The sequence below is a fragment of the Phacochoerus africanus genome, chromosome 1, assembly GCF_016906955.1.
Source record: "Phacochoerus africanus isolate WHEZ1 chromosome 1, ROS_Pafr_v1, whole genome shotgun sequence".
NCBI lineage: Eukaryota > Metazoa > Chordata > Mammalia > Artiodactyla > Suidae > Phacochoerus > Phacochoerus africanus.
Window position 1 is genome coordinate 227,204,059 of NC_062544.1, and position 144,179 is coordinate 227,348,237.

A 144,179-nucleotide genomic window follows, 5' to 3' on the forward strand; every position below is an offset into this window, starting at 1 on the left:
TAGATAGCTTTAGTTTCATTTCTACTTGATTCCAGCCTTAGCCTTGAACCTACAATTAAATATGAGCATCTGCATCTTTAGGAGGTTTAGCTTCAAACAGGAGGAGTACCAGGGGGTGCAGCCTCAGCTGAGGGTAGGTAGAAAGTCCTGGTCTCCAATCAAGCTGTTCTCTGCCTCCTGCTGTGCCCTTAAAAAGGCATCGTCACCTATGAGAAAGCCCCAGAGCAGTCTAAATTGAGTTTCTTGTGGATTAGGTGTTAATCTCCCTTGGCTATTTTGAACCCACATCCATACTGCCATCAAATCTCAACACTGAAAGAAAAACTGCCGAATGTCAAAGGAAAAGGAGTTACTCGGTTCTGCTGAGTCGGCTTTACTCTTCCTTCTGATTAATTTATACAGCTGTTGCTGACGGAGTCAGGCTTTTGAAGGGCATTATAATAATTAACCTGAATCTAAAGAATACAAAATGCTGTTTCATTTTCTAGGCTAAAATTTAAAGGCCTGATGCCCTAACCTGTTCCCCGTTTCCTGCAATTGGCTAAGGTAAATATGCACAAGTGTCTCACTTAACATGCCTTAGACGTGCTGTGTCTTTCCCAGAACTTTTTTTGAGCACTAAAAGCATTCAGTGTAGTTATATAAAACCGATTTCTGCACAGCACTGGAACCATTATCACTCCCATAAAGTTCAACAAAGTTTTCTGAACCACTGGGATCATCAAGGATCAAAAAAACAGGAGGACATTTTTAAAAAGTCATGGGCTAGAAGTTGTGTTACATTCCAGATCTGAGAGTCCTGTCCCCCTCCTGGAAGTGACCTTTAGGCCCTCGGTGCTGGATTGTGTCTGAAGTCGCAATCTCTTATTCTTCTCTTCCCTGCTCTACTTCTCTTTTCCTATCATTTCCATATTCCTTACAACCCTTCATTTCATTTCTGAAAACCATGTTCCAATTTAGCTGTTGGATGGGAAAAGGACGCAGGAATGTCTTCTGACCAGCAGAGGGTGTACTTGTCCTTGGCCATCAGAGTCACTCCAGGTGCTTTCCTAGGACTTGGTTTATCAAATTCATGAGCGGAGTGTAAATCTAGTAAGTAGCTAGCTAGGGTCAGTCTGCCCTTGATGACTCTTAAGTCCCTCAAGTGGTATTTCATCTGCAACTCAACTTTACCAAAATCTGGAAAATACATTTCCCTACTAAAAACAGTTAAAAGTGTGTTAGGGGCGTTCCCGTAGTGGCTCAGAAGTTAACAAACCTGACTGGTATCCATGAGGAAGCAGGTTCAACCCCTGGCCTCAATCAGTGGGTTAAGGATCCAGCGTTGCTGTGAGCTGTGGTGTAGGTCGCAGACACAGCTTGGATCCTGTGTTGCTGTGGCTCTGGCATAGGCTGGTGGCTACAGCTCTGATTCGATCCCTGGGAACCACCATATGCCACAGGTGTGGCCCTAAAAAGACCAAAAAAAAAAAAAAAAGTGTGTTAGGAGTTTCAGTGCAAGCTTCAGCCTCCTTCTAGTTCCATGTTCAAGCGCAATGCTTGATCCTGTGGTTGGATGGCAGTGAGTCAACGTTGATTTTTATCCATCCAGTGAGTCAACTCCTCTGGCCATGTTGGTGTGTCTTTGGAAAGAAGGGAAGTGAATTTTATCAGGCACCATATGTTCATGTGTAATATGGCACTTAAACTAGTATTTTAGAGAAAATACTTAGTCTTCAACACATACCTGTATAGAAAAAGTACGTTTCATTCCCTGGGTCTGAACAAAGCGTGACCTCAAGTCCAGTTAGAGAATGGTGAGGTACTTCTCGCCTGCTGTACACTGACTGCCTCTTGGACTAAACAGCCATCAACACATCTGCCTTAATAAAAACACAACTGACATTCAATATTTAAAAGACAAAAAATTAGAAACATCTGCTACCTTTTTCCAGCTCTCCCCTCCAGGGCTCTGCAAACGGCCCACAGAGCCCAAGTGGGTGTTTCTTCAAATACTCAGACTGAACCCTAAGGTGGAAGGAGAATGCTGACTCATACATGACTAAGCTGAAGGTTACAGGGAAGACTAAACATTTATTTAGACGTTACAGTGTTTATTTTTACAGAGATATGTTGCCACAGATTATTGATTCTGGAAGCTTTGTTAATGCTTATGGTCCTATACACATCTTAGTCTATTCTCATGGGCATCTTCTGAAAACGTTTCCTGTAGCACCAGATCCAGCCACTGTCACACGGGCAGCTCCAATCTCTGAGTCCGTGGCCCTGGCTTTTCCCCTTAGGGTCCCTCTGGACAGTGTGCCTAGGAGCCTTCCTTCCTTCTGCAGCCTCCCGGGCAGGGGCAGGCGTTCTCAGGGAAGGGCTGCCTCCTCAGTCCTGTTGCTCGGTCCTGGTTGATTCCTGTTATGTCGCGGCTTCTTTGTTTTCCCTCTCAGACCCTTGGTGGGTAGGCTTCCCTATGTCTCTTCGGCATTATAAAAACACACATATACATTTATTTACAAGTGCATAAATATATAAATATGGCTATTATAGAAAAATAAATACCAATTTCCATTTTTTTTTTAAACAACAATATATAGTCTTTCTGGGATATCAGCTTCTGCCTAAATTGTAGGAGGTGGTGTTTCAAAAGATACGTGCACTGGTGGGCTGGGGCAGAGCTGTGTCCCAAGTTCCTGGCCTCTGTAGGCCCCCAGGGGGTGCTGGGGACACCAGGCTCCTCTACCCGCTTGGCAGGAGTCAGGACTGTCCACCTCTTCAACCGGTGCAAGGCCCAGGCAGCACGGGGGCCCTGGGGGGAGAGCAGAGTGGGCAACGTCAGAATCCAGACTGATTGGGAACCAGCACTCCCTCGTGCTGGGTCAGTCTCTACCCAGGACCAGAGCCAGTTATCCTGGAAGGAGGGACAGAGACCTACAACCACATCAAGGATGATGATGCTCCCTCCAAGGTCTCGCACAGACATGGCATGGCTCTGGCTCTAGGAGGTGCTTGTCCTAGAATTTCATCATCCAGAGACAGCTAGGATCGGCATGGGACCTGGCCTCCATACTATGGAGGCAAAGAAACCTCAGCTAATTCTCTGAACCAGTCTGTGCCCAACCAGGTATCCAACGACTTCTAGGAGCTTGGCACAAAGACAGAGAGTGGGCTGGGAGCACCATGCATTGAGTGCCCTGCACAGAGTTCTGATGATGTGAGAACCTGGCTTCATGATGGAGGCAACCTCATTCCTTAATTAAGAGACAAGATCCAACAAAGCAGGCTGTTTTCAAATGATTAGAGAACGCCTCTTAGTGTGATGAGAGGCAGCAGGAATTCATGAAAGACCTTGAAATGCCAAGACCAAAAGGGCTTCTTTGAAATGAAGAAGTGCCCTTTCCGCCTTTGAGGACACAGTTTGCCATGCTGGAGTGGGGCCCACCTGACAGCGCCCCCCCCCCTCGCCCCCAGATTTGCTGGGCTTTCAGCAGGGAAGGAGGCAGCTGGCTCCCCTTTGCACCCCCATCTCAGATACATAAGCTGTGGATGGCTCCTTACCACCAGGCCTGGCCTCCATGTCCCTCCTGGGTCTCAGATGCCTCCCTCACATCACCCCAGCCTGTAATGTTTCCCCGCCCTGCCCTTGGCACTGACCTGGGTGGAACAGAGGGTCCCACACGGCTTCCAGCCCAGGACTCCGAGGACCATTATTCATGCCCCGCTGGCCTGTGGCTGCAGACTGCTCCTGGAGGTGGTGGCAGTCCTGTGAGGGCTGGAGCAGCTGGTGGGTCGAGTCGTCAGGCAGTGTGTATAAGAAAGAGCCTTCCTCCGGGTTAGACTTGGGAGCCCTGCGTGCACAAGACCGGGTGGAGGGGTGAGGTGGAGCAGAGGAGGTCTGTATCCCCGCTGCCCTGGCTACTTCCCTATCTGGGGGAGGCAGAGCTGGGCAGAGCTCAGACAGGGCAGCAACTGCCCCCCTTTGCACATCAAGAGGTGCCACAGCAACACTTCCAAAGGTAACTCTCATCTGTCTTCATGTGATTCTGGAGATGTCCAGTGGGCAAAGCCAGCCCTGTGTGCGCTGCTCTGGCCTGACCAGCAAGGGAAAAACAGGCACTGGACTTGCAAACACAACAACTCTGCCTCAGGCTGAGAGTCCAGTGGGGCAGGCTGTCCGCTGAGGGGAGCCCTGCAGGAAGCAGTGACTGCCACTGGGTGTGAGGAGCTGGTGAGAGAGTGAGCCCCGGGGGCTCAGGAGTGGAAGGCAGGGGTGAGGTGGGGTGGGGCCCGGGTACCTGGGAATCTGGTGATGGTGGGGGTCATATCCACTGCCAAGGACGGTCTGCCTCAGCACGTTGCTGGTGTCATCCTGCTGCTTGAGAGAGTAATGAGAAGGTCACGTCAGAGAGACCAAGTAACTTTCCCATTGATTGTTCCCCAGGCCGGGCAGCCCAGGATTAGAGGCTGGGAGGGAGGGAGCCCCAGGAAGCAGCCAAACCATAACCCCTGCCACGGTGGCCTGTACCCACGTGCCCACACCCTCAGAATTCCCTTACCTGCTGGAGCTCCCCTGGGCAGTGCTGCTGAGGCTTCATGCCCGGGTAGCCCATGGTGGCTGCAGGGCAGGCCCTGTTCACGTGTAGCCCATTGGCACAAGCCCGTCCACTGGTGCCACTGAGGTAGGGGTGCCCACTGGCTCGGTGGCCTGGGAGCCCTCCCAGTGGGACCATAGTATACTGGCAGGAGGGGGACAGAAGGGCACTTCGAGGAAAACCCAGGTCTGCTGTATGTTCTGGAAGGACAGAAGGACAGAGGTATGCTTAGGCCAAGGAGGGCTGAAGCAGCTTGAAAAAGTCCCATGGGAATTTCAGAAAACTCCTGAGGACTTAAGGTCAAGTGAGGTAAGCAGGGAGTTGATACTGCCCCAGAGGTGAGAATATTCTCTCAGAAAATTCTTCCTAACATCTAGCTGTTTGGTTTTTTTTTTTTTTTCTGGCTGTGGGGAGAAGGGTTAGGAGATAATACAGGGCCAGGGTTTGGAGAAGGAAGTGGTAAGTGAACAGAAGGATCAATATTTAAATGAGGCAAGTTGACCAGATGTGTTGACATTTGAAACAGAAATTAGTGAATAAATTCTGTTAACCCGGAATAAGGGAAAGCTCAAGGCAGCCACAGACCTGAAGAGGCGGGAAGAGGCAGGGTCAACTGAAAGTATGAAGCATGAGCGTGTGGTCAGAGCAGGAGCTTCACACAGACAGAAGTTGGAGCCAGGTGAGTACTGAGCTCCAGGGATGCAGAAAGGACAGACCACCTCCATCCTCTGCACCTGCCAAGGTCTGTGAGCTGAAGGAAGGCCCCATCCGAGAGTGTTGTCTGACCCTCCCCAAGCGCCCCCGGGTGGGGGCCGCTGGGAACGTGAGCTCCCGTGACTGTGCGCCCTGCGCTGGGCGGAGGCCCCTCCCCTCCTTCCCCTCCTCTTGGTGCTGAGGAGGGTCACTCACTCACTTTGCTTAGACCAGGCCCTCCACAAGCAGAAGGGGATGAAGGCAACGATGATGAGGACGATGGAGCCCAGGACAACACCAACAATCAGGTAGGGCAGATCACTGGAGCGAGCCACGATGGCCCCGGGGCCCACTGGCCGCTCTATGGTTTCGGGGGGTGGCGGCTGAGGCGGGGCCAGAGTTGGGGGTGGGAGTCGACCCGGCTGACCGGAAGACTTCCGAGCTGTAATTGAGACAAAACTCACTTCAGCATCAATTTCTTTGTCATTTCTTGCCCCCCAAAATAGGGAAATAATACCCTGGTTCCATGGGTGTGAGTAATGGGGTACAACTTACAAGACAGGGACTTTATTAGATGAATGTGATATCCAAGCTCAGCATGAAATGGACATTTAATGTGAAACTGAGTACTGCTGAAGAGACTTGAATTTTACATTGCAAAATGCAGCCTAAGATACTTATGGGCCAAGGGTTAGGGTCGGATTGGGCCTTTGGGGGCAGAAGTGGTGTAGGGGTTTTCCAAAGGAATAGCCAGTGAGCTTTTGGAAGAAAATATTACAAAATGCTTGAAGCCGGAGTTCCCACTGTGGTGTAGCGGAAGCGATGCCAACTACTATCCATGAGGATGTGGGTTTGATCCCTGACCTCAATCAATGGGTTAAGGATCTGGTGTTGCCGTGAGCTGTGGTGTTGGTGGAAGATGTGGCTCAGATCCTGCACTGCTATGGCTGTAGGGTGGGAACTTCCACATGCCTCGGGTGGGGCCCTAAGAAAAAAAAAGAAAAAAAGAAAAAAAAGCATGAAACCAGAAAAACACAGAAATGGAAGAACTTCCTTGTGAATTTGCTATTCCTGGGCACATTGAGGGGTGTGAGGAGCTTGGGGGGCAGAGCTGGGAGGTGGTGTGTTGGGTCTTGCTGGTACGGACAGTGCTCAGGAAACCCAATCCTTAGGTTTACTAGATGGCAAACTCATCCGGCGTTTGCTATCATCAGGAAGTATCCGACAGCAACTCCTTTTCACAGCTGCCTCCCCCTTGACTTTCGGCCTTCTGGGTTTCCCACACCCTCTTAGACTGCTGTTCCCTACTTTTCTCTTTTCTTGCCCTTTTTTTCTGTCCTCACCTCAGACTCTGGGACGTCCTCCTGGTCCATCTCGGTTTACGTGCTCTCTATTCTGTCCCTGTGAGTTCAGCCTACATCCCAATGACCACCAAATACCCACTGTCCAGGCAGGACACCTGCTTCCCTGGGGGGACACCTGCATTTCAATGTCTCAGAAGAACGAGATCCAGTTCCTCTCTTGTGGAAGCTGCTTCTCTTCGGGCCTTCCCTCTTTCCACAGAGGCAAAACCACCTCAAGGTTTACTCTGAACTCCTTTCACTCTCTCCCCAGCTCAGTGCACTGTCGGTCCTCCCTTTGCTTACTCAGAAAGGAGACTCCAACCCACCCCTTCTCCTTATATTTACTTCAGGGCCCTGTCCTCTCCCCTCAGCTTATTCCTGTGCAGTCACCAGTGACCCTTCCTGATAAACAAACCTGGCAATGGCCTTTTTCCACCTCACACCCAAGGTCCTAATGGCCCCCAGCCCCTCCCGCTCCTCCTCACAGCGCCACACCCTCCAACCCTGCGGAGCTGCTTGAAGGCTTGTCCTGTCCCTGCTCCCACCCAAGCCACTCCCTCCATCCACAGCTGAAGGTTCAGTCCCTCCAGAAGACCTGTGTGAGTCTCTGTTCCTTGCCCCGGGCACTCTGTGTGTCACCTGATACAGGACTCCTGACTGTGTGCACATCTGACCCTGACCTCACTGGGCATGACAGAAGTGCACACAGCAGGGGCAGCGTGGCCAGTGATAGGAAAAGGGGTTGTCTGCATCCTGTTCCTTTGGGATCTTCTCCTGATTATGTTCTTTGCAATACACCCTTCAAAATGGAAATGATATCTATCCACTTGACCAGTGTGCTAATACTAACAAGTTGTTATATGAATATGTTTGTGTTTGGGGGCAGGGAAAGAGCCTGGGCTTGTAGTTAGATGAACCTGGCCCAAAGTGTTCTCTGTCACTAACTGGCTGGGGGACGCTGGTCAAGGTGTTTCATTTCCCATTGCTCTCAGTTTCTTCCTTTCTCATGGGGTAACCAATGCAAGTACCAAATGTTATCACAGGAATAAAGTCTTCATAGAAAGCTCCTGGCTTAACAAGGGGGTCTAGTCCATGAGTTCATATGTGAGTTAATTCCCAAGTTCCTAGAAGCTGTTATGATGGCAACCCATTTGAACTTAATATATGAGGCCCAGGCCAAGGAACAGAAGGGTTAAAAATCACAAGGTTTGAGGATCCTTGGAAACTAAGGAGTCATCCTGAGGAAGAGACACCCAGCACAGCACATGGAGCAGCCACTCTGCCCTGGTCTGCTGGGACTAGCAGGAGGACAGCAGTGAACCCAAGAGAATCACCTTTGGTTTCACAGATCATCACGTTGCTGAACTCGCTCTCCCCTCCTTCGTTGAAGCACTGCATCTTGATGTCGTAGGAGGTCTCTGGCTGCAGGTGGCTGATGGAGTGCCAGTACCTATCCCCTGGGAAGGAGAGCAAGAGAGTCATATGAGGTGATCATGCATGCGGTTTGCTTGGCCCCTGGCTGCAGTCACACTCAGGCAGCACTGGAAGCAATGTTCTAGGTGCCCATCCAGTTCCGGTTGTCCCATCACCATGAACTTGACGCTCCCAAGTATGTCATGAAAGAGACACTGACATGAGGCACACCTGGACAACAGAGGAAACCATCACACACACACGTGTTTCTCACCTTCCACCATATCCTTCTTGTAGTCACTGTCATTGTCACTGTCTGTGGGCCGGTAATAGATATAAAAGCCATGGATTGGGGTGTTGTTGTTACTTGCTGGGATATACTATAGGGAATAAAAGAAGAAACAAGTTGACAATAGAGCAGAGAAGTCCTCATGGGAACAGAACCACTTGGTGGAGGGAAATTTTATCCCAGCCTAGAGTTAAAAATTCACTGGGGACCCTGACAGACATTTCTGATGATCTCCCCGAGGATCTCTGGACAATGCTCTAGAGATCACTCGTTATTTTATTTAGCCTAGGAGTCCCCGACTTTTTAAGACAAGAAACAAATGGCCATTTCTTCAAAGACTTAATTCCCCTCCTGGGAATCGTGAGGGTGGGTATGTATCTCTGGCTCGACTCTCAGGTACACAGGTGGATGAACACTTAAGGGGACGGAGCTCAGGATGAGGCAGGGGAGAAAGGTGATTCCTTCCTGCCAGAGCTGCGGTGGCCAGCTCCCGCCCAAGGCGGCGTTCAGCCGGTCTTACCACTGCGGTCTGTGCCAGGCCACTCACCATCCACTTGAGCATGATGGTGGTCTCATTGACAGCATCGGTGAAGGTGATGTAAGGGCCGGCCACGGGCCTCTCGTACACGCGGCCGCTGTAGCCTGACACCACGTACGGCCGGGAGGGGGCGCTGGGTTCACTTTCCCCCAGCATGTTCAGAGCCCGGACTCGGAACTTGTAGGAGGTGCCTGGGGAGAGATACTCACTGAACTGGGGCCGGGAGACACCATCGGCCTCTCCATAGGTCTGTGCAGGCTCAGGATGTGGAGAGCTCTTCTGGGCGGCCCTTCCCCACCAGCAGGCCCGAAAGGACTCCAGAACTCCCTCTCATCAGAAGGGAGGAGCATGGGGAGTGGGGGGGTGTTGTGGGACTGAGGTAACACGACCAAGAGGGTCCATAGGAGCCTGGTGGCGGGTAGAGATGAGCAGAGAGAGGAACCCCCCCAAAGCCCCCCTTTCTCCTCCAGGTGGGCAGGGGGCAGCTGGAGGACTAGGGAGGACAGTGACCAGGACCCTACCTTTCTCCAGGCCTGTGATCTCCACTGAGAGCCGGGAGGGAGGGATGGAGCTGGTGGCCAGGATCCAGTCCCCCACTTTCTTTAGCTTCTTATACTCCACACGGAAGGACTGGATCGGGAAGCCACCATTCCCACGGGGAATCCAGGTCACGTACACCGAAGTCTCAGAGGCCATGGAGATAGTGGGCCTGTCTGGAGCTTCTGGGGCTGCAAGAGAGGGCACACGGGGGAGGAAGGAAGCAGGGGGAAGGGGGTGTGATGAAAAGATGGTTGTAACCAGACTAGACAAGGCCTGTCCTGATGGGGGCCAGCTCCACCCCGCAGCCCTCCACCTGCTGGGGCTGTGTCAGATTTTCCAAGGGGCCCCTGGGTCACTCTGTCCTGGAAGGAGCCCCTGCAAGGCTTCAATCAATATCTTTTCATTGTGGTTAACTGGGGAGAGGCCAGGAAAATGTCACAAGGACTCCTGGACCCCATTCACCCCGCAGTGGTAAGCTTTCTGAGGCTGCAGGCCCGGGTCCAGTTCTGACTGCACGTCACCCCTCCCCGTGGGGCTGCTGAGGGCTTACGGGACAGGCGGCCATGGTCGGGCTGGCTGCTGCTCTGGGGGCTGGCTCCAGGGTCATCCCTCTGGATCTGCTGCTCCTTGCTGGCTATGATTTCAGGTTTGGGCCGCCGTCCTGGGTAGAAATAGTTGAGATCAGCACGGGGAGTGTGCATTAGGTCTCTTTTCCACAGAGTCCTTTCTGCCTGAAGCTCTGCCAGGGGCTCGAGAAGGCGATGCAAATAATCTAGGACATTGGAAGTGTGTCTGATTTTCAGCTCTGCCTGGTGGTCATGGCATTGCACCCGGGCTGAGTGTGAAAGGCACAAAGAGATGCCAGAGGGGCCACCTGGTGACTCTGCTAATGGGAGGTGGGACCTCAGCCTAGGCACGCAGACCACAGGGAGGCAGGAACTGAAAGGAAGATAAAGTCCATGGTGAAGAGCTGGGGCAAGGTGAGTAGCGCTTCGCATCTGGCCTGGTAGGACAGCTCAGGTCCACGGAAACCCTAAGCTGGGGGCAACGCTGGGCACTCACCAGTTCGGAAGGTGACCATGGCTGTCTGGCCTTCGCCTGCACAGTTGTAAGCTGCCATCTCCACTTCGTACAAGCTCCCAGGATCGAGTCTGGTGAGAGTCAGGTGGTGCTGGCTGGCCGGAATGCCAGAGATAGTCCACTCGTCAGAGGAGTTTGTGACCTGCTGGAGAAGGTGGCTGGTATGAGGCACCCTGGCCTGGAGCTATAGGGGGCTGTGCTATGCAAGGAAAGCAGAACTGAGCCCAAGGGGGCAGGAGAAAAGGAGGGAGACTGGACAGGTTGGGAGAGGGGTGGCCCTACAGCCCGAAGACTGGTCCTGCTGGCTCGGGGACACCCATCCTCACAGGGACAATAAAGCCAGGTTCCCTAATCCCTCATCTAATGATCTCATCAAAGAAAACTCAGTGGGGAGGGTCAGATGGCCCAACTGATACTGGCGAGAGAGTTTCTCCAAAGACCCTGTCTTTCTGAAAAACTCTCTATTTAACTCTGTTTCTCCTTGACCTATTTAACCAAACACAGTATCTTCAGTTTATAATGAGATGATGATGAGAATGATAAAGGCAGCAGTACCAGTAGAAATGGCCACATTTGCTGAGTGCTTACTATGTGCTAGGCATGCCGCGAAGTACTTGCCAGCTCCATAAAGCCCTTCCAGGACAACAGCCCAAGAGATGGCTGTTAATACTGTTTCCACCTCACAAATGGGGAGACTAAGGCTTAGAGAGATGGGTGATTTGTCTAAAACCACCTCGCTAGTGAGTGCAAAAACCCTGACTTGACTCCGGAGAGCAAACTCATAGTCATAACCTACCGCAGAAAGCAAGCCCGGGAGCCAGAAAATGCCAGGCTCAAATCTGGGTTGTGTCTCTTACCACACACACAGGTTGCCAGCTGTGTAACCCTTCGCAAATTCCCAAATCTTTCTGATCCCTAAGGTTTTCATTTCTAAAATGAAGCCAAGAAAACCTCTCAGGTTATTCTGAAGATTAAATTGCTGATTTACGCAACGGCTCAAGCACTGAAGCTGGCACACAGTAGGCTCCCAACAAGTGCCTGCCCCTCCCCCTGCCCCACACCCCCCATCCTCTGCTCAGTGAGGATTTCAATCTTCCTTTTTCTGCTCTTGCCCTTAGGCCTTGCTTAGAACTTAAAAACTGTGGATGAACTGTAACTGCTACAGATTAATCCTTAATGGCTTCAAATTCCTTGCTCTTTAAAGAAAAAAGATAAGGAGGCTCCAGGCTCCTGGACAGGGCATGCCGAGAGGCTGCTTCACCTCCCCCACGTACCCCCACCCCCCAACCCCCCTACCCCCCAACTCCACTCAGGACACAGACTTAACTGCCAGCTGTGCACATCTCAGAGAGCCTGAGGTTGTGGTTTGCTGAAAGAATTAAACAGCTGGTAGGAAAAGCTTTTATCCCCCAGCAGAATATTCCAAAGTAGAACAAAACCTACTATTCAAGGGACAGGGATGGTCTGGGCTCATTCATGTCAGGCTTCCAGGATTTGTTCCAAGGGGAGACGTTTTTACAAACTGAGACTCCCCAGTGGTGCTGGAAACCCAAACACAGTAGCTCAGGGTCTGCAGATGCACCAGGAAATGAAAACTGGCTTCACGTATGTGAAAAAGTGAAAATGAATGATTCCCAGTCTCCAGTGAGAGAGGGGAGCAGAAAAAATACAACACAAATGCTGATTTTTGCTTACAAAATCCTTTCTTGTGGGATGATCTTTTAAGACACGTTAGTTCCTTAAGAAAGGAACTGCTTTCAGGACATAATCTGCACCTTGGCCAGGTCCACCTAACAGCTCCACCGCCCCACAGGCCAGAGCCTAACAGAAGCCAGGCCCAGTGGGGGCACTGGCCCCTCACTTTCCCTGTGCCCTTTCTCCCTTGGCCTCCCTGCACTGGCCTCTCTTCCACTGGGCTTAGAAATGAAAATAAGAAATGGAATGGTAATTAGTCACTGTCACACACACGGAGCTGGGGAAGGCGGCCTCAACCTGGCGTTTCTGGATCACCTCATGTGGCCTTTGCCAGCCTGCCTCCTGAGGAGATGGTTTCATGGCCACCTATTGGCCCGAAAAATATTATTCTTGCTCTCATGCTGGTTCTTGTCTCCCGGGTCCATGAGCATTTGGCCTGCTCTGATCTCTGTCTACAACTCTGCGATGGAAGTGTCCAGTTACACGGGGAAATGAGGATGAGGGGGCAGCCCTGCCCCATAACCTGGGCTGAACAATGCTGCCTTTTGTTAAAACCTCATCATCCCCCCTCTTTGCTGGCTGCCTAGGAAGAGGCCAGCAGACTGAGGGTTAATGAGAAACTGCCCCCTCTCGACCCCCACCTAGGAGGCAGCTTTGCCACAGGGCCTCTGTGGGCTTGTCCTGACCAGAGATGCTCTAGGAGAGCACGGAAAAGGGAGAACAGTGGGGTCCAGAGCAGGGGCACAGCTTCAACACAGCCAGCACTTTCCACTGGACAGGGCTGGTTTTGTTTGTTTTTGGAGGTGGGAAGAAACTTGATAAATACTTTTAGTTCCACATTCTTATATTACCAAGTGCACACAGCACCTTTACAAGCAACAAATAAATGCATAATAAAGTCTAGCATTTATGGTACATTATTACTTATGAAATAAGATTTTTTTTAAATCCATTTAAGAACAGAAATTTTTGGGAGTTCCCATTGTGGCGCAGTGGAAATGAACCCAACTAGTCTCCATGAGGATGCGGGTTTGATCCCTGGCCTCGCTCAGTGAGTTGGAGATCCGGCGTTGCCGTGAGCTGTGGTGTAGGTTGCAGAAGTGGCTTGGATCTGGCGTTGCTGTGGCTGTGGCATAGGCTGGCAGCTGTAACTCCAATTCGACCCCTAGCTGGGAACTTCCATATGCCGCTAGTGTGGCCCCAAAAGCAAAAAAAGCAAAGAAAAAAATATTTTCTCCTATCTAATGGCTTCAGGAAGAAAACAGCATGCTCCTGGGATAAACAGACATGTTTTCCAGAATATTTTCTTTTTTTCAGCTGCATCCATGGCATGCAGAAGTTCCAGAGCCAGGGAGCGAACCCATACCACAGCAGCAAACCCAGCCACAGCAGTGACAGTGCTTGATCCTTAACCCACTGAGCCACCAGGGAACTCCCAGGATATTTTCTTAAGGGAATTTTGTGTTCTTCCCTCCTGAGGAGTAACAGCAGTGACAGCATAGCCTTAAATGAGGGTGGCAGCCTGAGGGCCCCATCCTGCCTTTGAGGGCACAGTATCCAAGAGGATGGGCTGGCCCAGCTCTGTCCCTGGATCCCCTCAGAGCCAGAGTCCCTCCTGGACAGCTCCCAAAACATCCACCTGGACAGACTTCCTTCTGTCAAGAAGAAATAGCTGAGGTCTAAACAACATGATGTGCTTTGAGCTCAAATGCCTGCTTGGCAGACCTGAGCCATGAGGAATCCTGAGAACTAACTGAAGGGATATTTTGTAGCCCTCAGAGAAAACACTTGTCCACAAATATTGGTTTTTCTGGCTTTGGAGCTAGCCTGCCATGCCAGAGTTCCTGCAGGTATGTACCCAGCAAGCTTACTCAGGTTAAAAAAAAAAGAAAACAACAACAACAAATGGCAAAGGGAAAGGGGAGGATGGGCAATGGTTAACAGGGAGCCTATGAAATCTCCTGGGGGCCAGAATCTGGTACACGAGGCTCAGACATGTAGGCACACCCAGAGCTTTTTCCTGGGCCTCCTGGGGTCCCAAATGCCCAACTCACAACCAGCTAGCTGGGAGGTAGTGGGAAAGTACACCGGAGGGAAAAGGTCATGTCGGCAGTAGGGATTACTCTTCCAGGCTTCAAGAGCTCAAGGGGAGATGGCCAGCAGGCAGAGACCCCTGCCCAGCCTCACCAAGAGGTGGTGCAGGGCCAGGTACCATACCTTGCGGTGTTTCACCACATAGTAGAGGATCGGGGCCCGGCTGCCACCCTCATACCGAGGCCGCCACACCAGCTCATAGGAATCAGTCTTGGAGGTGCGGGGCGAGCTGAGGATGACAGGCGCCTCGGCAGGAGTCCCCTGCCCCTGCTCTCCAAGACACTGTGGAGAAGCTGGCTGCACAGATGCTGGCGGCCTCAGGAGTCCTGGGTGGCCCTTCAGCATCTGCTCAGGGGTTCTGGCTCTGGAGGGTGGTGTGGGAGGTGTGGCAGTGTCCGGCCTGGCATCCGGCCATGGCTGCAGGGTGGTGCCTGGAGGACCAAGCAGGAACGAGAAGGTAAGGAAGAGCAGTTAGTCTTTTGGCATCTGCCATGCTATTCTGTCCGAGGAGAAAACAGAGAAAAGTGAGAGGGAAGGGCTGTTGGAGCAGGAAGAGCCCTCAGCTCATCACCCGAGGTGACCACAGGCCCTCTTGAAACATAACCATGCTCCATGGGAAGAGAGAGGGCTGTACCCCAGCCTGGGCAGGAGGGAAAGGCAGCCTGATGCCCCCTGCCCGGGCTTCATGCTGCCTGCTAGTTTTCTGGCATCCAACCAGGTGTGTCTTTTTTTTTTTTTTTTTGGTCTTATTTAGGGTCACATCTGTGGCATATGGAGATTCCCAGGCTAGGGGTCAAATCAGAGCTGTAGCCGCCAGCCTATGCCACACCCACAGCCACGCCAGATCCAAGCCACATCTGCGATCTACACCACAACTCACAGCAATGCTGGATCCTGAACCCAAAGAACGAGGCCAGGGATGGAACCCGCATCCTCATGGATACTAGTCAGATTCATTACTGCTGAGCCACAGTGGAACTCCCACAAACCAGGTGTGTCTTGAGTGAATTATCTCAATTTGCTCCTTAGGTGCTGGAACCTGGGCCTTCTTTGTCATGTCTATGCAGAGTGGAGACGTGCCCCCTTCACTTGGGATCCAACCCTGGCACAATGTGGGCTTCTTCCTGCTCCCCGAGGCACAAATTAAAACTAATTTGAAAGGGGTTTTGTTTGTTTGTTTTCTTTTTTTAAATACAACAGTTAAATGAGTCATTTTCACTGCTGGAAATTTGCATTTCTTACTTCATAAATTCATGTAAATTGTAACTGACAATTTATTTCATACACTGGGGTTTTAAGTTGGATTTCATTTGCAAAAAAAGGTTCTGCAAATATTTTGCTGGAACCTCAGCCCTGTGGGCTGCACTCACCGGGCCGGGCGGTCCTCAGCTGGACCACGGCATGGGCACTCCCAACTTCATTCTCGGCCATGCACTGGTAGACGCCTTCATCCTCGGGCCCCACGCTGACCACCCGCAGGGCCCGACGGGACAGCCGGAGGCGCTGGCTGGAGGTCAGGGGCACAGCATTCCTCAGCCACAGCACCGAGGGCGGGGGGTTCCCGCGCACCTCACAGGTCAGCTTGGCGCTCTGGCCCCACGGGATGACCAGCTGGGACAGCTCCATGGTGACCTCGGGGGGTTCTGCCAGGAAACCAGAACGGGGGTATGAAAGCTTGAGTCCTTCCGTCCAGGTCCCGACAGGCTGCGCAGGGGACCACGGTCAGGAAGGCTCCTTCCTGCCCTGTGGCTGCTGGGAGAAGAGAGGAAAGGTCCCACGTCGCCTCCATCAGAGTCACGACTGGGAAGGGCATGAAGGGGGCTGCCAGGTCCTACACCCTAGGTCCCTGGGCTCCAAGGCAGCCCGCGCTCTCAGTTCTCCTCCATCATTCAGGGCACGTGATCTCTCACAAGGCACTCGACCCTGTCTGGGCCTCGGCTTATGAGCTTCTAGAAAGGCCTGCAGATGAGAAGGCCGAGGAGAAGAAGGTCTGCAGGACACTTACCAAACACCTGGACATTGTAAAGGATGACCGCAGCCCCAGGCTCCCCGACCCCGTTGTCAGCCATGCAGCGGTAGGTCCCCGAGTCCTCCTCACTGGTGGTGTCGATGAGGAGGTTGCTTAGCAGGAAGCGCGTCTTGTTGTAGCTGGCGACGCTGGACCCATCCTTGGCCCAGGTGACCCTCGGGGGTGGGATCCCACTGGCCACACACTCCAGAATGAGGCTCTGGCCTTTGGTGACAACGATGGTCTGGGCCTCTGGGGGGTAGATGATGCGGGCAGCCTCGGCAGTGGAGCCTGGAGGGACAGTGAGCGGTAGGATGGCATGTGGGATCAGGACTGGGTGCAGAGGACCCCTCCGCCCTGCTTTTTTTTTTTTTGTCTTTTTGTCTTTTTGTTGTTGTTGTTGTTGCTATTTATTGGGCCACTCCCGCTGCATATGGAGGTTCCCAGGCTAGGGGTTGAATCGGAGCTGCAGCCACTGGCCTACGCCAGAGCCACAACAACGCGGGATCCGAGCCGCGTCTGCAACCTACACCACAGCTCACGGCAACGCCACATCGTTAACCCACTGAGCAAGGGCAGGGACCGAACCCGAAACCTCATGGTTCCTAGTCGGATTCGTTAACCACTGCGCCACGATGGGAACTCCCACCCTGCTTCTGATGGCCTAGCCCCAGGCGGCAGCCAGGAGAATGGAGGTTTGAATCTAACAGCCCTTCAGGGGCTTAGACCTATGTGAAATGGGACAAATTACCAGTTCCCTTGGGCCTTGACTTCCTTATTGGAAACAAAGCCCTTCTGCAAAGAGCTGTCTGGAGACAGCAGTGAAGCAGCATCAACGTGACATATACAAGGTTAACTGAGTGTTTTGATAAAGAGAGAAAGATAAGGGGTAGACAGAGACTTCAAATGGTGCAGGTGGCTTTTCTCACTGCGCTCAGTAAGCGCACTCTGAGACCAAGGAAGAGAGGGGAGACAGGATCCCTCGTGTCCTGCGAGCCCCACCCACGGGTCTCAGTTCCTGAGGATCTCCCAGGGAGACAGACACTGTGTTCAGCAGGCAATGCGTGTCCTGCTGAGCTGAACCGGATGTGTTGTTTAAAGATGAGCATTTCTCATGTCCAAAAGCGAATCAAGCATTTCATCAGGTGCTCAGCTGAAGAAGCAGAGAGCTTTTTTCAAAGCTGGGGGAGAAACTGCATAAGCTGACGGAAAGGCATGCCATTCTCCCTACATGGTGCCTCCCTCAGGAACCCAAGGAGCATGTGTGATTTTGCCTTATGTGCCAACCAGGGGCCTATCCAGTGTTTAGAAGACTGAAGTTTACACAGCTTGGGAGGCTTTCTTGAAGAAAAAGAATACAAAATTACAGATACAAAGTCAGAAGGAGAAAGACAAATACCATACACTATCACTTATTTGTGGAATCTAAAAGATGGCACAAATGAACCTACCTACAGAACAGAAACAGATTCATAAACATAGAGAACAGACTTGTGGTTGCCAAGTGGGTGGGGGAGGAAGTGGGGTGGACTGGAAGTTTGGGGTTAATAGATGCAAACTATTATAATTAGAATGGATAAGCAATGAGATTTTACTGTACAGCCCAGGGAACTATAACCAGTCTCTTGGGATAGACCTTGATGGAAGATAATGTGCAAAAAAAAATGTATATGTATGACTGGGTCACTTTGCTGTACAGCAGAAATTGACACAACATTGTAAACTAACTATAATAAAAAAATGTAAAAAAAAAATTACAGATACAAAATTAGCTGAAGGCCCACTTAAGTTCTGTTTCATTAGCTTCAGGGTAGGTCAGCCTCTGCTGCCAACTCTAAGAACTGGTTCCACTAAGATGTCACTCCACTAAGCATGCAGGAGCCTAGAAAAGTGCCTGATACATAGGAGGTGCTCCCCCAAGGTAACTGTGGTTTTCACATAAATGGGGGGCCTCTGGGGACTTTCTCCAGAGGGAGGTGATAGACAGCACAGGCACAGCCTGGCCTTGTGCAAGGCAGGCCTAGTGACCTCATACAGGCACAAAGGCCTGGTCATCTTTTCTATCTGTACACTATGGCCAGCCTGTCCCACTACCTCCCTCTTGGCAACCGCCCCCCCCCCCCGGCTCATGTATACATGTATCCCAACCTGCCCTGTAACTGAAAGGAACACGGGGCAGGAAAGCTTTCAACCGGCAGGAGTTAGGGCTGAGATGTGCCTAGCAGGCTCACCCATCCCTGAGCCAAGCCCAGGGCCACGTGCAGTGACAGGCTGGCATTTGAGATGGCCAGTGGGGAGAGGACCCCCACCCTGGCTGAGTCCTGTATATTTCACCGGCCCCCCGCCTCCGCCCCCGCCCCCTACCCCCACTTTGGAGAACACTGAGCAGAAGCATGGGCAGCAGCAACCCCAGGCCCCCCATCGGCCAGACCCAGGCCCTTACGGCGCACGCGCAGTCTGTCGCTGGAGCCGGAGGTTTTCACTTCCTGCGTCACTGGGTTGTAGGCGGCGCACTTGTACATCCCCTCGTCCTCCTGGCTGGCGTTCACAATCTGGAGGTTCCCCGACGGCATGATCAGGTAATTGTCTGAGGACAAGGGGAACATGGGATGAGTCTGGGCCCAGAGCACTGCACTCAGCAGCTCCCGAAAAGGCTGGGGCGGGGGGAGGGTTAGGGCAGGAATCAGGAGGTGTGCACCAGAGTCCTAATGGCCCACACTGAAAATACTATTCTCCCCATAAACACTTGCACCAAGTGCAATGGAAGTGCCAGGAATGAAACTAACCAACCAGCCAACAAATGGGTTGGCTGACACCCCACCACCGCCCAAAGTTCGTACATAGGCCTGTGGAAGAGCATTTTATACTTTTAAGGGAGCTTGGGTAGCATGGAAAGGAAGCAGGATTGGGGGTCTACCATACCTGGACTTAGGCTCTGGATCTGCTGTATACTGTGTGATTTGGGCAAGTTAATTAGCCTCTCAGATCCTGTTTCCTCACTTGTGAAATGGTATGATGTGTGCTGTCTCAGAGCCATTTATAGGGACTGAGGAGCCCATACTGCCTACTGGGAGATGAGATGACCATTCCTGCAAGCTACCAGGAAGGAGGGAACTGACTCTCCCATCCATCTCTGTCATGGTTGCAGCTCCGAGCCACCTCATTATTGAGCCAGGGAGGACTATTCTATCCTCATCCCCTACCCTTCCATGAATACCACTGAAGCCCTTCTCTTAAGCAACACTGGCCCGTGAGGCTCTGTCTGCTTCTGGGCCAGGGATGCCATGGAGGTGGGAGTCCCAGGGCTGAGTTCAGCTTCTTTCCACAGAGGATTCACAGCTTCTGGACACGCTAGCCCCTAGGATGGTGTTCAGCTTGCTGGACAATGGACAGGCTGTCCACTCTAAGCCTTCTGGTGGCCTGCCCTTGGCAGTCTGGATGTTCCCGCAATCTGGACTCACAGAGTCTGGTGCCTGCCTGTCCCTGGGCCATCCCAGGCATGAGCTATTTAGGCAAATGCCAGATGTAACAGAAAACGCCCTTGACTCTTGTGGGATAGGCAGGCCAGCTTGAGGGGCTACCACCAGGCTTTTGCTAGGGACAGGAGACATTCATACTCCTCTCAGTCTCCAGTTATTTCTCAGTGGCAGGATTAGGCTTTTTACCCTTTTAAAAAAATAACTTTTTTGGGAGTTCCCATTGTGGTGCGGCAGAAACAAATCCAACTAGAATCTATGAGGATGTGGGTTCAATCCCTGGCCTCACTCAGTGGGTTTGGGATCCCACATTGCCATGAGCTGTGGTGTAGGTCTCAGATACAGCTCAGATCCTGTGTTGCTGTGGCTGTGGCATAGGTCAGCAGCTATTCCCCTAGCCTGAGAACTTCCATATGGTGCAGGTACAGACATAAAAAGCAAAATTCTATAGTAAACATATACTCCTTTCATAAACAGAAAGTCAACAAAAATATTTAAAAATCTCTAGGGCATTTTATTTTATTTTTATTTATTTATTTATTTATTTATTTATTTATTTATTTATTTTCATCTTTTTGCTATTTCTCTGGGCCGCTCCCGTGGCATATGGAGATTCCCAGGCTAGGGGTTGAATAGGAGCTGTAGCCGCTAGCCTACACCAGAGCCACAGCAACGCAGGATCCGAGCCGCGTCTGCAACCTACACCACAGCTCACGGCAACGCCGGATCATTAACCCACTGAGCAAGGGCAGGGACCGAACCTGCAATCTCATGATTCCTAGTCGGATTCGTTAACCACTGCACCACGACGGGAACTCCTCTAGGGCATTTTAAAAGGTAGACAGTTTGAGGAGTTCCCGTCGTGGCTCCGCAGAAATGAATCTGACTAGCATCCATGAGGACACAGGTTCAATCCCTGACCTCACTCAGTGGGTTAAGGATCTGGCATTTCTGTGAGCTGTGGTCTATGTCTCAGATGCCGCTTGGATCCCGCGTTGCTGTTGCTGTGGTATAGGCCAGCAGCTACAGCTCCGATTCAACCCCTAGCCTGGGAACCTCCATGTGCCTTGGGTGCGGCCCTAAAAAGACAAAAATAAATAAATAAATGGCAGACAGTTTGAGATGTGGCATCTGGCCACAGGGTCTACTTGGCCTTGAGTTCAGGTCAGTTGTGGGAAGAAGCTGATCTGGTCTTGAGCCATAGCTTCCCTCCCCACTGGCACTGTGTGGACCAAAGTTGGTTTCCCCGGACCAGGGGCCACGTCCACTGTGATGGCTGAGATGGGCGCATTGGCAGGAAGACAGGGAGCGGGAGAATCTCAAGTGCCACCATATAGACTGCTCTGCTGTGTGGGGAAGAGCCCCACCTCCCACGGGGAACCACATGGCTCCAGGAATCTCTGGTTCATCAGGCAGCCTTCCTGCATGTGCCTGGTGGCAGGGAGCTTGCACAGGGAAAATCTAGAACCCTGTGCTGAGAGCTCTGATCAAATGGCAGCAGCTCAGCAACATTTGCCAAGGCAGGAAGAGAGCCCTCGTGACAGGGCAGGGGACCTCCACAACAGAGGTTGTGGCCAAGCCCTTTAGGATCCTGCAAAGCTAAAGTAGAAGGTAGCTGACAAGCATGTGGAGAGGGCTGTTGGCGTGTCGACGGGAATCTGGGAGGCACTGCAGAGGTGGCCAGCTTCCCTTCCAGCCCGGGCCTCTGGGATCCTGCTTGTTCACTCACCTCTGGAGGCCTCCAGCCACTCCTGTTTGACACTGTATCGGACCTGGGCCTTTGGGTGGCTCTCAGGAAGGTGGCAGGCAATGACTGCAGTGTTCCCCTCATCAACTTCGATCACGTGCTGCACGTCTAACTTGAAGTCCTGGAGATCTGTGGAGAGAAGGAAAGAGGCCGGTTGGGCCTTGACGAAGGAGAGAGGCAGACAGTGCAGCATTTCAGGGTGGGCTTCAGCCTCTGTCTTTGGTCACAAGCAACAGCTGTAAGAACCTCACACACTGGGGGCCCCCTGGGGGGTGCTCTGAGTCTTTCCTCCAATCTTCTGTCATCTAGAGGAGATTACAGGAAGTAATGTGTGGCCTGCATCGCCCCACATATAACTGGGTGTATATACAATTGGGTGTAAATAAGCTGAGGGTGGGGGTGGGGGTGTAGCGAATTCCATCAAGTGATGCCTGTGACACCCACCCGCCTCTTTTGTTACATTGACGGGGATGGGGGCAGGTTGGCTAGGCCCACTGGCCCCACTGAACCTAGCTGGAAATGGGTCATAGTCAAGGCACAAATGTCCTGGCACAGCTCGGCTCATGGAGATTGAAGGGAACAAGGAAAGAATACCTATGTGTTTTCTCCAGTTCAATCAAGAATAGCCTGGCCCAGTTCTTCTCAGACATCTGCTGAAAACTGACAGACCCAAATCTGTTCAATTGCCAACCATGATTCCAACCAGAAGGCTGATTCCTGCTACCCAGGAGCATGTAGTCCTCCCCATGTCCTTTGGGATTGGTTCCAGGTGCTCCAGTGGATACCAAAAATCCGCAGATGCTCAAGTCCCTTATATACATACAATCGTGCTGTGCTGTTACAGTCGGCCCTCCGTATCCGTAGGCACATCAGCATATACGGAGAACCGACTATACTCTCTGTCACATCACAGCTAATTCTTTCTCAGGGCTGGGGGTGGGGATTTGTGGATGCCCAAAGGGGTTTCTAAGGCAAGTTCCCACTGTGGCTTAATGGCACTGGAATTCAGGGGAGCTTAGGGTCCAGACACCAGGCTGCAGTCTCTCCTAACTTGGCTCCGTGGCAGGAAGACTGGGATTTAAACTGGAGAGGATGGAGATCCATCTGGAACAAAAGCTGGATGTTTCCCAAACAACCCAACAGTCCGAACAACAAAACTCTCTTTGTTTGAGTCCAATCACTGATGTTGCTGAACAAAATGGGCCATTTGTGTAACAAAACCACATTCCAAATTTGGTTTTCAGGATGGTAGCTGAATTTAATTTCAGAGAGGAAATAAAACTAATAGAGAATAAGATAAGAGAGATGAAAATATTTACTCAAGACACTCTCTCCATGAAGGTACTTAGAAAGCCCTGGAGGCACCCTCTCTGAATGCTGACCACACCACATTCTGCTCAGCTCTGGAGAACTGATACCATCACGGTGTGACTGCGATTCACAATTCACAGCAAGACTCCACCTGCCTGCGTGGTTGGTTCCCAGACAAGGCAGCAGGAGTAGAGGGATCAGTTTTCTCACAGAAGACATGAGGTAATTACCAAAAACAAACTACTGTCACCATAGAGCCCTGTCCTGAAGGCGCTCAGGGAGGGCAGGAGGTTTCCCATTGAATGGAACTTTCCAGAAGTTCTCATCCAAGCCAGGGCAGGGAAGCCCTTTTGTTTCTAAAAGGATTGTTGCCCCTCTGTGTTCATCTGTGTATCATCTGAACCCCACCTGGGGCCTGGTCCAAGCAGATGCTCAGTGAATACTGAATGACCAAATAGATGGTGATCTTGGAGCTGTGACTCTCAAGTCAGGTACAAGATGCCCATTTATATAGTTTGTGAACACAAATTTCATAGTTGAGGTGGGCCTACATTGTAAGCACCAAGGCCTAGCACAACAAAATTTCTATGGCCCTTTTATCCAAGTGTGGCCAACCTTTAAGTGTGGCTATTTTGAAAGTAGACTGTATCTTGAGAGGTTACTTCTGCAGTCACAGGACAGAGGTAAAATAGGTCTAATACATGTGGAATAAGAAGTACATGGTAATTAAACTATTATATACAGAATGGATGAACATCAAGGTCCTACTTATAGCACAGGGAATTATATTCAATATCCTGTGATAAACCATAGTGGAAGAGAATACGAAAAAGAATATGTATATAAATAACTGAATCACAGTGGTATACAGTAGAAATTAACACAGCATTTAAATCAACGACACTTCAATAAAGTAAATTTAAAAAAAATACATGCTGTTCTTGGAGTAGTGTGGCAAAAACGATGATAAAATGCCTGATTTCTATGGTACCATTTCACTTTCTACGCTGAACGCGTAATTCCTATGGGTCAAGGTGAGATCTCTCATATATTCCTTCCTTTGTGGGGGGTGAGGGGGAGGTGGGGGGGTTGGCAGGGCCTTCTGGGCTTTTAAAGAATTATTTCATCATGGAGTTCTGGTCATGGCACAGCAGAAACGAATCCCACTAGGAACCATGAGCTTGCTGGTTCGATTGCTGGCCTCATTTAGTGGGTTAAGGATCTGGCGTTGCCATGAGCTGTGGTGTAGGTCGCAGACGCGGCTTGGATCCTGTGTTGCTGTGGCTCTGGTGTACGCCATCAGCAACAGCTCCAACTGGACCCCTAACCTGGGAACTTCCATAGGCCGCGGGTGCCGCCCTAAAAAGCAAAAAAAAAAAAGAATTATTTCATCATTATTTCATTCTTTAATTTTGTGTTTGTGATATCTGAACCTAACTACATTGCAAATTCCTAGTGGGCAAACTATTAATTTTATACTCCACCAAGCCCCACTGCACAGTATTTGGGATACACCAAATGCTCATGAAGTCCTTGCTGAATGAATAGTTTGGAAGACTGTGTCCAAGACCAGGCTCATGGGTGTGCAACTTGTGCAGCTGCACCAGACCTCGTGCCTAAAAGAGGCCAACCCTTGGCTTAATGCTCTGCTGTCACCAACCTGAAATTCTGAATAACGTTGGATCAAGGGACCTCACATTTTCATTTTGTATTGGGCCCCACAAAATATGTAGCCCAGTCCTGGCTGAACCTCTCAGCCAAGAAAGTGTATATGCACTTTCTCTCTGGGAGAAAGAAGATATGGACTCTGGGAAACGGCGGACTGCCTGTGCTCAGCGTGTTCTAGCTGAATATTTCTGTGTTTCAAAAGCAAGGTGCTTCAACACCGCAAAGGCCTTAATCCTCCTCAGCACAGTGCATGCTATACCTGCCAAGTCAAGAGACTTCCTGTAAGGCAAGCTGTAAGCAACCGTGAGCTCAGGGGCATCTGGAAAATTCCTCAGTCACTGAGAGGTGCTCTCTTGCATGGTCTAATAAATCTAAAATTACTCCACCAAGAGTTTTTGTTTCATCCTCCTCCTTTTCTTTACCTCGTTCCAAGAAAATCTGCCTCAAGCAAGAACATACTTAAATCTAACAGATCATTTTGCAGGAAAGATGTGAGCAGCTGAAAGGAGTCTGGCATCAGAATGCCATCTCCATCTTCAGAGCCCCCAGGCTCCTGCCCCATTGTAACTGAGGGCTTATCCATGCATGGGGTATGCTCCATGGACCCACCTCACTGACCCAATACTGGAAAACTCTAGGCACCCCTTGGGCCCCTCTTGGCTCCTTCTGCATGCTCTGACAATGAACTGCCGCTTGGAGACAGCAGGCTGTGCAGTGGGGGAGGCATAAAGCTGGGTGCCGGTCAGCCATGTGGCCAGACAGCCCCTCTGTTCTGATGCCAACATGTGCACAACAGCCCTTGCACGCAGGACCCAGGACACCCCAGCTGGGCTTCTAACTCCCCACAAGGGCAGACTGGCAGGCGAGCCTCCAGGCTTCAAAACAAATAAGCAGCAATTTGGTCCTTGGCCCTGTCCCCCCCTAAGCTTAAGCTTTAGCTGTTGCTTCAGCAAACACTCCCAATTTGGCTGCTGGAGCCAAAGTTGAGTTTCACTAAGGGATCAAAGGCAAGTAATGAAGTGATGAACGATCTGAAAATCAGAGCGCCCCTTTTCTAGTATTTTGGGGCAGGAAGGAGGCCAAGGAAGGGTAGAGACTTCATGATCAATAACAGCCTAATCAAGCCACCAGATGAGGGGCAGATGCAGAGAGATCTAGTTGGCTGCATATGAAGGAAACTAGCCTGTTCCCAGGCCCCTTTGTCTGCAAAGCCTGTTTCCTGGCGAGTCCCTGGGCTGCTCAGAGTGCCTTCCTGGGAAAATAAGGGGAGGCCCGTCAGTTACAAATGAGGTTAGCAGGCCTGGCTTCAGAATGATGGATTGAGTTTCACGGGGGAAATGGTTTGACAGGACACCTGCCCTTGCCTGTTGGCTGGTGTGTCTGAGAAATCCATTAGACGAATGTTTTTGCAGCTTTAATCCTCTTACCTTCCCTCAGACTCCTCTTTTGCATCCTCTCTTTGTCTATTTTTCCAGCTATTTTATTAACTTGTTTGCACGAATCAAATGCCAAGAGGCCCACTCTTGTTTCTCTGCTCTCAACAGGTCAGAAGCCCCAGTCTTTGGGGCTATCTCTGAGTTGATGGACCTTCCTTATTAGTCACAGGACTCTGTTCTTTCTGAGAAAGCTCATAACACCTGAGACTCTGTACAGAACAGTTCCTTGCCTTCTAATCCCGGGCTATGGGTCGAACTGGAGCTGTAGCCTCTGGCCTACACCAGAGCCATGGCAATGTAGGATCTGAGCAGCATCTGCGACCTACACCACAACTCATGGCAATGCTTAACCCACTGAGCAAGGCCAGGGATCGAACCCAAATCCTCACGGATGCTAGTTGGGTTCATTAACTGCTGAGCCATGATGGGAACTCCTAATCATTCAAACTCTTAATGGAACGTGTATCTTCTGATGTATCATTTTTGTCGGAGCCTTGGACACACAGATTACAAGAATTTCTTCAGACACAAACCATATAATGTGCTCTGAGTTTCCTCTTCACATCTATGGGGGGATATCAGGCTCCTACCTTCTTGGCCTCCGGGAAAAAAGAAGGTATGTGGGCATATGGGTGTGGCTGCCACCACCAGGGTCACATGTAAAATGACAAGTTGACAAGTTTTATCTTAAGCCCCTCTGAATTTCTCACCACCTTCTAACCTTGATCCTTCCTTGACAAATAAAAGGCTCAGTAGAACCGTGAATTCATTTATAATATTTAGTGTATGCGTGTGTATGGTCATAACACAAAATTGTCCAATCTTAATTGTTGGCTCATTCTCCAATTTTTATAGACTTCACGTGTCCCGTTACAGGGGGCACTGTGCCTCAGCAAAGCACCCCCAGTGTAATCAATAAACCTAATATTGACTTTTTTTTTTTGTCTTTTTGCCTTTTCTAGGGCCGCTTCTGTGGCATATGGAGATTCCCAGGCTAGGGGTCTAATTGGAGCTGTAGCCACCAGCCTACGCCAGAGTCACAGCAATGTGGAATCCAAGCTACGTCTGCAATCTACACCAACGCCGGATCCTTAACCCACTGAGCAACAAGGCCAGGGATTGAACCCGCAACCTCATGGTTCCTAGTCGGATTCGTTAACCACTGCGCCACGACGGGAATTCCATCAAACCTAACATTGACTTTTAAAGTGTTTCCTGGAGTTCCCGTCGTGGCGCAGTGGTTAACGAATCCGACTGGGAACCATGAGGTTGCGGGTTTGGTCCCTGCCCTTGCTCAGTGGATTGACGATCCGGCGTTGCCGTGAGCTGTGGTGTAGGTTGCAGACGCGGCTCGGATCCCGCGTTGCTGTGGCTCTGGCGTAGGCCGGTGGCTACAGCTCCGATTCGACCCCTAGCCCGGGAACCTCCATATGCTGTGGGAGCGGCCCAAAGAAATAGCAAAAAAAAAAAAAAGACAAAAAATAAATAAATAAATAAAGTGTTTCCTCATGTGAGCCTCTTCTCCCCTGTCCTCCCCTAGGCAAATTAATGTTCCAATCTGTTTAAGAAAGAATTCAGTTAAGATGGGGCCTTCAGATGGAGGTGGTATGGAGTTACCAAAATCCCTATCTCCAAGAGTGCACCTGAATGGTTAAAAAACATTTTGGCTTTTAGGAGTTCCCATGTGGCTCAGCAGGAATGAATCTGACTAGTATCCACAAGGATGAGGGTTCGATCCCTGGCCTCGCTCAGTGGGTTAAGGATCTGGCATTGCTGTGAGTTGTGGTGTAGGCTGCAGACATGGCTCAGATCCTGTGCTCCTGTAGCAGTGGTGTAGGCAGGCTGCTGCAGCTCCAATTCGACCCCTAGTCTGGGAGCTTCCACATGCCGCAGTTGCAGCCCTAAAAACAAACAAAAAAACCCAAAACAAAACCATTTTGGCTTTCACTCTATTTGGGCATTTCTCATGTCTAGCCAGCCCTGTCCTACCGTCCTGCCTATTCTCAGGGATCACAGGACAAGCCTGCACCCATGCGTTGAGGCTTGGATGGTGTCCACCAGATTGTAGGGGCACCACACTGGGCTCACTTGGCAAAGCTGTCAGCCGGCTCAGTAGCATCATGTCCTTGGGCAAGTTTCTGGGCTGACTGATAACTCTACTCCCTAACACTCCTGGCCGCCAGGCCTCAACTTGTCCCTGTGCTGGCCTGCTGTGTCTTCAGCCAACATTATAAGACAGAGAAGGATTCTGCCCTAATGGAGTACTCCTCAGTGACGTGCCGACCCTGTGGCCCTTTCCTGCACCTTTTGAAAGATGGCTAAGGTGCAAGGGAAGATAAACGAAGAGCCCATGGCTCTCTGTTCTACAGATGGACTTGGAGTTGGCGTCTGCACAGGCGAAGGGTCCTGGGCATTGCCTCCCTGTGTGGCTTCTGGCAATCCAGGGGCTCCTGTGCCCTGAATTGCTTTGCTGATGGGCAAAGAATCACATCACGACTCTTGATCTCCAAGTCACCTGAGGAGCCATGGCTTGGCACGACTCCAGGATCAGCTTTCGGAAATAAAGGGCTGTATCAACGGAAAACCATGATCGACTACAGAGGCAGAATGGAGGCTGGAGCCTGATGGTGCTTCTGGTAGAGGTGGGAATGCCTGGCTCCTGATGGTGGAAGGAGTTTACTGCAAGATGGGCAGTTCCTCTCAGAAGCCACACATCCTGGGTAGTGACTAAGCCTCTTACTGGTCCATAGCCCTGGCACACAAACCACTGAAGGCAAACCCAACTGGAAGCCCACAAGGCTGGGCAGAATCAGCATATTCTGGAGTCGGCACCTGGCACAACACCATCCCTCCAGGTGTCATTGATGCATTCACTCAGCCAGCCAGAAGTTGCAGAAGATACCAAGAAGACAAAGACAGAGTTCCTAACCACAGGGAGCTTTACTCTAACAGAAAAGACAGTTAAAAACAGCACACAAGGCTGAGTACAACAATTTGCAAGACTGGTGTCCCCACGCGCGGTCCTCGCTGCCCTTACCAGTATTCCAGCCTAGTTAGGTTACCTCCATCTCTAGAGCAACTTCAAAAGGGGGTTGGTGGCATGAGTACTCCTCCTCCCTCTGCAGGCAGGAAGAGTGGGTTAAATAGATTTGCTCTCTGTAGGATTTTTTTCTGCCCGTTCGATTGCACAAATAATTTTGGCTCTAAAGCTTGCTCCTGACAGCCATGGAAACATGACATGAAATTTCTCAAACACACTTTCTGATGAGAGCAAGGCATGCTCTCTTTATTTAAATAAAAAGTTTCTATGGGGGGGGGGAAACCTTTGCAGATGCCAAACACATTAGTTGTTAAATCTTGTGTTTCTTTCTTTTCCTTTGAGTTAAGGTGGGGTGTGCACTCAGCTTTGAGCAGTGGGAGAAAGCAGAGGATGAGGAAGAGATGAAAGAGCCCAGGGGCAGGGTGCAGGGGGGAGAAGGGCAGAAGATCAAAGTCAAGACTGGAGGTGGGCAGGAGAGGGCATAAAAGGAGTGAGAGGAAGAAGGAGGGAAATAAAAAGAACGTAGTTTGCAGTGTCATTAAATGATTTGCAATAAACTGGCCTAATGCTTTAGGAATTTCTTGGCTTGAACCAATTAAAAATAATTAAAAAAAAAAAAGACATACAAGAACGAGGAATGTTATTAATCCTTAAAGACAAGTCAAGGATGGGAACCATTTCTTCACGGAGTCTGGCAGCCAGATGAACAGAGAAGATGGCTGAGACCATCCCCTTTATCTGACTTCAGTGCTGCTCTGAGGTAGGGCTGGCTAACAAAACTGGGGCGTTTCTTTTTGGACTAGATGAAGGACTAAAATGGTTTGAAAAATTACACTGAGGAAGGAGAGAGGGGAAGGAAAAAAAGATTTACTTGCCAGCAACCCACATCACACATATTTCTCTGATCAACCAAATATAAACTAGAAACTCAGCAATGGGAAAATTAATGTGAGTCCTGGTGGTCTGGACTCATCAGAGCCAGAGCTGGATCCTGGCACAGTCTTTGGCAGGCTGGCGGCCTGTACAGGAAGGGAGAGAGATGGAGGCCAAGGCATTCAGAGGAACAATGGAAGTGGGCCCTCCAGCATGGCCCTTAAAAAAAAAGATTCTAGGTGGGAGAGGCAGGGGCGCTGTCTTAAGGCCAGTGGGGCCCACTGTGGTTATGATTTTTCCACCCACACACCTGGGAACTCCCTATGCCAGCCACCACTGTCTCCCCCAGTGTCCCGTGGGGTGCCTGGTAGGAGGAGGAGCCTCATGCACTGGCACCATTTCCCTTCAAGGGTTCCAGAATCTCCTCTAAATAAACATATTTTTAATAGCCCTTACACTCTGACATCCATCAATTTTTCTTAACCCTCGCTAAATCTATTTGTTATCTTCAACCTGTTTGTATCCCGAGTTGTTGCTTCATCCTTTTTTTTTTTAATTTTTATTATTTTATTTTATTTTTTATTTTTGACTTTTTTGTCCTTTTAGGGCCACACCTACGGCATTTGGAGGTTCCCAGGCTAGGGGTCTGATAGCAGCTGCTGGCCTATACCACAATCACAACAATGCTGGATCTGAGCCATGTCTGCAACCTACACCACAGCTCATGGCAACTCTGGATCCTTAACCCACTGAGCAAGGCCAAGGATTGAACCCAAGCCCTCATGGATGCTAGACAGGTTGTTAACCACTGAGCCATGACAGGAATTCCGCTTAATCCTTTCTTACTTCCTCAAAACTTTTAATATAATGGAATTTGGTAAAGAAATCTTTGTTCACCTTCTGCACACCCTTTTTGATCTTCTAGACTTCAAACATATCTTATGCGGCTCAGTAAGCCATTCTCTGAAGGCTGAGTGCCAGGCCCTGTGTGCAGCAGTGTGGCGGTCACAGAGGTGAAGGGCAAAAAGATGGTGGCAGGAGAGGGCTAGAGAAGTAAACATGGGGTGGAGAGGAAGCTGGGAAGAGGGGACGCCACACTCCAGAATTGAGGAATGGAGGGGGTCAAGAAAAGATTCCTAGAGAAGAAACTCGAATCTTGAAAAGTGAGAAGGAATTCATTAATCCAAGGGAGGCGGGAACTTCCTGGGGAAGGGAATGGAAAGGAAGTTGTTCCAGGAAGATGGGGCACCAGTCCCAAAATGACAGCGCAAGACGAACTGAGGAAATGGCAGAGTTTGCTGGGGCCAGAGTGGGAGGCAGAGCTAAGAGGTGGGTTTACGTGTCACGCTGCAGCCCGAGTCTTACTCTGTGATTCCTGAAGTCTTCAGATATTTTTACGTAGAAAAAGAACAGAGTCATTTAAAATTAAGCGCAATTTTTTCTACCCCCCAAAATGCTGTTTTGTCTCAAGTTTTCTTTGTTTTTTGTTTTTTTTCCTTTTGCCTACCTTTTTTTTTCTCATTATTAAGTGATAGTCCTTTATTTAGGTTTGAACACTTTGTCCCATTTGCAGGACAGACTCACTCTTTCATAGTTTCTGGGGCTATTACTAGATTCCAAAAATGGTTGAAAGTCTAAAAACAAGATCAGAGTAGAACTCCCTAAACTTTTCTACACACAACAAAAAAGGGAGCCAAGGAACTCATTTGCTCTTTTGATCCTTTCTTATTTTAAAGGAACCATCTAGAGCCATGTTCTTTAAAGGGTTCCAATAATTTCAAGCAAGCTAATCAATCCTTCCTCTCAGCTTCCTGTGCAAAAGGCTTATCCAGGTCTGTTCTGGCTCATTGAATCTAGAGTTGAACCTGCTTTACCCTCTGTGTGCTCCTTCTCTTCTCTCTTAGCTTATGATATGGACCTCAGGCTCTATTTAAGCATGTAGCTGTGTGTGCAAAGAACAGACTGAGGAGAGGGGTGGGGTAGCTGAAGGGGTCTAAGCATGTCCTCAGTAGAAGATGGCACCATGAACTTGCGTCTTCTTTTGGTAATTACTGACTCTGGCTAAATAGAGAATTGGAACCCTGGCTCTTTGGGGCAGACATTTGCTGCTGTGATGCCCTGAGTTACACCACACATTTATCTGAGCACTTGTGCCAGGCCTAATGGGATTAGTATTGCCAATGCCAGTTGAAAATTTCACCGGGAACTTCTTGTGAAATTCTTGTGGGGGAAATTCTTGTGAAGTATGAATTTCTGCCTGGATCCAGTAGAAAGCAGAAGGGGTTAATATGACTTTGGCCTAAAGCTATAAGGTATTCCTTAGTCATTTCCTATTTAGATATTCAAGTTGCTTAGTATCCTTTGGGATTAGGCTGTCTTTCAGTAATTTTCTTGTCCAACTGGCCAAGTAAAACACATAAAACTTATGGCATAGAGTGGCTATAATTCAAGTTCAAGCTAGTCCTCCTTTTCCAACTCTACACTGCCATGTGGAGCTGCCTCTCTGTCTCCTAGGAAAGGCAGACTCACACCCATCCTGGCAGGTGCCTTTGGTCCCAGCTTTCAGCCATGGGCTCCTTTCCCCTCCCAGGGGAATACAACCACTATGTGACCGTCTCTCCCGCTACCCCATCCTAATTCAGGGTTTGATTAATTCACCATGGAAGTATCTGCACCATCCCAGAAACCACATTGGGCTTAGGTCCATGTACACAAATGTAAAGAGCTGAACTTAGCGGTTGAAGGTCTGAGAAAGGTATGTGGGGACTCAAAAATTTAAAGACTGTCTCACACACATTCCTCAAGGCTCAACCCTGAGTCTTCCTCAATCCCCTGAAATCGAAATGAATCACTGTCCCCTGAGCTCCCATTAAAATCTGTTTACATCTCTATTAGGCAACTCATGGGTTGGATGACTGGCTTTATGGCCAACATGTAATTGCTGTCTGTCTTCTCCATCAGACTGAGATCCTCAACAGCAGGGAGCAGGCCTTCCTGTGCTGCTGGTGGAAATTCTAAACACTCCCAATTCTCAGGACACAAATCTCCAAAACATCCTGATATTGAACTCAGGGCTGGAGAATGGTTGGCTTGCTGGTTCCCCAGTGGAACTCGTGAATCTCTAGCCTGCTGCCTGGCCCTATGGATCATGGACTTACCAGCCTCCACAATCGTGAGCCAATTCTTTAAATCTTTCTCTCCTCCCTTTTTTTTTCCATTTCTCTACTCCTCTATTTCTCTCTCTCCCCATGTGTGTGTATATTTGTACTTGCAGTTTTATATATGTTTGTATATACTCCATAAGATTATATATGTGTGTATATACAATTGTATATGTGTGTGTGTACATGTACATATGTATCTGTGTGTGTATATGCATATAATGATGAGTTCTACTTCTCTGGAGAACTCTGACTAAAACAGGGACCAAGGGAGCTAGAAATATTTTAAGAAAATGTGAGCAGCTGTTCTTAATGGCCTGTTCTAATTTGGGGTCATAGCACAGAAGATCTTAAAGAAGTGTCTGATGGGAGTCAGAATTGGGGAGCTGAGTAAGAAGATGTCTTCCATTTGTGGAACCCACCACGTCAAGGGCCAGGATCCGGCCAACCTGCCAGCACAAACCAACACTGTCCAGTTGGAAGAAAAAGCAGCAGTGACCCAAAGCATAAATAGGCAGCTCTGTGGACTATGGTGACAACACACAGTGTAGTGACATGACGGGCTCCCCTGAAAGGCAGCTCGGAGGTGGAAATCTGGGTGGAAGAATACGTGAACAGAGGGAGCTGAGAGATTCACAGGAAATGGGTTCATTCTCTCTTCCCAAGAAGCCAGTCCTCTCTCTTGGCTCTGGCTGTGACTGGAAGCTTTGCCTCCCCTGGACTCTGTCTTCCTAAGGGCTGCTCCCACAACAGAATTGGGCAGCACAGGGCTGGGTGCAGGGCCCCGAGTCTCCCATGAGAGGGCACTCCACAGATGTGTGTTGACCAGAGGGGTGAATGAATATAGCCTGAAATTTATAAAACACTTCAAAATATTACTATCATATATTCTACCATTTGATTCTCAAGGAAACCCCAAAAAGCCCCTCCCCCCAATAAAACTGAGGATGTGATCATACTGTGCTCATTTCACAGCTGTGACAACCTGAGATATTAACTGACTTGGCCAATGTCACGTTAACGCTTAAGTGGCAGAGTTAAAACAAAAAAAAAGATCCTGGGTTTAAGTTTCTTGTTTTTTTCCATTATACCAGTTTGGCTCTTCATTTCACTCATGGGTTAAATTATGCTAACAAAGGGCCCCTGTCACCTCTGACCTTTCCTCAAAGTCACGGAGTCATGGAGACAGCTGCCTAAGGGAACTCTTTCCTTTCCTGTCAGTTGCCTTGCCTCTGATCTCGGATGCCAGAGAGAGGATAATTCAGGAGTACGTGACTGGTCCCAGCGCTTAAAGACCTTACAGAAGGGTTACAGATCCGCTCTCAATTAAACCAGCACTTGCTTAAGACTTCACAGCAGCTGGAGGACAAAAATTCCCAGATATAGAATCACTACGCAGTTACTGCCTACTTTATTTCCGGCTAAGACTAGAACCTAGAGATCATAGGATAACTGAGAGAATTAATTTAAAAAACAGAAAAAAAGTGAAGATGAAGAATTATTTGGACTATATATGAATGGTAGATGACCAGCAGTAAGTAAAGAAAGAAAGGAGCTTTCACGCTGCCTGAAATCTCTGTTGGATAGGCTGTGACTACTTGCTGCACTGTGTGGAGAACAATTCTAAGCATTGACTCAGGGTCTAAGAATGAGGAATGCTTCTGGGGCTCCAGGTGCACAGAGGGGGAACCTTTGAGCCGTGTACAGTGGCTGGCTTCTGGGTGTGAAGCTTGTGAAAAGAGAGGTAAGAGGAAGAAAGATCAAAGTCAAAGCCTTTCACAAAGCGAGACATAGACAAGATGATCTGAAGGGAGGCATTAGCAGCAAGAGAGACTCACCCCAAAGAAAGCTTAAGTAAAACAGGGAAAAATAAAAACTTCTCTTTGGAGGAGAGTGGGAAGGGCATCTCCACCCAGAGTGAAGGGAGCCATTCTCCACATGGCCAGAACTGCCTGGAGGAGAGGGGTGCAGGGCCTAGAGGGGACGTCATGCAGTTCCATTTCACCTGAAGACCAGAAGCTGTCACCAGGCAGAGGTAAGCTCAAGTGCACCCCATGCCCAGCGTCAGCATAAAAGCGGTCTGGACCAGGAAATTTCCGCTAGAGGCCTCCTTCACACCTTTGAATCCTTAGGCCAGGTCCTGGCACCCATCATTGAAAGCCCCCAGTGATCTCTAGGGGGTTCACTTATGTGCAGGAGGCAGCGTTTTGCCAGGGACACACAGCAAATGCTTTGTCTGAGGATGAACATCTGAATGCATGTGGGAGAGGCTGGAGAAAGAAGCCTGAAATGGTGAGGGTGCATGTGTGCGTGCATGTGTGTGTGTGCATGTGTGCGTGCTGCACACCGCTGCCCAGCCTCGCCTCCGAATGCAGACCATGCCTTCGGTAATCCCTTCTACTGCTCAGCCTCCCTCGCACATCAGCCAAGCAGCAAAACACAGCCCCCATTCTGCTCAGGAATGCGCTTTCGGAAACTTAATCTAGCTGCTGAGTCTGGGCCAAATCCCCCATGGCATTAACCCAAAGACAGCACCCGTTTCTCCCGCCCCTCGCGCCTTCCCGCCACCCCGGCACAGCCTCCTCCAAGTCTGGGGGGCTGTAGTTCCACTCCACCGACTCCCTCTTCTTCGGCCCCCTCCGAGCCCGCTCTCTCCATTTCCAGCACTTCTCCATCCTTTTTCTGGTCAGGCCCAAACATTTCCCTTCTGATTCATGTCTAAATGACACGCCAATAGTTCTTGGCTTTCAAACAAGACTCGCCTCTGCTTCTGCACAAGCCCCTCTTCTCTCACTCTGGCTTCTTGGGTTGCAACCAAACCCTTGCCTTTGTCCTCAGTGCCAACTGCAGATCCCTTCAAGCACCAGAGGAAGAAGTGGCCAGGAATTTTTTAAAAAATAAAGGCTATAAATTGCCTCTCCTCACACAGATACACCTTGAAATAGAAGCAGGGTTGCAAAGAAAATCTCCTCTCCAGCTCTCCCTTCCTCCAAACAATGAAAGTTTCAGCCTGGCTCCTGATCAGGCCAAGTTATGGAGTTTCCCTGAGTCTTCACAGATGAGGGCTGATCGTTTGCAGGTGAGCAAGCGTCCTAAAGGAGCAGCGTCACCCTTTAAAGGCACGACAGTTGCTAAAGGCACCTCTTCTTTGTAATAATGAACTGGCACGGACCTGATTGCCCAGCACTAGGAGAAGGGTCCACTCAGGGATGCTCCAGGGCCATGAGTAATTGTGCTCCTGCCCTGGTTGGGGCTAGGGGACAGATTAACTAGGAGCCTGCTGGAGTGGGGGTTGTGCGTTTAGTACATGTAAAAAAATGCATCAGGTTATCCACTTAAGATTAGTGCACTTTACTGGATGCAGTTTATACTCTATAAAAAAGAAAAACTAACTATGGTCATATGGCCAGTGGAAAATGCTTGTCATATACTGTCAAAGGGAAGAGAATAAGGATGGAAACTATGTTCAGTAGTATAAAAATAATGGGTATGGATGAAGACTGGAAGGGTATACTCCAAAATGATAATGGTGGTTGTCCAAGGATGGTGGGAAGATGTTATTTTCTATATATTCTGAACTTTCTACTATGTAATTTTAATTTAAAAATATACAAGGGAGTAAGGAGTGTAGCTCTGACCTCAGCCCTTCTTGTTATGATAAGGTGACCCCTCCCCATCCTCATCTCCAGGTACCCTCCCCCAGCTCCTAGCACAGCTGGAGGGGAGGGCCCAGCTGGGGGTCTAGGCTGCCTCCCTCACTGGGCACTCACAGGCTGCTCCCCAGAAGCCTGGCTCTCAGATTCAGTGAGTGCTCCTTGCAGACACAAAGGAAAAGTGGTTCCTACTATGCGTGTGTGTGGGGGGGGTTGGGAGTGGGGGAGCAGTGGCAAGATGCAGCCCAGGCTCACCTAATCCCCTGCAGAGGTAGCTGGGGACCCACCCTGCCTTCCTCCCTCCTCTGAGAAGAAGGCAGGGCAGCTTGACTGTTTCCCAAGAAAAAGGAATATGGTGGCAGCCTCGGTTCTATTCTCTATTCCTCCATGGAGTGAAGTCTTTCTAGGGATCTGGAAACCAGAGGGTGAGGGGGTCTCTTCTCCCCTGCTTTTCTACTTCCCCATCTCTCAGCACTTGCCTTCCGGGACTCATGTCTCATACTCCAGGGATCCCAGCTGACTTTTAAGGAACATTTTAGAAGTTGGCTGCCTTAGGTATGACATGTAACATAAAGAACCACATCATCCAGGAGGGTGATGATGACAGTGACGGATGATGATATGGAAGGAGGGCTGTCCACGAGGAGGGGCCCTGCTAGATCATGAAGGAACAAGCTCTGGAGACTTTCTCAAAGGTTAAATCCAAATACCACTAAACTCTCAACAAGCTCCCCTGTTTCCTATGCTTCAGCCATCAGGAAAGGGGAGGTGATTATGAATACTGTTGACCTTTGAACAATATGGGTTTGACCTGCAACGGGTCCACCTGGGGACACATTTTTTTCCACTGTAAATACTATAATACTACAGGACCCACAGTTGGTTGGACCCACGGATGCAAAAAAGTCCCTTATGAGTTATATGAGGATCTTTAACCAACCAGAGGGCCTGAGACCGTAACCCTGTGTTGTTCAAGGGTCAACCGAATTTCCTGGCTAAAGACTCAGCATATTAGAACAGGTGTTGGGGCTGCTATGTAGCCTTCGGAAGTTGAATCAATCCAGTCGCGTTTCCCATATGTACCACAGAGAGAAAATCAGGTAATGCCTGTACTGATCTTGGGCACAACCCATGTGATAATTATACATAGAGTAGTATGAGGTCCTCTCCTGGCATCCTCTTGGACCAAACTGTCACCTCATCTCTTCCTCTTTACCCCTTTGTCTTTACCCCTTTTTACTGTGTTCTGCTGTCTATATTCCAGGCACTGGGAATACACCTGCCCCTCAGAAGGGCAGGAGGCCAAGGGGGTATGGGCAGGCTCTGTTCCGACCACACATATCCCTGTACATGCTCTGACTGCACCTGCCGTGAGGATGGAGTTGGGGGGTGGGAATGCAGTGAAGAATTGACACGACCACATCTAAGACCACAGAGTGATCAAGCAGAAAGGCCTGGCATGGCCCAGCTCTGGGGCCTGCAGGATCAGTTCCGCCATGGCAAGGTCCCTTCTTTCTAGACCCTCACTCCAGATATTTCTCCTACTCAGAGAGCACAAAGGCCTCCAGCCTTTGGAAATTACTGGGCACCCACTGCTCTCCGATTGGAAATGTCAGCTTGTAAAGCCCCCTTTATGGTAAGATAATGACAGGGGGGTTGAACAGTGGGGGATGGAGAGAGAATGGAAGAGGGGCAGAGGAGCAGCACTCACTGGCTAGGGTCACGGTGGCTGGCACACTGGCCACGGCCCCTGCAGGCATCCGGGCCACACACTGGTACCGTCCCACGGTGTGGTTGTTGAGGGCGGTGATGACGAGGGTCCCTTGGGTGATGAGGATGCCTGGGGCATCATCTGAGCCATTCAGCTCCCTCCCGTTGAGCCGCCAGGTGGTATTCATCCAGGGCGGCTCCACCACGCAGCCCAGGATCACGGTTCCTCCGAGCTTCTGGACTGTGGAAGAAGGCTGGACGGTGACCTGAGGGACCTGGTCTGGAGAAAGAACAGGGATGCAGCAATGAATGACACCCCCAGGAAACCTATAACATGACCTTTCCAGAAGCATGACACCCAGGCAGCCTTTCAGAGCTGGACCACTCAGAGGAGTTGCTCTTCCTCTGAAGAACTCTGCTGTCCTTGGGTCCATTCCCCACCCTGGCCTTGTCCCCAGGAAGCCAGATTGGAGTGGCAGCATGGCGTGAGGGCAAGAGCTCAGGCTATGGACTTGGACAGACCTGGGCCTGAATCCCAGGGGACTTTAACCATTTTGAGTCTCAGTTTCTTGTCTGTAAAATGGGGCTCATAATATTTGTCTCACAGAGCTGTTGAGGAGCTTACAAACAACACATGTAGACCGGCTGCCGGAACGCCAATATAGAAAGTGCTCAATAAAAGGCAGTTATAAAACTGACAGAACACTGTAAACCAGCCATAATGGAAAAAAATAAAAATCATTATCAAATTTTAAAAAAAGGCAGTTCAGTTATTAACATTACTCCTCCTCTAGTGTATGTTTGAAATGATTAAAATACCAAACACCACCAATATGCTGTTATGGAGACCATTTCTCATCTTGTATCTTGAGCGTGTCCCTGAAGGCCAGTGGGGAGGAAATGCTCTTTGGAACCCCAAAAAGGACGCCTTTTCAGAGGGTCCTTGCAGAATGCTTGTTGCCGAGAAAGGAGCAAAACACTCACCCAGGTCTGCGAAGCAGCCCACCGTGGCCAAGAGGAGGCAAGCCAGTGTGGCCTTGGGCCGCTTTCCTCTCTGTGTCACCATCATCCCATGTGGCATGGTGTGTCACAAAAGGTCCAATGTCCCATAAGCCACCAGAGTCTCTCAAAAAGGTACCGCAATCCCCTGCCACACGCTGCTGTGAGGAAGAGAGAGAAACGGCCATGGTGAGAATGCCTGGGATGCGCCTGTGGTGGCCACAGGGCCGGACTGTTTCTGTTCCCCCTGCTTCCATAACATAGGTGGTGACATTCAAAGTAATGACCTGGCCATGCTGCTCTCGTGCCATTTCTCATCTAAAATAAGTGGCTGCAGGAGTTCTCTGGGGGCGCAGCAGGCTAAGGATCTAGCATTGTCACTGCAGTGGCTTGGGTTGCTGCTGTGGTGCAGGTTCGATCCCTGAGGCCTGGGAACTTCCACATGCTGCAGATGCGGTCAGTAAAACAAAATAAAGTAAAACAAGTTGCTTATAAGTTGTCCCTTGAGTGAGAAGGTGATGTTATGGTAAGAATGCCAGAGCCTTGCCCAGTGCATCCATAGCAACAAGGACAGAAGAGCCCAGGACATTGGGAGGCTGAGACTTGTGGCCATGTCCCAGGCTCAGGGCACTGCATATCTAGCACAGATGCTGCAAAGGCTGCAGTTATCTTTACCATTTGCTTGCAGGAGGTCAGGTGTCCAGGGCTGGTTGCCTGTGGCTAGGATAGACTACGGCACACTGTGCTGTCACACGGATACTGACAGCATGCTAATCCCTCATTTAGGGGATGGTACCCATTAATGATCCTAAAGTCTCGGGAGCTCATGAAAGATCTCCTGCTGTGACTCACCCCCACTCTTCACCTACATTCCTGTCAACATTCTTTGATTCCTGGAGCCAGGCAACCTCCGTCAGCTGCTCTGTAACCTCCATTCCCCAAACACAAATGAAGGTCACACTTCAGCCAAGAACCCTCTTCTCTCTGCCCTGGTGCTGAAATTCTGGTGTTTTCCATCTCTACAAAATCTATACTCTTCTTTTTGTTCTTTTTATAGACATACCTGTGGAATATGGACATTCCTGGGCTAGGGGTTGAGTCCGAGCTGCAGCTGCTGGCCTACACCACAGCCACAGCAACAATAGATCCGAGCTGCATCTGCGACCTGTGTCACAACTTGCAGCAACATTGGACCCTTAACCCACTGAGCCAGGCCAGGGATTGAACCTGCATCCTCAAGGAGACAATATCAGGGGCTTAACATACTGAGCCACACGGGAACTCCTAGACTCCTGATGATGGTCCACATTGCATCTCCACCCAGAGCGTTTCCTAGAGGCTGCACCTCCAGCCGCACTGCACCTCCAGCTGATGGCTGACGTATCGCAGCTATCAGCCACCCTCTTACTGCCTGCCTAGAACTTTAATTCGTCCCCTTCCACAGTATTAATTCTTTATGCCTTGTTTAAGTTATGGTGTTTAAAAGATTCATCAAAGTCCCATAGAGGCAAAGTACACACACTGGTCATGGCCCGAACCAAGATCTGGCTTCTGTGCTTTTCACTGCTGTACTTATAGGACATTAGACCAGTGAGGAAGGTGTGTCAACATCCTTACTAGGCAGGGAGACATTAGACTGAATTTCAGATAACTGAAGCCAACATGACAACAATGTAGACAGTGACGCATGTTCCGGAATTATGCACATGTGGCAACATGAAAGGAGATTTCTGGGGGGTGATATATATTCAAAATGTTCTTTTTTTTTTTTTTTTTTGCTTTTGAGGGCTGCACCCATAGCATATGTAAGTTCCCAGACTAGGGGTCAAATCAGAGCCACAGCCACAGCAACTCAGGATCGGAGCCAAGACTGTGACCTACACCACAGGTCATGGCAACACTGGATCCTTAGCCCACTGAGCGAGGCCAGGGATCAAACTTTCGTCCTTATGGATACTAGTTGGGTTCATCACTGCTGAGCCACGACAGGAGTTCCAAAATGTTCATTCTTTTGGACCAGTTTATCTAACCAATTGCTCTTGCAAGCACAGTCACCACTGGAAAATCAGAGGAGGTGGTTTAAGCTGCCTAACTGAGAGATGTGCTTGCCCAACAGTCTCTGGAGTTCTGGCTTCCCTTGAAGTCTGTTGTAAGAGCCGTCTTCAGCCTCTCGACGTCCATCGATCCTTATACAGGAGACTGGAGGCTGGGCTTTGAGGCTCTTGTTCTTTGCTAGGAAGCACCTGAGACCCGCCTAGACCTTTCCCTTTTCTAAGCTCCTGTGACCCTTTGGCATTTCCCATGGCTGCTGCGTTGGGAAGGCCATGCTGCTCTGCCCAACAAGCACCCTCCCAACCAGGCCTGAGATCCAGCCCCACTCTGATGTTCGGAATGTTTTCCAGGAAAGAGTTTCTTTCCCCTTGATTTTTAATCCTTCCCTTTGCCTCCTGTATTTGACATCAGACAACCTCCAAGACTCCTCCACTGTCCTGGGAGAGAACAAGGGGACATTTTCTAAAAGAGAGTCGAAAGAAAACTTTTAAGCTTTTCCTGTTAAGTTAAAATAATTTCCTCTCGGTGAAGAGAGCTTTTGCTCTTTTTCAGATAATCCAGTAAATCAAAGGGTTATGTTATTAGCAAAGGGGAATTAATGAAAACTCTGAAGGATGCAAGTCTGGCTGGGAAGGGCTCACCCCCGCCCATCACCACTATGAGCACCTCACTAAGCTCTTAGCCAGAGGTATTCTTTTAACCTTCAGAAAGACTCTGCAAAATGGGGACTATTATCCTCATTTTACAGGTGAGGAAATTGAGTTCCAGAGGGTAAGTAAGTAGCCCAGGGTCATATAACTGTAGGCCTGGAATGAAACCCAGGTTGGGCTCACTCCAAAGCTCTGTGCTTTTTACCACAACAGTAGCCTTTTCACATATATATATATTTTTTCTTTCTTTCCCCATCAGCCCTCAGCACCCAGTGGGTGCTTAACAGAGTTGGAACTGGGTGAAGCAGAACAATGAGGGATTTTAACAGTGATTTCTGAATCACTGTTCATCAAGGAAAAGTTCATTAACATATTCACAAGCCAGTACCAAAAAGCAAGCTCTCAGTCATCATTCTCTACTTTTCTCCAATGAAATAACCCATTTATCTAGAGCACTGCGTGAATGACCAGTTCTAGTCAGGGCACTGGCTTGCTCCTGGCTTGCTCCAGTTTCCCCAGCTCCTTAAGGAGGCTGCCAACACCTGTCCCTTCGCTGCCCCAAGAAAGGGCAGGGGAAGGAGGCATCAGGGAGACAGAGACTGAATGCAAAGTAATAAAAGGCAGAAAGAAAACAAGTAGACAAAGAGGGATAAGGAGGCCTGTTTCTTATCCCAGCACATGATGGCTATGGAGGTGTTTGGGTTGTAAAGTCCACAAAGGTTTTACTGAGGAAATTCAGCCCAGACCCCCTCCTGCTTAACGAGGACCAGCCCAACAATTCCTGTTACTTCTGCACCCTGGGTGATTTATAAGGTTCAAAATGGAAACAGACCCCGCGACTGCTGCCAGCCACCACCCTGCTTTTAAGAGCAACAAGGAGAAAAGGATGTAGCCAAGGAGGGAGAGGGAGTGAGAGGAAGCAGGTGTCCAGAGGGAGAAAGGAGTTAACTCATTGAGCCCCATGACGGAGTTGTAGGCAGGTACCACTCAAACCCAAAGCCGAACCCGGGGTGGGTGGGGGGATCTTTTTGGCATAAAAGCAGAACTGAAAAAAGATGCAGAGGTGGGGGGAATCACTGTAGCTATGATGCATCTTAGCAGTTGGGGAAACTGAGTCACTTCTTGGACCAAGTTATCTAGTGAGCTTGGACTAGAAAAATAGTTCCAGAAATACAGGTTTTTGAGAACTTTTTATAATGAGTTAAAAAAAAAAAAAAGGCAAGTAAGGCTTAATTGGAGTAAGTAATTGCAGTGTAACTTTGTCCCCTGTAAAGGAACAAGGTACAATTTCAAAGTTGGGTGAAGGCAACAATAAAGCTTGTTATTTTTCTTGGCAATTTTGTCTAGATCATTCTTATTTTCTCTGCATTTTCTCAGAAAAAGGGATCAAGGAAAAAAGAATCAAAAGCAGAGAGAAGGGAAAATGACTTCTTGACATGAATTCCTCACTGGGGCCCAGGTACTTGCTATTTTTAAGGGTTATTTGGACACGTAAAATAAAAGAAAATGCATCTGAGAAGTTTAACTGCTGACATACGTGTTCCCACTGAAATAATCTCCAAGCAGACATTTTTGAAACTTTCCAAAAACAACAACAGCAGAATACACGTCTAAGGTTGAGACCAAGCACGAGAAATTACAGCCTTGGAGTATTTATTTTGCGAGAAAATTACAAACAACGGAGAGTTGATCAGTAGCAAGAGGAAGCCAGCTCCACCTTCTCCCAAGAGGGCTGGCGGGCTGGCAGGAGCGCAAGCGAGGCAAGGGCACTCAAGGTCACCTCTCATCCCCAATCGCCCAGGCCACTGCAGCTCTCTCCAAAAGACAAGCCTCCATGGTCTAAAATGCAAAACATGCCCTGTGGACGGCCCATGACCAATAACCAAGATGAGCTACGCCAGGAGAACATGTGATGTAGCAGATAGCACAGGGTCTTCAAAACATTCTCTTTGTCGAAACAATGAGACCTGACAAACTTCTTGCTCCTTTGGTTGAGGGGGTCTAGCTTGCTCCATTGGTTCTTGCTCCATTGGTTGAGGGGGTGAAAGAAGAAATATTTCTGACCCCAAGTTACAGTTGTTTTGCATGCTCCCAATTCTGTGCAGTCAGATTCATTTTTCCAACTGCCTTTGAAGGCAGAAAGAGGGTCTGCCTCCTCAGGAGGTGATACCAAGTGGCCAGGGGTTGGGTGCTGGCAGCCCTCTGGCCTCAAAAGAGGATGTTATTCCTGCTCAGAAGAGTGACTCTGGGGGAAATCTTGGGCAAATAAATTTAATTCTCAGACAGCTGAATATGTGAATTTAGACAGACCAAGAAGAAAGATTTCAGAAGTGGCATTTTTTTATTTAAAAATTTTTCCCACAGACCTAATTAAAGGGGATCATTTTAAATTAGGAGGGAACTCAGAAAAAAATAACAGCTTAGAATAACACCTAACAGGTGTCCAGTGGTACAAATGAGGAAGGCAAGGTGTGGAGAGGCTAAGTGATGTGCAGAGGTCCCCTAGTTAAGAAGAGAGACCCTGGGCTCCAAGTCAGATCTCCTGATTCCTAGTCCAGCGCTCTTGCCACTCCCCTGACGCTGCCTCCCAGGAAACTGTTTCCGGATCATATTAACCAACTGCTTAAAACTGCTTTTAGAAGTAAATTTAGAAGGTTTTGAACTTACTTCCCTGTGCATAAAAACGGTATCTGGATCATTATGTATGACAGCAACTTTCTGTGGGGTCATTTTCATTCTTTTAACATTTAAGATCTACCCTAGAACAACCTCTTACTGTGCTTCCTACAAACCCTTTCAAGAATTTTCTGCAGTGATGGAAATGTTTTCTATTTGCACTGTCCAAAATGCTAGGAAGCCACTAGGCACTGGTGACAATCAAATACCTGAAGTGTGGCTAAGATGACCACGGAATTTTTAATTTTAAGTTAGCCATGAGGGCTGGTGGTTACATTAGGCAAAACAGTTCAAGACTAATGCCAGATGTCATACAGGGGAGAATAACAATGGTTTGATGGTCTTATGTATCAACCCTGCTCTAGCCAACCTCTAAACATATTTCTAGCTTATTACTTATCCAAAGGTTGTGTATGTGTTTTCTACTAGAAAACTAGGTGCACTGTGATTTTATTATTATTACTATTGGGAAGAAAAAAAATATCACTGATCTACCTCACAGAAGACACATTATACTATAAGATGGATTCTGTCCTGAGAAGCTTAAAACAAAGCTTGGAACCTAAGTCGGCCAGTGCTTGGCAAATATCCATAGACGCCTTGTTTCCCTGTCTCCTCTGCAGTTGGCCTAAGATCACATGACAAGCGCCGGCCAATGACATACAAGTGAACACGTTCTGTGTCACTTCCCAGCCTAGGCAGTTGAGAGCTGGAGAATGAGGGGGTTACTTCTCCCTCCTCCCAGGGTGGTGGGCCACAGCACACATTTCAGAAGGCATAGCTACAAGATGCAAGAAGGCAGCCCAGCCTAAGGCAGGAGAAGAAATAAATCTTTGTTACATAAAACCACCAAAGTCTGGGGGTTACTCTTGTGCAACAACAACTTTAGCACTCTTGACTCTAAAACCTTAATGGATCACCAGTCACCAAGGGGAAGTGGCAAACAAGAGCAGAGGGAGGAGAGCATTTTCAATGTCAGGGCTTCAGGAAAGGCTTTCTGGATTCATGGCTTTGAAACTGGGCCTTTTGGAATAGGAGTACATAGTGAGAGGGAGGGCACTGTAGGAAGGTGACACTGACCTGATGGGAAAGGTCTGTTTGGAGGGTGGTACATCAAGCAGTTTGTCTCTCACAGGGCAGTGATCTTGAATAGCGATCTCCTAACCTTACTGATTTTGCTCTATGAGAAAAACATTCTGGACAAATATTCTTAACACATGAATATTTTATTTATAAAGTAAATGCATACATTGCCAGACTCAAATTTAAGACTAGGTAAAAATGAAACCGTATTTTAATGACTTGTTAATCATGATGGTTTTATAATATCATTAAGTTAATACCTTAAGGCAGAAAGCCTATTTAGCATTAGATTCATCGCTAATGATATGCATATAATCTCTTTCAAATACAGTTTGAATGTTAATGATTTTGTTGACTTCTCATCAGATGTGACTCCATTATTACTGTTTTTACTTCCTAATGTGACTGGAAAAGGATCAACGCTGCTGTTTTCATGCTGTTTTCACCCTGTGTGCTTAGATTATCAACACACTCTTCAACCCAGTTTCTTTGCAGCAATCTCTTTAAGCCACTTGTCCTTTTGTGAGAGTTAATTTAGTTAAAACGAAATAATATAATCTGTAAATCCACTTAACAGAGAACAGGAAAACTGGAGAGTGAATGAACAAGCAAGTACGGTCCCCCCGTCAATCCTCGGAGTGACACACATCTCTCAGTGCTGCTGTGACACGTCACTGCCCAACATAAAGTGGAAGGGATGACTGCCAACCCCGATATTAGATATTAGGAAAGCTGAATTTCTTTCCTGTTCCTCCTATAGATAGAAATAAACCTTAGGAAAATCTCTAATATTTTCTTCCAGGGCCCCAATGGAATTGCTAATATTTCCCCTTCCGGAGTTCGCACCCCACTTTGGAGACCATTCTAGAAGAATGAAGAGAGGCAAGGGAGGAAATTGAGGTTGGGTCATGCTGTGGAAGACTAGGAAAAAGAGTCTGAAGTTAACACTATACACAGACTGATGGTTTTGAGGAGGGGATATATCATCAAAGTGGCACTTGGGGGAAAATTAGTACAACCCAGGCACCTGATGCACACTGAACCCAAAACGTACAACAAGCTGCTAACCAGCATGGACAGAGCTTACTTCTTCTCAGGCAGGTGGACCCCTTTACCATCCAGCCAAGGGGAAAGGAAGAGTCTGGACACAGCATCTTAGCTCTGGGACACCTGGGAAGGGGGGCGGGGAGCTACCTCTGCCTTCCCAGTAAGAAAGAAGGTCTGGTCTCTTAATCTGCCCCCTGGACAAATCTAATTTCTCTCCCACTTCACCACTTGAGGAAAAGTTACTGGCAAGTCTCATTTCTTGGTCACACATACCTCTTCCTGAAAATGGCCTCATTTCTTTAGAGTCTTAGGAAAAAAATCTACTCTTAGAAAGATGGGGGGAAAAAATCTTATTGCTAAACTGGAAAAAGAGAGAAAACGAAAACCAGTTCCTTTCTTCTACACTCGCTTCTCAATCCCCCCACCCCAATTCCATATAAATTCAATTTGACAACCCTGCTAATTGGATAAACGAAGCTCCTACACTCCTAGAAGGCCATTCCCTTTTCTTTTTTTTGTTTCTGGAGGGCTCAAAACAGGGTGATTGTGCTGTTCTTTAACACGAATTCCATCTGCTTTATTTCTCTCTCTCCATTCACCACTCCTCTTGAATATTTATGAGACCTCCCCTCTCCCCCCCCACCTCTACCTCCCCCGCCCTACCCGCCTCCCGCCTCCTCCCCCCTCTCTCAGAGCAGGACAAAACCCTTCCAAATGGCCCCCCCTCCTTGCTTTAGATAAACACAGGCAGTGTCAAGTGTGAGGAGAAGGGGGAGGTGGGGAGGGGGTTCAACTGCCAGTCAAGCCCCCGGGCCTTCAATGAGGTCCAGGGGCCTCCCCTAATCTGCTGCATGCTTGCCATATGGGGGCTGTGTTGCCCGGGGAGACACTAACAGGCAGAACGGAGCTTAATAGAGTCCATATTCATTGTAATGCAGTGAGATAGCTCGAGGCACCGCTGCCCCTTCGGTCCAGTTTCATTCTTCTGTTTCCTCCTTTCTTTCTGTTTTTCCTCCCTTTCTCTTGCTTTCTTCTTTTTAAAAGGACCGGGCCCCCAGAGAGCTCTAATCTGGAGAGGTCTGGGTTGCCAGAAAGGCAGGACAGTGGGGTTAGGAGTGAGGGAGGTGAGGTGATGCTGAGGTGGGGGTTGGAGTTGGAGGGAGAGGTGAGGGGGTGGGAGCTCAGAGCAGCGTGGTGCATGAGCATGTGGTATAGCCTGCGTGCAGGTGTGCGCAGGCTCAGGGCTGTGCACACGTGGTGAGACTGCGTGGTGGGCATGGGCGGGTATGGTCCTTCACAGCCTGGGGGCATAGAAATCTGCATATTTACTCAGCTTTCTCTGCCTGGGCATTCCCCCACCCCCACCCCGCCTCCACACCCCTGTCAATCTGTAGCACATTAAAACTAGAACACCTACCTCCCCAAGATGTCAGGGCTGTGGCCAATTCCCAGCCCTCCACAGCCTCCTTGAAAAAAAATCACAGGTTTTGCCATGGGATGAAACTGTAGGACTGTAGGGGCAAAGGACCCATCAGCCTGCTGAACTGGGGCCCACTTTCTCCTCTGGCTGGTCTGGCACTAAGAAAGAGGTGACAGCTGTGGTCTGCCACTGCCAAACTCAGGGCATAAGGGGCCTCTCTGCTCCATGGAACAGGTTGACCAGCAGATGAAGCCTTGTCATAAGTGTACCTGCAGGAAGTGAGCCTTGGGGCTCCCTGAGGTCAGAGATGATCTTTCCCCAAGGGAATGAGGGCAGAGAATTTCTCAGGAAAAATAAAATTGGTCACAGAGCTATGATAGAATTCCCTCAAAGATGGAGTTCCCATTGTGGCTCAGTGGAAATGAACCTGACTAGTATCCACGAAGACAAAGGTTCAGTCCCTGGCCTTGCTCAGTGGGTTAAGGCTCTGGTGCTGCTGTGAGCTGTAGTGTAGGTCACAGACCTGGCTTGGATCCTGTGTTGCTGTGGTGTAGGCCAGCAGTTGTAGCTCCGATTGGACCCCTAGTCTGGGAATCTCCATATGCCGCATGTGATGCCCTTAAAAAAAAAAAAAAAAAATTCCTCAAAGAGGAATTGGTTTTGTAAGTTGTGAAGTTATTTGCTCTGTGACCAAGAATCACAAATTTAAAATCAAGATAGAAACGACAGCAAAAAACACAATACAAACTTTAACATATTCTCCTACAACTGAAACTTTAATCCCAAGTCTGGCACACAAGAAGAGATCACTACATGGTTGCTGAAGACATGAACTGTGTCCAAGCTCCTACAGTTGCACTATTGCTAAGAATTTGAAAGTCTTTACCCAACTACAGCTACAATCAGGGTTCAGGTAGGTGACAGATACATTAGCAGAAGCAAAATGCTGCTGTACCTTTGCTAGGAAGGCTCCTGTCATGGTGATGCTATTGTCTGTTACAGAGGCCTTGTGTTACCTGCTTTGCCCAATGCTAAAGGCAGACAGGTCAGGTCAGATAAAACTGCTCAAACTAAGGGAGAGTCCAGTGCCTTGTTGTGGTTTGTTATTTTGTCCTTCAAGCTTGCCCTAATCTATTTCCCTTGCTCTTATGCTACTGCAATGCACAGTGAATCTGTGGTTTCCTAAACCAAACCCCGGGGTGCGGGTGGAGGGCAGGGGAAGAGAGGAGGAGGGAAGATTGTAGGAGGGTTTATAAAAGTTCCTACAAGTTTTCTCTTGATTTTAAGGTCCTATGTCCCAACAACCCTGCAGGAAATTGTATAGTGGATATTTTGAGAGCCAGGTGCAATTTCAATTTCTAGTCCTAAAACCTAAATAGCACTTGTTTTCTGAAATGCTACCCAGAAACCAATCTCAGCATCATATGTAATTACTCCTATTAGGGACCCATAAAGGCAATGATACCCTTTCCCTGAAGACCCCAAACGATAGTAAGTGAAGACAAAGGACTGACCAGGGCCTTATAGGACTCAGCACTTAACACCCCCGCCTCCCCACACACAAGCAGCCTTGCCCTCCAACTTCTGTTTTTGTATGGGGTCCTCTTCCCGGTTGTTCTGACCCCACATGCTGCATGTGTTACAGAGGACTACCCGGGGACTCCTGGGCGACACCACAAAGGAGCAAGTGAGGATACCTGGGGCTCCACTGCAGGCCAGTCCTGAGGCCTCTGGGAGCTCAGCAGAGCAGCCAAGCTCTCCCCAGCCCTCCCTGCAGTGAGCACTTTGGTCAGTAATCTCACCGCGGATGTGTGCGATGTGGTGAGCGCCAGGATGGCCAGCTCTTAAGGAAAGCCGGGACAGCTTCTCTGGCCCAGACCAAATACCTGCTTTTCATTTCACTGCTCAGAAGACACCCACTAATGACCTGCTGCTGCAGTCTCAAACCCAAGGACTCTTCCACTGTCTTCCCTAAAACTATGTAAAGGTTCACCATCCACTCAGCTGCCCAACCTGGCACTCACCCCTGTCTTTTGACTCCCTCCCCTTTCTCCACCTCAGCATCTGATGGATGGATCCATCGTGTGGCCTCTCACTCTGGCAAGAGCCACCAAAGACACAGTGCAAGCCACATAGGGCATTTCAAATTTTCTAGTAGCCACACTGAAATATCAAGTGAAAATAATTTTAATATCTTTCATAACACATTATGTCCAAAATACTATCATTTCAACATATAATATAAAAATGATTAATGAAGCAGTTTATATTTTGTGTTATATTACACCTCCTAAATCTAGTATGCATTTTCTATTTGCTACACATCCCCAGAGCAGACTAGCCACAATTCTGGCGCTCAGTCGCCTCATGTGCTAGTGGCTACTGCATGAAAGAGTGCACACTGAGGGCCCTCAAATTGGCTCCAATTCTCCTCTCCCCACCTAATAAGCTTCCACATTGTCATTTACCTTCTATCTAGAATTTCAAGCTCAACCAAACAATAAAGATGATAAATGAGCACCCACCCTTCACCAAGCAATGCCTCCTAAGGGCCATAATCCATAATTTGCCTGATTTGATATAATTCTCACAATGGCTGTAAGATAGGTGTTTGATCGACCTGTCTTATAAGTGAGAAAATTAAAGCTCAGAGTGACTAAATATTCTGTCCAAGATCACACAGACGGTAGGTACATCATAGAGTGAGGATTTGAACCAGGTCTGACCGACTCTGAAACCCTTGGTTCTTTTCCCTCTGCCGTAGTACTTTAGGTAAGCTGGGGCACAATAGTTGGTGGACCATTATGCGGCCATTAAAAGGGATAATTAGGAAGATCCAGGAGCAATATGACAAATGTTTAAAAGATAACAAGGGAAAAACCAAATCTCATTTTGGGAAAAGCATGAGTAATTGGGTGAGGCCAGAAAGGGAATATGAAACAAATAAAAGCAGCCAATTTGAACCATGAAGGAATTATGAGTGATTTTTCTCCTCCCTTTTGATGTTAACAACAACAGACAAATGAACTAACAGATTCAGCTTTGAGAGCTCCCCAAATGAAGATGATTAAATAAAGTTCAAACTCCTTCACGCAACCTTCCAGGCTCTTTATAACTGGGGTGCTGTCCACCTCCCCCTTGTCTTCCTCCCACAAGCCCTAATCTCTGGACAAGCTGCTTTTTCACCCTTTCCTTCTACCAGCGCCATCTCCTCCTCTTCCCTTCATTATCCTTCAAAACTTAGTGCAGAGTCACTGTATGACAAGTGACTACTCCTCCTGCCAGCTTCCACAGTGCTTTGAACCCCTGCTGTGATGTTTCCACGATGATTTATGGATTTGCCTGTCTGTAATGTGCCTCTTTCCCCAGACTCTACACTTTCTGAAGGCAAGGACATGTCCAATTCATCTCAGTAGCTCTAGCAAAAAGCCTCGGCGCATCACAGGGGCTCAGGCAATGTTTGCTGCACTGGAGGGCTTATTCAGATTAGCTCTTTGGGATTGAGAAGGAATGTTAATCTGACTCGTGGACTCATAGCAGGAATACATAGAGATGCACTTGTCAGTGGCGGAACCAAGGAGTGTCTAGGGGGAATTGAACTCTAACTGTGGCCTTAATTTTCAAAGCCAAATGGCCCTCAGATGAGTATGCAGCCCTGGGGGAGGGCCACGTTGCCTGACAGAAGGCAGTGCCCCTGCAGATGCTCCTAAAGCTTGAGGTTTCATTCAAAAGCCTTCTTTGTTTTCCTTCTTATCTCTTCTCCCAAAACAAACACCCAACTAAGCCTGAGACAGACTTCCTGTAGCCACTGAACTGCAAGGAACCTCATCTGGGAGGATGCGACAGGGTACCACCCAGCCAGTGTCAACACGGTCCTATGCTTGCGGCCAGGGTGGAAGGGGGCAGGGTGGGAGAAGGAGAAAGAAGAGAGCTGCTGAGTGAGAAAGAGGACAAGTTCAGGCCTGAAGAGAGAGCATGAAGAAGGAGAAAGCATGAAAGCAGAGAGGTGGGCAAGGCCACTAAATGCCTATTATGTGCCACGCCCAGTGCTGGGGGCACACACACATGATCACTTTTCTTCTTCACGGCCCGGGGAGTGTCAGTGTCCCCTTTGCAGATGGGGAGAGGGGTTATTAACACCATTCTGAATGCTTTACCACATAAGGATTTTAGGGTTCATTTCAAATGCGTATTTAATAGGCACAGCTTCTCTACTAAGTGACAACATTAAAACTCTGCAGGATCAGGTTCTGAAAACCCTGGGTTCAGATAGGAGTTCTCCCTCTTCCACCTCCTTGACAGAAGGTGACTTTGGGTAAATTACTCAGTCTCCAACCCTCAGTTTGCTCTCTGTGAAAATGAGAATGATACCCCCCCACCCCCTTGGCTGAGCTGCCAATAAGAGTTAATGTGATTATGTGGGAAAGCAGCCTGGCACATAGCAACCTGGCGTGGGGGTGGGGAGACAGGTGTCATGGAACTCCTGCTGAAAGCCATTCATTGGAGGCTGATTTCATACAGTGGCATTGCCACCTGGTGGGCTCTGAGATGAACGTCCTTTAAGACTTAAAGGCACATTGGCCTTTCAACAACCCCAGACCCTTGCATGGTCTTCTCTTTGCTCACTGTTCCTTATAAGCTGTACAAAATTAAGCACTGGCCTGATTCTGCTGAGCTACAAAGCCTGCATCAGAAGTTCAAGAAATACTCTTTGTTGAAAAAAGTCGTAACACCTACATTCGACAGTGTTTTTACAGAATCTTGTGATGGCCCTGTGGGACAGGAGATCCTGGGACACTGCTATGGTGTGTCCAAGTTTGCGGCAAGACAACCTTGCCTCTCAGTCTCCAATGGACAGGAGTCAACATTTATATCAGTCATGCTAATAACCTCTCCCGCCATCCCCCCTTCCCTCCCAGTTTATGCCCTCTCTCTGCACCCTCTTGATGATGATAATGATGATAATGATCATAATTTCTCTGCAGTGTCTGTACTTGTTTGGAAAGAAAGGGGAAAGATCCCTGTCAGACAGTAGGTCATTTGGGAAAAGAAGTTACAGAGAAGTGTTCATAGAAAGGAAAACATAGCCCCAACCCCTCTCTGACCCTCCACTCCCTGCCCTAGAGTGGAGCCCACCTCCGACCTCATCAGTGGATGCACTGAGCCATAGCAAACCACCTGTTTTTTGTGCACCTACCTGTTTTTAATTACAGCCCATGGCCAGGGCCCCAGCCACACAAGTAAACATAAAGTAAAATGCTAACAGAGTGACCGGAGAGGAATCAGGATCGTCCACTTCCAAGGCTTCTGGTGCTCACAGTTGACAAGAGATCCAGGGTAAAAGGAATTAATTAGAGCTGGGGCAGACGGCCCACACATAGTATATAAACAAACCAGTCCCAGGATCTGAACAGCACTTACGGCAGATCCTATCTTAAGAGAGGACCTTTAAGTCCTATCTCTTAGGACAAAGGATTGTTGACAAGCCAGCCGTGTATGAACACAAACCTGGCTATATCATAAGCAGGCTCAGGGAACACTGATTCCCTCTGAAGCTGCCCTCTGGGAGCAATGCAGCCCTGAGAACAGGATGTATTAACCTAGGAGATACACCAGGGAGCCAGCCACATTTACAGAACTGCAGAAAAGGCATTTTCCCCAAACCATCCAGAAAAATAACAGGATTCGGCTCAGAATAGAGTAGGGCAAACCAGGGTGTTCTGCTTTGGTCATGGTGAGCAGAGTAGATAAAATAGCTGGTGACCCCAAAGTCACTCCTGATGAGAGGTACAAGTCCCTGGGGTGGGTTCAGGGTAGAATTCAGGTCAGCTCAACAAAACCACGCCGAGCATCCACTAGGTGCCACATGTTGCAAGGAGGGTGGAGGGGATATAGAGAAAACCAGGCAGTTTCCCATCCTTAAAGAACCTGGAACCTGGTCAACGTTCACTTTGACAACATCTTTCTGTTACATCCAAATGAAAAGGCAACATGGCCTCAAGGAAAGATCAGCGTCAAAGATAGTCTGGATTTTTACAAAGCACAGGCGAAGAGGCAAAACCACTAGCAAAGGCATCAGAGGCATGACAAAAGAAACGTGGCACACATAAGCATGCACATGCACACACTCACACGGGCACACTTGGGCCCAGCTCAGCACAGAAGGTCAATCCTCCAACACAGTCCTTTTCACAGTCCTAAAAGAATTCCCCTTTCCATCATTCACATTCATCCCTGATACAGTCCTGGCAGATTCGCCAAAGCACCACTTATGGTAGGAAAAAGCCTAGACCTAATGTAAGCCTGTAAGGACCACTGAAGCCTTAAATTTGTCACTGTCACTTCTTACACTATGTTGTACCTGATCTGTATAAAGCTCTCTCTCTTAGGTACATAATAGATATTCCATAAATGTTTGCTAAGCTGTAAAGACCCACCTCCAAGGTCTCTTCCAGTCCTGACTCTGTTTGGTCCTTGGAGTTGGGATCTGTGACCTGCCCCCGCCGCAACCCCCACTCAGGGCTGCTTCTGCTGCAAAGCAGAGCTTGAGCTGGGGAAGAGGGTGCCTGGGTGTCTGAGATCGCCATTCCTATCTTCCTCCCTCTGGGAGCCCACTGGGGTCATACTCAAGGGGAGAAGGCAGGCAAGAAGCAGGTGTCCTAGGAAATATGCATGCCTTCATTAGCACCCACTCTGTGTCAGGCAGCTACTGGGCCACCAGCTCTTGTCCCCAAGAGTCCTGCACTCCCCCTGCGGAAGCACCTGACTGCCTGACAGCTGGACCGAAAGCTTTAGGAATGGCAGTGATCTTATTCACAGGGGCATTGTCCATGTCTAACAGGGGTCTAGGCATTCAGCAAACACTATTCGTGAACCAATAACAACCTGAGACACAAAGGTGAAAGGTCATGGCAGAGAGGAGAGAGAACTGTAGTCATAGACAAGAGGGGGCATTTTCTTAGGAGGGGAAGCTGGGCATTTAGGAAGTTTGGGGGGAGGGTTGAAAAGACTCTTTTACTGTTTGGCAACATAATTACCATCCATTTCAATTAAGGTGTCCCCTGCAGTCCCATTTTCTACACCCCTTCCTCACAATGATTAAACAACCAACAGCACCACATGAATCAAAACCTGTCTCTGATGCTGCAAACCAGCATGAATGAGGATCAGGCTGCACCTTCTTGACATGCCCACCTCTGAGGCTGATTCAAGCAAATGCTGGGCAAACCCAGCCCCAACTCCAACACATCAACACACACACACCAACACACACACACACACACACACACACACACACACACACACACACACACACACACACCCAGCCCTTAAGAGGCTTGTGCTTGTTGGCAGGAAATCCAAAGCATTCAAATGAAAAGCTAAGCCATGGGGTAAAATGACTCAACTGCTGGAAGTCAGGGCCAAGACGGGATCAGAAGCTGCCTCTCTTCAGCTGGCATCTGACCTGACTGCACTGTGACACAGGGACAATGTCTCTCCCAGACTTTGGTGCAGGCAAGAAACCCTTACCCTGATGTTTTGGAGAAGCCTCTTTGGAGCAGGACAACAAAATCCCTCACACAGGTGTGTTGAAGGAAAAAACAGATCACATTAGCAAGTTATGTAGAATAATGACTGGCACAAAGTAATTGCTCAATAAAGGGCAGTAATTTAATTTCAATAACTTCCTTTAGAGTTGCTGGTGGGAGTATTTTCATTAGTCTGATCCTTGTTGCAGATTTATCCCTAGTATTTTAACACAAGAGGTTTAGGGATAGGTAAATATCTCAGGGGCCAAGCATCTGCACCCAGGCTTTCCAGGCCATCAAGCTCTGAGCATGTGTACTCACTACCTCTAAGACAGAGACACACACACTCACAAGCTGGCATGCACGTGCACGTGGGTGCATACGCGCTCACACAGTAAACAACTCCAGCCCCAGCTGGTAAGTATGCTTTAGAATCATGACAGTTTACTTTCTTTCCCATCTGACCTCATACAAACCCACTTTCTTCACCTCTCTGACCCCCAAATATACACAGTTCCCCATCCACTCCCAATCTTCCTCAATTAGAAATCCCTTTTAAACCACCTAAAACTTAAAATAAATAGCAATTTGGAAACCTGAAGCATGCTCCAGTCCGTCCATCCATCCTGCCTTCTGCTGGAGTCTCCCGACCCCAACTCCTGTCAGCTCCCTGCAACTTGTGAAGCCCAGTGGCCTCGGTGCAGGGCTGGCACCCACAGAGAAAACAAACACATGGAATCCTGCCAGCTGGGTCAGGCAGCACTATTTATAGCAGAGCAAAGTGTGGGGAATTGAAGCCGTGGTGAAGGGTTGGGAGCAGAGAGGGTGGGGATAACTCGGGCTACTCCCAGGCTCCACAGCTGCAGAGAGGATCCCTGCGGACCCTCTGCCTCCCAGGTGCAACCCATCCTGTGTGACTAACACCATCACTGTGCTGGAGGGAGCAAGCAGTCTTCTTGGTCTCTGAGGGTGTAGAGACTGCTATCCTGCTCACTATTACAGCCCCAGCATCTATCATGGTGTTTGGCACATAGTAGGAGCACAATAAGTATTTGTTGATAAAATGAGCAGATGAACTTTCCTCCTCCTGCCTACCCCACAAGGTTGCAGATGGAGGAGAGGTAGGAAGTGGAGGGGAGGTTAGGGAGGAATGTCTAATATAGCGCTTGCTCCTAAAAATTATCGGTTGTTAAAATGTGCTAGCAAAAGAATTTAGGGCTATGCTCTGTTAAGAAAAGCTAATTAGGAGTTCCCTGGTAGCCTAGTGGGTTAAGGACCTAATGTCACTGCTGTGGTGCAGGTTTGATCCCTGGCCAGGAAACTTCCACATGCAGCAGGGGTTGCAAACAAACAAACAAACAAAAAACATAAAATAAATGCAGCTGGTTCAAATTGAGATGTGCTATAAATTCAACCTGCACTCTGGATTTTAAATAGTATCAAAAAACTTATTAAAAAAAAAACAGAAAAGAAAGAAAAGCTAATTAGATTTCTTTACTGCAGGCCTTCTCAGAGCCTGTAATGTGCTATTACACATTGTGAATCACCAAGAGGGAGAGAGAATATGCACTGAAGGCTGAACTCACTTAACCACAGGCCTGGGCTGACTTGACCACACTATCCTTTTTTTTTTTTTTTTTTTTTTTCCTCAGAGTACCATTAGTGAGGAGAATTTCATCAAATACGCTTTGGGGAATGTATGAGAGGTTAAGCCTAAGAGATTCCTGGAGAATATCCCCCAAACAACTTGTAAAACAGCATCCTATATTTGTAATTTTTAAAAACTACATGTGAATATGTGGTGTACAGTTATTTGGGTTATCATAGGATAAGGTCAAGAGACATTTAATGTTAATATCAGTTATCTCTGAAGAGTAGGAGATTTGCATTTTATATTAAACACTTAAAAATATTCAAAGTGGGTTATGTAGTTACCACTTTAGTAATTAAAAAGGTACACTTGAAAAAAAAAAAAAACTATCCCTATGTATTATCATGTCTTCACTGAAATTTTATCTTCCCATAAGCCCAAAGGCCTTATTTCCTAACAGCTCCTGGGCTATAAAATGCTGTTCTTTGCTCCATTATCACATCTAAAGAATTTCCTATGTCCACCTCCAACAGTTTGGCTCCTAAAGAACTCCTCCCCTAATTTCAGGATTCTGGTGCTTCCACACAATGTGGACAAGTGTTTGGGGAAAAATGAGAACACATTTAACATCCTTTTAACAACCTTTACACATCTGAAATTACTTTGCTTAGTAAGTTGTACAAAATACTCATCAAGTACTTAGTTTGCTGAAATGATGATGTTGGGCATATTAACATTCCAAGATTGCCCTTTTCCCCCTGCTAAATTACTAATTTCCTCATGTAACTGATTTGCAAAATGTAATTAAAAGTCATTTGGATTTAGTAAGTGTTAACACACCAGATTTTGTCACACTATGAGATTAAGGCAAATATTTAGAACTGGAAGAAATAATCTATCTTCGCATAAGAGAGTATTTGACCATGTGATGAGTTACCATGCATGGGATGATGTATAAGTATTATCCTGTCTCTTCTCTAAAACAACTCTGTGAAGGAGATGAATTGTCATCCCATTTTACAGATGCAGCAATTGAGGTTCAGAGAGGGTAAGCATCTGGCTCAAGTAGAGCAGTGAAAGCCAAAGCTATCTGCTTTCCCTTCCTGTGGGTTTTGGTGCCCTTGATAGATTCAAGCAGACACACTAAAAAAGGATAAAGGCTGAAAAAAAAACAAAATCGGTCTGGGTTGGAGTCATGCACTAGCCATCCAGCTTGTTTCTGGAGGGATTGGTCCTGCAGGTCCCACAGAGCACTGCATTCAACTCCTAAAGATGCCTTGTCCCAACTTCCCCCCACCCTCACCCCATGGGGAGTGAGGCCTGAGGGCTGAGCACCTCAATCCTGTCCAAAAGTTGGCAGCAGCCCTCTGAGTCTGGATCCAAGTAATATGCACCAGCATGTCGTGAGAGGCAATAAAATTCTTCCGTTTCTTAATCTGGCCTCTCTCATCTTCCTCTGTTCGTACATAAGCCTAAGATCAGAGGTTCCCAATGCTGGCTGCAGAGAAGAATAATCCTTGGACATTAAAACACATCACTGCCTGGGCCACACCTCAGGCAAATTCGGTTAGAGCCTGTGGAGGTGGGGCCCAGGCACCAGCATTTCCAAAACTCTTTCCTGGAAACTGTAAGGTGCAGCCAGGCTTGGGAACCACTGGGAGTCTCTGCCAGGGATTTGCGGGTCATTTTGACAAAGAAGGTGTCTACACTGGATGCCATGATTGGAATTGCAAGTTCTGCATAAAGATGTTCCCTACTATGTTATTTTTAGAGAAATTCTTGTCATTTTTAAAATTAAAAATTTTTATTCCACAAATAGAATATCTGGAATACATTTTAATGAATAAAACATTTTCTCAAAAGTTTCTCTCAGATTTCCCCAAATATTTCCCGGACTTTGATTCAATTTGCTCCTCTTCACACAAAAATCAAAAACAGAGGAGGCCACCACTGCAAAGAACACCTCCCTTGGGAGCCAAGTCAGCTTCCATAGCAGCAAAGGAGATCCTGGCACAGGTCCCTGGGCCACAGTCACCCTGGCTGGGGCCATGACCACTTACTTCTAGGGGGCAGGGAGGTTGGGGGAGTTTTTCAAGCATATGCACATTTTAGCCTTTGCACATCAAAACCTGAAAATGCCATCAGTGATTCCCTTAACAAATTCAGAACAGTCTCTAGGGGCTCACAGACAACCAGGAAGTAGAACAAGTATTGGCCACCCAGGGGTCCCCACAACTACTTAACAGGGATCCTGCTGGTGGGCTTTGGTTCCCCTTGAACTGGCTTTTTGACATCCTAAAGGGTTAAGGGCTCAGTCTCCAGCTTCCGGCCTTCCCTTCTCCAGGAGTGGATGTTCAGTTTGGTCCTTGCAGGGGACAAGACCGCTCCCCACCCCCACCTTAGAGACTTGGGTCCCACCCAGCCCCTCCCCATCCTCAGCCCTCCCACTACAGGAATGAAGCCGCCGCTGCCCAGCATATACCCAGACTGGTTTCATCTCCTTCCAAATCCATTTTGCGTCTCAACTTCTGCCAAGAATAAAAATTAAAACACTCACACACACACATCATGCGTGTATGGGAGGGGAGGACAGCGCTGGAAGTTTAAACTGAAAAAGACCAGGCAGGGAGGGGGAGGGGCAGGTCGCTGATGAAAGTCAGGGCTTGGAGACTCCTCAGGGGACTGTGAGGGCACTGGCACACTCTGCCTGAGGCCCCTGTTGGCTACACTCAGGGTCAGGCCTGAGGGGAAGTGTTTGCAGCAGCCCCCCATCTGTTCCTCCAAAGCCGGCACCCACTTCATACCACCCCACCCCTGCCCAGGGGGCCCCAGGGCTGCTGAGCTACTCAGCGCTCCGTGGGCTGGAAGCGGACTCTATTCCCCGAACTTGGAGGAGACCATTCCTTGTAGATCATGCATTGCCAACTCCAAAATGAAGAAACAGTGCTTGGAATGACACTCGGGCCCTTGTGGTGCAGGCGGCTTTCAGGCTGCTTGTGGCCACCCAGAAAATCGAGTCTGGAGCTGGAGCTACCTTTCTTAGACTCCAGTCCCCACCATACCTGGGCCTGCAGACACCAGAATCTTGGGGCCAGGCACAGAGAAGCTCTGATTCAGCTCTCTCCTGCCACCTCTTGCTGCTGTCTTCATCCTTCTTGGTAAAACCTGGAGTCCCCTGCACTGCAGAATGATCACGCCTAACCCTTCACCCACTCAGGATACCCCAGGATCCAGATAATGTCCCCTTACTCAACTCTAAACCCCATCAGCTGCCTCTTTTCTTCCCCAAGTGGTGAACTAAATATTCACATCACTTACACCTGTCCAGATGGAACCCATCCTGACTCATACAATCCCATGCCTTGCAAATTGGTAAACACTTACTGAATTCAATATTAGGCTCTGTGGATCCACAGATAAAGTTCAAGCTTTCTTTAAGTGCTCAGCATCTAGAAAGGAGACCCACAGAAAGCTCTCAGGGCCCCATTAGAACAACTGAGAATCAAACCCGAATGCCCTGGGCTGTCCTTTCCTTTCCACACCCCTGGTTAGGAGTGGGCAGGAAGACTGGATATGGCACACCTCTTTTGGAAAGGGCAACCTTGGGGCATCCATCCTTGTCCCATCTGGTCACACAGCATAGTAATGAGAACAATGCAGTATTTAAAAAAACACTCTTTCTTTTGTCTTGATAATTGCAGAATCTGGGAGAAGGGTTCACAGGGTTCCTGATACTCTTCTTTCTGCTTTGGGGCATTTGAACTTTTAAATAAATGAGTAATAATGAAACCTGCTTTTTCAATAAAATGACTACAACAAGATCCTCTTAGACCTTCTCAATCCTGCACCAACTTCCACAACATTCCCCCCCACCCCCCATATCTCACATAAGCCAAATAGCACTACTAGGCAGGTTTCCATGAGGGTCCAGGTTCTGGAAATAGAGGGGCAGTATATCCCTTCTTTAACTTTCAAAAGGCCCCAGTGCTGGGCCAAAGAGGCGGCCCCACCTCTGAAAGGGTCCTGCTGGCTCTCTGGCTCAGGAACCCAGAGGCAGCTGGCTGGCTCTCATGCCCTCTGCTTCCTTTCTGGATCTGCCCTGTCCAGGATGGGCCTTCCCCACAACCCCGAGCGTATCTCAGCAATGACAGCTGCCTAACTTCGGCGGGCTCCTCCCTGACGGCAGAATCAACCAAGTGCACATACCTCAAGATCATCACTTTTCTCTGGACCTCCATTCCCCCACCTATAAAATTCTCAAACACATCATAATTGACAAAACTCTGTCAACAGCCAAATTCTCTGAGAACATGGGCTCTTAGGAAAGAATTATAAATCCGCAGCTTATCTCATCGAAAGCCAAAGTAATAATAATCATGATGATAACAGTGGTGGTATCTAGCACTTCCTCGGAGCCAAGAGCTCTTCCAATGAGAGAAGGCAGATAACACAGTTTAATGTGAAATGACCTCTTGCTTAGATTTGGGAAACACTCAGAAACTATGCTATGAACATGTTAAGGGCAGCAGACACAGTGATCGATAATCTGTTGAAGGCTGATCAACGGAAAGGTCCCTCTTTAATGGTTATGAACATGTATTTGGCCATCTCAAAAATGTCTAAAGAGGCAGGAACAGCACTGCTTTCAGCAAGGTTTATTGCTGGGTATTGGGATAACCAGAAACAGCTCAGTGTGAAACCTCAAGTGACTAAAGAGAAGTAGGATGCAGTGGGCATCATGAGTTTCAGAGGGTGGGAGACAAGTCAGAAGCCCCTTGTCTGGGAAGGGCACCTCGTCGTGGCTGAGATTTAAAGAAACCAGGTCCCTGCCTTTCCCCCATCTAGACCACCGGCGTTAGCACTGGTGTTTTGGTTAGTCTCCTTGCGTGGGGAAAATTAGTTCTGCCTGCCCAACATTCCACCACAATGGGCCAGGCTGGTTCTCCTTACTCCCTGACTCGGAAACCTGGAGAACTTAGTTGTTAAGGAGCCTCTCTGTTCCATGGGAAGCTGGCTTTTTCTAGACAGGAGAGTAGGATGGTAGTGGGTAAAATTGGGTCCCTGTCCTGATTTCTACTGAAGGCTCCTGAAAGAAGGTACTAGAGAAGACCCAGATGGCACTGGAGACTTCCTTCTACCAACACTCGCTGGAGCTTTGCACTGGGGAGGCCCACACTGTGCCTCCCTGCACAACTTGCTCGAATGGGCATCCACACCATGGGGAGGTGCTGGCACGGCCCTGCTGTACAGAATGCCATTTCTTACACTAAAGGGTTTGAAACAAAATATATGACAAGATATTTATAAACTCAGTGTTTCTGAAATTCCCCCTCACCCAGACCAGGAAAACCCCAAATGCTCTGTCAGATCACATATTTATCTTTTGGTTGAGCAAACATGGCCCCTGATCTGAGATGCACACTGCCTGGCCACACCTACAGAAGCGGGTCTGGTATTCTCCCTTAGGACTCTCACTCCACCTCCTGGGGGAACAGCATGTGAGGAGGGTTGAGTCTGGAGAGAAGGCTGGATTGGGCAAGGAACACAGACCCACCCTCACACCTTCAGCGCCCCCAGGCTGACTGAAGTGACGGCTAACACTTCCAGTGTGTGGTTGGTCGGTGATCAGTCAGAGCCTTCCTGTCCCTGGAGCTACACCCAGGAAGATGGTGGGGGGAACTCCACCCTGATTCCATAATTAACAATAGCAAGGACCACCTGTCTGTACAGAGTACTTGTCTAAAGACTAAACACCCACTGTGTTAGTGCTCACAGCCTTGGGGACAACTCTGGGACAAGTACTATTGGTCTCCACACACACAGGGTACAATAGGAAGAACCACGGAATGGTAGCCTGGAACTCTCGAGTCCCTGGTCAGGCTGCAGAGGGGAGGGTGGGTTGGGCAAAGTGCAAACCACAGGGGGAGGTGGTAAGGGTTTGGACTGGCAGCATGGAATTTCTACAGTCTGAAGGCTGACCAAGGAGACTGAGCCTTCTTCCTCCTTCCTACTGAACTCCAAGGCACCTGCTGGGTGTCCTTCAGAGTGAAAAGGTACCAGCAGGTTTATTCCAAATAGGAAGCAATGGAAGCTGGAATCTACTTTTTTCTTTTTTTTGCTTTTAGGGCTGTACCCTTGGCATATGGAGGTTCCCAGGCTAGGGGTCCAATCAGAGCTATAGCCACCCACCTACACCACAGCCAGAGCCACATGGGATCTGAGCCATGTCTGTGACCTACACCATACCTCACGGCAATGCCAGATCCTTAACTTACTGAGTGAGGCCAGGGATCAAAGCCACAACCTCATGGTTCCTAGTTGGATTTGTTTCTGCTGTGCCACAGCAGGAACTCTGGAAGCTGGAATCTAAATCTCATTCCCCTGCTCCTCGGAGTTGGGGCTCCAGGCACCCAGTCCACCCCCTTTCCTCTCAGCCCTGGACCTTTTCAGCCTGGTTCAACCAAATGACCTGCAAGACCCCCATTCACAGGCACTTTCCTTTCCCCAGCTGTGGTCCAAGGTTGGAGGAGCTCCTCCTTCAAAATCCATCATCCTTCCCTTCCCGCTGAGAACCTCACTGTTTAGTGATTGGTGAGGCCACTGAATACTGGGGTTCCTGCCATCACAGTCCAAGGAAGCCTCATTTCCAAGAATGGCTGGAGAAAGAAGCACCTTTTGGCAGGGAAAAGAGCACTTTCTCTGCACCTGATCAGTTTTCCTCCTTTGTGAGCACAAAACAAGCCCCGATGCTTAGTTACTCCAAGAGTTTGGCACAGACCCGACTGGAACCCGGGTGGGGCTGAGATAGCAACTTCAGAGGCTGTCCTCAGTGGCAGATGTGGTGTGAAGGAGTGCTCCCTGCCCGGGAGGCTCGATTCCCCACCACGGGTCCCCAGCTCTGGAGCAAGTAAAACAAACTACGGAGGAGGAAGACAAACAGCACGCTGCTCCTCCTGTCTCTCTACTTAGGAACGGGACCGGAAGGTCTGCACAGCTGATACTTCCAGATGTGGAACCAAAACACAGGCAGCAACTGACAGTTTACCAGCCTGGGCTCAAATCCAGTAGCACCAGAGCCAGGCGTGTTCAGTGGACGACAACAGAGGAGCAGCACAGCAGACTCCTGGGCTCTGGGCAGGTGGGTCTCGGCACTAGCTGTGGGCTCCTCCTTTGCCAGTGCCTTGCACCCCAGCTGGGTGTTTGCATGTTGGGGGGGGTGGGGGCGGCAGAGGCCAAGTTTAAAACTGGAGGAGACTGCTATGTGAAAGAAGCCAATGTGGAAAGACTACATACAGTGGGATTCCAACTATACAACATTCTGGAAAAGACAAAGCTACAAAAACCATAAAAAGACCAGTGGTTGCCAGGGATTAGGGGAAGGAAAGAAGGACGGCCAAATAGGTAGAGCACAGGGGATTTTTAAATAGTGAAACTACTATTGTGACACTGTAATAATGGTGGATATGTGTCATTACGCTTTTGTCAAAACTGCCTAGTGCAAAAAAAAGTGAGTCTTAATGTAAACTATGGACTTTAATTAACATTGTGTCAACAATGACTCATCAATTGTAACAAATGTACTGCACCAGCCTAAGATGTTCCTAATAGGGGAAATGGGTGGGGGTTGAGAGGCATGGGACAACTCCCTGTAATTTTCATTTAATTTTTTTCTGTAAACCTAAAATTGCTTTTTGAAAGAAGCCTATTAATTTTTTTAAGCTTAAAAAAAAAAGTAAAAATAACAAAACCCTGGATGAGGAGGCTTGGGCTATTCCCCAGCTCCCTGAGATGCTGCCGAGGTTGGGTCTAGGGACGTGGCAATGTCATTTCTCAGGCACGATTTTTGTCAGCACAAGATCTCTTGGGACATTTGTCCCTATTTTTACTCTTTCTTACCTTTTCAATCTAGACCCAAGTCAGAAATGACTGAGATGCAAATTTCAAGTCAGATTACCCAGCTGGGCAGACATCCAAATCTGCTATTCCTTGTACTTCCAGGCTGTCAGCTCTTCTAGAGCAGAGGCTTTTCTAGCTCTGTCTAGTTTGTCTGGCATGAGGCTCACCCACTAGGTGCCCGTGCGTATGGGGAACTGAACTCTTCTCAAGTTTGCCCTGTGTTTCTCATGCTCCATATTCAACAGAACTCTACTTCAACTGCGCAAACTGAAGGGAGCAGGACAGTGGACGGTCCAGCCACACTCAGAAAATTCCAGATGAACAACTAGACTATCAACTCCTGATGGGGGAGGAAGCACTGGGCTTCTCTGCAGCTCTCAGCCAGGCACAGTCCAGGCATAATGTTCATGTTCAGTGACTTCTTCCTGAGCGATACAGAAAGGCCAGAGGGGTGGCCATTCTCACCCTTTCCTCACAAATGGAACGAGGGGCACATTCCCATACAATCCTGACATCCATCACCCTGAGGAAGACAGAGGCACTGGGCTCCTTCTGCTGAGGCCTACCACACTGCTTCCCAGCTTTTCTGAAACAGACACCCTAATAGAATTCTCGGCTCCTCTCCGCCTCATTCCCCTGCAGTCAAATGCAGTTTTCTTATATAAATTTGGAGGTAATTATTTCACTTTCCTTGAATCACCCTATTTGAGATTCAGGAGAGGTCTGAAGACTCATAAAAAAGAAACAAACAAAAAAACAAAACTGAGCATCGGCATTCCATCATGGCTCAGTGGTAATGAGCCTGACTAGTATCCATGAGGACACAGGTTCCATCCCTGCTCTTACTCAGTGGGCTGAGGATCCAGAGTTGTCGTGAACTGTGGTGTAGGTCACAGAGGTGGCTCAGATCCTGTGTTGCTGTGGCTGTGGCATAGGCCGGCAGCTGTAGCTCTGATGAAACTCCTAGCCTGGGAACTTCCATATGCCGTGGGTATGGCCCTAAAAAGCAAGCAAACAAACAAACAAACAAAAAAACCTGAGCACCAATTACATACCTGGTTCTACTCCAGGCACTGGGAAGGCAGCGAGGTGCAGCATGAAATCCCTGATCTTGTGACTCTTTCCTTCTAGAGGGAAAGCAGGCAATAAGCAGATGAACAAGCAGAGATACGTCAGGAGGTCACAATGTTGGGGAAAAATAGATTATGTGAAGGGACAGAGAATGATGGTGGGAGTGATTTAATAAAGGGTTAGGGTGGCTGTGAAGCAGACACCTAAATGAAGCGAGGGAGGGGCTGTGCAGCTATCAGGGAAAAGCCTTCCAGATAGAGGGCAAAGCCCCTGAGAGAGCTTGTTCTGGTAGGTGGAGTGGCAGCAAGGAGACCACTGTGGCTGTGGGAGTGGGGAGGGGGAGGTGAGTGCAAAGGGAGGTAAGGGTAGGGGAGGTGAGGGCAGGGGAAGGTAAAGACAGGGGAGGTGAGGGCAGGGGAGATGAGGGCAGAGCTGTGAGGATGGGGCGAGGGTACAGATGTTGTGTGGCATTTCCTCTGCATGAAATGGGCGCCATGGAGAGTTTTGAGCAGAGACATGACCTCGCCTGACTTCTCCATGAAAAAGAGGCTCTGGGAAGCAAGGTCAGGGATGGGTAGAGGCAGGGAGAACACTTAGGAAGCTATTGCAACAGACCAGGTAAGAAATACTGATGGAAGATGGGGAATTTTGCATACATCTCAAAAGTAAAGCCAATATCATTTGCCAACTTTAAGTGGAGAATGAGAGAAAAAGCAGAGCCAAAGGTGACTCTTATGTTTGGGGCCTAATGGCAGAATCAGGGAAGAAGCAGAGGAGAAGGCTTGGGTGGAGTTGTCTTCCCAGTGACCAGGCCTGAGGGCTGGTACCTAAGGTGCCCTGTGGGTAGAGCCTTCCCCATTGGGGGCTCCTCACTCCCCATGCCCTCTCACTGCCTCCTCTCTAGAGAGCCTTGAGCCAGTGGGACTTCCATCAACACAGCCTTCCATCTGCCTATCTTCCCAGCTGCTCAATCCATTGCTAACTCTCCTTTCAGTCTGTTCTTTCCTTTCCTACTAACAGCTACCTTCTACTAATATTCACAATGCATTTTGTGCACTTTATATGCCACATTTTGCTTCCTTTTCCCAACAACTTCAAGAAACTAGGTCTTGGAGTTTAGATGACTACCCCAGGGTCATACGCCTAGCAACTTGCAAAGCCACCGTCAAACCCAGGTTTCCTGGTTCCAAAGCCCACCCTTTACCAGGATGCCACACAACCTCCAACCTGGGGGTGGCCCCAGCAACACCACTCCCTCCTGCAACAACCGCCTTTCCCCAGCACTTCACCCATTTTCTAATTAGAGTCACTCTAAACTTCTGTTCTCTCAGATAGGGTCCCCACCACACTCCTTAGGTTCCTCTCCTCCTTCCTCTCTTGGGAAGAGCGTTAACCAGGATTCTCTTGTCATGAAATCTTCTCCTCTCTCAATTCCTGCCAGACCCCGAGAACTTCCCTGTCTTTTCCCACAAGAGAGGGAAAAGCAGCTTGCCTGGAGAGGTCCAGAAGACCTTCTGAAATAGGACCTACCTGCCCTTAGTTCAGGCCCCTGCTCCTAGAAAACAAACACAACCACAGAAACAGATGCAACCTGTGTGCCCGGACTCTGACCTCTGGTCAGTTCCCTTCAATGTCTTAGCTCCTAACACATCCTGGAACAGCACAAACACCAGAGTCTGCTGAGCAGGAATGCTCTGAATCAAAAGTCTTCCATTGTGCCATTCTTCGGCATATCCTCATTGTGCCCTGAGAGGGCAGCTTGCGAGGATGGGGAGATAAGGGCTCAGAGAGTGTTCATGATTTCCCCTTGGTTACCCAACTAGGTGGTCACATAATGGCACCTTTTTCTTTTTTCTTTTTGCTTTTTTAGGGCTGCATCCTCAGCACATGGAAGTTCCCAGGCTAAGGGTCGAATTGGAGCTACAGCTGCCAGCCTACATCACAGCCACGGTAATGAGGGATCCTAGCCGTGTCTGTGATCTACACCACAGCTCACGACAACACCAGATCCCTGATCCACTGAGGAGACTAGGGATCAAACCTTTGTCCTCATGGATACTAGTTGGGTTCGTTACCGCTGAGCCACAACGGGAACTCCTCATAATGACAACTTAAACCCAGGTGTCCTGTGCAGGCCCCACCCCTTCTGAAGCCAGAACATCCTGGCTTTGGGCTTTCCACGTTTGTTAAAGAAACACAAGGAATTGAGGGCAACCGCACGCTCATCGCAGCCAAATCTCTCCCCTCTCCAAAGCCAGCAGGGAGAGGTCGGTTTCGCTGTGCAGGTGATGGCCTGCAGAATTCTTTCTGCTGACTGCTCTCTGAGTATTTGCCTGGAAGGTACCATCTCCTGTCAGTTACCTGTCTGTCAAAGCTGCTATTTTTCTGCACAAGCTGCCACTTCTCCTGACCAGGAAAATATCTGCTGGGCAAAACGCCTTCCCCCCCTCACCTCACCGAGGGCCCAGAGGACCTGCTTGATCAGACTTGCAGTGGCCTGAGGAGCAAATGGATTGAGCTGGCATAGAGGTGGGAAGCAGAGATTCAGACGGCCAATTCACATGATGTCCTGGGGGAGAAAAGGCCAGGACACACGTTCCAGGGGGAGACCCAATTAGCTGTGCCTTAGAAGCCGCTTCCCTCATGCTGCTGCTGTGCAGCCCGTCAAAACCTTCCAGTTGTGGCCCCAGTTTTCCATTCTCTTAAGGCAGGCCTCATAAAAGCTGCCACCTGTCCCTTCCACTTTGTTAGCTGCAAAAGAAACAGTTCTCCCAAGCTAAGGGGGCACTGCTTTGGGGGAGGGGGGAGATTGTCTGGATACCTTTTTTTTTTTTCTCTCAAAGCCTGACTTTTGGAGTCAGCAGCCCTACCATGAAATCTTGGCTCTGCCACTTATCAGCTGGAATGAGTCCCTATAATTATTTCGGCTTCAACTCTCTCATCTGCAGAGTAGGATCAAGCTGCCCATCTTCACAGGCCTTCTAGGGTGGGGAGGAGAGGGGCATTTGCAGGGACAGTGCTCATAGTGCTTAGCACGGGGCCTAGCACACAGTAGGTCTCACAAAATGGCAACTCTCACTTTCCATGTCACCGGAAGGATGGTGGAGGCAGGAGGGACTGCCTCTTGGGCACTAGGATTTGCCAGTCTCTCCCTGCCCTCCGTGTCCATGGCTGATTCCAGGAGTGGGGACAGCAACTCTCCCCTTCCGTGATGAAGGGCCCCTGCTGCTCGTGTGTGCTCACCCTCTTTGGCGGGACTTGCCACATACGTGCAAGGCTTCATTTGTAAAATCAGGGAAACAAAAATGAACTCCATCACAATACTGCCTTCAGCAACCTGTTCCGTTCTTTTCACCCACACTTGGAACCTTTGTGGTGTTTCAGTGACAGGGGATTGGTTGCCAACCTTCTGGTCCCCCTTTGGGCAGGAGAGCTGAGCCTCCCACCCCTCTTCTCTCCCATTGTCCAAGACCACCCAGTGAAACTTGCTGGCAAGCTGCCACCGTCCAGGCAGGCGAAAGCCGGGCCTGACTCTCCATCCTCCATCCCTGCAACAGAAGGCTATAGAACGAGAGGCACCTGACTGTGGCACTTTCACCTGGAGCTGACTTGGCCTTCACCATGGCAAGACCACCAACGCTGTCCAGGGAGGGTTACAGGTGATTGCTCGGAAGGCCCATACATTGGAAGGGCCATTATACTCTAACTCTTGGCTCGAACACAGCAGATTTTTATGAAACTTGTTCACTACAAAACATCCATTCATAATGACAGAAGTAAACAGCTATGAATTTCCATCACTTTATGTGGTCTCACTTGCAAGAGTGGGCACTGTGCTGACTGACTGCATTATGAAATCCCCCTCACGTGGGCACAGGTACATCAAAGAGGGCAAGCTACCCATAACACCTCTGTGGGATGACAGTCATTCGACAGAAAAGCAGAGAGAGAGCCAAGTGGAGGAGACGATTTGTGAAATAATTAAGAGCAGCCTCTGCTCTCACAGAAAAGTAATAAACCCAGAACCTCCCAATTTTCCTCTCCAATTAACTGTGACCCATACCTAATAAACCTGCTGGGATTGTAATGTTAGGTAAGTTCAGATTAGTAAAGGCACTTGGCTGGGATTACTCTGGAAAAACTTGGTCAGGGCCAGGATTTAGGGGGGTGGGTCTGCAGGAGTCTAATTCCAGCCCCGCCAGCTGGTTCCACACACCCTCTTCCTCCTACCTGCAGCTCCCACCTTGTGTGATAGCTACCTCGAGGAAGCCAAGGAGGTTCCTGGGCAACCGGAGAGCCCAGCAACTTTTATTTGTCCCCAAAATAAATGTCTCCTCTCTTGCTACTCTTGGAATGATTTTGGAGCCTAGCAAACCTGCTCCAGAGAGCAGAACAAAGGGCAAATGGAACTAACAAGTAAAAAGCTGAATTCAGGTGTGTTTCTAGCCTTCTTGGCTAAAATCTGGATGAGAAAGGAAAGATTACACATTTCTTCTTTTTCCCTTGAAAGCTACTCAGTAACTGTTTTTAACTGTGGTCCAAGACTCACAGTTACAAGACTCTGAACTCAATGCAGAGATTCCAGTTTTTATTTTTATAACATTAAAAAAAAAAAAAATTGGCCACCCCACGGCATTTGGAGTCCCTGGCCAGGGATCAGATCTGAGCCACAGTTGGGACCTATGCTGCAGCTGCAGCAATGCCAGGGATGGAATGTGTGTCCTGGCGCTGCAGAGGCACCATCCACCCTGTTGCATCACAGTGGGAACTCCAAGAATCCAGTTTTTAACTTTAATACAATTTTTAAAACATACTCTGAACTTGGGAGTTCCCACTATGGCTCAGTGGTAATGAACCCAACTAGTATCCATAAGGACACAGGTTCGATCCTTAGACTCGCTCAGTGGGCTAAGGATCTCATGTTGACATGAGCTATGGTGTAGGCAGCAGATGCAGCTTGGATCCCACGTTGCTATGGTTGTGGTGTAGGTTGGTGGCTGCAGCTCTGATTAAACACCTAGCCTGGGGACCTCCATATGCCATGGGTATAGCCCTAAATAAACAAACAAAAAAATACTCTGAACTTGAAATCTCCTGTCTTAAGAGAGATTTAGAAGAAACACAGAAGTTTCCCGATGACTCAGTGGGTTAAGGATCTGGCATTGTCACTGCTGTGGCTCAGGTCACTGCTATGGAACTGGTTCGATCCCTAGCCTAGAGGAACTTCTGCATGCCACAGGTGGTGATTAAAAAACAAAAGAAAGAAAATGCTTCAGCCTATTATCATCTGAGGAAAAGCAAGTTTTCAGCCAGAAAATGAACAACACATGTGGGCAGAGGTAATCGAACCTTGGTCCTGCCAGCCCCACCTCTGACTCTAGGACTTAGCCTGAGATACTGGGCCCCGCCCTCTAGGAGCCCTTCTTCAAGACCCAGTTCAAGCACTTTACACAGGAGTTTGCATTGCTGGGCCCTATATGTCCCCTCGCTCAGTCATGGAATTCTAGAAGGCAGGCATGGGCTCTGGTATTGACCCCAAGCACACAGTGAGCTCTCAATAAAAGCTTGTTGAAAGATGAAGGCTTCAATCTACACACACATCATCACCCTCGTCTTGTGCAGTGCTGTCAAAACTCACTTTGGAGATGAATAAACATTTCTTTGCCATATTTTCTGCTGCTCAGCTCCTTTTGGATGATTTTTTTATTCAACCCATATTATGGACTTTCCTGTTAATAAGCAGTAGAACTACTTGAGTCTTTCCTCAACGTTTTCTCTGGCAACCAAGTTACGTTGACTGTGTGTCATTGGCTCTGATCTTTCTCCTCTGATTTCCTCTTACTGCCCAACAATCCTGTCCCAAACATCAGAGGCCTTCTTTGAAGATAAGGCCAAATTCACCATTAGGAAAAGAGAATTATGTCTTAACTTTATTTCAGAAGATGGAATGATGCAGAATCCCTCTGGGTTTTGTGAGATAAACACTGCCCGGTACATCAGTTCAGAAGGCATTTGCTCTAATACCGTTGATAGACACATAAACACAGGACGTTCCTCACCCAAAGCTAAGCAGGACTTTTCCACAGCAGTCTCAGACTCCAAATCCATAGGAAATGGCCTGTATCCAACATGTCAAATGGAATTTGCCTCAGGGAATGGGGGGGCTTCATGAGGCCACCCCAGGGGAAAGAGGCTACCATGAGTTCTGACTAAAAGAGCATCTGAGCTAAACTAAAACCAACCTGCTTAGCCAAGGTTTCACTCAAAGCTGGACCCTTCCAATATTGAAAGAAGAGAAGTACTTTATCTTCAAGGGGCAACACAAAACATGAAAACATGACTGACCCAATAGGCCAGAGATATCAGACTGTAGGCAGAAAGCCTCACCTGCTTCTTCTAGTTCATTGCTGATAGCCTCCGATGGTGTGAATGTTGACAAGACTTCATGGGTTATGGGTTCTGGGCCTGAGGAAAAAGAAAGTGTCTCAAACAAAATAAACACTTCCAGAGTATTTGCTTTTTATAAGGTACACTGCTATAAACCATAGTAATTCCTTATTAATCCATTTTATAAATAAGAAAACAGAGAAAAAGCAGTTTTTCTAAATCATAGGCCTCCTTAAATCTCCAGTTACCTGGCTCCTTGCTAGAAATGAAATGAACAATGGATTAAGGACAATGATTACACTGAAAACAGCCTGTTGATCTTACAAAACCACTACCTTTGCAGCCAGCAGTCCATTTTCATCAGTATTCACCAAATACCTTTTAAGAACACATGATAGGCAGGCCTCATACAAAATAAGGTGGGCAAACTGGGAAGGAGTTGGGGATGGTAAGGCAGCAAGCAAGAAATGAGCCGCCCCACCACCCATCAAGGGTCAGCAAATAGATGGGTACTCTGGAGCAGAAAGCTTCTTTCAAGGTAATACCACGATAAGGTGAGCCAGAGCCACGTGAGAGGCCTAGGGCTCTTAGACTGTAAACTTAGACTGGGTGATGGCTTGTTTATGGGACTGATGGAGGATGGGTGGGTGAGATGGCAATAGGTGGACAGTGAGGAGTCCAGCCATGTCAGCACAACTGTCCAGGGCATGAAGAAGCATGGTGGGAGCCCCGAATGGAAAAGGCGGTGGGATGGTGGCCTAACAAAAGGAAAGGCAGGAAAGACTGGGTGGGCTTGGGGAAGGAGCTAATTCAGTGGAGATGCAGGAATCGATTAGTTCTGTGGATTGAGTCAGTGTGAATGGAGTCCACAGGAAGAGCCAGGGCTCCAACCCAAGTTTCCTAACCCTCAGGGCAGTTCCACTTGAGATGGATCCTTTAAGCCCTATTTCCTGATTCCACCTCCCCTTCCTACCCAGTTCCCACCCTGAGGGTTCCAAGGAGGCAACAGTCCTATTTAGGAAGGCTTTTTGTAAACATGGACTTCTAGATTAAAAACAGACACCCTTGGAGTTCCCATCGTGGAGCAGTGGTTAACGAATTCGACTAGGAACCATGAGGTTGAGGGTTCGGTCCCTGCCCTTGCTCAGTGGGTTAACGATCCGGTGTTGCCGTGAGCTGTGGTGTAGGTTGCAGACGCGGCTCGGATCCTGCGTTGCTGTGGCTCTGGTGTAGGCCGGTGGCTACAGCTCCAATTAGACCCCTAGCCTGGGAACCTCCATATGCAGCGGGAGTGGCCCAAGAAATGGCAAAAAGACAAAAATAAATAAATAAATAAATAAAAATAAAAAATAAAAACAGACACCCTCTTCTATCCCACCCCCAGAACCAAATATTTGATTTGGCCTCATGAATGATGAAAATACTACATGAGGAGTCTCCATATGGGTGCACTCTCAGGAATAAGGTTGTTCCCAACAAAAGCAAAGTCGCTGGACATACCTGTTCTCGGAGTCTTTGATCAAGAGTGTAGAGATGCTTCTGAGCTGTTTGACTACAAGAGTCTATACTTTTATCACAACTATGTGAAAAGCATGTGGATGAACAAAACAAGTTGTGTCATGGTGTAGGAATGTGCAAAATTTTATAACACATTTTCTTTATTACTAATAGATGCTTGTATAATAAAAACTGGGAGGGAAGTAGATTGGAGAACTACCCTTTGATTAAGAAACTTAGTCTTGGGATAAAAAAAGCTCCTAGTATGGGATCTGATGTACTAAAAATGTTTGCTGAATTGAAGTATGGAGATGACAAGAAGTTTCATATGTTAAACTGATTTTTTTTTAAATGTTAACAAATCACTTTCTTTCCTCTCCGTTGCCAATTTCCATTCCCGCCTTCCTCATTTTCCAGATAGCAAGGAGGCTTGGAGTTTGGAGGAAAGAAAGCAAACTGCCAATGCATATCTTCTGATGCCAGATTAATACTTTCTTGAATATTCAGAGGCCAGAAAGTACTGGAAGCAATTATTTGGGGCACTTCGGTCTTCTTCAACTTCTTTTCACTTGTTTAAAAGATAGAGAGAGAGAGAAGTTCCTGTTGTGGCTCAGCAGTAAGGAAACTGACTAGTATCCATGAGGATGTGGACACGAGTTCAATCCCTGCCCCGCTCAGTAGGTTAAGGATCCAGCGTTGCTGTGGCTGTGGTGTAAGCTAGCAGCTGCAGCTCTGATTCAGCCCCTAGCCTGGAACTCTGATGTCATGGGTGTGGCTCTGAAAAGGAAAAAAAAAAAGATACAGAGAGCAAAACCCTTATTCATTACCTACAGTGACTTTGTCGAAACCTGAACCTGGACCACTAGGGTCTCATGGAATATTGTGACCATCGGATTCACTTCTCACCATCCTTGTTTATAGCCTGGGCATCCCTGGGGAAGTTAACTGAATTATTTCATGAGTAAAATCCCCCACTCCTTCTTAGGGTAATGGAAACCATAGATAAGCTGCTGAAGAGAGCTAGGAGCCCAAACATTTCAAAGAGCATTTCAAAGAAAGGAAAGTCACTGGACCCTTTTGGAGGATAGAAAAGAACATAAACCACCCTTTTATCACAAGGTAGCCAAACATTCAATGCAAAGCAGGGTTCTCTCGCTGCTGCCCCCTCCCCCACTCCCTCCCCCACACCCAGTTGTGGTCAAGGAACCAACCATCCTGACCTCTATCAACCTCCTCTCCCCAGTAAAGTCAAAGCTGTGGCTTGGGTAATTTCTCCTGAGAAAATGTCTCTTGCACTGTTACTCTTGTGAGATCTCTTGACAGAGGATGAAAAGGAGCATGTCAGACATCTCAGTCCTCAGATTTCATAGGTGTAGACAGCCTCTGGCCTCCTGAAGGGCCACACTCGGAACAATAATCAGCAGAGGCAGGCAATGTCAGCAAAGCAACAACTCTTTATTCTTTCATTTTTTATACACTTGCTCCAAAAACTCATCCTGCGGGAAAAATCATAACTCCACTGCTGTTTCCACCCTGCCTCTGTCCCACTGACCCCAAGGTGCTTCAAGATTACCACGGGAAACCTCTGGGTTTCAATTATGAAACCATTAAAAAGTACCAATTATAAGACCTCAGAAACCTTCCTGGGAAACCTGTTACACACTTCAAAATGGCCAAACTCTTGCCTCAGATTCACTGTAAACTGAAAACAGGTCCCTCAGCCCCCACCTCAGTTTGAAGAGACTGTTCTCATACTGTCATGCTGCCCTTGAGAAAATGGAGACTGAGTTACTGGCTGTAACCGAAGGGATAAAAAATCAGCACAGGGCTGGGCTGGCTGCTTAGGGCCCAATTGTGGAATAAGTTTGAAATGTTTGTGTTCAAGAATTTTGAAAATTTCATTCATTCAATGGCCAAAGTTTGCAAAGTTCTAGGCAACGAAGGTCTAGGTGGCAAATGTGAGCTGGGTACAGGGCACTTGAGGGTGGCACAAGGACCTGAAACCCAAATACACTTTTCACTCAGTCTACTCAAAGAGGTAACTCTGGGTCAGAAACTTATTCGAACCCACTTGAATTTGCTGAGAAGGGATGGGGGAGTGGCAGAACACCCCACCACACCCAGAAAGTGCCTGTTTAGGATCCCTGGTGTGCGGTTTGGGTATTCTTAGCTTTCCTGCCACATCTCTGGAAACACACAATGACCTTTCAAGTAATCCTGCCACAGCAACCCCATCCCCAAAACAAAACTAAGCAAACAGACCCCCAGGGCTCCTTAAACTCCTCCAGGTCAGCCTGCTCCCCTACTCCTCAAAATTTTCTTATCATCTGCAAGAGCAAACTAACAAGAGGCAACCTGAAAGTTAAGCAGGATCTTCAAAAATCCAGCAGAAAATTCTTCCTGGGTTCCTTGCTCCTCCCCTCCCCCCCGCACTTGTTCCAAATGATCATTCCCACTTCACAGTTACAAACAACACCCCCCCCAAAGCACAACAAAAGCAAGACGTTGGCACGCGAAGGCGAACACACACACACACACTCTTCCTCTCACAGCTGCCCCAAACCCACAGACACCTCTGGACATCACCACTTCAGCCTAGCCTCTTCCACCCCTGGGGCGGAGGGATGATCCGGTGTAGTTTCACTTCCAGCCCGTTAAGTCCCTCATATTAGTCTGTGTTTGTTTTTAACGCCAAGACGATAAACCCTCACATCTTTGGAAGCCAAGTGGGGGTGCGGTGGTTCTGTGTATTTGCCCATGTGGGCTTCTCCCCATCGCCCTGCGCTCACAGCCGGAGACCAGTGTCAACCTTTAGGGACGTTTGGGAGGCTGTCCCGGCCCTTCTTCCACCCAGGAAGCTTCCGGGAAAGACCGGCCGGACCGCACCCGCAGGGAAAGGGATGCGGCGCCCCCGCGCCGGGTGGCGGTAGCCCGGCATCTCACCGCCCGCCTGGCGCAGGGTCCCCCACCCGAGCCTACGGGCCGAGCGCTCGGACCCGCTCCCGCAACCGGCGCTCGGAAGCGCTTCAGCCACCCTTCAGCACTTCCTCGGCATCGCCCGGCCTGCGGCAGCCTCCCGCCCCCTCTCCTCCCCAAACCAACAAATAAACACAACTTTTTATGAAAAGAAAACAAACTTCAGCGACGTGACTCACCTCTGGTGCAGCCGGCTCCTGGGAAGGACGAGCCAGGCCCCGGGGCTAGCGGGGTGGGCGCAGAAGAGCGCCACTGAGCCCTGCGCCCACGGACACACAACCCGCACAGTGACACCCAGGGACACACAAAACGGGAGTGGCCGCAGCGGGAACAACAAAGGAGCCCCAGAACCAGAAGTTGCCGGCCGGGAGGGAGGACGCTTGCGGGCGCGTGTAGCTGCGGCGGGAGTGTGTGTGTATGTAAGTGTGTGTGTGCGTGTGTGGGTGTGGGTTGTGCGCGCGCGGCAGCTGACACCGGCAGGCCAGGGCTCAGGGTCCCCGCGGCAGGAAGCGGGGGCCGCAGAGGCGGCAGTAGGAGGACAAGGCAGGGGACGCAGCGCCCTGCGCACCCGGTCCCTCCATATGGAAGAAGCTTTTTTGGATGACTGAACTCGCAAACAATTCCTTCTTTTGCTTCTCCTGCCTAGGAGCCTCCCATTACCGCGCGGCCGGGGGGGGGGGGGGGGGGGGCAGAGGGGGCGGGGAGGAGGGGGAGGAGCAAAGTGCAGCAAAGAAAAAAGTCTTGGAAAGGAAGCTGGAAAAAAAAAAGTCCCCCCAAACTCAGTTTTTCCCCTAACACTCATTTTCTTTCTGTTGCGCCTTAGTACCACGGTGTCCCCCCACTTCGCTTTCTTTCCCATTCCAAAAGCAAAGTCTTCTGCCTTTCTCTCACACCCAGGGGCTCCCCCGAACCCCCATTTTCTCTTTAGCTTCACCTCGGACCCTTATTCTCCTACAGTAGCCTTCCCTCCTCTCGTTCAGTCTATTTCTCCAAGTTTTTTCCTGACATCCCTCTTCTTGTCTCCATTCTGCAAACAAACTAAATCATTAAAAGTAAACTTACTAAACGCGCCCCTACCACTACTCCCGCCCCGCAATGGGGCAGTGGCTGTCGAGAAAATTACTACGAAGCTGGTCTAGGGGAAGCCCCATCGCCACCTCCCGCGACCCACCAAGCGGGCTAAAGAGGGAGGGTTTGCCGCGTTCTCCGTTGACAGCGGCCTGCCCTGACCTCCATTCATCATCCCCAGATGGAAGAGTGAGGGAAAGGATGAGAGGGGGGAGGGCGAAGGAGGGGTATCGGCCACAGAGAAAAGTTAGTTTCCTCCCTTTAGTGTGGGGCAGAGAACATTCAGAGCGGTGGTTCTCAAACTTTGGCTGCATCCGAACCCCCTGGTTGGGCAGGGTCTGGGGTAGGCCCGAGAACTTGCATTTATAGTAAGTTCCCAGGTGATGCGGATGCTGTGGGTCCAGGGCCACATTTTAAAAAGCACTTTTCCAGGGTATTGACAAGTCAAACATGTGCTGAGTTGGTGGCAAGTTGGGTTCCACTCTTAATCTGTAGGGATGAAACAGACTGTGAAAGGTCATTCAGTCCATAGCTTTATATTGCAGCTGAGGAAACCCAGACCCAGAAGGGTTAATTCAAGTGAACCTTGAGTATGTGCCAAAGCGGGAAGGAAGCTGCTCTGAAAGTTGGTTGAGCAGGCCAGGAGGAGTGGGATGAAGGTGCTGCCTTCTCTGTGGCAGGAGAGCCGTGGAAGCCACTGTGTGACTGTGAGAAAGTCATCTGACCTTACTGGGCCTCAATTTTGTTTTCTTTAGTTTCTCATTATTGAAAATTCATATTTTAACACTGAGTAATTATAATTGAACCTGAATCAAAAGATGTTTAAAGGGCAACATAAACTTCTTTTAATCAATACATTGTACCTTTTTCTCCCATGCATTTGGACACTTAGGCATGAGTCAAGTTTCTTTTTTTTTTACTCTTTTTAAGGGCCCCACTCGTGGCATATCGAGGTTCCCAGGCTAGAGGTCCAACCGTCCAATTGGAGCTGTAGCTGCCAGCCTACACCACGGCCACAGCCACGCATGAAGGATCTGAGCCTTTCATTAACCACTGAGCCACGATAGTAGGAACTCTGGAGTCAAGTTTCTTTCTTGAGTTATCTGGTACTTTCAGCACCACTTGCCTGGATTCTTGGGTCTGTCCCTGGGAAAAAATGGATAAAGGGGACGATCTATTTTCAACAAGGTAAAAAAGAGTATGAACTCCCTCTTTGAACTATGCACCTGTATTCTTTCCTTTATTCTCCAGTTCCCTCCCTCCCTACTTATCTTCGCTTAATTTCCAACATTCTCCCCCATCATTCTCCAAGACCTATTTATTTCTCCACTTAATGATCATGTTAGCTTCCACCTCTTATTGTTCTCCTCTAAGGCATAACTCAGGACTACAAGACCTTGGGTCCACTGTGCATACAGAAATCTTAATTCACCAAGGGAATGGGCCAGCCAGCCTTCTACTGCAGTGAAAACATTCCTTCTCCCCAGAGCCCCAAGCAGAGCTGTCTGTTTTTCAGAGATGACTCTAAGTACCACTCCCGCTGGCAATGTGGGTTTCCAATGAGGACATGGTACATGAAATTCTCATATTGATTCTTCCATATTCTTTCATATGCTATTCACTGATCAACATCTCAAGATGTCTCTTACCCCTTCCCCTTGTCTTCCTACAAGAACTTTCTCCTAGGACTCTTAATTCTCTCCATTATGGTCTTTGGGTGTCCCCTGAACTCTGGTGAGTCAGAGCACAAGAGAAAACAAAGAAGCTTGACGTCCTTACCAACATTATTTAGCCAAGAGAAAGACTCATGGCCTTGTACTTCCCTCCATTCCAGGCTGTTCATGTGGCTGCTCATCTTTCCCATGAAGTTCAGACAGAATGCAGATCACAGCCTGAACTGAGAGGGCTTAATTCTGCAGCAGCACCAAGCATATGTTGGCACCTCACATGTGTTTGTTGTTTTTATGGCTCTTTGTATTAACATAATTGTGTTTATTATTATTACTCCTGTAAGAACACTGCATCTCCGAACTCTCCCCCTTTGCCTGGAGTAAGTTCCTTGCCTAATTCTCCCCTCCTCTCTCTTTCAGTTTCCCTATACCTACCCTCCCTACTCCACTCTTCCCCCAGCCCCCATCTCAAAACAGAGTCTGGGCTTTCAAAAAGGGCTTTCTGCTGCTCTCCACTCTGTTCATGGTGACTTCCCTCTGGCAGCTTGCTTTCTTGTGGGCTATCTGGGCTGCTGTCAAGAAGGAAGCATTTAGTATGGAAGTGATCCTCACATTTATTATGTGGGGGGTGGGCCGGGGGGGACTGTAGTTCTACATAAGTCACCCCATCACTAAGACTGTGCAGAGTGACTTGGAAGGAATCCCAGTGGAGTGACAGGAAGAAAGGATGCTCCCCTCTCAGTGTGCTGTAGGTACTCCAGCTGTACCCCATGCACAAGGCAGCTCCTTGGTGGTGAAGGATATCTGGAAAGGATCATGCTGAGAAAATTACTAAGATGCAAAGAGAAATAGGATTTGATAATTCTCCCTCTCTTTTACTATAAAACTGTTTTCCTGATTATAAAATATGCTCATTGAAGAAAATTTAGAAAATAGAGAAAAGCACAAAGAAGGGGAAAATTACCCCCGGGTGTGTGTGTGTGTGTGTGTGACACTGTTAACAGAGTTAAGTATTTTTTCTAGTCATTCTTTTTTTATTTTTCTTCCTCATTAATTTAAATAAATATTCTGTCTTCAGTGAGTATATGAGTCTAACCAAGCAGAAATGGAAGATGTTTAAAAGGGCAGCATAAATCAATACCTTCATTCAATATTTTATTCTTTTTTTCCCTTATGCATTTGGCAACATAGGAGTCAGTTTCTTCAGTGATTCATCTGGTACTTTCATATTTTGCAAACACTGTATTCATTGTATACATAAGTTGTGATCCTACTTTTTAAATATAACATTCGAATGTGATTATTTTCCCCATGTCATTAAATCTTCTCCAAAGTTCAATTTAGACAGCTGTGTACTATTCAGAGTGAGGCTGTTATTTATTCAACCATTCTCTTATTGTCATATATTTAGATTAGTTCTATTTTTATTATGTTCATGCATCACAGTTGACTAAACATCTTGTCATAAATCTTTATTTATAATTCTGATTATTTCCTAAAGGTGAATTTGTATGAGTAGAAGGTTTGGAACAACAGAACATTTTAAAGACTTTTGGCTGGTATTGCAAAATCGTCTTCTCATGGCTCCAATATATATTTTCATCTCTCAAATCTCTACAACAATGAGATCATCAAACACAAGGCTGACTTGATTGAATTATCCAGTTTGGATGACTGCACAGACCAGATAAGGAAAACAACTGCCAAACATTCACTATAGTGGAGACAACGCACAAGAGGGAAGAGTGGAACAATAATTGCTTACTATGTGAGCTCAATTATATTTACAATCTTACTTAACCTTCCCAACAGTCCTCTGAGAAATAAGCTAATGTTTATTGGGTACCTCCCTCTCACAGCCTCTGTGCTAGATTCTGTGTGTACATTTGATCTTGAATTCCTATGGCAACCCTTTCCTGTAGGTTTGACTATCTCCATTTTGCAGATATAGAAAATTAAGTAACTTGCTAAGATACCTAAAAACGAAGTGGTGGTACTAATTCCAAAACCCAGGGTTTTTCAAGTGCAACATATTGTTTCTCTGAAACCATTTCATGAGTTACAGGCTACTTCGTGGAGTAAGAAAGGCATATTTAGAAGACGCTTGAATTTTGTCAAGTCATTAAGGAAACTTCGTTATGCTTCCAAATGACTTTTCTTTCTTTTTTTCTTTTAAGAACATCCAAGTGCATTCAAAGAGCTAAGGTGACTTACTAATTTTAATTAATGAAAGAGTCCAAGGATTGCATGCCTTAAGAGGATGCAGTTCTAATGTCTGAGTTAAGATATCTAAATTAAAGCTTAGATATTAATATCCACAGCACTAACAGCAATTAGTAGATTGACTATTGTATACATTCCTATTTCCAGAGCTAATGTTTGGATAAAGACTTTTTATCTTGATTAGAGGTGATAGAAATAAAATATTTGTGCATCCAACTTCCTAGTTTCAAATTCCAGCTGCTGAATGTTTGAAGTTTTATTTACTAAAAAACATTTTCAAAATAAAGACAAAACTTAATTCATTAATTTATTATTAGGAAAATTAGCCCTCATTTGTTCTTTAGTGGGCCATTAACTAGTCATCTGAGTTGGCCTACTTCTCCATGCTGGGTATCACAAGAGCTGCCAGAGAAGGAATGTGCTGTGTTGCTCTAAAATATTTGATGAGTGAATGAAGAATGATGAATGAAAGTATAAGATTGGCTCTGCAACAATTAGTAAACAATGCAAGACAGTGTATAATTAAACCCTAAATTGCACGGCTGAGGCAGAAATACAGGTGAGCCTGGTACAACGCCATCTACTTCCATTCAAGTTTGAGCGGGCTGGGTCTGACTTGTCTCAGCCAGCGTTGCCAAATCAGATGTTCCTACTGGCCATGTGTACTTTGACTTAAGGGATTGTCTCCAGATCCCCTTGAGGCTGCCTACAGACAAGGGTACCCCAGGGTGAGGATGACGTAAAAAAGGGAGATTGTGGGATAGAGACAAATCTGGGTTCGGATCCAGTCTTATGCTGTATAAGCTTGGATACTCTGAATTCCACTCTCTTCATTTGTGAAAATTTGAAATAATATATATGAAGTATCTCTTTCAGTATATGACTCTTACTCATCCGGTACAACTGTATCAGTTGTTTATGGCTAGCGCTTATAAACTGATTGGTCAGTTCCAATGCCTTGACCATTACTTCATATATATTTAATATAACCCTTGGTGGGCACTCCATATAAGTGGTAGTTTGAGTCAGAGGTGAAGCTAGAGAAATGGAAAACAGGGTACTCCAAGGCCATTTGTGTGACCCATGCAGCATGCTGGATTTTGCACACACATTAAGTCTTAGACAAGTGGAATCTGGCCTAAGAGACAAGGTCTAAGAGACTCCATTTTCCCAAGATATAAGATTCTCTGAAGCAAGCACAGGCCTCATTTAGTCCCACATGAAACCCCTACCTTCATCAGCTCCCTCTGGCCTCTCTCCCCTCTCGCCCCCCATCCCTCTCACGTGTTAGGCTGAGAAATTTGGATCCTAGAGCTGCCCAGACTCCAGCTGTTTGATATTGTGTGGCTGATGGCAGAGGAGGGCAGGGGGCTTGAGACTCCAGATGAAAGCAAAAGCTCAAAGAGAACCAGACCTCAGAGCTTTGATACCAAACTCAGTGGGTAACTGCCTCCGTTAAATTTGTTCAGTCAGCCATTTAAGAGGGAAGGAGTTTCTCACATATCCTGTAAGGGTATTTAGCCATGAGATGCTTCCACGGAGGGAAATCAATGTTCCGGGGACTGAGCAGGGCAGAATCAAATGCCAAAGCTGCCACTGGTGAGCTCAGAGACAGGTAATATGCTTGCTTTTCTTCCCAACATGTTATTTTCTTTCTCCTTTGTGAGTTATCAGGGATTTAATAGGACTTTTGGTCACAGCAAAAGGAAATAAGCTGTGCCCCACGGTAACTCAGCCCCACCCCACTTTTGGGTTCTGGTGAAGAGTCCTCAGGGCGGAGGCCATGAGGAATAAAGGGGAGGTGAGAGGAAGGCAGAGATGTCAGGCCAGTAGTAGTACTGTAGGAACCTCCCCACTACGCTACTTCTCCCACTCTGACTCAGTTTCATCTTTTTTTTGCCTTCTATTGGTTGGAAATGGAAATGGGATCATCTGAGGCTTGGTGGGCCCAATTTGAGAAGCACTTTACCTATGAACCTCTGCCTGGGATAAGGAAGGACTAAGAAAATGACTCACACAACCCACTGATTCCCTCATTCAAAAAAATCCATAAACACACCCAGGGGTTGGCTACCTTATTTGCAGATTTTAATGCAAAATAAAAATGCAGAGTCCCAGTCAGGAGTCAGGGAGTCAACCTCTCTTTTTCACACCCACATTAGAACACTGACCCCCAAAGGGCTTGTAACCTCCACACCAAGACACACTAGGGAATAGGCTAGAGGCCCATGTCCAGTTGTCTGCTGAAAGCACTGTGAACCTACCAGCCTAGGGTGGGGACAGCCACTGCCTTGCCCTTCTCTGAGATGTAGTGCTATACCCCAACCCTCTCCACACTTATGTGCAGGCCCTCACCAGGGACAGAGGGCCACAAAGGAGCAGGCATGGGGTGGGGAAGGCTGGGGGAGGCTAGGATACCAGGGTTCAAAGGGCTAGGCAGTTAAGAACTTATTCCAGGGAAACACTTGGAGGCAGGACCACATGTGAGCTGAGTCTCCAAGCCTCCAGGGTATGCTTCGTTGACCAGTTGAACTTCATTTAAAAGACAAATTCAAAGACAGAATTCCAAGATGGTGGCCACAGAGATTAAAATTGAGCAAAAGGCCTTTCTGAGTACAAGGCTCTGTGCAACTGCACTGGCCATGTGGCCGTGCAGATGCCTGAACACACCAAACTCAAACCCACATGACACTGTTAACTTTCTACTCTCTCATGGGACTGGAATCCTCTCCTTTATTCTACAGGGGGTCTAGGAATAATAGCATGGAGCAGTGCAACTCTGTCATATATATATATATATTTTTTTTTTTTTTGTCTTTTTTGCCATTTCTTGGGCCGCTCCCGCGGCATATGGGAGGTTCCCAGGCTAGGGGTCTAATCAGAGCCGTAGCTGCCAGCCTACGCCAGAGCCACAGCAACAAGGGATCCGAGCCACGTCTGCAACCTACACCACAGCTCACGGCAACGCCGGATCATTAACCCACTGAGCAAGGCCAGGGATCGAACCCGCAACCTCATGGTTCCTAGTCGGATTCGTTAACCACTGCGCCATGATGGGAACTCCCAACTCTGTCATATTTGATCCCTCCTCGATGAATATGAGTAATATTAGCAAAGCCCTTCTTATTTAGCAGGAAAAAATCTGCTTCTCCCTTTTTTTTGGCCATGCCCATGGCATGTGGAAGTTTCTGGGCCAGGGCTCCAACCTGTGCCACAGCAGTAACCAGAGCCACAGTAGTGACAATGCCAGATCCTTAACCCGCCGAGCCATGAGGGAACCCTTTCTCTATCTTTTTTAAACAAACAAACAAAAAAATAGTCTTAAACTGCCTCATAACACCGTGATCTGTCTGACTGTCTGAAAAACTTGGGAATCATCTTTGATGCTTTTTTCCTCACTCTTTTCATTCAACAGTCTCCTACAGGCCATACTTAAAGTCTCCCCAGAATTCATTACCTGCATTCAGTCCTCTCTGCAACTGTCAATCCAGACCATCATCACTTCTCATGGAGAATAATGCAGAAGCCTTTTGATTAATTTCCCTATTTCCCATCTGCCTCCATCACTGGTCCATTTTCCACATGCCTGATGGAGACATCTTTAGAAACGGCCAATTTGATCATGCCATATCCCTCCCTCTTCTAGGAAATTGTTCAATGATTTCCTCACTTTTAGGATGAAGTCAAACTCCTAAGTGCACAAAATCTTTCACACAGTCCCTAGCAAGTGTCTCCTCCATACGATCTGACTATTCCCCACTCCTGACCCTATTCCCTCCCTCACCACAGAGAACTTCCTTAGAACATTTCAGACCATTCATTGCTTTGGGTCTTTGTGCATGTGGTGCCTTTGCTTGGAGTACCTTTACTGACTTCTGCATGAAACTCTTGCTTGTCCTGCAAAACTTAGCTAAATTGTTACCTCCTCTGGCCCTCCTTGCCCACTTCAGCTTCCCAGCCTATGAGAGGTGCCTGTAAACCAAGGACCCATGTCTTTTGATGTTTACCTTTATCACAGCACTTATTGGACTGTTTTAATAATTATTTCAGGCTGTCATATTTCTCAGCCACAAGGGATGCCACTTACACTGTGGTGTATTTTCAATTTTCCTCACCTGATATGAAACTTTTAACGCCAGGTCCTGGGCCTTAATCACCGTTATACAACTTCTGGAGTACAGCAGGTAGTGAGTAGCTCTTAGCTGAAGAAATGAAGGAAAATAAAAAAGGAGAGAGGAAGAGTTGCATCTGCCAGCATGTAATATTGCTTTTTCTCTCAACCCTGATTCCATACACTCTCCCCTCATCAGCTGTTTGATGTCTTAATATAGATTGACAGCACAGCCAATCTGACTGTGCAGACCTGGGTTGCTTAGGTGATGGAAAATAATGACTTGACCAAATTTGAAACAGTGGCTGCATATAGATCCAGCTTGGCTTCTCAGCTTGAGGCCTTCGGATGTGAAACAGAGATGCTGATGTTTATCTCCCTCAGGAACGACCAATTCATAGTTATAAAACATTTTAGAAAATAAATGTAAATGCCTGAATATATACAGCCAGAAAGAATTTTCATTTTAATGAACATAACTTAAAAATGAATAACATTGGAGTTACCATTGTGGCTCAGCAGTAACAAACCTGACTAGTATCCATGAGGATGTGGGTTCGATCCCTGGCCTTGCTCAGTGGATTAAGGATCCAGCATTGCCGTGAGCTGTGGTGCAGCTCACAGATGTGGTTTAGAGCCTTTGTTGCTGTGGCTATGGTGTAGACTCTGATTTGACATCTAGCCTGGGACCTTCCATATGCTGCAGGTGAAGCCCTAAAAAGGCAAAAAAAAAAAAAAAAGCAAAGTGCAGCTGTCAAAACTCAGAGAACTATACTTCATAAAGAAAATTTTACAATATATACATTTTTACAAACTGAATCAGAATGAGGGAGGAACCCAAAATGGAATACAAACTGTGACAACTGAACCCTAACCATATTACAAGTGAATAATAGAATCGTAAAGTAGGAGGTGGGGAAGAAAAGAATTAAATTACTTTGGAAATAGATATTTTGAGTGGATGCTATAAAGCTAATGTTAAATAGAACTATACACAAATATTGTTAGTAAATTTATTTCTCATGGGGATATGGATGAGCGATTCTGGAACTACTCTGTGTATACACTAGGGTTGATCAAATACCTAAATACACTGTATATGAAAGTCAGGCATTTCACTGTCAAATAAATAAGTTACAAATAAGGAAAGAGGGAAGGCTAGAATGAAACTACGGTTTTGGATGAGAGTCAGAGGTACCAGTATAAACTCATGGTTTATATCTATGTCTATGTCTCTATCTAGAGAGATACAGAAATAAACACAGATGTGTATACTGTATATGTATCTAGTATGCTACTAGTATTCATCCATAGATTTCCTAGCTCTATCTGCTAAGAGGACCAGAAGCAGTGACATCCCAGTAGCAGTCAGCACACTTACCACCTAAGTCTTGGTTTTTACATCCCATTCTCCAAACTAAGGAATTGGGATTCTTAGAAGAGTGTTTGATTCCAGGGCTGTGGCGGGAAAAGTACAAGTTGAGCTGGGAGTATCTCCTGCTGCTAGAGAAGCAAGGAAGTGCCTGAAAAAGGATAAGCAGTGTTGAAAGGGCAAACCAGCCAACCTGCAGGCAAAGCTGGGACAATTTCAGTAACAAAACAAACAGCCATTGCATTGGATTGTAACTCACAGGACAAAATAAATGTCCATGAATCTACACTGATATGAATAAATAATTGAATGAATGGATGAATATGGTAGAAGGGAAAGCTCTTCCTTACAGAAGAATTCCAAACAATGTAAGAACAAGGAAATAGATAATCTTTATTAGAACATCACAGCAATAGTTTCATTCTCACAGGCAATCTTTTTCCAATGTAGCTGATCATCAACTCAGACGTATTTTCCATGACCTCTCCCACCTCTCCCTGTCAAAGATATTTGACATGGGGAGTTCCCTTCATGGCTCAGTGGTACTGAATCTGACTAGCATCCATGAGGATGTAGGTTCAATCCCTGGACTTGCTCAGTGGGTTAAGGATCTGGCATTGCCATGAGCTGCAATGTAGGTTGCAGACATGGCTTGGATCTGGCATTGCTGTGGCTGGTGGTGTAGACCAGCAGCTGTAACTCGATTCGACTCCTAGCCTGGGAACTTCTATATATTGTGGGTGTGGCCCTAAAAAGACCAAAAAAAAAAAAAGATATTTGACATGAACAAAATGTGAGGCAACTAGGTGTGAAGCCAAGCTACAGCACAGAGTGGAGGTGTGATGGGGAGAACAGACAAGGCTGCATTCCCACTGACTATTAGGGTTCCTGCAGCCACTTTGAAACCCTGGATCTTGCGAGCAGAAGACCTAAGACAGGTTTTTGGTGCCACTATTTCTAGCTGTATGGATTTAAACAAATCACTAAGCCCTACAGTTTGTTTTCTCATCTCTAAATGGGAATAATGACACTACCTATCTCATACGATTATTTTAAGACTCAATAGATATTATATATAAAAATGTTTTCCAAAGGGTAGAACACTTTGCAAATGTTAATTTTAATTTCACTGTCCCCACACAATGAAATATATGGCATTTTTAAATGCTAAAAAAAAAAAAAAAACCATCGGTACAATTTTTAAGAAACAAATAATTTCAGTGGAGCAATCACTTTTGTTTTTAGACCCTAAAACATGATTTTCTGCACTCAGCTATGTAGTCAGATGTGAGAGGCAGGATTCTTTTCTATGGCATCTTTAGCAGTGTGAGCGCAGTGTGGTTGCCAGGACCATAAAAACAGAAAGCTGTTGATCATTAGTCTGTGTAAAACACAGCACTTGGGCATCTCACTTGGAACTCGCTTTTTAACTTGTTTCAAGAGGTGGCGCTTAGAACTGAAAAGAGTATTGTATGCCTGAATGAGTGCACCAAAACACCAGGCCAGACTGGGGTGTGGGCACCCACTTATGTGTGCAACTGCCTTTTTACCTAATTAATCCTCTCCTTGCAAGCCTGAACGCAGCCTGTGAACTTCACATTCCACTGGTAACTGGAACCCTGGGTCCTACAAAACCTGGAGGCTTTAATGGAACGTTATTTGTTCAGGGCCCTTGAAGCAATGATATCTAATGGAGCAGAAGCAAAGAGAAAATGCCCCGAGCTTCAGTAAGAACAGTTGATTTCCATCACAGATCTGGCCCTGTCACTCTGCTTAGAAACCCTGGAGGGCTCCCCTCCTGGATAGGGTCCAAGCACTTCTCAACCAACTCGGGTCTCATCTTTCGACACACTCAAGCCACGCCCATTGCCCCCACCTCCCCAATCCCCCAGCCTGTGCTTCTCAAAGTGTGGTTTGCAGACTACCTGTAAGACAACAAACTGGCAGTGTTTGTTTAAAATGCAGATATTGTCGCCGGCCCTCAGGGCTACTGAATCAGAATTTTGGAGAGACCTCAGGATTCTGCAGGTCAAAACTAGCTCCTCTATTATATTAAATGTAATGATTAAAATATATTTTAATGAGCAAATAAAAAAAAAAAAAACTAGCTCCTCTAGCAATTCTTATAAACACAAAAGGCTGGGAGACACTGATCTGGCCACTCTGGGTGAACTCAGTCCCTTTACCTTGCTCTTCATCTCCACAAACTTACTAAGGCAAGCTTCCTTTATTGAGCACTTTCTGTATGCCAAGTGCAGCCTGTACATTAAGGCTTCAAGGTCCAGCTCATATGTACAGATTCTCTGATGCCTTTCCTGACCCCTCTCAAACAATGAACAAAAACTAACTGAGGACTTACTAAGTGTCTGGTTCCAAGTGCTGAGAGAGAATAGGAATGATTTAGGTTTAGTCTCTGTCCTCAAGATACTCACTCAGAGTGAGAGACCTCATATGTCTGTGCTTCTAGTTTCTCAGTTGAGACTAGACTCTCCCGGACAGCACTGGAAGAGCTAGACATGCCAAGTAGTCTGGATGGGGAGGCTCTCTGTGGCTGTAAGACACATAGGCACCATCATACTTGGAACTCATCATATGCTAACCCAGCAGTCCTTATCTTTCAAAAACACCTTTCACTAAGGGACTGAATGCCAAAGTGATTTTGTCTTTTTTTTTTTTTTTTTTTTTTGCTTTTTATTTTTTAGGGCCGCACCTGAGGCATATGGAGGTTCCCAGGCTAGGGGTTGACTTGGAGCTGCAGCTTCTGGCCTACGCTACAGCCACAGCAACGTGGGATCTGAGCTGCGTCTGTGACCTACATCACAGCTCACAGCAATGCTGGATCCTTAACCCACTGAGCGAGGCCAGGGATCAAACCAGTGTCCTCATGGATACTAGCTGGGTTCGTTAACCACTGAGCAATGACAGGAACTCCTTGCCTGTTTTTTTGTTGTTTTGTTTGTTTGTTTTGGTCCTTTGCTCTCTTTTTAGATTTTTAGCTATTATTTGTCCAAACTGTATTTTCCCCTTAATTTTGCAAATTAATTTTTTTTCCTTCCTAAGTTTTTCACTTGGTACTTCCACAGTTTCTTTTTCTTCTCTCACCTTATTTCCCTCCTCTCCCCACCCCCTCCTTCTTCCCCCTCCCTCCCCTCAGTCCCCTCCCTCCCTGTGGCCCACATCCTGAGTCTGAATGCAGGCAGGATTAATCCAGCAGGGAACACGATGTCTGAGAGCCATGACAGATGCACTAAAGCGTGCAGTGGTGATAAAAGGCAGCTCTGATGGGCTCTGTCAGGAATCCCTCAGAAACACTGAGGGGGAACATTTGCTAACCCTTTTCCTGGCTCCAGGCCCCCAGGCCCCACAACAGGATCATACCTAGAAAAGCCAAGAGAGAAAAGCAGAGAAACTAGAAAGGCTCCATCTCCTCCTGACACCCTATACAAGAGAATTTCCCCAGAGCCCTGATTCTCTGGTTTTTTTTTTTTTTACCTGAAAAGCCACCCTGGGTTAAAACCGTGAGTGGCCACAAACTTTGATTTAAGCCCTGGGTTGTTGAAGGAATGCTGCAAGCCATCTTAGGAGAGAAGTCTGGGTAACCCGCTTCTGGGTCACAAAAAAAAAGATGAGTGATAGGAAAAAAGACCCCTTTAAAACATACCTAATCCAATGTCCAGGGTGTGTGTGTGTGTATGTCCACACACATGCTCATGAACACAGACACACTAGTGTGTTCTGCTTCTATTTCCCTCCAAATACATCCAATTAAAAAGGATTAGCTCAGCTCAGAGGCTTTGTGGGTAGGCAGGACAAGAAATAGTACTTGATTTATTACCTAGTGAATTTGGTCTATTAAACAGCACAAACTTTTACCCAGATTGACCTAATTAACCAAACGAATAATGACTGATACACTCTGTGTAGAGGAAATATAAAGATCAAAATAATTTTCAGTATTGATTCATGTTTCCATTTTTGTTTCATCCCCTTGGACTTAGTCTATTCCTTAGACTCACTGCCGTCCTAAATGCCTCACATTAGTCACTACTATCCTGTCTAGACAGTGACCACCTTCCTTGTTTCCTAGGGCTGCAGCATGGTAATTTAAACATTGTCCCACATACTGTCTGGCTTTCCCTCTCTCCCCTCTAATTTTGGTCTCTTCAGCTCCAAGATCCAGGTAGGCAGGGGCCCCAGGCAGGCTAATGGCTGATGGCTGATGTCTTTTGAGATCATAAAGGCTGGGTTTCTAAACAACCTCAGTTCAAATGCCCACCACTTCTTGAGAACCCGAATTTTAGCCCTTTTCTATTAGCACTTTAGCATGAATTAGATTTACCTAAGGTGATACTAAGGTGATAAGTTGCAGGGTTTTAAAGTTTCCCTAGGGAAAAAACAAGGTAGTAACAATATCTAATCATTCACCAAATAATATTTGAATGCTATCATGTTCCAAGCTCTAAATGCAGTGAGTGGGCAGAGGGCTGCATGGCAATGCCAAAGGCGGGGTGGGGGGGGGATGTCTTAAGAGAGAAAAGCAAATTCAGTTATTTTGTTTGAACAAATAATCCCTGAATTCTTATTATGTGCTAGCCATTCTGCTTGGTTGTAGAGACATGCAGTGAATAAAGCAGGTCTCTGCCCTCGGAAACTCATACAGGCCTTTGGTGACAGATGCTCTGAGAGGCTCAGGAAGGGGTCTGAGAGACACCAGAGTTGGAGGGCAGGGTAGAGAGGCATGGGGAGGGAGTCAGCAAATCAATGAAGTTTTCCAGAAGGAGATAGCTGTGGTGTGAACAAAGGAAAAAAACAGAATAAGGTTTGGAGCTGTAGAGATGGCAAAGGGGGACATTCTAGAAGGAAGAAGCAATCTGATAAAATTGCTCAGAGAACAGATTATTGAGAACTTTAGATCCTAGAAGTTAGGTTTTCTTTTACAGTTAATAGGGAGCATTAAGGTTTTTGAGCTGGCAATTGATGCAATCTGAATTACAGTTTATGAAAGAAGGTAGAGATTCAAAATAAAGGACTAATCAGTTAACTGTAATAACCTAGGTGAGATGTAGTGAGAGTCAGAACTGGATAGTGGGAGTGGGAATTGAAAGAATAGGTGAGATGGCCAACAGGCACATGAAAAGATGCTCAACAAAGCTAATTGTTAGAAAAATGCAGATCAAAACTACAAAGAGATATCATCTCGTACCAGTCAGAATGGCCATCGTCAAAAAGTCTACAAATAAGGAATGGTGGAGAGGGTGTGGAGAAAAGGGAACCCTGACACTGTTGGTAGGAATGTAAATTGGCACAGTCACTATGGAGAATAGTATGGAGGTGCCTCAAAAAACTAAATACAGAGCTGCCATATGATCCTGTAATCCCACTTCTGGGCATATATCCAGAGATAAATCTAATTTGAAAAGATACATGCACCTCAATGTACACTGCAGCACTATTTACAATAGCCAAGACCTGGAAGCAACCTAAGCGTCCATTGATAGAAGAATGGATAAGAAGATGTGGTATATTTACACAATGGAATATTACTCAGCCATTAAAAGGAAAGTAATAATGGCATTTGCAGCAACATGGATGGACCCAGAAATTACCATGCTAAGTGAAGTCAGTCAGACAGTGAGATTCCAACATCAAATGCTATCACTTCTAAAAAAGTACACAATGAACTTCTTTGCAGAACAGATACTGACTCACAGACTTTGAAAAACTTACAGTTTCCAAATGAGACATGTTGGGGGGTAGGGGGATGCACTGAGGGTTTGGGATGGAAATGCTATAAAATTGGATTGTGATGACTGTTGTACACCTATACATGTAATACAATTCATTGAGCAATAAAAAAATAAAGAAGAATATTACTCAGCCATTAAAAAGAATGAAATAATGCCACTTGCAGTAACATAGATGGACCCAGCGATTACCATACTAAATGAAGGAACCCGGAGAAAGACAAATATCATGATATCACTTATATGTGGAATAAAAAAACAGGTAACAAATGAACTTATTTGCAAAACAGAAATAGACTCACATAGTAAACAAACTTATGGTTACAAAGGATATATGGGGGGGTGAAAGGAGAGAAATTAGGAGTTTGGGATTAACATATATACATTACTTTATATAAAATAGATAATAAAGACTAATGTTATAGGAAAGGAACCATATCCAATATCTTGTAATAACCTACAAAGGAAAAGAATGAAAAAGAGAAGAATCACCTTGCTATTCACCTGAAACTAACACAACACTGTAAATTAACTCTACCTCAAACAGTGGTTTAAAAAAAGAATAGGTAAACATGAGAAATATTAATTTCTAATTGATGTGTGTTGTAGGTATTAGTAAGACCATAACTGAGGCTTCAGAGAGTAATAATAAGATGGAAACCTCTGGTTCAAGGTGGTTGATTGAGCACACACATTTATTGCTTCCCTCCCCAAAACATATTAAACAATACCAAGGGAATAATAAAAAAGTTATCAATCTTCTTTAATCAAAATGGGAAAGGGCACAAGAAGCTGCAACATATTTACTAAAGACTAAAAGTAGATGAAAATGTAGTGATTGATGGAGCAGTACAGAGGAGAGAGCTGAGAATGTACACACAGAGATGGCTGTAGCCAAGAAGCAAGTGGTCTGTGCCCTGGAGAAGCTCGAGACCTTAAGAGAGAAGTCAGGTCCTAAATACAGGGAGACAAGGCAAGACTCTATAGATGAAATGGTCAATTTTCAACACACATCCCCCCCTGCCCCCCACCCCGCTGCAGCAACTGCAAGCAAAACTGCCAGGTCGTTAGGTATGTACCTACAAATGGGAAAAAGGAGGGGGTCTACTCTACAAAAAAAGAACAAACTATTTGGGGAAAGCTAAGGGAAATATTGCAGAGCCTGACACCTATGGTCTACAAGAATCTCAAAGCGAATGGACTGCCTAGTGTCCCCTCACCCCTGGAGTAAATATTCCCTTTTGATGGGTCTCACTTGTATACACAAAGCTTAAACTCTGCCTGTTACTTTATATTTGAATATGAATGAGAAACCAAAGATTTTATAGGATGAAGGAGAAACATGAAGATAAACTAATATGAAAATACTAGAAGTAGGGGAAAATTCATAGAATCAAAACAGGACTGTAAAGAGAACTATAAAAAGTCTTGTTTTAGGAATGATTTCTCACATCCCCCTGATAATATAATACTTTGTAATAGCTTAAGCAAAACACAAACAAGATGCTATTTAAAAACACTTAAAACTGCAGCAGCTCAGGTCGCTCTAGAGTCATGGGTTTCTTACCTGGCCTGGCACAGTGGGTTAAATGACCCAGGATTGCTGCAGCTACAGCATAGATTGCAGCTGTCACTCCGATTTGATCCCTAGTCCAGGAACTTCCCTGTGCCACGAATGTAGCCATTAAAAAACAAAACAAAACACTTAAAACTATGGCTGCCTGAAAAATAAAACAAGAGTAAATGTCTCTTCTGAGTTGGAAAATAAAATATAAAGACAATTTCTCAGAAAGTAAAATTTAAAAGACAAAAATATATAAAGAGTCAGAAAAAACATCACCTCAATTGTTCATATATCTGATTGATAAAAATATCAAGATAAGAAACAGAGGAAATAAAGGAAAGAAAATTACAAAAGAAATAGGAGAGCATTTCACAAAACTGAAGGCATGAGTCCTCATATTTAAAGGTCCCTCTGAGTACTAAGCATGGACGAAAAAAAGGTGCTCATCTGACACCTCCTTGTGGCATTTTAAAATATCAAGGTGAAACAAATGATCCAAATGCCAAGAAACAAAAACTGAGCACTTACAAAAACTTAGAACCAGACTAGAATCAGCATTGATCTCTCAACAGAAATAATTGAATATAAATAACAGGAGTTCCCGTAGTGGTGCGGTGGAAACGAATCTGACTAGGAACCATGAGGTTGTGGGTTCAATCCCTGGCCTTGCTCAGTGGGTTAAGGATCCGGCGTTCCATAAGTGGTGGTGTAGGTCGCAAAAGCGGCTCAGATCTGGTGTTGCTGTGGCTCTGTCGTAGGCCAGCAGCTACGGCTCCAATTAGACCCCTAGCCTGGGAACCTTCATATGCCATGGGTGCGGCCCTAAGAAGACAAAAAAAAAAAAAAAGTATATAAATATCTTCAGATTATGAGAAAATTTATTTTCAACTTATTCTATACCCTGATAAACTTGAGAATACACAAAGAGAGAGAGAGAGAGAAAGAAGTGGGAGAGAAGAAGTCAAGAAAAAGGAGGGTGGGAGGAAAGGAGAGAAAGAAATAAATGGATTTAAACTAGATCAGCACAGTCCCAGTAAAACAGCTGTGCAGCAGGTTAAAAAGCAGAGAATGGTTTAACCACTCTGGAGAATGGTATAGATGTTCCTCAATAAAATAAAAGTAGAACTACTACATGATTCAGCAATCCCACTCCTGGGCATATATCCAGAGAAAACCATAATTTGAAAAGGAACGTGCACCCCAATGATCACTGCAGCACACCAAGGTGTCAGATGAGCATCTTTTTGTTCTCCATGCTTGATACTCAGAGGGACTTTTAAATATGAGGACTCATGTCTTCAGTTCTATGAAATGCTCTTCTGTTTTAACCAATGATCACTGCAGCACTATTTACAATAGCCAAGACCTGGAAGCATCCAATGATATAAGGATGGATAAGGAAGATGTGGTACATATGTACAAAAGAATATTACTCAGCCATAAAAAGAACAAAATAATGCCATTTATAGCCACATGGATGGACTTTATACTATGTAAGTATAGTATACTGGACTTCTACTATGTAAGTCACAGAATGACAAATATCATTTATCACTTATACATGGAATCTAATTTTTAAAATGATACAAACGAATTTATTTATAAAACAGGAAAGGACTCGGATTTTGAAAACAAACTTACGGTTACCAAAGGGGAAAGGTGGGAGCAGGGAGGGATAAATTAGGAGTTTGGGATTAACATATACACATTACTATATATAAAATAGATAACCAACAAGGACCTAGTGTATAGCACAGGGAACTCTACTCAATATTCTGTAATAACCTATATGGGAAAAGAATCTGAAAAAGAATGAACTCAATCACTTTGCTGTACACCTGAAACTAACACAAGACTGTAAAGCAATTATACTCCAATAAAAAAGGAAAAAAGCAGAGCAGATGGGCAGAAGGATCTAGAAGAAATATCTTCCAAAAAACAAATGTGTAGTATCAAAAGGAGTTTTCCTCCTACAGTGCTGGTGGGAATGTAGGTTGGTGCAACCATTGTGGAGAGTGGTATGGAGGTTCCTTAACAAACTAAAAATAGAACTACCATATGATCTAGTAATCCCACTCTTGGGCATATATCTAGAGAAAAACATAATTGGAAAGGTTACATGAACCCCACTGCATTATTTACAATAGCTAAGCCACTGAAGCAACCTAAATGTCTATCAGCAGAAGATTGGATAAAGAAAATGTGGTATATATACACAACAGAATATTACTCGGCCATAAAAAAGAACAAAATAGTGCCATCTGCAGCAACATACCTGGACCTAAAGATTATCATACTAAGTGAAGAAAGTCAGGGAAAGACATATATAGGATCTAATAAAACTAATACAAAAGAACTTATTCACAAAACAGAAACAAAATCAAAGATTTCAAAACCAAACCTGTGGTTACTAAAGGGGAAATGTTGAGGGGAGGGATGGATTGGAAGGTTGGGATTGCCATATACACACTACCTTATACAAAATTGATTAGTAGCAATGACCTACTACATAGCCTGGGGAAACCTATTCAATACTCTGTGGTAGCCTATATGGGGAAAGAATCTGAAAAAGAGTGGATACATATGTATATGTATGGCTGATTCACTCTGCTGTAGCTTGAAGCATTGTAAGTCATCTATACTCCAATAAAATTTGCTTTTAAAAAAAGAAGGGGGAGTTCCCCGTTGTGGCACAGTGGAAGCGAATCCGACTAGGAACCATGAGGTTGCAGGTTTGATCCCTGGCCTCACTCAGTGGGTTAAGGATCCGGCGTTGCCATGAACTATGGTATAGATCGCAGACTCAGCTCGGATCCCGTGTTGCTGTGGCTCTGGCGTAGGCCAGCGGCTGTAGCTCCGATTCAACCCTTAGCCTGGGAACCTCCTTCCACCGAGGGTGTGGGCCTAAAAAGACAAAAGACAAAAAAATAAAAAAATTTAAAAAAAGTTTTTTAAATTAAAAAAAGGAGGGTTTTTTTGATAAATGCAGCCCTAACAAAGGCAAATAAAAAAGAGGGGGAAAATATCTCACAAAGGCAATTAGAAACTCCAGGAAGAATCAAACACTAAAAAGTAAGGAAATATAATCACTGGTGAGCCACTTGGTATTGTAATGAGTAATTATTACATAGCCATAATAATGTTAACAAAGTTTATTGATTTTTGAAATTTTAGGGTCAATCTACAGATGGAAAAGGGAAGACTTAATTACAGATGAAGAACAGATTATAAATATTACCAACTTTGACAATGTAAAAGTACAGAGGACACAAGATGGGAGATGAAAATGTGGAAAAAGCTAAGAGTGCTCACATTCTTATATTTATTTATTTATTTATTTAGTCTTTTTTTTTTAGCTATTTCTTGGGCCGCTCCCGCGGCATATGGAGGTTCCCAGGCTAGGGGTCGAATCGGAGCTGTAGCCACCGGCCTACGCCACAGCCACAGCAACGCGGGATCCAAGCTGCGTCTGCAACCTACACGACAGCTCACGGCAACACCGGATCGTTAACCCACTGAGCAAGGGCAGGGACCAAACCCGCAACCTCATGGTTCCTAGTCGGGTTCGTTAACCACTGCGCCACTACGGGAACTCCACGTTCTTATATTTAAAGTGGGGAGTCAAGAAATGCAGTTCTGCAGGTGACAGAACTATGCAAAGCATAATTAAAATTTATAATGAAAATAAACAGAAGGAGTGAAAATAGAAGTGGCGGTTCCATAGAGGCCTAATTACTCATCTCCTATGTTAGCAAGAATTCCCACCAACAACACTATAGAGTCTCTGGATCACGTGGTACAAGAGGCAGGGCTGCTTACACTGCAGCTTGGATCTGCTGCAGATCCCTTTTCTGCTCTGTCTCACTCAGAGCAGGCTGCCTTTCTGTGTCCCTCAGTATACAGACTGAAACAGTGGACTGTGTTGCCTCTAGAGCCCAGAGAGACCTATCAGGCCTTCCTCCTTTGTGCTAGGTGCTGCTTAGTTAAAAAAAATTCTTTTACTTTGTAAAGGTTATCCTGGCACATCCCTGATCAGGGGATCCCTAAAACTTCCCAGAAGTGGTAGGTCCTTGAATCTTCATAGGGTTTTTCTTCCATCTTCTGGAGCACAGACTTCCAGTGAATTAACAGTCTGTTGTTCTTCCTGCCTAATCAGTGTGATCATCCACAGAAGATGTGATATTCTTCAGGTGACCTGGTTGTCTAGATCTCTTTGGGTTATATTATGACATAGACAGTAGAGTTAACATAGCTCTAAGATAAAATGTAAGTAAATATTGTTGTTCATTTCACATGAATGCAGATTGTTTCTAATTCTCTTTTCTCAGTGGAATTGAAAAGAATGCATTCACCAGATTAACGGCCATATGCCACATATATGAATCTGTTCTAAGAAAGACATCAAGTCAGTCACAGCAATTGCAGTTGCTATGACCTGTTTATCCTTGCAGTTACCTATAGTCATTTTCCAGGATCCATCCAGTTTCCTTAGGGGTCAGACTGTGCATTAAATGGAGATATGAGCGGGGCTACCATGTCTGAGCCTTTTGGTCTTTAAAGTTGGCAATAATCTCTGCCACACTCCCTCCCCAGGATATGATATGGGTTTTGATATTCTATCTTGGCCCAGCATTGGAGGTAGCTCTGGGAAGTTTAAGATGTCTCCATTTGGCTTTTCTCCACTGTAGCAACTCCACTCAGCAGGATAAGGAACCATGAGGGGATTACTACAATTGTAAGCATCTAATTTCCAATTATACACTTAGTGCATCCACAGACTCAATGGGTCCGCCATGAGTCAGACTTTAGTCGGCACTTCATTACTACTTGGTTCCCATAGTCTCCTACTCTAAGGGGTGCAAGGCTTGATGATGCTTTTGGTCTCTAGGCATCAATGTGTTCAATAGTCCTTAAAATATCTGATTATCCCCTCTTTTACAATGTACAGTCACTGGAGCAAATAGGTCCCTTTGGGGAAGGATGAAGGGAATGAATGCAGTATATCCTTGCTTTGATGTCACATCTCATGGCTCAGTGGGTTCTAGATTTGCAAATAGGCTCAGGTCTAGGAACTGAGCAAGAGATCATGACTTTTTATTGGGGTGACTGCCCTTAGTCTCCTGCTTCTACATTCTTTACTTTTTTTTTTTGGTAGATGTTAAGTAGCATCCTTGTTAGCTACCCACCTACTTTGTCCTGTTCACTCTTTATTGACCCCAGCACCTCCTGAGCCCACTTATGCCAGAATTTAACACTAGTTATTAGCCTATCATCTGGGAGAGGAGTTGGGGGCAGCTCTTAAGGGGGTATGACCTCTGGGGGAGGACCCCTACAGTGTCTCCTGGCGCAGGGATGTATGTTACCTCTGACAACAAGGGGTGGAGGGCAAACTCTGACAGTTTAAGGAAGTGGTGCTGATTGGCATCAAAATCTTCATGGGCATCTGTCCTATTGATCCCATACTGATTCAGGGTCCTAGTATTTTCCAACAAAGTCCCTGATTTTTGCACAGCAGACCTGCCTTGCTGCATATTCAAATATGACTGGAGCTCTGCAACTTTAATGATAAGATTTGTTTTTTGCTCATTACACTCTTAGCTGCATCTTTGTAAGCTACCAAAGTAGGCTTTTGGCTCTCACATTTAGTCCTTAGCTGCTTACTAATGGCCTTATTTCTCATTAGCCCTCTGCAGGGAGTCAATACATCTCAGCAGTAACCAGAGACTCTCTCTTTGTAGATACTGTTTCTCCCATGTCTTTTCAAATTCTTGACTCATTGCACCTGCCGTGGTACCTCCCTCCATGGAGACATTTTCACCTCCTATGAAATCTTCAGGGGTAGGATCACTACCGTGTCACCATCTGTGCCACACATGTCATTTATGATGGTGTTCTGGCCCACTGGTGACTGAGGGAGTAAGCCTTGGAACTCTATTTACCACCTCTATCCTCAGACCAACCCTGGCACCACTGTGTTAGTTTACATCCTCCTTTTATAGATAGTGACACTGAAACTTGGGATTAAGTCTTAGGTTAAGGATTTTGCTAAAGACCACACAGAACAGGAGTTGAACCCAGGTCTAAGTCTGTGCTCTTTCCATAAGCAAATGGGGAAGAGGTGACTGACAGATGAAGGCCACGTGGGGGTGAGCCATCCCCTGATCCTTGGCCTATAAGCCAGCCTAAACAATGCCTTGGCCCAAAAGGGTTCCAAGGAGCTGAGGGGGCCAGTGTTAGTCATTGTTTAACTATATCATACATATTCAGCCTTATAAATCTTTTCTGGGAAATCATTTCTTTCTACTCCCTTAAATATCCTTGAATATCTTCTAATAAAAATACATGAAGGAAGATGTCTGTGGTTGAGAGGAGAGGCCTGTCTGAGACAGGACTGGAAGCTGGATAAAGTCAGCAGCCTGTTTTCTGCAGAGGTGGACAGAGCATGCACTACCAGCCCTGTGCAGACATGCTCGCTGTCCAGTGACCAGCCCAGAGGGCAGCCAGCGACTCCCTCTGTTTATTCTTACAGCCTGAAAAAGACTCTTTGCCGACAAGTGTAATCTTTCTTCATAAACATATTAATTTTCTGTCTCAGCTCAGTGGAGACGATCCCTGGATCTGTGATACGAGCTCTAATAATATTTTCTTTTTCTATGGTGACTTCTTCTGAGTTGGCTTAGACAGGAGAAACTCAGAGGCGACCAGTGTCCAGAAAACTGCAGTCTTTGGCCTCAAAATGAATGAGATCACAATGTGCTATTCTGCTGCCACTGATGGGTAGGTGACAACCAAGCAGGCTAGACTAATGCTTGAAGAAGCTATACAAAAGGAGAGTTGAGGAGTGGAGGAGCAGAGCCTCAGGGCTAGGAAGTGTCCTGGGCAAGGTGACGGGTGCTTGCTCCAGACCATCCATTCAGCTCAGCTTACTACTGATTGCTGGTGACTCTGGCACCCCTGAGTCAGGGGGTTGATATAGTACATAAGAGTATCCACCTCGTAGGGAATAAGTAATAAAAAGCAGGATAAATACTTAACAAGAGCCTGGGAAGCACTCACTGCATATTAGCTAGTACTACTAAGAAACCCTCTGGTGTACCTATTTTATTCTGAGGATGAACTTACATTGATAGGCTTGTGTGTGTGTGTTTTGGGCTGCACCTGCAGCATATGGAGGTTCCCAGGCTAGGGGTCAAATTGGACTGTAGCTGCCAGCCTACACCACAGCAATGTGGGATCCAAGCTACGTCTGTCACCTAAACCACAGCTGACAGCAATGTGAGATCCTTAACCCACTGAGGGAGGCCAGGGATCAAACCTGCATCCTCATGGTTCCTAGTCGGATTCATTACCCCTGAGTCACGATGGGGACCCCTGGATAGGACTTTTGAAATGGAGGAGTTTGAATCCATGTGCAGTTAGGTCCATCAATCTTTCCCTTTCTTTTTTGTTTCTCCTCCTCTATGATAAATATACATCTATATTTTCTTAGAGTCCTTTTATGGTTTACCCTTTTTAAATGTCTACCACTTTAATCCATCAGGAATATATGTGATATGAGGTTAGGAGAAAATTTAAATGTTTTCCAAATAAACAATTTTCCAAAAGCCATGTACTGATTTAATACTTCCTTCTTATACTGACTCTTCCATGTATTTGGATTTATATATTATAAAGCAACTTGTGTACTAACATTTCTCAATAATTTAAAGTTAATTCTTTCCCATTTTAAGGATTTCTATTTAATGGTTTACATTTTAAATTCTGCTGAAATTATTACTGCCTCTAGAATGTACTCCATACACTGCTGGTGAAGAATAATATAGACTAGCATTCTGGAGAGCAATTGGTTTGAAAATGTTTATTCGCCAAAGTTTTTTCACTCCTGGCAATTCTTCCTAACGAAAAGGAAATTCAGACAAATATTTGTGCGAATATGCATATGTACATATTTATGTATAAAGCCGTGCTCCCATTATTTGTAAAGGCAAAAAGTTGGAAACAGCATTTTTTCTTCTGTACCCACAGCATACAAAAACTGCACCACAGCTGTAACCAGAGCCACAGCAGTGACAACACCAAATCCTTAACCAGCTGAGCCACAAGAAAATTCTAGAAACAGTATTTTTTGAAAGGTATAGTTATGCAAATTATATTACATTTATAGAACAGCATATTATGTCATTAAAACCATATTTTTGAAAAAGTAATAATGTAGGAAATGCATTTTTTATATTAGATGAAAATAAAGTACACAAAATTTCATATGTAATATTATTTCATTATGTTTTTTAAAAATTAGTTTTAGTCACAGTGGTCTCCTTTCATTTCCCTGAACAAACTCTTTACAGCCTCAAGGATTTTGCATATTCTGGTTCCTCTCCCTGGAAAAAAATTCCACCTGTTCTTTATAAGCCTGACTCTTTTTCATTCTTTAGGTCTTTACTTAAATGTATCATTTCAGAGAAGCTTTCCCTAACTTTTCCTGCACAATTAAAAGGAGATCCAGCTCCCCTTCCCCATTAGTCTCCATGTTTAAGAATCTAATTATCCTTTCCACATGGGTGAAATCTGCCTACCCATTTGGAAGGGTTGCTCCTATACATCTAAGACCGTATGTTTTCTATTTGATTTCCAAAGCACTTATTCCTAAGGTCTGAATGCATTGACTCTGCACTGAATATTGCTCAATCCACTTTTCCATTTCCTAAAAATTTTATCTATTTATTTGGCTGTGCCTGCAGCATAAGGAAATTCCCAAGCCAGGGACTGAAACTGTGCCACAGCAGTGACCCGAGCCACAGCAGTAACAATGTCAGATCCTTAACCCATTGTGCCACCACATCTCCTAAAAATTTTAAACCACCTAATACATCCTTTGATGCAAAAGCATCAAACTGGACCCTTATTTTATACCACTCACAAAAATTACCTAGAAATGGATTTAAAGGCTTAAATGTAAGACCTGAAACCATAAAATTCCTAGAAGAAAACATAGGGAAAACCTCCTTGACATCAGTCTTGGTGATGGTTTTTTGGATACAACACCCCAAACACAAGCAACAAAAAACAAGTGAGACTATACCAAAATAAAACACTTCTGCACAGGAAAGAAAACCATCAACAAAATAAAAAGGCAAGCTTAAAGAATGGGAGAAAATGTTTGCAAATTATATGTCTGATGAGGGGCTAATATCTAAAATATATAAGGAATTCATACAACACAATAACAAAAATTAAATAAATAATCTGATTTTAAGATGGGCAAAAGACCTGAACAGACATTTTCCCAAGAAAGATACACAAATGGCCAATGAGGTCATTGCTAATTATCAGAAAAACACAAATCAAAACCACAACAAGCTATCACCTCACATGTTAGAACAGCCATTATAAAAAAGACAAGAGTTACTTAACAAATGCTGTGGGCGACGTGGAGAAAAGGGAGTACTAGAGCAATGTAGATGGGGATGTAAACTGGTTGAACCACTACGGAAAGTAGTTTTGAAGTTCCTCAAAAGATTAAAAATAGGACTACTATGTGATGCAGGGATTCCAATTCTGGGTATATACCCCAAGGAAATGAAATTATCTCAAAGACATTGCACACACCCCCCGCACCATGTTCATAGCAGCATTGTTTACAATAACAAGACATGGAAATAACACAAGTGTTCATCGATAGAAGAATGAATAAAAAATGTGATATATATATATATATATATATACACACACAAAACAGAATATTATTCAGCCATAAAAAAGGAAATTCTGCCGCTTGAAACAACATGGATGAACCTTAAGGCATTATACTAAAATGAAATAATTCAGAGAAAGACAAATACTGTAAAATCTTACTTATATACATAATCAAAAAAATTAAAGTCATAGAAACAGCAGTTTGGTGGTTGCTGGGGTGAGGGGAGTAGCGTGAAGATGGTCAAAGGGTATAAACACCCATTATAAAGTGAATAAGTTCTGGGGATCCAATGCATATAGCAGAGTTGATTATAGTTAACAATACTGCTGAAAGCTGCCAAGAAAATAGACCTTAAAAGTTCTTGCCACACACAAAAAGGGTACCTATGTGAGTTGATGAATATTAACTAACCTTACTGTGGTAATCATTTCACAATATATATGAATATCAGACCATCACACTGTACACCTTAAACGTACACATTGTTATATGCCAATTGCATTTCAATAAAGCTTGGGGGGAAAAAAAAGCGCCTTAGTGAGCAGACACTCTTACCAGGACGACTTGTGCAGAGAATTAAGTTGCTGATGGATGATCAAAATCAAGGCAGTTGTAAAACATGAAACACTGATGTAGTTCTGGAGGCTGTATGTCAACGGCCACGGTCCCTTCTACCACATGTATTCCTTTAAATTCACATCAGAAAGACGATGAGAGTTTGGAGAGAGTGCAGTCAGGCTGGGAATCAGAGTCAGATGCAGTTTCTCTTCTAGGTAGATGGGGCCCTGGATAATTGGACCCAGGTGCCTGGCTAAGAGGCCACAAAGCTTTCAAGGTGTAATCAAGCCTACTTAAGATTATAAACAGCATGTGTCCTTTGCTTGTCAGAGCTCTCTGGGCCTCAAATCTAACAGGAATCTCCAGTTCCTCTCTTCAAACTAAATTCCTCACCTCCTCTGCTGTTTCCCACAAGCCAATTCCCATGGCTTTTGTTCTTTGCACTGCTGAAGGGGTTCTGCTTCAACCCCTTTTCCCAAACCAGAATCAATCAGAAGTATCTCTAGCCTGAAACCCAGTACCAAGGATTCCTGGGTGGAGCTCCAAATGGGTAAAGAGATGGAGGCTGGGCCCTCTGCACAGATGGAGTTGGCCCACAGCAGTCCTGTGCAACACAAGATCACAGCGATCACCATCTTGGCAAATTACGCAGTGACAGCCAAGGCCTGGCCTCTTGGAGTTAAAAAAAAAAAAAAAAAAAAACCCACACCAAGAACTCATTGCAGCCAACACCTGACATTTGTAAAACCTCGCAGTTTTGACAATTCTGTCTAAACTTCAGGACCCATGAAATGCCCATCTTTCATTTTCTTAAGGCTCAAATTTGATTTTTCTCTTTGTGAGGCTAATCTGTGGGGACTAGTAATTGAAGAGTCGACTGCTCGGCATCCATGTTTCAAAGAAACTTGGTATATCTTCTTTTATCACATGGGCAGGGATATAAACTCTCCTTAGGGGACAGAAGGGAGCCCTGACCTTTTCACTTACACCCTACTGTCATTTTTGGGGGAAATTAAATGCTATAGAGGTATGTACCAAAGTGGAGACCCCTGAGGAGAGCCTCTTGATTTTCATGGGTCTGTTACAGTCCTTATTTTCTAACCCTTCCTCTGGGTTCTAAAACAGAGCAAGATAAACTCCATGTCTTTTCTCAGATAAAATTCATTTAGTGTTTTCGGGCTGTCAGAAGATCAGTAAAGGAGCTTAGAAGAGTGTCCCCTTTATAGACCTCAACCACAGAGGTGGGCAAACCATGCCCCCATACTGCGTCCACAGGGTCACTCTCCCTCCCCCAAAGGGAAGAAAGCTCCCGTTGCAGGCTGCTCAGGGGTCAGCTGTCAGCAGTTCAGAGCAGGCCTCCAGGGACCCTGCCCCTGCCACGCCCACGTGGGGGTGGTTAATGCAGGGCCTCCTCTCCTGTGAAGAATTAATTGGAAATGTTACACTTCAAGAGGAAAAACAAGAGTAATGGAAAAGGCATCTGTGTGTGACCAAAGCCTTAACTGAAAACAGGCTTTCTCCTCTCCCTGTCTGGGAAACCAGGGAAGAGAAGCAGCCAGAGAGCGCAAGCGCAGTGTCCATCTGAGGATGGAGTGCATTGTCTGCGTGTGTAGAGCGAAGGCATTCGACCGGGTTGGGAGGTTCAGGGGAAATGAGGGGAGAGAAAGAAGGTTGGTGTGAAGAATGATGCATGAAGCCCAGCTGTGGTGGGTGGTTTCTCCTTTCTCTTGGGGTTGGGGTAGGGTGAGGAGGGGTGTGATGGAAGTAGGATAAACTAAGGTTTTATCTGGTGGCCTCTCAGGAAACTGGGGCTTTTGATTAATGACTGAAGTAATTCGACAGATACATACTCCGTATTGCTTTAGTTGTTTCTCCTACTCTCTTCTGAACTCATTCCTATCCAGATAAGCCCATCCCTTCCAAGGCCCCCTCCCCAGCTTCTCTTGGCTGCCCTTCTACGAGCCCCTGTTACACTGATCTTATTTTTATAGAGAACCGTTCTTTTTTCTCAAACCAAACTTATGTGAAATATAACTCCAAATATTGGAAACAGAGACTCGGTTTGGTATGTCTTAAGACCATCTATTGTTTTCAAATACATTAACCCCATAAACTTTTTTTTTTTTTTTGTCTTTTTAGGGCCGTGCCTGCGACATATGGAGATTCCCAGGCTAGGGGTCTAATCAGAGCTGTAAATGCCAGCCTATGCCACAGCCACACCAATGCCAGATCCGAGCCACATCTGGGATCTACGCCACAGCTGATGGCAATGCTGGATCCTTAACCCACTGAGTGAGGCCAGGGATTGAATCCACAACCTCAGGGTTCCTAGTCGAATTCATTTCCACTGCACCATGACAGGAACTCCAACCCCATAAACTCTTACTGAGCCCCTTCTGGGCCAGAAATGATGCTAGGCCCTGGAAATAAAGACTAGTCACTTTCCTCTAGACCAGTGGGAATCAAATAAATGAAAAATTGGGATAAACGGTGATAGAGTCATGAAATCCCAGAACGAGGCACCTGACTCAGTCTTAAGAGAGATGAAAACTCTCGTGGAGATGACATTTGAATTTACCCTTGAATGGCGAGTGGAGTTGCAGGCACCCAAGACAAAGTGGGGAACCTGGAGAAGACGATTCACATCCCAGCACTGCTTCTTCCACAGCGGGAAGCCCAAGTTTGGTCATCTATGTAATGTCTCTAGTAACACCTACCCCGCTGGGAGATTATGAAAATTATAGAATGACATAAACCACAAAGTGCTCCTTACAGCCTAGACTTCTGGTTTCTCACCCCCAGGGACCTTCACCTCCACTTTTCTTCAGCATCCTCCAGGGTGAACGCACTGCAAACCTCTCAGCACTCAGCTGCTCAACCTCTAAGATCTCAAGCCAGGAAAGTCCTTGAGCCTCAAGCTCTAGCCCTCGCACCTCTCTCCCACCCATGCCAGTGCTGGATGGCCTCTGTATCTCCTCCATGAACTTTAGACTCTGGATATTCCCCACCTCAGGTCACCTGCCCCATGACCTTATTTGTCTTCTTATCCACGTGAGAGGCCATGATCAGTCAGTAAGGGGCTTCTCTGGCCTCATCCACGCTCTTGCGTCCTGGCTTCCACTGTGTGTGTCCTCAATCCTTGCTCAACTGCACTGTCTTCTTCAGATTTCTGCTCCTGCCATTGGTGCAACTTGCAGAAAGCCCAGGCTGCTTAATTCCTTTACACTGGATGCTTTCCGGTCACCACAGAACCCTTGCTGCTTGTTCCCTTTTTAACTTGCTCCTATTGAAACAAGTCAATGGATGCAAAGGAACTAGCACTTGGCCTGAAACACAGCAAAGGCCCAACATGTTAACTTCCCTCTCCTCTTCCCCTGAGTCCTTATCACATTACTAAGGGCCCCTAATTCAAATCTTTTCCAAGCCTCTCACATTTCTGATTTCTTTAGGCCTAAGATTTTGCCATCTTGCATAATATTGTTCAACTTCCTAATTCTTAGCTTACATGTAATGATTAAGAGAATGTGGCCCTGGGTACATGGCTCAATGGTAATGAACCATGAGGACATGGGTTTGATCCCTGGCCTCACTCAGTGGGTTAAAGGATCCAGCGTTGCTGTGAGTGTGGTGTAGGCTGCAGATGCAGCTTGGATCTGGCATCACTGTGGCTGTGGTGTAGGCCAGCAGCTACAGCTCTGATTTGATCCTTAGCCTGGGAACTTCCATATGCCGAGGGTACAGCCCTAAAGAAAAGAGGAACATGGCCTCAATCAACTGGCCAGGTCTAATCATGCCTCTAAGCCTCAGTTTCCTCTTCTGTAAAATGGAAATTATAATAGATATTCTAAAAAGCACTCATGCCACAGGGCTGTTCAGAGGATTAAATGAGAGAGTATATGTTAAGTGCTTAGTACAGGATCTTTTACACAGTGTACTCTATAAATGCTAGTTGCTATGATGGCAATGACGATTTTTAAAGCTTTTAAAAATTTAAAAACCTTTTAAAGCTTTTTTTTATCTTCTCTGTTTCAGAGAAATAGAGTTGCCAAGAACAGACTTGTGCTTCAGATTCTGTCCTCTACCAATTCTTTGAAGACCTTTCTCTACAATGAACCTCTCTTCTACAAACTCTTCCTTTCCACTGGCTTCTACTTCTGACCTTACAAGCATGTCAAGTTGTACCCATCCTTAAAAAAATTAAAAATAACACCTCAGCTGGGCTATATCCTCCAACTTTCTATATCAATTCCTCAGCTCCCTGTTGAATTATCCAAATGGTATTTATAATTAAACAATCTTTCTCTCTACCCCCTTCCCTCCAACGCTCACCCATAAATCCCTTGAAATATGGCTTCTACCCCTAGCAGTCAACAAAGCCCAAAACGGATTTCTTAAAGATCACCAAGCTTTGCTCAATCTTCCTCCTTCTCAAATCATCTCTGCAGCATCCTCTGATGTTGGTCTGCCCCATCTAGAAGAAGCTCTCTTCTTTTGGCATGACTGACTCTAGCTCTTCTGGTTGTACTCCCTCCCCTATGACTGCCCGTTTGTTTCTTTTTCTGGCTCTTCTTCCTCTGTACATGCTTGAACATACATGTTTCTAGGAATCAGACCTCAATCCTCCATTTTTTTTTTTTTCTGGCTTTACATGATCTACGATCAACTGCTTCTGTGACTTTAATAGTCACCTCCCTGGTGATATCTCTCAAACCTTTGTCTCATTGACACAACTACTTTGAAAAGCACTTTGGTGTTCTCTTGAAGAGCTGAAAATTTGTATGCTGCATAACCCAGCAATTCCAATTGCCCAAGAGTAACCCCTATACATATGTTCCAAGAGACGTGAAAAATTGTTCATAGCTCACTGTTCAGAATGGCAAAGAAACTGCAAACAACTCAAATGCTTAATGACAACAGATAAGTGGTATATTTCACCCAGTGGAATATTAGTCATTAGTGAAAATTAATGATATTCATTGTCACATAACATGTATGAATCTCAGAGTTCCTGTCATGTCTCAGCCGTTAAAGGGCTCGACTAATGCCCACAGGGGCGTGGGTTCTATCCTTGGCCTTGCTCAGTGGGTTGGGGATCCGGCGTTGCCATGAGCTACAGTGTGGGTCAAAGATGAGGCTCGGATCTCATGTGGCCGTGGCTGTGGTGTGGGCTGGCAGCCATAGCTCTGACTGGACCCCTATCCTAGGAACTTCCATATGCTGCAGGTGTGGCCCTAAAAAGACAAAAGACAACATGTATGACTCTCAATGACATGATGTTGAGTGACAAAAGTTCCAACAGATGTTATAGTATAACCTGATTATAAAGTTCAAAAACAAGCAAAATAAGTCAATCACTTTTTAGACAAGAATATATAAATGTAATAAAACAGAAAAAGCAAAGGGAGTATAGACATAGAAATCAGGATCAGGGTTTCCTCTGAGGGTGCGGGACGGGCTGTGGATGAACACTTGGGTAGGCATGGGTTATTGGTAATGGTTGGTTCTTGTGTTGGGCTATAGGTTCATAGTGTTCATCATATTATTAAAGGTTAAATACAATAAGATAGGGTCATGCATAGATCAGTGATGAAGAAAATCTAGTTCTAACCTCTCTCCTAAACTCCATCCTGTTTTTCTACCTGATTAGTAGTACCTTTATTTCATTAGCTCTTGAAACTCAAAATGTGGAAAACGGACTTTATATTCATCTTCAAATTTGCTTACCCTCCTTAATTCCAAATTTTTATAAACTTCATCTCTTCTAAGGCAGTCTGGCCTATACCTAGACTTTTATTATTATTATTTTTATTTTTTTGTCTTTTTTTTTTTGCCTTTTCTAGGGCTGCTCCCACGGCACATGGAGGTTCCAAGGCTAGGGGTCTAATCGGAGCTGTAGCCGCCTGCCTATGCCAGAAGACTCCTTGTTTCCCTTTAATTCAGCTATTGGTTAAGTCTTACTTTCATCTCCAGAAAAATGCATCTAGAAAGAGGCAGAGTCAGAATTCTGACCTGTGTTCGTTGCCACAGCCTACATTTTTAATCACCTCTGTGATGCCCCGGCTCAGAGTGACCCTCTAGGCAATGACCTCTGGCACTGAGGCTTGAGGATGCATCTGCCCATCCCAGCAGGAAAGCTGGGGCACCAATCTGCTCTTCTCACAGCCTCTACCTTCTGTTGAGTGCTTGTCTCTCCAAATCCAGGCTGTTGAGCACCCAGACCCACCCCCTGAGGTCCTGCCCAGTGTCTGGCTTTGACAAAATTTGCCAGGTCTGTTGGACAGCTCTTAAGGCCACCCGGTAGGGAGGAGGGCTACACTGGGCTCAGTGTTGGTGGGAATAAACAGCTCTTGTGAGCAGCTGGGATCAAGGTGGACTCCGCCAGATGGAATCCCTGGCTTTTTCTTTCCTTGGGCCCTGCTGAGCGGCAATCTCCAAGAGCAACTGCAGAGGACAGCCTTGGTGGGTTCCTAAAGCAGCAATGGGGAGGTCGGCTGGGGGCAGGAGGTTGCAAGCACAGCTTCAACAGCGGCTTCTCTGCCTGGAGAAGTGATTATTCCTAATAAGGACATGGCGGTTCCTGTTTACAGTTGTTCCAAACATCCCTCACACCACAACCCATTGCGAAATAGATGCCAGGGCCCAGCGACCTTTTCTGTTTAAAGACTCTTCTGACTTTACAGCTGGTTAGGTCTGCAACCTTGCTGGATTCTAGCCTCTGCTCCCTTATAGAAGTGGCACTTTCTCTCTATGTCTCAGGTCAAATTCTCTGCCCTCTTTTCCTTCTTTGGTGTCGATCCGCATGGCTCCCCTTGTGAGTTTATGTGAACAGTGTCTGGTCTTCAGATGTCTGGTCACCAAACACGGGACTTTTTCAAAATACAAAGTAGACAATTTCTAAGAGATGGCCTGTAAAAGGAATTTATGTAATTCAAATCTTAGGCTTCCTGCTCTGTGAGAGGAGATGTCTCCTGCCTACTCTGCCTTGCATTAGGGTGTGGAGTCGGCAGAGGGGAGGAAGGGGCTCAGGATAGAGAAGGAAGAAACTTTCCATAATAAAGTTTTCTTTCTTTAGGCAGTTTGGGGATATGCTGTTTTTCTCTGAAACACTCCACAAACACGTATTAATGATCTACAGGATAAAATCGTGCCATTCCTGGACTGCTGTCTTCTCAAGATTTGGAAAGAAGTGGACTCTTGACTACTAATTTCTTTTCCTCCTTTCCTCCTCTTCTCACCCCCTCTTTACTTTCTTCATCAAAGGGACCTCGATCCCATTCTAAGAACTGGGGCCATTTAAAAGGATTTTGCAGTGAAGGAAGAGGAGGCTGTAACACTGTCCTCTGGGATGGGAGCTGGATTCTGGTGTAGCTGGCTCTTGTGATGTCAGCTCTGCAGAGAATTAGTTCTGGGACCTTGGGCAAAGGATGAAATTCCTAATCTACAGAGTAGAGATTAAAATAGAAACTCACAGAGTGGTGACGAGCACTAAATGAGATAATGTATATTTTAATGACCAATAAATGATGGCTATTGTTATTTTTATTAACGTCATTGTCTCATCTAACTGGAACTCACTGAAGAACTCCATCCATCTGGAACTCAACCGAAAAATAGAAAATGGGTCCAAAAACAAAAGTCTCTGAGCAACTAAAATTAGTATCTGTGGGCTGAAACACAAGTATTTTATTTGCAGATGACATTCTTATTTTGAGCCTATTTAATATTGCATGTGGAATTCTATCAAGCTCACAGCAGACAAGGAACAGCAAATTAAACAGGGGAGCAGGTGGAGAGCATTAAAGTGTGAGAGCTGAATTCTGACGATTGGAAACTAAAAGTACAGCATTAAGATATAAGAATTAGAACCACACACTACGCAGGGGCATTTAGAATAGGGCAACTGATTGAATACCCAACGGGTGATGGATGCTGTATGGGATATATCCGGCACAGTGTTCGATTTAATCCTCAGGGCAGTCCTCTGTAGTGTCTGTTTTTATCCCTGATATTACAAAGGTAAACACGGAGGTCCACAGAGTTTACGACATCTGTCGCAGAGCTAAGAAGGGGTATATCTCAGAGCCTGCCTCCATTTAAAGCCCCACATTTCTGATACTCCACATTCTCTCCCAATTTTTCAGATCTCTAAAGGTCCTGAGTCTGTCTGCCCTCCCTCCCTGTTTTCTTTCCTTTCTTTCTTCCTTCTATTCATCCACTTGGTAACTGAAACAGAGTCCCTGATCTCAGGGTACATAAGAAATCTTATTTGAATGATTTTAGACTCATGAGAAGTTGCAAAAATTGTTCCAATGTGCCCTTCTCCCAGTTCCCTGTAATGATATCATTTTACATAAGTACAGTCCATGATCGAAGGGAAGAAACTAATACCAGTACAGTGCCATTAAATGGACTATAGACCTTATCTGGATTTCACTAGTTTTTGTAGCATTCATTTCTCAATGAACTTCTTGTCTACTATTTTAGCAGAGTTTGTAACTGGCATTCCTCAAGTGAAATTAAGTTCATAGTTAAGAAGTTAAGGAAAGGTATATCCCTTTGGAAAAGATTTCTTTTAAAATCAGTGAAATAAAGTTTTGGTACTTAAAGAGGTGAACCCATGCTCTCTGGAACATGTAGCTCTTTAAAACAAGAAATGCTCTTCAAAAAGCATTCTAGATAGCCAGAGGTGATAGTCTATGATTTCTCTTCATAGGATAAAACTGGCCAAGTCTTTAGTAATATAGAAATTTCGTAAAAAATTTAGTCCATGTTCAAGGTGTCCGTATTTGACTGTGCAGAGGTTTTCCCACAATGGTGCTTTGCTCTTCAGTTTCCAAAACACATCAGGATGCCACATTACGCTGTGTAGGCGGAATATTTGTACGTTTGGCTATCTTCTCAATTCCTTCCATGTGTGCCATGGAATTTAAGTGCTGGAGTCAGGCATTTCTGAATACAATTTTCCGTATGTAGTTACACCACTATCCATGGAAACACTCACATCTGATCTAATTTATGGGGGCATGAGATTACCCTTTTACTTTAAGAACACCTAGAGTGATCAAAAGTGAGACAGAGTGGTGTGCTAGTTCTGATCTAGGCATGCTCAGGCCAAGACAGCCCGCTGTTTCTGCTGATCCCATTTCAAGAGAGGAAGGAATGGAGCCCGTTCAACAAGGGCTTTCATGCTCTCTTGCCTCATTCTTCTCTCCTTTTTGCTGTGTGTATGAACTTTCTAGACAGCCATTTCTTCCTCCCCAAATGAAGAAAGGCCTCCCTCAGTGCCATTTTATGGAGACCTCCCTCCAGATTTTAGCAGGTAGGTTCCAAACTGACCCTGGGATCTTCCTGCTCAACGGCTTTTCTCCAGTGTAATCTCTGTTTTTGCTAATATCGTCACTATCTTCTGAGATGCTGAGACCAAAAACCTCAATAGTGTCTTTAATGCCAACTTGTCCTTTGCCCCTCACATCTGCTCAGGGCTGGCACTGTTGATTCCACCTCTGGCTCATCTCTCCTTCTGTCCTGTCATTTCCATTCACACTCCCTTGAATCTTGGGTGGGCAGGAAGGAAGCTGGCTGCTCGCCTTTGCCAGACTGAACGCTGAGGGTGGGGACTGCATCTTAGCCACCATTGTGACTCTGAGACATCTGTGCCATGCTTGACAGATGGCAGGCCCTGAGTGCTATGGGCCGAGTGGTTAACTCAGAAGCTGAATGTCATTTCTGGAGGACTCATTCCCCAGGCACAGCTCTGCTCATTTAAGGCTGGGCTCCAAAGTCACAGAAGAGAGATGGGAGGCAAGGGCAGGGAGCCTGGGGAGCATGGGCCTCCCTATGCCTCTGCTTCTCACCACTGCTACCTGTCCAATGGCCATCTTCCATTTTCCTGTTATCCCAAAGTTCCATGTCCCTGCATTGAAATAGGTGAGGCTATTATCTGAGAGTGGATGGCTGTGGATCCAGATTTCCTATTACCTCAGCAATGTGCAGTCACTCCTTAACAATTATTCATTGGGTTTCTTCTTTATAGTAGGTACACGGCAACTTTTCTTCCACTAGAATCTCTTACATTCTCTATTGCTCACTCATAGGGTTTATGTGGGAGATTTACATGTAAACATTGTATGTGTGTGTGTGTGTGTGTGTCAGCATTGCTTTGAAACTCAGCCACCCCAATCAGTTCACTGTTTCACCTGTAGGTGAATCAGAAATCAGAGATCAAAGTGGCTCTCGGTTTTCCTGGCGAGCTTTGGGCAGGGCCTTAACAGGTAACATAGTCATCCTACGTTCTCTGACTCATGCCCTGCCCTGAGATCAATCAGATCATTGAAAATCCATCCTATACAACATTACCTTTGAGCTGCATTCTGGTGGATTTTCTTTGCCAGGTACTTTCATACTTCAAAAGTTGTCTCTAACCCCTTAGGATTTATGTCTTATCTGCTTAAGAAGATAATCAGGCCACAGCCAGGCATCTTGCAGGATTACACATTGAACATGAATCTGGGGTACTGGTTGTAAAACAAGCTTGGGAGTCTCCGGACAGATTAAGCTTTGTCCCTGTTGGGTACTGAAGGGTCACAGATTCCAATCAAGTGTGGCAGCCTGGGACTTTCGGCTACGCCCTGATTCACTGAAGAGACAGGGATGTGGGCCTGAACTGTGCTGGCTCTGAAACCCTTGAGCCCTGTGAAATTAGGATTCTGGAAAGGCCCTCAAATCTTTTTGTGTTAAAGGCAATGCGTTTTTGGAAAAACACAACTTCCTGCTTTTTATCCTGAAAGCAAGGTTTTTAAACTTCCAAATAATGCTTATAAAGTTTCTCAGACATCAAACAGACCTTGCATAAAAATATTTTGATGATTTAAGAGTAAGTAAATCAAAAGCATATGCACAAAATGTCCCTTAAAATACACACGTGTTTTAAGATTATGGGGGGAAAGTGCTTGACAAAAGGCACACTGGGTTTCACGAAGCCCTGAATGTTTGAAAAATAGGACATTTGATGAATGCCAAACAAAACCAGGTTCTCCTATCTATGGGAGAACACAATTGGCCAGTTTTCTGTATTTCCAAGATAAATGGTTTGCCTGATCCCGAAAAAGAACAGCAGCCCTCACCCCTGTTAAGTATGCCCTACAAATGTGAGCCATCGTTTTCTGCGGAGAAACCGGAGTGAGGTAATGGCCACAGCCGTCCAAGTTTAACCCTCCAGAGTGGCCTGATTTATAACCGCTTGGGGAGCCTCACAATATTACATCTCTTGATTGTGTATACATAATAATGTCTCAGCCTTCCCACCCACAAATGTGTTAGGCAGTATTAAAGATTTTTTCCACCGGGGCATGTGAAATCCTGGCTTTGGTCCAAGTGCAAATTCAGCCATCCCCTGGGCATTATAACTGAGGTCTAAATAGAACTTGGCATCATCTTGGGGTCTCTCAATCAATGACTAACATTAAGTGCCTACTAGAGCAAGGCAGTACCCAGCACTAAGATGAAGGGGGTGGCAGGGGGGAGGAATGGAAGAAAAAAATTTCAGAAACTCAGAAGTCAAAGTCCCAGTTTCAAGTAGTTAATGACCTAAGGGGCTAAAACACATAAGCAATCTTGCAAAGTCACCAGGCAGGTAGAGATAAGGAATGGTGGCCTAGGAAGGCTCTCTGTAAGAGGAGAGCCTTGTGATGGGCCTTGAGGATTGGGCCCTGGCTCATTCACTTGTGAGAAGTCACTTGTGAAATGCCTACCACCTACCATATGCAACACACTGGGTTAGTAGTGGGGATACAGACGTGAACAAGACAGGCCTAGTCCTTGCCCTTGGGTGGCGTGCACTGATGTTGGGAAGATAGGCATCAAACTGCTAATTACATCACTTATCCCTAATTGTGACTGTGAGTGCTAAAAAGAAGGACAGAGTACTGGGCAAAGACTCTAGCAGGGGGATTTGACCAACCTTACACAAGCTGAATTGTCCCTGACCTTTGAAGAGTGCTCTAACCACCAGCCTCTTATAAATGCAGCATCTCAGGCCCCTCCCCAGTCCCAGTGAATCAGCATCTGCATTTTTAACTCAATGCCAGGTGATTCATAATGCGCATTAGATTTCTAGAAGCAGTACTAAGATGACAGTATGCAGCAAGAGAGCAGAGGACTCCTGGATCACACGAGTGTTCAAATATCTGGATTAAATGGGACACCCCCCTTTCCTGGATGATAGTTATACACCTGAATCAAGTGCGGAGGTGTCTACAGCTCTTGCAGAGATGTTGAAGGAATACCCGAGGGCAGTTAACAGGCCATTCATCTTTACATCTCATGGGGGCCTCTCTGTCTACACGTTTCTTATTTTTGGTTATATGTCTATTGGGTCAGGATTCTTTCATATTCCAAAAGAGGAGATCTGTTCTGTTTGGCATCAATATTTCTCTCCTGTTTCCCTCCCTCCACCCTCGGTGCTGGCTAATGCTTTCCAGATGAGGTGCGAGCAGCTGCTAATTGTACCCGGATCAGTCTTGATTTGTGTTTCAGTCAGCAAGGCACCTCACTAATGGGTCTGAAACTTGGCAGCAGGCCTGGGACCAGTGTCAAAGGAAACAGATCCAAAAGGCACACCGAGAGAGGCAATGAGACAGGGAGTGGATAGAAGAGGTTTGGAGGATGAAAGCAGGGGGAAGGAATCAGAGGGCCAGGAGAGAACTAGAGAACTTTTGGGGGGAAAATCAGCAGAGAAATGACTGGGAAAGCAGGGACTATGGAGGAGGGGGAGGGCAGCGAACCCAGGCAAAAGGTTGGGGAGGAGGCAAAGGGGAAAGGAGCAAGGCGTGTGTATTTCTGAGAGGAGGTAAGATAATCGAATGTACTTTGTGATGTGATCCTGAACGCTGACAGTGCCTTGGGTTGCTCAGCCACCCCGCTGGACATGTACCGGGGACACAGTATATGGGGAGTGTCAGATAGGGTGGCCCCCCTCCTTTTTGCAGGCAGTAATCTGACGCCTCTCTGTTCTCTCCGACCCCCAGCTTTCCAAGGGCTTGGCAGGGAGCACTGAACTCTGACAGCAGCCAGTAAGGGCTCAAGTTCCAAGCCTGACAGAGTCAGGGGCCCAGACACACCTTGGCTTTATGAGCTGAGGCCCAAAGAAGGGCCTCTCCTGGCTTTAGCTCCTGGAGCCTGATTTCCTGGAATCGAGTTGGAAAGGGGCCTTGTTAGGGGAAGCTAAGAACTGAGGCCTAAGGCCTTTCTGAACTGTACACATTCATTGTACTTATTAAAAAAAAAAAAAAAAAAGCCACCTGGGTAAGAGGAGGAAATCCACTTGCCAATATGAATTCCAAATTGCTTGAGTTGGGGAGAATCCACATATACGTGCAAATTTGTGCAGGGAAGAGAAAGTAAGGGAAATAGATCATCAAGAGGCACAAGAACAGGGACCAGATGGAGATCAACAGTAGACAAGCTAAACCTTGCTTAGGGCAGCAGCAAAGCACTTCGAAACCCACCCCTGCCCTCAGCAAGAAACAAATAAACAAGCCTGTTTTGGAGAAAAAAAAAGATAATACTTCAAAAAGAGCATTTGTGTTCAAACAAAAAACTGTAGTACGAAAAGGTTCATAGCAGCATAATTCATTATCTCTGAAAGAGAGAATCACCTATATATGCATCAACTGATGGATGAATGGATAAATAAAATGTGGTATGTTCATAAGTTGAATATTATCCAGGCATAAAAAGAAATGAAGTATGGATACATGCTGCAACAGTGATGAACTTTGAAAACATTATTCAAAGTTAAAGAAGCCAAACATAAAAGGCAACAGATTGTATGATTTCATTCATAGGAAATATCTAGAAATGGCAAATCCATGGTGACAGAACACAGCTGAGTGGCTGCTAAAGGCTAGGGGGAGGGGAGGATGGGGAATGACTGCTCAATAGGCACAGAATTTCCATTTGCAGTGATGCAAAAGTTCTGGAACCAGACAATAGTGATGGTTTTACAACATCATGAATGTACTTATAACACCAAACTGCACACTTTAAAATGGCAAATTTTGTGTTGTTTGCATTGTGCAATTAAAAAATGTAAAAAAAGGCAAAGAAATGATCATCGCTGTGAAAATCTGACAAAAAAAAATCAATTTGTTCTTCCATAAACTTATTTTGTAGTTAGGTGCTGCTTTTATTTTGATTCATGTTTGGAGGGGTGGTATTACAATGTCTCTGTCTGTTGTAATTTGACCCTGAAAGGGAGAGAGAATAAGAAGTTCTGATGAAGAAAGGGAAAGAGTGATGGGAAATAGGAGGGGAAAAAAATCAAAGAAAGTCAATTATCTATAAGGTAGGAAATAAAAGAGTAGCCCAAAGAAAGGTGGCCAGGATGAAGTGGAAAGAAATAACTTTATGGTGTTTCACATGGGAGAGAAAGAAAAGTCATACATAAAAAAGAGAAATGGAGAATAAGGCAAATCTTGTGAGTGATGCCAGACAGCACGGAAAAGAATTTCAGATGAAATAAAACAGATTCTTAAGTCAAAACCAAACCAAAACAACAGAAAACATCAATTCTTCACCTCACGCCCATGTCCCATGGGGTGAGCTCTTAGAGCTATGCAGTGCCACAGACGTCGGGGCTGGGACCTGTGGGTGCGAGTGAAATGGGGACAGATCTCTTCCCTCTATAAGATGGGCTTTCTTTTTTTTTTTTTTGTCTTTTTGCCTTTTCTAGGGCCGCTTCCCGAGGCATATGGAGGTTCCCAGGCTAGGGGTCTAATTAGAGCTGTAGACGCCAGCCTACACCAGAGCCACAGCAACATAGGATCCGAGCTGCATCTGTGACCTACACCACAGCTCACAGCAATGCCGGATCCTTAACCCACTGAGCAAGGCCAGGGATCGAACCCGAAACCTCATGGTTCCTAGTTGGATTCGTTAACCACTGCGCCACAACTCAAACTCCAAGATGGGCCTTCTTAATGCAGGTCATTACCCAACAATGGCCATCTCCCTTCCCTGTGGTCCCCATCCTAGGACATGACTGAGCAAAGACTGGACCAGCCCCAGTCAGGCACGCAGAAGGGAGAGCTGTGCACGGAGCAGACTGTCAGGCAAGAGGGTTTCCAAAATCTCTCCCAATTCTGTGATCTTTCATGTGGATGGTTCTAACCTGCGTGCAGGCCCCTAACAAAAGGAGCTTGGTTAGTGGGTCAGGGGATCAGCCTGTGAATGTTTACCACCCACAACTGCTCTCTTTAAAAGGGGATTTGCTGGAAGGACTTACAAGGCCCTGCCACATAGAGAGCTGTTAAATGGAAGTGCTGAGGTTGAGACACTAACTTTCTGACACATTATATCCAGGTAGATGGGATGTAAGGAATTTTTAAAATATATTTTAAATTTGAAAATACACACAAAAAAGATGAAAGTAAAAATCACCCATGATGACACTACTTGTGGTGGCTACAGCTACACATAATTACCTATACTTAGACACAGGATTATACTGAACATACTGTTTCATGTGAAGATCTTTCTAGATCATTAAACAGTCTTCAACAACAAAATGACGTGTGTGTGTGTGTGTGTGTGTGTGTGTGTGTGTGTGTGTGTTATGTATGAGAGAGAGGGAGAGAAAATGTTCAAAAATTCTATGATAACAGATACAAACTATTGCTCTTGGAATGGATTTACAATGAGATCCTGCTGTGTAGCACTGAGAACTATGTCTAGATACTTTGCAGCATGACAATGGGAGAAAAAATTATGTATACATGTATGTGTAACTGGGTCCCTATGCTGTACAGTGGGGAAAAAAAAATAAAAAAAATTTATGATAAAAACAAAACATAGAAGAGTTCCCATCCTGGCTCAGCAGAAACAAATCTGACTAGCATCCATAAGGACACAAGTTCAATCCCTGGCCTTGCTCAGTGGGTTAAGGATCCTGTGTGGCTGTGAGCTGTGGTGTAGGTACAGACTCGGCTCTGATCCCGCATTGCTGTGACTGTGATGTAGACCAGCAGCTACAGCTCAGATTCGACCCCTAGCCTGGGAACCTCCATATGCTGTGGGTGTGGCCCTAAAAAGACAAAAAAAAAAAAAAGATACAGGAGCAAGATGGTGATTCTGGGCACACGGAATAGGTTTGTCTTGCAGAAAGCACAGAAATTGCACCCTGTTTTGCAAAAACCACCAGTATTTGGGGTTGATCCTGATGGTGAGGATGAGTAAGTCACAGTACGGACTATACCTTCAGTCTTGATCCTGGAATGAAGACAGTATGGATCTACAACCATGCATGGTGGATGTGCAGCATGAGCAAGAAAAAAAACCTTTGTGTTTTAAGCCCCGCCCCCCCAACCCTCAAAATGCACAAATGACAAGACCACCTGCATTTTCTAAGACTTCAAGGAAGTCTGTGAAAGAAACCAGCTTCTGGAATCTGGGTTCCTTCCTTGTGCATATCTGCTAGTGCAACCGAATCTAAGGAGTGTGGAGTTTTCCAGACTGAGTCTATGAACTCTGGACAAGGCCCATTCTTTAAATGTATGGGGACTTAGGGGGATGTCTCACTTCCTATGCAAGGAAGAATCCTGTAAAGGCCTACCAGTTCTTTGTCCCAGGTGGAAGAAGTTGGACTGGGCAGGTGTCCTTCTGGGCTCTGTTAGAGAGAGAGGCCTGGGCTATGGGGAGGTTAGAAGGAAGAATTCAGGGAACAGGAAGCAGGCACTTTTTCTGAACAGGGGGGTGACAGCCACTTACTAGCGCAAGATGCAGCTCAAGCAGGAGGCCAAGGCAACCCCGACCTGCAAGGCTACATCTGCCATCATCCAGATGAGGAAGGCTTTGCTCAAGTGGCCTGAGATTTGCAGGCTTTAAGTCTTTCTCCCCACCTCAGGCCGCTCTGCAGCCCAGAACAACACAATCAGCTGTTGCAGGACACAACTATTTTCCCTGTAATTGGTGGTTTGGGGGGCACAACCTTTCGCAGGCTAGGAGGTAAGTACAGCACTGGAGAATCACACATTAGCACAGTGTCTTCCAAGCCACCCAGCAGCCTGATGAGTTATGTGATCTGCCAATGACCTCTCACTGCACTCAGAACAGATTCCTAAATCCTAGTGGTGGTCTTCGAGGCCCCACGTGGCTTGAACCTTGACATCCCTTCCAACCTCTGTGATCTTATCCCTGATGATGCCACACTCACTCTCTTGTTTCCAGCCCTAGGGGCTTCCTTGTGGCACCAGCATGCTCCTGCCTGATTTCCAGACTTACTATACCCTTTGCCTTGGATGCTCTTCCCTCTGTGTTTGCATGGCTCTGCCTCTCACTTCATTCCAACTCTGCTCAAGTGTCTCATCATCACCACCAAAGTATTTCGTGTCCACGCTATCTAGAACAGCATCCTCCCTCCATCACTTACCTATCTATTAGCAGTAAAGCTAAGTGCTAACATAGCCAGGGAAGGGACAGATAGGTAAGTGAAGTGGGGAGGGTATATATAAATACCTAAGTATAGAAATATATTGAAATACATGTATAGATAGATATCTTATCATCTGTCACCACCACTAGAATATAGGTACCATGAGAGCAGGGACTTTTTGTTCACTGCTATATCCTTGGCACCTTAAACAGTATCGAACCCACAAAGTTTGGTGAACAGTGGTGGAATGAATAAATGGCCTCTCTATTTTTCCTGCTGGCTGATTACCTTTCAGTCCATAATGTAGAGCCATTTCTCTCATGTCCCTTGATTTCTTCTTCTTATACTTAAGTCTTAAGTCACTGCCATCGTTATAGACAGAAAATGACCTCAAACCACCTGAATCCCAACTCAGGGGACAACAGAGAGACCTGCCTGAAGAATTTCCTTGGATATAGCTGCCTTTCCAACCTCCTCCTCCTCAAGACTTATCCCGATGGTTCAAATGAATTCCCTCTTCTTTCTACCCCATGGGGCTCTCTTAAAACCAGTGGAACTATAGCCATGTCTCACACATGTGGTAACTAATGCTCCAAATGTTAAGTAACCGTATCAGATATATCCAGCTGCTGACTCTGCAGGGCCGTAGAAGAGTATCTCCAAGCTTCTGCCATCTTGGCTCTCACACAGAGCTATTAGCATGACTATACTAAACTTCCTCCCTTCTCCCTTTTCTTCTTTTTTATGGCCGCACCTACAGCATATGGAAGTTCTGAGGCTAGAGGTCGAATGGAGCTACAGCTGCCTGCCTACACCACAACTGCTTGTGGCAGTGCTGGATCCTTAACCCACTGAGTGAGGCCAGGGATCAAACTCACATCCTCATGGATACTAGTTGGATTCTTAACCTGCTGAGTCACAAAGGGAACTCCAAACCTCCTTCATTCTTTAGCCCCAAGTTTTAACCCTACTCCAAGATTCTACGCTCAGACGTGCAATACCACTATGATATGCAGAGGTGAAGAAATTTAAATGTTTATGCACATATCATCAAAGCACTTTAGAGCCCTCCTTTCACTTTTACACACACCTAGCCTGTGGTGCTTTGGGCATGTTCTTTCACCTACAGCAGACAAATGGACAGACTGGATGTCAGAATAATTAAAAAGCCCTCTTACCTAGCAACAAAACCAGGAGTGGAGGGGATTTGAACCCAGATTCTCACCACGTGCACCCCACCACAAACACACATCTGCTCTGATTCCTCATCATTCTCTAACTTGCACCAGTCACATAAGAAACTTATTTTGTTTTCTTTTTCTTTCTTTTTTATTAGTTATAAGAAATTTACTGATGTTCAACATAATATATGATCAAGAAGGTAATTAAAAAACCCCTTTTCCGGAGTTCCCGTCGTGGCGCAGTGGTTAACGAATCCGACTAAGAACCATGAGGTTATGGGTTCAGTCCCTGCCCTTGCTCAGTGAGTTAACGATCCGGTGTTGCCATGAGCTGTGGTGTAGGTTGCAGATGCGGCTCAGATCCCGCGTTGCTGTGGCTCTGGCGTAGGCCGGCGGCTACAGCTCCGATTAGACCCCTAGCCTGGGAACCTCCATATGCCGTGGGAGCAGCCCAAAGAAATAGCAAAAAAGACAAAAAAACAAAACAAAACAAAAAAACCCTTTTCCATCAAAAGCCTTTCTAAGCATGAAACAGACCCTAGAAATCAGGAGTGAAAAGATTAACCAATTTGACTACATGTAAACTAAATATTTCTGCAGGATAAAAGTCCTTAATATAATAATGCCGTTTGCAGCAACATGGATGGAACTAGAGACACTCGTACTAAGTGAAGTAAGTCAGAAAAGACAAATACCGTATGATTTCACTTATATCTGGAATCCGATATGTGGCACAAATGAATCTTTCCACAGAAAAGAAAATCATGGACATGGAGAACAGACTTGTGGTTGCCAAGAGGGAGGGGGAAGAAGGGGGAGGGACTGGGAGCTTGGGGTTAATAGATGCAAACTATTGCTTTTGGAATGGATAAGCAATGGGATCCTGCTGCATAGCACTGGGAACTATGTCTGGTCACTTATGATGGAGCATGATAATGTGAGAAAAAACAATGTGTACATGTATGTGTGACTGGGTCACCTTGCTGTGCAGTAAAAAGTTGGGAAAATACTATAAATCAGCTATAATGGAAAAAATAAAAATCACTATTAAAAAAATACAAGTCCTTGATAAACAAAAGCAAAAGACACAAGCCATACTGAGGGAAAATATGCATCTTATATCACAGACAAATGGTTAATTTCCCTCATGAATAAACAGCTTTGAAAGAATCAATTAATAAACTTACCAACACAATAAAAGAAACGTTAAAGGATATTAATAGATATTTAACAGAAAAGAATATACAAATAGCTCTGAAATGTGTGAAAGATGAACAATCTCATTCACAATAAGAGAAAGCACTTAAAAATACACTGACAAATCGCTTTTCATTTCTCAAATTGACAAAGTCCAAAAAGTTTGATAAACTGAGTTGGTGAGGGTTTAGGGAAATAGGCACCTCCAAAACACAGGGCCGCACCTGTGGCACATGGAGGTTCCCAGGCTAGGGGTCTAATTGGAGCTGTAGCCACCAGCCCACACCACAGCCACAGCAATGCCAGATCGCTGCATCTGCGATCTACGCCACAGCTCAGGGCAATGCCGGATCCTTAACCCACTGAGCAAGGCCAGGGATCAAACCCGCAAACTCATGATTCCTAGTCGGAATCATTTCTGCTGCATCATGATGGGAACTCCATAAAGTAATATGTTTTATGAAGAGAAATTTGGCAATGTTTATCATAATCACAACTGCTCATATTGTTTTACTCCCTTCTTGGAATTTATCCCAAAATATACCCTCATCTGTGAAACGATGCATATATTTTGCTATTTATATTGCATCATTATTTTAAATAATAAAAGGTTGTAAACAACTTAAACGTCCATCAGTAGGGGGCTAAATTATGATACACTTATAGAAACATTTTCAGCTTAAAAAATAGAGTGCTTTTTAATATGATGATATGATATATATATATTTTTTAGTCCTTTATTTTTTTAGGCCTGCACCTGAAGCACATGGAGGTTCCCAGGCCAGGGATTGAATCGGAGCTACAGCTGTCAGCCTACGCCACGGCTATAGCAACTCAGGATCTGAGCCGCATCTGTGACCTACACCACAGCTCACGGCAATGCCGGATCTTTAATTCACTGAGCAGGGCCAGAGATTGAACCTGCATCCTCATAGATACTACTTGGGTTCGTTAACCACTGAGCCATGATGGGAACTCCTGAGAGATTTTTAACATATATTAAGCGGGGAAAAAAGAGATACAAAGCAATACGTAGTGTGTACTCCCTTATTGTGGAACAAAATGGGGAAACAGGTATTCGTATTTGCCTGTATATAAGTTAGCTATGCAAAGATATCACAAAACTGGTAATGTTTGTTGTCTTGAGCAAGAGAGCCAGGTGGCAGATGTAAGTGAGATATCTTACAAACATCCTTTCAAAATCCCTAAATTCTAAACCAGGTGAATGAATCACCTCTCCAAAATTTTTAAATTTTGTTTTAAATTTTTGTTTTTGTGAAATATCAATCTAATCATCATCAAAAATTAAAATCTTGGATTAAAATCTCAATAAAAGCAGCAAATAACATTAAAATAATTCATTATTCTTGGAGTTCTCTTCTAGCACAGGGGGTTAAGTATCTGGAGCTGCACTGCAGTGACTCGGGTCACTGCTATGACGCAGGTTCCAGCCCTGGCCCAAGAACTTCTGTATGCTGCAGGTGCAGCCAAAGGAAAAAAAAAAACAACTTTATTCTTAACTCATGGTTGGATAAGGGAGAGAGGGAGATGCAGATTGTGAGAAAGTGGGAAGAACAAATGCCATCTAGGAGAGGGATGATGGGGAATGTGCCAAGAGAGAATCATGAATTAGGGAGAGAGGCAGGGGCAGCTGCTGCTGCAGTAGGCGTTGCCTGGGTGAAAATGCTGCTACTGCACTTTGGCATCCACCTCTGGGTGTGCTTCAGATCCAACTGTCCTTTGTTACTACTGCTCTTTGAGACTGAGTTTATTTTTCCATGGACTTCTTGGGGTTTCTCTTGTGTATAAGGAATTGACAAAGGTTTGAGAAATTTACTTAGGAAACATGGAGGTCCTCTGACCCCATCAGAGAAAATAAACAAGTGTAAAGTGGTACTTATGGCAGGATAAAATAACTGTGAGTTCATGATTTGACAGGCAATATCAATAAAATGAATTTGTGGCTATTCCATGGATTTATTGGATTAACCTACATAAGTATATGTATTATAAGGAGTGAGAATAACTTATAACGCCAGTTTATCCCTGTATATTTTGCTTTCTTATTAATATTGATGATGCCTTTGTTCCCATAACACTTTAAACAACTCTCCACTTTAGAAGGTATCTACACTAAAATGGTTTGCTTATGTATCCTCTCTTGTGTACTAGTTTGTGAACTTTATGAGGGCAGTGGGTTTTATCTCACCTTCGTATTCTCAAATCGAGTACATTATAAATAATCACTACCGAATTTAATTCAATTCAAACTCTTATTAATTAGGGGTTATGTATGCATGCAACGAAGACCCCAACAAACCGCGTCCTGAACAAATACGACTCACATAATAAAAAATACACAGGTGGCAGGCCAACATTAATGCAGTCCCTGCTGGTAATTATCACCTATCTGGGCTGCTTACAATTTTCTGCTTACCAGCCTGGTGTCCCGTGATCCTTCTCTCGGTGAAAGATGCTGGAGCCCACGCCCGCACTCCGGTCCTGAGTAAATGCAAAGGGGAAGAGGCCAAAGGGCACAATCGCTCAATGCACCCATGCCTGCCAGCTCCGCTTACATCCCATTGGCCAGAAGTGTATCACGTGGCCTCCCCTGGCCGCAGTGGAGTCTGGGAACCTGAGTGATTTCACTGAGCACTGCTGCATCTTATAATAAAATCAAGGTTCCCTTAGTATGGAAGAAGGGGATAATGAAGAGTGTTGGTCACAGGTAGGTAAAGGCCAAAAACACAGCCAAATTTCCAACTCTGAAACCTCCCTCTCATTAGCCATGTTTCTCCTGTCTGTAGATTGACGGTGGTGACGGTCCATGCAAGAGCAAATCCCAGCCCTTTCAGTTTCCTTTCATTTTGGCTATAGAGCATCAGAGGCCCTCTGTTACCTTTTTTTCTACCTGCCCCCTTTCCAAGGAGTATGTTCCTGGCATCTTCTAAGACTCTAAATGAAATAACAAGTGCCGGGGGAGGAGCAGTTCATTCCCTAGACCATGGGCTGTCTTCAGATTGAGGATTGGATATTCCTGAGAGGCAGAACTGGATGCAAATTCCTTCTCACTCAGCTGCTCTTCTGCAATTCCAGCCCCCTTCCCCCAACGCAGCAGTCCTCTGTGGATTGTAACACGGGATAGTCTCCATCAGTGGATTTCTTACAAACATCTGGCAGCAGAGCCTTGCCTGTTCCAATGCTCTGAGTCCTTTCAGACCACAGGCGTTCTCCTGGATGGTCAAGTGATCTTTCCCCTGGGTCTGAGGAGGAAATTTGTGCTGGTCTCCTGGGCTTCTTTCTGAGCCGTGGAAGGTTGTTTATTCCACATAATTAATGGACAGAGAAACTGAGCCTAATTTATTTTACTCGTAGGAATGCAAGTCTGTTCTTTCAAGAGAAGAATGTCTTTGCCTCACCCAAGCCAACTCAGAGTTTCCCAAAAGTGGTAGATACTCTTGGGCCAAAGGTGAGGGGAAGGAGCAATTCTCTAATCTAAAAGAAATGAACCATTTTAAAAAGAAAATCATGTTTCTGTTTTGGCCTTAGCATTTTAAGCTCTTTGTGTGAACATCTCAAATTATTTTTGAAGGGCATTTAATAAGGATTTGTGGATTACAGCTATGTGTTAACAGAGTAGATTTCTGCAGCCTTCAGAATTTCCTAGCTCTTTAGGAAGTTGATATTCTTTAACTTATCTTGAACCATTATTGGACTCTCCTCACACATCTGAAGCTAAAGAGAGGACAGCACGTTGAAAATGCATACCTGCTGTATACAGAGCAATGTGCTGGGGTGGTGATAAATTATAAAGACTATGGCGTTGAGACCCTGTCAGACTCCATCTGCAAAACTCTTCGCAGATGAGTTTTAGGAAGTCTTTAGAGTAAATCAGCAAAACCTACATCCTTTTCAGCAAAAGTCATTAATTGCACACTGGTAGTAGTCACAGATCTGTGTAGTGGTAAAGGAGATAGCAGAATGGGAAAAGCATGGTTTCAGACCCAAGCCTATGTCTGTATTCCAGCTCTGCTGCTTGTATTAGGGAAGTTATATCCCTAGCAAGTAGCCTCTCTTTGCTTATTTCTTTGTCAGTAATCCTGCCTTGCAGGATTGTTGTTACTGCAGGCTAAATTCTTGCCTCCTGGTAAGGTACTTAGTAGATGATAGTTTTAATTCACATACAAAGCTTTTCCCAGTGTTTAACTTCCTCTGAAACCTGCTAAACTCAAAACAAGGTGGGCACTGGCCTCAGCACTACCTCCTATGACAGGAATAGGTACTCTTTGTCACTGACTTGGTGTGGCACCCATCCTTGAGTACCAGGATTGGGTTAGGTACCTGGGTGCTCCCGGAGCCCCCTGGGCTCCCTTCTGTGGCAGCTCTTAACTGACACTTTCCCAATTGCCTGCCTTCTCTGGAGACTGTCTTTTGCTTTATTTTGACAGGTAAAGGTCATGGTAGCCACTCTTTTCTTTTAAACAGCTTTATGAAGGTGTAATTTAAATACCATAAAAATCCATTCATTTTCAGTGTACAACTCAATGGTTTTTCAGTAATTCTACAGAGTTGTGCAATTATCACCACACTCTAGTATTCAAACAACTGCCTCCGCAAAGAGATCCCATTTGCCCGTTCACAGTCACCCCACTCCCTAGCCCAAGCCATTACTCATCTACTTCCTTTTTTCTTTTTTTTTTTTTGGCTGTGCCTGTGGCATGAAGAAGTTCCCAGGCCAGGGATCAAACTCAAGCCACAGCAGTAACCTGAGCCACACCAGTGACAACACTGAGTCCTTAACAGATAGGCCATCAGGAAACTCCCATCTACTTTTTTTTTTTTTTTTTTTTTCCCCAGGGCCGCACCTGAAGCATATGGAAGTTTCCAGGCCAGGGGCCAAATCGGAACTATAGCTGCCAGCCTATACCACAACCACAGCAATGCTGTATCCGAGCCTCATCTGTGACTTACACCACAGCTCATGGCAATGCTGGATCCTTAACCCACTAAACGAGGCCAGGGACCAAACATACATCCTCATGGATGCTAGTCAGGTTTGTAACCACTGAGCCACAACAGGAACTCCCCTCAGTAGCTTCTTACCTTGCCACTTTACCTTGTGTGAATTTTTAAAATTCTGAAGTGAGAAACACCTCTTCTCTCACTCTCAGCTTGTTTTGACATTACTTTCTTCTCATTCTCTGTGCCAAAATTGAATACTCATCTATCCCAGTTCATAGTGGGCATCTCATAAATATTTATTCACTTATTCAATATTTATGTACTGAGCATCTGGTATGTACATTATTTTAGGTGCTTGGGATACTTTCATGAACAAAATAAGGCAAAACTCTCTATTTTCCTAAGGATGATGTTTCCCATTTGGGTATCTGCAACATCAGTAATGTTTAAGAATTGGGCCCCCAAAAGCTTTAACATGTTTTTCAAAAATCATTAGACATGAGGTCAAAAGACATGAAAAAATTATTCACACAGGAGGAAATATGGAAAATCATTTAACACAGAAAACAGATCGCCTCAGTAATAATGAAAAAAAAATAAAATATAAACAACTTCATCATACAATTTTAGTAGAAGCACCAAACAAGTTTAAGTCATCAAAAATTAGCAGAAACATCATACAATTTTGTTATCAAAAAGAAGTTAAAATTTTGAATGCAGTGTAGATGGGGTTATAGGAAACCAAAAAGATTCATAAACTGCTGATGCCATTTTAAATTGAGTCTTTGGAAACCAATCACATCACTGATTTAGAATTTAATTTTTTTTCATGAATGTTTAAAGGAAATAATTTAGGGGGAAAGTTATATTAGTGCTATTAATAAAAGAAAAAAAAACACCAATATATTCCAAATGTCCTACCATTTGTGAGTAAATAAGAAACCTAAGGCACAATAGGATGGAATGCCCTTATCTACTAAAAACAGTGAGAAAACCATATACTTTGTGATACACAGAATATACACAAAATAACAGATAAAATAAAGAATGAAAACTATTATGCAGAAAATGCGCCCTTCCCGTCACAGCGCAGCGGAAACAAATCTGACTAGGAACCATGAGGTTGTGGGTTCGATCCCTGGCCTCACTCAGTGGGTAAAGGATCCGGCATTGCCATGAGCTGTGGTGTAGGTTGCAGATGAGGCTCAGATCTGGCATTGCTGTGGCTCTGGTGTAGGTCAATAGCAACCTTCTGAGTCAATCCCTAGCCTGGGAACCTACATATGCTGTGGGTGTGGCCCTAAAAAGACAAAAAGACAAAAAAAAATAAATAAAAATTAAAAAATAAATTTAAAAAATTAAAAAAATTGATTATAGCGATATAAAATATGGATTAGAAAAGAGCATATAGTGATACATGTATTTGTTTTGAGAAACTTTTTGTGACCTGTACAATGGATTTTTTTTCTGCCATACCCATGGCAAATGGAATTTACTGGGCCAGGGATCAAATCTGAGCTGCAGTTGCAACCCACACCACAGCAGCAGCAACACCAGATCCTTAACCTCCTATGCCATAGTAGGAACTCCTATAATGGATTTTTAAAACTTAGTAGCCATTCTTTCCCGCCCCCACCCCAGCCCCACCTTATCCTCTCTTGCACTTTATTGAGGCAGGAATTGCCATCTATAAAGGGGGAGGGTATTGCCCAAGGTCTCCCAGATGGTTATTCACTAGAACAGTATAAAACATGTCTCAATCTTTTTGTGTGTGTGCTTTTTTAGGCTGCACCCGAGGCATATGGAGGTTCCCAGGCTAAAGGTTAAATTGGAGCTACAGCTGCTGGCCTACACCACCGCCACAGCAATGCCAGATCCTTAACCCACTGAGCAACGCCAGGGATTGAACCAGCAACCTGATGGTTCCTAGTCAGATTAGTTTCTGCTGCGCCACGATAAGTCTCAATCTTCTTTACCACCTAACACAGTCTTGGTACACAGTAGGAATCCAAGATATTCTATTGAACGACAAACTGACTTTTATAAGAGAAAACTGATATGCCATAATTTACTGAAATGCCCACATCCTGGGATTCTTGGCTCTGGGGATCCAGCTGAGCGTCGACATCTACGTATGAAAGATTTGAACTCATAGAGCAGAACCCAAAGACAAAACAAAGCAGCAAAACCAAAAACCAAAAAGCAAACAAAAAACAAGAAAAGGAAATCTAAAGAAGTATTCTGCTTTGGTGGAAGGTTGCTATTCTACCTAAAATACTTGGAATAATCCTAATCTTCATGGGTGTGCCTTTTGTCCTGAAGATGTGGGTCCTGTACCAATTAAAAGCTACGGGTTTATTCTGGTTTATTTCAGGCAGCCTGCTGTGGCATCTTCCTGTTACGGTTGATGACAGTGTCTGGCTGAGCCAACCCTTGGACTCTCATTTGGGTTAGAGCATAATGTTCATTATCTTATTTTAAAAGGAAGCAGAGCTGGTATAGGAAGTCTATGGAGAACCTTGGAGGGAGACAGTAACATCTCTCATTGCAGAACTGGGACAACATGAAAAAAAAAAAAAAACAAACAACAACCGAGATGGAAAAAGGTGTCTGGCTGCTTGTGTTTGTTTGCGGAGCAGTCCAGGTGTGAAGGGAAGAGCGAGGCTGGGCAAGTCACCATGGCCTCAGTTTTTCCAAGGGTAGATGACAATGAGGAGATTCAGAGGAAGTAACAGATCTGAAAGAATTTTGAAAAATATAAACGCTATACAAACTAGTAGAGGTGATGATGGTGGGTGAAAATGAATTCAGCATGGACAATAATTTAAAAAAGAAGCAATTGGTGTGATGTCATTTCTTTTGAAATGATGGTGAGGAGAGAGTGATCAGAGGAGGTCATCCTTATAAAGAGGGAGGGAAATGACCTAATGACAGGTTTTATACAACAAAGAGGATGGGAAAAAACCCTCGGCCAGTTTCCTCTTGTCTATTCACCCACCATCCAGCTACCTCTGAACATCAAACAGTCATGAACCGTGGCCAAAGTTAGCCTCCCCTTTTCACTGTCCTTTCCCTAACAGCATAGGCTCAGCGAGGGACCCTGGAAAATAGCAGAGGTTGAATAGAAAGGACAACAGACAGATTCAAGGGCTAGGCTGTGGATCCTGTGTGACCTGGAGAGGTTTTTTTTCATCTCTCTCATCCCAGGTTTCCTCATCTGTAGCCAAGGAGGAAGAAAAACCTGTTTAACTTACTATACACTTTTTACAAACCACAAAGCACATTATAGATGAATTTTGCTGTTATTCCCTAGCCATTTTTTGGCCTCAGTTCCTGCATTTGTCAAATAGGGACAATGACATCTATCTTACCAGGCTATCAGTGACCCTCTGCATATATCTGAGTCTCACATTACTTCTCACCCAAGATCTATAGGCTCCTAGTTCTCTGCCACTTGCTGGCATATTTATTTCCAACAGGACATTCTTTCTGTCCTGCTGTTAAATTTCACCCTCAGAGAATTTGCAGTTTGCTTGGTAAGCAAAGCTCTCCCATGGTTTACCTGACTGCCTCTCTCTATAGGAGCCTGCCACTCTCAGCAGCTGGGACCCACATCTAACACAAGAAGCTCTTGCTCTATCCTCCAAAGGGATTTCGGCAGTCCACTTACTCCTGACGCTCTGGCCATGCTGATTACAGGGAGACCCCGGGAGGAGATGGAAAAGCCAAGGGGATGGTGACAACTAGAAGGCACTAAGAAGGAGCTCTCAGACCTGGGCTACTAGCAGCCCGGGGGATGCTGAGAGTGGAGGGGCTGTGTCCCCCAGGGCCTGCCGTCTCCTGTCTTCCCTCCCAAACAGATAGCCCTTCCATTCACATCCACATGCGTCTATTCTCTGCCTCTTGAGTGGGTCTGAAACTGGAAAGCATCTGCCCTAGTTTCATCTGGGTGTGATTTATAAGGACTCCCTGCGGTCCCCTCTCTCCCTTCTCCTCCTCTTCACCTCTGGGGCTGGCGGGTCTTGGGTTTTTTTTGTTGTCGTCTTTGAACAGGCTTGTGTTTCTTGAGACTGGGTCACCTTGATTTATTATGCCCTGGACTCATTAACAAAAGACTCTGGGACAGGTCATTTATTTTCTGAGTGGCGATTTCCTGTCCTACCCCAGCCCTGCTCTGCAGGGGCCTAGCGGAGCCCCGAATTATATTAGCTGCACTGTCACCATGGGAGAACGGAATGGAGCAAGGAAGGTTCAGAGGGCAGAAAACGTCTCTTTTCTTAAGAGCTTTTCTCCTCACTTTAATGATTTCCTTCAGAGTCCCTTTTGGTAGTTCTTTCTTTTTTTCCTCCTCCAGCAAGTGGGACAAAGTTTAACCAATAAGTTGTGGGCCTGCCTTCTTAAAGGAACAACACTGACCTTACTTCTCTATTTCATATTTGAATTAACATTTGTATGCAAAAAAAGTGTATGTATATATATAATGTATATTAAAATGTGAGTAATATATACATTACTCTCTATATAGGGTACTAGTGGGCTCCAAGGCTGAGCGTGATTTAGATGAATTAAACTTTATGTTCACTATAGTCATCATTCTTGTCAGGCCTTATTCAAATTATACATTCATGTTTGGTCACGAAAAACTTGAGACGTTAACAATTTAGAGATAAGGTAAAAATGAAATTACTTAAGATTTTTAGATAAGACGTTGGGAGGAAATTTTTAAAAACTGGCATTGTTTAGACTGAAGTTCAGAGGCTGAAGAATGATTTATTAACTGGTTTCAGGTCTCTGGAAGGTAGTTATATACAGGAATGATGATGACCAGCTGTTTTTCTGACTGCACTAAGGATAGAACAAGGGGAAGTAGAATTAAATTATAGCAAAGAAACAAATAATAGTCATAAAGGTAGCCATGGCTAAAGTCTGTCAAGAAAGACATGATACATCTGTAAGGTTGTAAGGTTGTTAGTCCCAATTTATAGATTAATGAATGGAGGCTCAGAAAGGTTAAGCAACTTGCCCAAGGTCATGCAGCGAGGAAATAATAGAATCAGGTCTAGCAGACTCCAGTGTACAAGAAGGTGGACTTAGAGGGCAAAGAAGTTAGCTCCCCCCACCCCAACCAAAAATAATCACCTTACCAAGTCCCCATCTAGATTGATTTGTCTTTGGAAGACAGGGGATTCAAGTCCATGGACTTCATGCCTTGGGATTCTGTGCTATACCTGACTCTGAGCTGGGAGGCCAGTATTCCTCATTCACCCTCAAACCAAGAGAGAAGCAGACTGGGCTGACCCAGCAGCACTCCCCTGAAGCAGTCTGAGGACCTTTGGCTCTGGTTGGCTGGTCTCCACTGCCTGTCACGGGCTGTACTCCCAGACAAAGGCTCTGGTCTAAGGGAGGACATGAGTTTGTGGGTATGGATGGCTGAGGCTCAGGAAGGGCATCCCTGTGGTCCCAGTGCATGCCCTCCCAACGTTCATCGCCCTAGGGTAAGGCCAGTGAAGGAGTTTCCAGTTTGGTCTATTGTCAGGTTTGGAATGTATCCAAAGCCACCAAAGTGGCTGGACTCCTTTTGAGCAGTGTGCAGAGGTGGGAGGAGCAGATCCCTGCTAGATCAGTGCTCTGCCCATGGGTCAGTCTGAAACAGCTGTGATGGAAGAGCAAAGCTGTAAGACACCAGGGCTGATTTACTGGATGGGAAGGATGGCTTACATTTCCTGTACACTTATTCTGCCAGGCACTGTTTGAATGGCAGTGAACTATTTTAGCTCATTCAGTCTTTGCCACAACCCCATGAAGTCAGTTATATTATTATCCTCATTAACAGAACAGAAAACAAAGCACTGGAATCAGCTAGATCTAATTCTGCTACTTCCTTACTATGTGGCCTTGTGCAAATTGCTTAATCTCTCTGAGCCTCCATTCATTAGTCAATAAAATGGGACAAAAAGGTCAATAACTCATCAAAACGCAATAGCTAGTAAGGGAGTTCCTGGTGGCTCAGTGGGTTAAGGATCTGGCATTGTCACTCCTGTGGCTCAGGTCACTGCTGTGGTGTGGGTTCCATCACCAGCCTGGAGACTTACACATGCCACTGCGGGTGCAGCCAAAAAAAAAACTAACCAACCACCACCAACAGCAATAACAAAAAACCAGCTAGGAAGGATTGGAGCTTGAATCTAGACCCAGAAATAGTCTGATTCTGGAGGCTGCATTCTTTTTTTTTTGTCTTTTGTTGTTGTTGTTGTTGCTATTTCTTGGGCTGCTCCCGCGGCATATGGAGGTTCCCAGGCTAGGGGTTGAATTGGAGCTGTAGCCACCAGCCTACACCACAGGCACAGCAACACGGGATCCGAGCCACGTCTGCAACCTACACCACAGCTCACGGCAACGCCGGATCGTTAACCCACTGAGCAAGGGCAGGGACCGAACCCGCAACCTCATGGTTCCTAGTCGGATTCGTTTAACAACTGCGCCACAACGGGAACTCCATGGAGGCTGCATTCTTAACCTCCATGGCTTAGGATGAGGTGCCTGGAGTACCACACTTCCTCCTTACCACCCGCCCCCCTGGAGGAACTTTTGCTCTGGGGTCACTGACTCAACAATGACATAGCTTCTCCACTGCCTGGTTTATAAGAAGCACTAACAACTGTAAACATTGTTTTAGTTTAAGCCTTTTACATTCACTCTTTCTCTGTCTCTTTCTTAGCAAACATTTATCAAGAAGCAAACATTTTACACTCCTCAGCTCAGACCTTGGGTATTGAGGGGTTAATCCTTCTCTAATTGGTCAGTTAATTACTTGGAAGGTGTAGAAGAAGGTAGAAGAGGAGGGTGGGATTTTCCACATGGGAGGTGGCAGGAGGAGAGAACCGGTGTCTGTTCCTTGCCCACTTGAGCTAAAAGTTTTCCCATTAGTTGCTACTTTTGGGGCAGGTGTTATCAGCATGATTTTACAAACGAGGGAGGCTAGGTAACTTGCCTGAGGTCATGGTGCCTGTGTACAAAGAACCCCAGAATGTCACCTTCCAGACCTGTGCCCAAGACCCCTGATGCTCTTTGGAGCAAAGCACAAGACAAAGGACCCAAAAGGCTCAGCCAGCAGCACGTCAGTGAGCACACAGATGGAGTGACCCTGGCAACATCCTTGAGCTCGGCCTGAGCTAAGCCCCTCTGCTCTCCTGGGAGGATTTCCACCTTTGGTGTGTGGAGCGGCAAACTGGACAAACAAGAAGCCATTATTTTTGGGTTCTGCTCTGCCAGAGGCCTGGGGCATGACAAGATGGTTAATGCTAAGTTTGGCATGCCTTCTCTTCTTAATTTAGGCCTCCTCCTAGGAGGGAATCCAGAGGCAGGGAGGGGAATATGAGAAAGGGAAAGGAAAAATAATAAGAGATAAGTGAGAAAAGAGAATATTTATAGCACTTGGAACATCTAATGGAAACCAGCTGCCTGTCGGGGGAGGGAGAGGAGTTGCGGGGGGAGGTCTCTGGTTTTGCCTGCAAGGGATTATTAGGCCTTCTCTTGTACGTACCTGTGTGGGGAGGGGTGTCTGGGCAGAGAGAGAGGGAGAGAGAGAGAAGGGAGCCAGGAGGCTTGGGGGAGGCTGTGCGCTGGGAACACTGGACAGGAGAGAGCTGATATCCCCTTCTGGCCTCACTCCACCCCCACCCCCTGCCTTCATTTTAAACTGGAGCTGATTCAAACCTGCTGCTCTTGGAAAGAGGCCATCAGCACAGGCTCCAACAGAAAGATGATCCATGAGGGGATGTGAGTGTGAGAGAACGGGGCAATTAGAAAGAATGAGAAAATGAGACAAGGGCATAGAAAAGGTGCACAAACAGGGGACGAGGAAGGAGGGAGAGAGATTGAAAGATTAAAATGTTGGGGAGCGTGAGGAGAAGGGAGTGACTGAAAGCCTGAAGTTGGAGCAAATCCAGAGCTGATCCTTCGGGGCCCTGTTCTCTCTCCCACAGACCTAGAGGGCTGCAATAAAGATGTGTCTGAGATTTTCCAGGTCCCTTCCCCATAAATCTGTGTCTTCTGCTTAATCAAGCTCTTCTGGACCCAAAGTGTCATCCAAGAACTGTGTAAAGGACACTTAGAGATGGGGGGTATCATCAATGGGAAAAGTGCAATAACAAAGGGCTGGAATCTGGGGCACACATTTCGAAAGACAGTAGTCAAATGATAAGGAACTTTCCAGAGGCTAATTGGTCCTGAAACTAAAACTTCAAGCATTGGACCTTACCTTTTATTTCTGGCTCTGACTTAGGTTCTTAGGAGAGGATATGTCTATGAACTACAGAGTCGAGTGCCATGTGTTTTTAATTGACATGAGTTCAACAATATGTGTTAGGAAAGGAAAACGGAAAAAAAAAAGAAGCAAAGGACAGAGAGCCATTTAAATGGTGAGGATGATCTGCCCATTTTTCAACTCAATGAGCAGTGTTCGATGTGCTGAGATGAGAAATGTGAGTCTACTTTTCCCTTGGTCCCTTTTGGTCTGGGTTCTCAGATGTATCTCATAATATGATCTGATTGTGTTTAAAGAAGTAATTTATTTTTTTTAATTTTTGAGGGTTTTTTTCCTTTTTCTTTTTCTTTTCTTTTCTTTTTTTTTTTTTTTTTAGGGCCGCACCTGCGTGAAAGTTTTCAGGCTAGGGGTCGAATCGGAGCTGCAATTGCCTGCCTACACCACAGCCACGGCAATGCTGGGATCCAAGCTGCATATGCAACCTACCTACACCACAGCTCAAGGCAATGCCAGATCTCTAACTCACTGAGCGAGGCCAGGGATAGAACCTGCATCCTCATGGCTACTAGTCGGGCTCGTTATTGCTGAGCCACATGAGAACTTCCAAGAAGTAGTTTCTTTTATAAAACATGATCCTTTAAACAAAAATCTACTACTTTATCTCCTACCCAACTGAAGGAAAACACTCATGAAATTATGTTGCACCCGTTGAAAGATGGTATAACAATGAAAGATGGTATAAAGATGTTATAACATCTTGTTGAAAGATGGTCTAATAGGAAATTTAAGGGATTTTTCAAAAGTCATTTTAACTAGACTTTTTTTCCACCTAATAGTGCTAACTTTAGACTTCACTGTCCTGTTGGGGTTGGTGAATGTGTGAAAATGTTGAGAGTTTGGACTTATGGCTGGTCAATGGACTGCTTTCTCCTGATTATGCCGCAAGTCCAAGATATATATATATATACACACACACACACAGATATATATATATATATATATATAAACTGAGAAAGCTCCATAGACCTTTGAATTCAGGCAGAGCCATAATGGGGGGTGGGAAGGGGCAGTGAGAACTCTCTTCTTTCAACTGTGTTTCTCCTTCTCATTGTGTACACTCATCTCCTGTCTCTCCGTCTGAAACAAGTGGCTGACTGCTATCCTACGGCACCACCCTGTACGTTATAGTGGGTCCTGTGCACTGTCAGCATCTAACAAAGTCAAGCCTCTGGTCCCCTCTCTATCTCAGGGTGGTTTGTCCTCATGCTTGTCTAGCTTGTTCGCTCATTGTTTCCCTTCATTAACTCAGCAACAAGTCTTCGGTGCCAGAAGTCAGTTCAAAGCCCATGCTAGCAAGCATGGCAACTTTCCTTTAGGAAAGATCATTATTAACTGCTTTAAGAATTTCATGGGAAAAAGGTCAGACTTCCAAACAAAATGCAAGGATGTTGTCCCTTTTGGGGAGAAATTCGTGATCAAACTGTCAGGTAGGTTGTGACACAGACAACCTCCTCAGACTGGCAGATTACAGCTCTGCAGCAGCCTCATCTTGCTCGTGAAAGCATCTGTCTTCTAGAAATGGTGTCCTTGATCACTCACAGTTCATCCACCACTGTGATTTGGAAAGCTTTTATCCCATTAACTCAACCAGAAATCCCAAGACATTGGGTGGAGGAGGGATTTTGAGAGCACCTACTCTGACCTCCAGGTAAGACTGTGTTGAGTCCTTTATTCTTCAACACTCACCAGGAATGTGATTCTCAACCCTTCAAAGTAATGCTGGAGAAGATGCTTTGGCACTTTACAGTTTTGTGTGTTGGACTTTGCTGCTTTGGTACTTTTTGATCCATTATGTTCCATATTTCCAGGCTATTCTTTAGATTATATATTCTTTCAAGTTTTTCCTTATTTCTGGGTAGACCCAATGCCTTTTTGAAAAACAAGCTATCTCCGTTTGCATCTTGATGAATTGTAAAAGACATCTCCCACCATTCCTTGCACCCTATGACCAGTCCCCCTTTTCTCTAAATTTTCTTTCTTTCTTTCCTTCTTTCCTTCCTTCCTTTTCTTTCCTTCCTTCCTTCTTTCTTTTCTTTCCTTCCTTCCTTCCTTCCTTCCTTCCTTCTTTTTCTCCCTCTCTCTCCTCTCCTCTCTTCTCTTCTCTTTTCTTTTGCCTTTTAGAGCCACACCCATGGCACATGGAGGCTCTTAGGCTAGGGGTCAAATCAGAGCTACAGCTGCCAGCCTATACTACAGCAACACAGGGTCCAAGCTGCTTCTGTGACCTACCCCACAGCTCACAACAACGCCAGATCCTTAACCTGCTGAGTGGGGCCAGGGATCAAACCTACATCCGCATGGACACTAGTCAGATTAATTTCTGCTGAGCCATGACGGGAACTCCTTAAACTTTCTACTATTGTCTTCTCATTTATATATGTTTTATACAAAATGCTAGATATAGGTCAATCACTCTGATTATGCCAGTGAGTGTTAGTAGGAAAACATAACGTATTTCATATTTTTCAATGGCAAGAACATTTTGTGGGGCATTAGCACTTGAATTTATTTTTACTACATGAGTTAGTCTAAATGGATGCATTCATTTATTTAAGCAGTTTAACATACCCCGACATCAATTTGAATGAAAAGTTCTCACTACTCTAGAACTGGAAAATATAAGAGTCCTACATACCATGTGAAACACATAGCACATGGTGTTTCTCAGCTACAATCACAAGCCACGCCTGTGACCTACCCACAGCACACAGCAATGCCGGATCCTGACCTGCATCCTCCTGGACACTAATCAGATTTGTTTCTGCTGTGCCATAACGAGAACTCCCCAAACTGACTACTGTTAAGGCCATTAAGTACCTCTACTGTGATAATTCATATCATGGGAAAGTCCAGAGGTACACTCATCTGGATGCAAGGTGGCTTTTTAAAAGAATTCACTACACTTCTACTGGGTGAATGAATGGCCAATGATGGAGATAAGGAAAACATGAGCAGTGACAGATTTGGGGGCAAAAGATGAGTATAATTTTGGTCCAGCAATTGAACCAGCTATAAACTTATTTAACCATACTTCTAGCCAGTCAACTTTTCTCCATTTGACTTGAAAATTTAATGGAGATTTATTTGGTAGATGCTTAGCAGATAAACCTTTTTGCTGCATTTCCGAACCTACTGGTTTCAACCATAGAATGTGCACTCCTGTCTAGAGACTCCCAAACAATCATGGATGGAGTTGGAATGGTGTGTAGAAGCTGAAGGATGTGAGATGTCCTGCAGTAAGCACTAGTTCCCTCAATAGACCCAACTAGTCTGACTCTTCCACGCGTTGGCCCCAACATACTCTTGTACACACTTCTCCCTGTGCAGTCTCTCCAACCTCACTTCTCTCTGCATGCCTGAGTCCTGCTCATTCTTCAACACTCAAATTCATTTCCTCTTCCTCCATGAAGCCTTCCTTGACTATGCAGGTCACCATAGTTTCCCTTCCAAAAGCTGGTAGTGCCTATTCTGTCCTCCTTCTTAGGTTTCTGTACTATCCGGTGCTCTTTGCTAGGTTCCCGAACTGTCTAGTACTTGTTGCTAGGTTTCTGGGTATGAAGAGCCAGCCAGTATGAACAGGTGGTCTAAGACCCATGACAGAGAAGTTGTGGACATGGAAGTGATAAATCGTGGGGCTGGGGGACTCACACAAGAATGGATAACTGATAGGCTCTTCTTGCAGGGGAAGATACTTTGCACAGATAGCAACCTTCTTTTCCTTCTCCCTTCTTTCTCTCAGAGGAAGGAATAAGCAGACCCAGAACTGCAGCCAAGGAGACCAGACTGACCTAGACTGAGAAGACTAGGCTGAGCTGTAGTAAGGTGTTTGCAGTTTACAAACAAGTCCTGACATCCCAGCTTGAGTGTTGGCAAACAGTGTTATCAGCCCAGAGAAAGTTCTCAGAGATACACCTAGGCCCCAGGCTAAAGAGAAAAGTAGGCAAAACTCCCCCCACCCTCCTCCCACCCCCTACAGTTCCCCAACACTCTGGATGGCCCCAGCCTTCACAATACCCTCTTTGGGCCTTTCACCCTTTGTGTCTAACTGAGCTTGATCATCCTAAGGAACATATAAGGTAACATTAGCTTTTCCTCCTACTCACCAGGTATTGATCTCTTAAGGCCAGTAAGAAGTGGGTGATCAACTGGCTTTATCTTTCCAGGAGGTGTTCTGAACTGAAAGTTCCACTAAACTGGTGTAATTTGGTAGAGGATATATTGAGAGGCTAATGGCTTTGTCTCTCTCTATCAGCTGCCCTCCCCTTCCCAAAACTAGACTTTGAATAAAATACTCAGATCATGGATTCTCTGACTTAGCGTCCGACTTCCTTTCTCTCAGATATTTGCCCCTTCCTCTTGCACCCAGCCAAAGAACCATCCTTGTGGAAAAGACTGAGAATTGGTACAGAGACTTTTGGAAACTACAGGTGATCCCAAAAGAGAGCATCTCCTGAATGCCTTGTTAGTGCAAGTTTCTTGAGGACCATTTTCCACAAGGTCCTAAAGCCTCTGGAAGGGAGCTTTACTGTCTCATCTAACACCCGGTGCAGGATAAACTTCTACAATGTCCTCAACTGGCAGCAGCCAGTTCTTTCCAAGGCAGCCTGTTCCATTGTCCAAGAGCTGTGCTTGTTGGAAGCTTTTTTTACATAAAGCAGAAGTTCAGTTCCAGTTTTACATTTTAAGGTATGTGGAATACAGTTCCTCTTCTCCATGACAACGCTTCAAATTACTGAAAGGCAGTTGTGGTTCTCAATACCTCTTTCCTTCCCTCCTTCCTCCCCTTTTCTCTCTCTCTCTCTCTCTCTCTCTCACACACACACACACACACACACACACATACACACACATGCTCCTCTAGGTTAGACATTTATACTCCCTTAATATCCTAATCTCACACGGTTTCAGACTTTACTACCCTTGATTCACTTCCCTTCTCTGGACATTTGAATTTGCTAATATCTCTTTTAAAGTTTGGCCTTCAAGGAGTTCCCACTGTGGCTCAGCAGTAACAAACCTGACTAGTATTCATGAGGACATGGGTTTGATATCTGGCCTTGCTCAGTGGGTTAAGGATCTGGTGTTGCTGTGAGCTGTCATGTAGGTCACAGACATGGCTCAGTTCCTGCGTTGCTGTGGCTATGGTGTAGGCTGGCAGCTATAGCTCCAATTCGACCCCAGGTGAGGCCCCAAAAGGACAAAATAATAATAATAATAATAATAATAATAATAAAGCTTGGCCTTCAAGATTGGTTATGTTCCATTTATAGAAACGTGCTTGTGTTGAGAGTCTTCCCTCCCTTGATCTTCATTTGATCAAAGTATTTACTATTTACCTAATATGTGTCAGGTCCATCCATTAACACGGAACCTTTCCCCAAGGAATTCTATTTCATCCACTGAGACTTAACTATTAAAAACTCCAAGGGTTCTTTGCTGCAAGAACCTTAATTACACAAAGTTTTCCCATCCTATTTATACTAATATAATATAATTCACATTCATCTATGGCTTTGTTTTCCTTTTGTTATTAGGCAGCTATTTTTTTCCTTTTTAATTATATGTTTCTCTGGGATCAGATAGGAGCTGAGTGATGGTCCTACATGCTTTCATTCACTTGATGGATTTATTAGTTAGGAAAAGCTGAACAACAGCCACAAATACACCCTAAATGTATAAAGGCTTGAGCACAATAGAAGTTTATTTCTCATTTTTATAACTGTTCAAGGCAGGTGCTCCTGGCTGGAACACAGCTCTCCTCCATATGGTGGTTAACGAACCCAGGCTTCTTAGACCCTGGGACTCTGCCAAACCTTAGGGCAACATCATTCAGCACACAGAAACTGTGGGGAAGAACGG

The 144,179-nt window shown here is 45.9% G+C and overlaps 1 protein-coding gene across 5 annotated transcripts; it reads right to left on the reverse strand.

Moving 5' to 3' along the window:
- Positions 1 to 2,053: 2,053 nt before the first annotated feature.
- BOC (BOC cell adhesion associated, oncogene regulated) lies at positions 2,054 to 77,839 on the reverse strand. Of its 5 annotated transcripts, none has more exons than XM_047792404.1 (20): positions 77,399 to 77,839; positions 72,747 to 72,824; positions 39,330 to 39,505; positions 38,347 to 38,625; positions 21,476 to 21,622; positions 18,714 to 18,857; positions 16,268 to 16,561; positions 15,633 to 15,905; positions 14,386 to 14,693; positions 10,456 to 10,615; positions 9,944 to 10,054; positions 9,375 to 9,581; positions 8,863 to 9,044; positions 8,301 to 8,406; positions 7,948 to 8,070; positions 5,491 to 5,712; positions 4,542 to 4,777; positions 4,281 to 4,357; positions 3,640 to 3,833; positions 2,054 to 2,794 (listed from the first exon to the last, which is right to left on the reverse strand). In XM_047792404.1, exons 3-20 carry the CDS (start codon positions 39,424 to 39,426, stop codon positions 2,607 to 2,609), a joined length of 3,348 nt encoding a protein of 1,115 aa, XP_047648360.1. In that variant the 5' UTR covers positions 39,427 to 39,505; positions 72,747 to 72,824; positions 77,399 to 77,839; the 3' UTR covers positions 2,054 to 2,606. The 5 variants fall into 5 exon arrangements, with proteins under 5 accessions (XP_047648360.1, XP_047648342.1, XP_047648333.1 ...); XM_047792386.1 differs by having other exon boundaries at positions 10,456 to 10,618; XM_047792377.1 differs by having other exon boundaries at positions 4,281 to 4,360; positions 10,456 to 10,618; positions 39,330 to 39,502; positions 77,399 to 77,838.
- Positions 77,840 to 144,179: the final 66,340 nt, after the last annotated feature.

Coding starts and splice junctions, on each gene's coding strand:
- BOC (XM_047792377.1), bottom strand. CDS start 39,426: ATGCCACATGGGATGATGGTGACACAGAGAGGAAAGCGGCCCAAGGCC. Junction 18,858..21,475: donor GTGGCTGGAGGCCTCCAGAG/GTGAGTGAACAA, acceptor CCTTGTCCTCAG/ACAATTACCTGATCATGCCG. Junction 14,694..15,632: donor GCTGAGGACCGCCCGGCCCG/GTGAGTGCAGCC, acceptor TTGGTCCTCCAG/GCACCACCCTGCAGCCATGG.